Source organism: Canis aureus, chromosome 3, assembly GCF_053574225.1.
Source record: "Canis aureus isolate CA01 chromosome 3, VMU_Caureus_v.1.0, whole genome shotgun sequence".
Lineage (NCBI taxonomy): Eukaryota > Metazoa > Chordata > Mammalia > Carnivora > Canidae > Canis > Canis aureus.
In genome coordinates, this window is record NC_135613.1 from 46,110,867 (window position 1) to 46,253,767 (window position 142,901).

Sequence of the window (142,901 nt, forward strand, 5' to 3'; positions counted from 1 at the left end):
GAATTTGTACAAGGGGTCTGGCTGGATGGGAGGGTGTGGGTCAGTCCATTCACCGAGAAAACAGGAGAATCAGGCTTTTAAAGAACTAGACAGGGATCCCTGGGTGGCGCAGCGGTTTAGCGCCTGCCTTTAGCCCAGGGCGCAATCCTGGAGACCCAGGATCGAATCCCACGTCGGGCTCCTGGTGCATGGAGCCTGCTTCTTCCTCTGCCTGTGTCTCTGCCTCTCTCTTTCTCTCTCTCTCTGTGACTATCATAAATAAAAAAAAAATAAAAATAAAAAAATAAAGAACTAGACAACTAGAAGAGTTTAGCTTGGCTAAACATGGCAGCACCTGGCAACTCAGCAGAAACAACACAACATTCCCAGACTGAACTGAGTTGCAAGAGCCAGCCTAAGCATGCCCTACCACCCTCAGCTGGGGAGTATCTGAAAACGCAGGCACACACCTGCCTTCCTTTCCCAAATCCACCAGAGGACTCAGGGTGAGGGTGGGGTGGGGATGGAGGGTGGCCTAAGGCTGAAGGGAGGTTCAGAGTCATCCATTCCAATGGGCCTCATTCAATCATGTCATTCAAAAGCACTAGACCCTCTGTTAAAGTCAGAGCCTGGGACTTCTCTCCATTGAATGGCTTTCTTCACCTCCAAACTGTGGGGAGGAGAGAGAAGGAGAGGGGAGGGGAGAGTTAAGGTTAGAGAAGGGGAAGGGGAAAGGAAAAGGGAAAGAGGATGTCTGAAGAACTCACCCCATTTTGGCAGCCTAAAGAGTCCCTTCCTGGTTTCCTAACCCAGGAAACCCCATTACACCCTTTGGGAATCAATCCTGGATGTGGAGGTTGGCATCTCACTCTAATGCCTTCCAGGGGTGGGGTCCATCTGGGAGAGTCTGCTGAGTCTGAGGGGGACTTAAACACATGATTGTGATATCTTAGGGTTCAGAGACCAAACTAAGGCATGGAGTGATAAGGGTGAAGGACTAAGGGAGGCCTGGCCCGGGATAGTTCTGACTCATCCACCCTGGGTGAGGGCCCAGCAAGCACACTCTTTCCTCTAAAGCAACACCAACACGTTCCTGGTTCTCCCTTGACCTGTCCTCCCTCTCGCACCCACTTCCCAAGGGAAATCCTCAGTCTCATTTGATATAGTCACCAGCTGTTTCACAAGCCACCTTCTGTCTAGTAAAAGGAGGAAGGAAGATGGACAAACATGAACTAGCCCGACAGATGGCACCTCCACATGGAGGGGTGGGGGGCAGACAAATGGTGACTCTGAGCCACCATCCTAGGGTTCTTGAAAAAATGAAATGGCAGGAGCACCTGGCCGGCTCAATCAGAACAGCACTCAACTCCTGATCTCACTCAGGGTCGTGAGTTCAAGCCCTACGTTGGGTCTAGAGATAATGAAAAAATGAATGAACTTTTAAAAAATTAAGAATGTATGGGACACCTGGGTGGCTCAGGGGTTCAGTGTCTTCTTTTGGCTCCAGGCATCATCCCAGGGTCCTGGGATCGAGTCCCGAATCCGGTTCCCTGCGGGGAGCCTGCTTCTCCCTCTGCCTGTGTCTCTGCCTCTCTGTCTCTCATGAATAAATACATTTTTAAATGTATTTAAAATTTAAAAGTTTTAAATTTAAAAAATGGAATGGAAGTTAATGTGGCGAGGAGGATGTGAACGTACCTAATACTGCTGAACTCTAGGCTTAGAAACGGCTAAAATGCTCCATTGTAGGTCATGTCTATTTTTCAACACAACTTAAAACAACAAGACCCCCTGGCCTTGGCTCAGAGTGAGGGAGTTCCGGGGTCAGGTTGGAGGGCATGTCCTGTCATCTGCAGTGTGGAAAACCAGGCTTCAGCAATCTGGAATATTTTCTTCCTCTCCAGGTAGACAGACGTGGTCACTGATGTCATCCCTGTAAAGGCAAGGCAAGAAGGAAGAACTTCAGCATTTCAAAGCACCTTTTAGGGGCACCTGGAAGGCTCAGTCGGGGTAAGCAGCTGACTCTTGGTTTCACCTGCCAGGAGGTGGCACTCTTGACTCACCTGGTAAGGCTGTGGGGACCTCTGTAAGGAAGGTGTCAGGCCAACAGTTTCCAAGGGGCTTGACTGGCTCCAGAGAGTTGATCTGAGTTTCTCAAAGCTGTCTGATCCTATCTGAGTCTATGCCTGTGTCTTAAGGGATGACATTCCAGGGGCACCTGGCCTGCTCAGTTATTAGAGAGCATGACTCTGACCTCAAGGTTGTGAGTTTGAGCCCCATATTGGGAGTAGAGATTACTTTGAAAAACAAAATGGGGGTGGGGGGGAGAGGGGTGGGGAAGGAAGAAAAAGAAAAACAGATGCCATCCTACTCAAGGAAGGCCTTGGTAACACAACCAATCCTTCTAACGGTCTGGTTACAATGAGAGCAGATTCCCATGGAACTTACACAGATGATTTACAATTGCCATAAGAGAAAGAATACTCACTGAGTTTCTGAACTCTGGAGGGTCACAGGGAGGGAGGAAAGATAACTATCTTAATTTGTTCACAAAACATTTTCCTAAAATTTCTGTAAGTTATAGATATCTCTAGAGACAACGTTTCCTTCAAACTGGAAGAGCACAAGAGGGGATCAACAATATTTGAAACAAGAGTCATTAAAAACCGGTCATCATTGTCCTTTGCTCATTCAGTTCCATGTTGTTCCTTTCTGTTCTGTTTAAATGCAGCTTCTTCATTAGTTCTGGCAATTCATACTGGAGTTTTTTTTTTTTTTTTTTTTTTTCATACTGGAGTTTTTATGATCTCAGGGTGACCAGAAACCGGTATTTGTCAAAAGTCCTTTCCGTGAATCCTCTGGAAGGTGGACCATATTTTTTGTTGTTGCTTTTTTTTTTCTTTTAATAATACATTTATTTTTTATTGGTGCTCAATTTGCCAACATACAGAATAACACCCAGTGATCATCCTGTCAAGTGTCCCCCTAAGTGCCTGCCACCCAGTCAGCCCCACCCCCTGCCCTCTTCCCCTTCCACCACTTCTTTTCCCAGAGTTAGGAGTCTCTCATGTTCTGTCTCCCTTTCTGATATTTCCTACCCATTTCTTCTCTCTTCCCCTCTATTCCCTTTCACTACTATTTATATTCCCCAAATGAATGAGACCATATAATATTTGTCCTTCTCCGATTGACTTATTTCACTCAGCATAATACCCTCCAGTTCCATCCACGTTGAAGCAAATGGTGGGTATTTGTCGTTTCTAATGGCTGAGGAATATTCCATTGTATGCATAGACCACATCTTCTTTATCCATTCATCTTTCGATGGACACCGAGGCTCCTTCCACAGTTTGGCTATTGGGGACATTGCTGCTATAAACATCGGGGTGCAGGTGTCCCGGCATTTCATTGCATCTGTATCTTTGGGGTAAATCCCCAGCAGTGCAATGGCTGGGTCATAGGGCAGGTCTATTTTTAACCCTTTGAGGAACCTGCACACAGTTTTCCAGAGTGGCTGTACCACTTCACATTCCCACCAACAGTGCAAGAGGGTTCCCTTTTCTCCGCATCCTCTCCAACATTTGAGGTTTCCTGCCTTGCTAATTTTCCTCATTCTCACTGTTGTGAGGTGGTATCTCATTGTGGTTTTGATTTGTATTTCCCTGATGGTAAGTGATGCGGAGCATTTTCTCATGTGCATGTTGGCCATGTCGATGTCTTCCTCTGTGAGATTTCTCTTCATGTCTTTTGCCCATTTCATGATTGGATTGTTTGTTTCTTTGGTGTTGAGTTTAATAAGTTCTTTATAGATCTTGGATACTAGCCCTTTATCTGATACGTCATTTGCAACTATCTTCTCCCATTCTGGAGGTTGTCTTTTAGTTTTGTTGACTGTATCCTTTGCTGTGCAAAAGCTTCTTATCTTGATGAAGTCCCAATAGTTCATTTTTGCTTTTGTTTCTTTTGCCTTCATGGATGTATCTTGCAAGAAGTTACTGTGGCCAAGTTCAAAAAGGGTGTTGCCTGTGTTCTCCTCTAGGATTTTGATGGAATCTTGTCTCACAATGGATCTTTCATCCATTTTGAATTTATCTTTGTGTATGGTGAAAGAGAGTGGTCTAGTTTCATTCTTCTGCATGTGGATGTCCAATTTCCCCAGCACCATTTACTGAAGAGACTGTCTTCCTTCCAATGGATAGTCTTTCCTCCTTTATCGAATATTAGTTGACCATAAAGTTGAGGGTAGACTTCTGGGTTCTCTATTCTGTTCCATTGATCTCTGTGTCTGTTTTTGTGCCAGTACCACACTGTCTTGATGACCACAGCTTTGTAGTACAACCTGAAGTCTGGCATTTGTGATGCCCCCAGATATGGTTTTCTTTTTTAAAATTCCCCTGGCTATTCGGGGTCCTTTCTGATTCCACACAAACCTAAGATTATTTGTACCAACTCTCTGAAGAAAGTCCATGGTATTTTGATAGTGATTGCATTAAACGTGTAAATTGCCCTGGGTAACATTGACATTTTCACAATATTAATTCTGCCAATCCATGAGCATGGAATATTTTTCCATCTCTTTGTGTCTTCCTCAATTTCTTTCAGAAGTGTTCTGTAGTTTTTAGGGTATAGATCCTTTACCTCTTTGGTTAGGTTTATTCATAGGTATCTTATGCTTTTGGGTGCAATTGTAAATGGGATTGACTCCTTAATTTCTCTTTCTTCAGTCTCATTGTTAGTGTATAGAAATGCCACTGACTTCTGGGCATTGATTTTGTATCCTGGCACACTGCCGAATTGCTGTAGGAGTTCTAGCAATCTTGGGGGGGAGGGTTTTGGGTTTTCTATGTAGAGTTTCATGTCATCAGCGAAGAGGGAGAGTTTGACTTCTTTGCCAATTCTAATGCCTTTAATGTCTTTTTGTTGTCTGATTGCTGAGGCTGGGACTTCTAGGACTATGTTGAATAGCAGTGGTGAGAGTGGACATCCCTATCTTGTTCCTGATCTTAGGGGAAAGGCTCCCAGTGCTTCCCCATTGAGAATGATATTTGCGTGGGCTTTTCGTAGATGGCTTTTAAGATGTTGAGGAATGTTCCCTGTATCCCTACACTCTGAAGAGTTTTGATCAGGAATGGATGCTGTATTTTGTCAAATGCTTTCTCTGCATCTAATGAGAGGATCATATGGTTCTTGGTTTTTCTCTTGCTGATACGATGAATCACATTGTTTGTTTTTCGAGTGTTGAACCAGCCTTGTGTCCCAGGAATATATACCACTTGGTCCTGGTGAATAATTTTCTTAATGTGCTGTTGGATCCTATTGGCTAGTATCTTGTTGAGAATTTTTGCATCCATGTTCATCAGGGATATTGGTCTGTAATTCTCTTTTTTGGTGGGGTCTTTGTCTGGTTTTGGAATTAAGGTGATGCTGGCCTGATAGAACGAATTTGGAAGTACTCCATTTCTTTCTATCTTTCCAAACAGCTTTAGTAGAATAGGTATGATTTCTTCTTAAAACGTTTCATAGAATTCCCCAGGGAAGCCATCTGGCCCTGGACTTTTGTGTCTTAGGAGGTTTTTGATGACTGCTTCAATTTCCTCCCTGGTTATTGGCCTGTTCAGGTTTTCTATTTCTTCCTGTTCCAGTTTTGATAGTTTGTGGCTTTCCAGAAATGCGTTCATTTCTTCTAGATTGCCTAATTTATTGGCGTATAGCTGCTCATAATATGTTTTTAAAATCGTTTGTATTTCCTTGGTGTTGGTAGTGATCTCTCCTTTCTCATTCATGATTTTATTAATTTGAATCTTCTCTCCCTTCTTTTTAATAAGGCTGGCTAATGGTTTATCTATCTTATTAATTCTTTCAAAGAACCAACTCCTGGTTCTATTGATCTGTTCCACAGTTCTTCTGGTATCGATTTCGTTGAGTTCTGCTCATATCTTTATTAAGTCTCTTCTGCTGGGTGTAGGATCTATTTGCTGTTTTTTCTCTAGCTCCTTTATGTGTCAGGTTAGCTTTTGTATTTGAGTTCTTTCCAGTTTTTGAATGGATGCTTGTATTGCGATGTATTTCCCCCTCCAGACTGCTTTTGCTGCATCCCAAAGATTTTGAACGGTTGTCTCTTCACTCTCATTAGTTTCCATGAATCTTTTAATTCTTCCTTAATTTCCTGGTTGACCCTTTCATTCTTTTAGCAGGATGGTCCTTAACCTCCACGTGTTTGAGGTCCTTCCAAACTTCTTGTTGTGATTTAGTTCCAATTTCAAGGCATTATTATCTGACAATATGCAGGGGACGATCCCAATCTTTTGGCATCGGTTCAGACCTGATTTGTGACCCAGTATGTGGTCTATTCTGGAGAAAGTTCCATGTGCACTTGAGAAGAATGTGTATTCAGTTGAGTTTCGATGTAAAGTTCTGTAGATATCTGTGAAATCCATCTGGTCCAGTGTATCATTTAAAGCTCTCGTTTCTTTGGAGATGTTGTGTTTAGAAGACCTATCGAGTGTAGAAAGCACTAGATTGAAGTCACCAAGTGTAAGTGTATTATTATCTAAGTGTGTCTTAGCTTTGGTTATTAATTGATTGATATATTTGGCAGCTCCCACATTCGGGGCATATATATTGAGGATTGTTAAGTCCTCTTGTTGGATAGATCCTTTAAGTATGATATAGTGTCCCTCTTCATCTCTCACTACAGTCTTCGGGGTAAATTTTAGTTTATCTGATATAAGGATGGCTACCCCTGCTTTCTTTTGAGGGCCATTTGAATGGTAAATGGTTCTCCAACCTTTTATTTTCAGGCTGTAGGTGTCCTTCTGTCTAGAATGAGTCTCTTGTAGACAGTAAATAGATGGGTCCTGCTTTTTTATCCAGTCTGAAACCCTGCGCCTTTTGATGGGGTCATTAAGCCCGTTCACGTTCAGAGTTACTATTGAAAGATATGAGTTTAGTGTCATCATGATATCTATTCAGTCCTTGTTTTTGTGGATTGTTCCACTGAACTTCTTCTTAAAGGGGAATTTTGAGAGTCCCCCTTAAAATTTCTTGCAGAGCTGGTTTGGAGATCACATATTCTTTCAGTTGCTGCCTGTCTTGGAAGCTCTTTATCTCTCCTTCCATTTTGAATGAGAGCCTTGCTGGATAAAGTATTCTTGGTTGCATGTTCTTCTCATTTAGGACCCTGAATATATCCTGCCAGCCCTTTCTGGCCTGCCAGGTCTCTGTGGAGAGGTCTGCTGTTACCCTAATACTCCTCCCCATAAAAGTCAGGGATTTCTTGTCTCTTGCTGCTTTAAGGATCTTCTCTTTATCTTTGGCATTTGCAAGCTTCACTATTAAATGTCCAGGTGTTGAATGGTTTTTATTGATTTTTTTTGGGGGGGGATCTCTCTATTTCCTGGATCTGAATGCCTGTTTCCCTTCCTAGATTAGGAAAGTTTTCAGCTATGATTTGTTCAAATACATATTCTGGCCTTCTGGCCCTTTTGGCGCCCTCGGGAACCGCAATTAAAGGTAGATTTTTCTTCCTCAGGCTGTCACTTATTTCCCTTAATCTATCCTCATGATCTTTTGTTTGTCTCTATTTTCCTCAGTTTCCCTCTTTGCCATCACCTTGTCTTCTATGTCACTCACTCGTTCTTCCACCTCGTTAACCCTCATTGTTTGGACTTCTAGTTTGGATTGCATCTCATTCCATTGATTTTAAATTTCTGCCTGATTAGATCTAAATTCTGCAGTCATGAAGTCTCTTGAGTCCTTTATGCTTTTTTCTAGAGCCACCAGTAGCTTTATAATTGTGTTTCTGAATTGGCTTTCTGACATTGAATTGTAATCCAAATTTTTTAACTCAGTGGGTGAGAGGACTGTTTCTGATTCTTTCTTTTGAGGTGAGGTTTTCCTTCTAGTCATTTTGCTCAGTGCAGAGTGGCCAAAAACAAGTTGTACTGGGAAAAGCAGAAAAAGAAAGAAGAGAAAGAAAGAAAGAAAGAAAAAGAAAAAAGGAAGAAAAAAGTGAAAAAGAAAAGAATAAAGAAGACAATGAGAAAAAAAAAAGAAAAAAAAACGGGGGGAAGCAAACGGAAATCAAAAAGCAAAAAACAAAACAAAACAACAAAACAAAACAAAAAAACAAGGGGGAGTATCTTCTGATTCTGTATACTGTAAGTCCCTTGACTTCCCCTGGAACTTTCCGGTGCTGCTTGGTCAATAATTTCTTTTTCCCTTGTCCGTCTAGCTGGACTTCTGGGGGAGGGGCCTGCTGTGCTGATTTTCAGGTGTTAGCACTTGGGGGAGCTGCTGTGCCCCTGCCTGGTGCAGGGCTCTGTGGGGGTTGTTTACCCCTTGAGGCCGCAGGAGGAACCGCCCCAGTGGCGGGGCCAGCTCTGGAAACCTGGATTCAGCCCCCGCAGGAACTCCGGAGCTCTCCGTCTGCAGGGCCTGGAGGCTCCGGGGCGGGGCCGCTGATCTGCTCAGCTCGGGGCAGGAGCGTCCTCGCTGTCCTGGGCCCTCGGCCTCTCCCTGTCCCGGGGGAGGCCGGATCCTGGGCTGTGTCCCGGCGCCCTGTGCTCCCGGTCTGCGCTGTTGGATTCGCGCTCCTGCCCCGCAGCCTGCACGCACTGGGGCTCTGGAGCCCCAGCCCACCTGTGAACCATCCCTGTGGGAACCCAGGAACCCCAGCTCAGCCCACACTCGGGGCCACGGATGGGCAGTGTCAGGGAGCCACCACCCTTCGCAGCCCTGTCCCCTATGGACCACAGGCAGCTCGAGCCTCAACCGCATCCCGGGCCCTGACCTCTGCTCTAGGCCAGCTCTCCTTGGGCAGCGCCACACAGGTGGCTTTGGGGGGTTCCTCGCCCACGTCCTGCACCTCGGGCACCCATGCTGGCACCCAGCCAGGCTGTGCTGCCACCCCAGCTGTCGTGCCCCCTGGCACGGCCACCGCCCCTGGCTCTGTGACCAATGCTGGGCCCGGCAGCTGGCAGGCCTGCCCAATAGCCGGTGCCACAAGCTCAGCCCCCTTGACCTTCGGGGTTGCGGCAGCCCCCGCAGGCCTGGGGAGGCGACAGGCTGCCCCGGATCAGAGGCGCAGCTTTGGCGCTCTCAGCGTTACACCACAAACCAGCAGGGCCCCGAGCAGCACACACCGCTCCGGGGACAGCTTGGGCCTGAACACCCGGGGCCACCCTCGCGGCAGCACCCCCAACACCACCGCCCGAGCCAGCACCAAACACAACCCTGTGTCTGGAGGCCCGAACGCCCCTCCTGTTAGTCCCAGCCCGAGGGACCTAGCCGCTCAGAGGCCCCCGAGGCCCAGCCCAGAGCCCAGCAGCACTGCCCGCGAGGCCACCTGCAGGGTCGTGGGGCTCCTGGGCCCTACTTCTCGTGGCGCTGCCTCTGTGCTGAGCACAGCCAGGAGCAGCCCTGCCAGGTCGAGCCCCTCGTCAGCTGCCCCGGGCTCGGGGAGTCGCAAAAGAGCTGCGCCGGGCCACAAGTCATTTCCCGACACCTCGCAATCCACTCTTTTGGGGTCTAGGACGAAAATGCGGGCCTGAGTCCGTAGCTTCCTGGCAAGTCGCCAGCGTGCCCCTTCCCTCTAGGCTACATGTGGATGGACCTCAGGTCCGTGGGGGCCCCTAGTCTAGCCCTGACCTCTGTGGTCCCGGAGCGACACTGGGCATCCCGAAAGCCAGCATCTGGAATATCCGCAAGCCTTGGCCCGCAGTTTTGCCCAAAGGTGGGTGGCTCGAGGCTGTGTCAGATCCCAGTGGCTACAGGCCCCAGGACGGTGCGCGGAGGCCCGTGTCCCATCTGCCTCCAGTCCTGCAGCGCACAGGACTCCTCCTCGACCCACACTGGATTCCTGCCCTCCCCATGTCCTTCCCATGTTCTATGAGTTTCCTCCATAGCTGAAAATAAAGCCTCATTCCACTTTGTTTGCATACATCTCCTGAGTCTGTGCTCTGGGGGTCACGGGGGGAAAAGCTCCAGCCTGGATGGATGCGGGCATGGGGAGCCAGATCCCAGTTTCCAGGTTCCTTTGGCCTGGCTAGGGGCGGCGTGTGTGTGTGTGTGTGTGTGTGTGTGTGTGTGTGTGTGGCGGGGGGTGCGGGGGGTCCTGGATGGTGTGGAGCGGGGGCAGAAGGGCTGGTAGGGCTGACTCCTGAGGAGGAACAGGGTGTTCAGTTTCAGTGACGCAGCCTGGTATACAGCAGCGGCCCGGGGGAGGGATAAACAGGGGGACTCAGCCTCGCCTATGGGAATGGCTGCTTCTCACCCACTTCTCTGGCCTGGACCAGGCTGCATCATCCCGAGTGGACACCAGGTGTCCACACTCTACATGTTACATCTTTTTCCCAGGTAGTCATTTCTTTTTAGGCTTTTTTTTTTTTCTTTTCCCCCTTTTCGTTTGGAAGTCCTGGGAAAATCCCCCTCTTCCTCATCTCCCTGGGGAAATGGGGTGGTATCAAGGATTGTGGGCAACGGCAAACCAGGGCAGCTTTACCTTGACGATGGGACATATCCCTGAGCGACGGGTGACATCCCACTTCACCGCAGCACAAGGACTTCCTCAATCCATCTCTTCCCTTTGCCAGACATTGGGGTGAGAGGGCCCTCTTGGCATCGGAACAGGCTAAAATCCATTCACTGTCATTATAAAAGATGAAAAGAATTGCAGGTTGTGGCCCGACATGGATGGACTTTAGAGATCCTCACTCCTGCCATCAGCAGAGGAAAGCTGACCCGCTGAACAGCACCAGTTCTCTGATTCATCAGGGAAGGAGGTCCTGGGCCCCCTGTCACCACAGAAACTGGGGAGACGGGTGGATCAGAGACCCCGCGCTTAGTACTAGAAGTCCTAGCCTCAACAATCAGGCAACAAAAGGAAATAAAAGGCATTCAAATTGGCAAAGAAGACGTCAACAGACTCTTGCACTTTGCAGATGACGAGACACTGTATGGAGAAAACCCAAAAGACAACGCCCCAAGCTTGCGAGAAATCATACAGCAATTCGACAGTGTGGCGGCATACAAAATCAAAGCCCCCAAATCAGTGGCCATCCTATACACTAACAATGAGACTGAAGGAAGAGAAATTCAGGAGTCAGTCCCATTTTCAACTGCACCCAAAAGCAGAAGACACCTAGGAATAAACCTCACCAAAGAGGTAAAGGATCTATACCCTGAACACTACAGAACTCTTCTGAAAGAAACTGAGCAAGACACATAAAGGCAGGGAAAAATATTCCATGCTCGTGGATCGCAAGAATTAAGATTGTGAAAATGTCAGTGCTACCCAGGGCAATTTTCGCTTTCAGGGAAATCCCTAATCAAAATCCCATGGACGTCCTTCAGAGAGTTGGAACAAATGGCCTTATGATTTGTGTGGATTCAGAAAAGACCCCGAATAGCCAGGGGAATATTGGAAAAGAAAATCGGAGTCGGGGGCATCACAATGCCGGATTTCAGGTTGTACTGCAAAGCTGTGGCCCTCTAGACGGTGTGGTACTGGCAGAAACAGACACAGAGATCAACGGAACAGAATAGAGAACCCAGAAACGGTCCCTCACCTCTATGGTCCACTAGTATTCGACAAAGCAGGAAAGACTACCCACTGGGAAAAGGACAGTCTCTTCAATAAACGGTGCTGGGAACACTGGACAGCCACGTGCAGAAGAATGAAACTAGACCACTCTCTGACACCAGACACAAAGAGAAACTCAAAATGGACGAAAGATCTAGACGTGAGACAAGAATCCATCAAAATCCTGGAGGAGAGCACAGGCAACTGTGCTTTTTGAACTTGGCCACAGCAACTTCTTGCAAGACACATCTCTGAAGGCAAGGGAAGCAAAAGCAAAAATGAACTCTTGGGACTTCATCGAGATAAACCGCTTCCGCACAGCCAAAGAAAGAGTCAACGGCGCCAAAAGACAACCTGCAGAATGGGAGAAGACATTTGCAAGTGACCTATGAGATCAAGGGGCTGGTATCCAAGACCTATAAAGAACTGATTAAACTCAACAGCAAAGAAACAAACAATCCAATCATGAAATGGGCAAAAAACAGGAACAGAAACTTCCAAATGGAAGACACAGACGTGGCCAACAAGCACATGAGAAAATGCTCCGCACCACTGGCCATCAGGGAGATACAAATCCAAACCACAACGAGATACCACCTCACACCAGTGAGGATGGCGGAAATGAACAAGAGGGGAAACAACAAATGTTGGAGAAGCTGTGGAGAAAGGGGAACCCTCTTGCACTGTTGGTGGCAACGGGAACTGGTACAGCCACTCTGGAAAACTATGTGGACATTTCCTCAAAGAGTTAAGAAAAAGAACTACCCTACGACCCAGCCGTTGCACTGCTGGGGGTTTACCCCAAAGATACTGATGCAGGGAAATGTCAGGACAACAGCACCCTGATTTTTTTTTTTTTTTAGAATGTACCTTTCATTAAGTGGAGAATGGGAAATCTACTACCTGATACAAAGATTCTAGTTTAAGCAAATCCCACAGAGAGGAGGAGAGGACGGGGAGAGTTAGGTTTAGGAAAGGGGAAGGGGAAAAGGAAGGGGAAAGAGGATGTGTGAAGACCTCACCTCCTCTTGGCAGCCTAAAGTGTCCCCTCCTGGTTTCCTAACCCAGGAAACCCCATTACACCCTTTGGGAATCAATCCTGGATGTGGAGGTTGGCATCTCACTCTAATGCCTTCCAGGGGTGGGGTCCATCTGGGAGAGTCTGCTGAGTCTGAGGGGGACTTAAACACATGATTGATATCTTAGGGTTCAGAGACCAAACTAAGGCATGGAGTGATAAGGGTGAAGGACTAAGGGAGGCCTGGCCTGGGATAGTTCTGACTCATCCACCCTGGGTGAGGGCCCAGCAAGCACACTCTTTCCTCTAAAGCAACACCAACACGTTCCTGGTTCTCCCTTGACCTGTCCTCCCTCTCGCACCCACTTCCCAAGGGAAATCCTCAGTCTCATTTGATATAGTCACCAGCTATTTCACAAGCCACCTTCTGTCTAGTAAAAGGAGGAGGGAAGATGGACAAACATGAACTAGCCCGACAGATGGCACCTCCACATGGAGGGGTGGGGGGCAGACAAATGGTGACTCTGAGCCACCTTCCTAGGGTTCTTGAAAAAATGAAATGGCAGGAGCACCTGGCCGGCTCAATCAGAACAGCACTCAACTCTTGATCTCACTCAGGGTCGAGAGTTCAAGCTCTATGTTGGGTCTAGAGATAATGAAAAAATGAATGAATGAACTTTTAAAAAATTAAGAATGTATGGGGCACCTGGGTGGCTCAGGGGTTGAGCGTCTTCTTTTGGCTCCAGGCATCATACCGGGGTCCTGGGATCGAGTCCCGAATCCAGTTCCCTGCGGGGAGCCTGCTTCTCCCTCTGCCTGTGTCTCTGCCTCTCTCTCTGTGTCTCTCATGAATAAATACATTTTTTAAAAAGATTTATTTATTTATTTATGATAGACATAGAGAGAAAGAGAGGCAGGCAGAGATACAGGAGGAGGGAGAAGCCGGCTCCATGCCGGGAGCCTGACGCGGAACTCGATCCCGGGACTCCAGGATCGCGCCCTGGGCCAAAGGCAGGTGCCAAACCGCTGAGCCACCCAGGGATCCCCAATAAATACATTTTTAAATGTATTTAAAATTTAAAAAAAATTAAATTTAAAAAATGGAATGGAAGTTAATGTGGCGAGGAGGATGTGAACGTACCTAATACTGCTGAACTCTAGGCTTAGAAACGGCTAAAATGCTCCATTGTAGGTCATGTCTATTTTTTACCACAACTTAAAACAACAAGACCCCCTGGCCTTGGCTCAGAGGGAGGTAATTCCGGGGTCAGGTTGGAGGGCATGTCCTGTCATCTGCAGTGTGGAAAACCAGGCTTCAGCAATCTGGAATATTTTCTTCCTCTCCAGGTAGACAGATGTGGTCACTGATGTCATCCCTGTAAAGGCAAGGCAAGAAGGAAGAACTTCAGCATTTCAAAGCACCTTTTAGGGGCACCTGGGAGGCTCAGTCCGGGTAAGCAGCTGACTCTTGGTTTCCCCTGCCAGGAGGTGGCACTCTTGACTCACCTGGTAAGGCTGTGGGGACCTCTGTAAGGAAGGTGTCAGGCCAACAGTTTCCAAGGGGCTTGACTGGCTCCAGAGAGTTGATCTGAGTTTCTCAAAGCTGTCTGATCCTATCTGAGTCTATGCCTGTGTCTTAAGGGATGACATTCCAGGGGCACCTGGCCTGCTCAGTTAGTAGAGAGCATGACTCTTGACCTCAAGGTTGTGAGTTCGAGCCCCATATTGGGAGTAGAGATTACTTTGAAAAACAAAATGGGGGTGGGGGGGAGAGGGGTGGGAAAGGAAGAAAAAGAAAAACAGATGCCATCCTACTCAAGGAAGGCCTTGGTAACACAACCAATCCTTCTAATGGTGTCTGGTTACAATGAGAGCAGATTCCCATGGAACTTACACAGATGATTTACAATTGCCATAAGAGAAAGAATACTCACTGAGTTTCTGAACTCTGGAGGGTCACAGGGAGGGAGGAAAGATAACTATCTTAATTTGTTCACAAAACATTTTCCTAAAATTTCTGTAAGTTATAGATATCTCTAGAGACAACGTTTCCTTCAAACTGGAAGAGCACAAGAGGGGATCAACAATATTTGAAACAAGAGTCATTAAAAACCGGTCATCATTGTCCTTTGCTCATTCAGTTCCATGTTGTTCCTTTCTGTTCTGTTTAAATGCAGCTTCTTCATTAGTTCTGGCAATTCATACTGGAGTTTTTATGATCTCAGGGTGACCAGAAACCGGTATTTGTCAAAAGTCCTTTCCGTGAATCCTCTGGAAGATGGACCATATTTTTTTTGTTGTTGTTGCTTTTTTTTTCTTTTAATAATACATTTATTTTTTATTGGTGTTCCATTTGCCAACATACAGAATAACACCCAGTGATCATCCTGTCAAGTGTCCCCCTAAGTACCTGCCACCCAGTCACCTCCACCCCCTGCCCTCTTCCCCTTCCACCACTTCCTTTCCCAGAGTTAGGAGTCTCTCATGTTCTGTCTCCCTTTCTGATATTTCCTACCCATTTCTTCTCCCTTCCCCTCTATTCCCTTTCACTACTATTTATATTCCCCAAATGAATGAGACCATATAATATTTGTCCTTCTCCGATTGACTTATTTCACTCAGCATAATACCCTCCAGTTCCATCCACGTTGAAGCAAATGGTGGGAATTTGTCATTTCTAATGGCTGAGTAATATTCCATTGTATACATAGACCACATCTTCTTTATCCATTCATCTTTCGATGGACACCGAGGCTCCTACCACAGTTTGGCTATTGTGGACATTGCTGCTAGAAACATCGGGGTGCAGGTGTCCCGGCGTTTCATTGCATCTGTATCTCTGGGTAAATCCCCAGCAGTGCAATGGCTGGGTCGTAGGGCAGGTCTATTTTTAACCCTTTGAGGAACCTCCACACAGTTTTCCAGAGTGGCTGCACCAGTTCACATTCCCACCAACAGTGCAAGAGGGTTCCCTTTTCTCCGCATCCTCTGTAACATTTGAGATTTCCTGCCTTGTGAATAATTTTCCTCATTCTCACTGTTGTGAGGTGGTATATCATTGTGGTTTTGATTTGTATTTCCCTGATGGCAAGTGATGCGGAGCATTTTCTCATGTGCGTGTTGGCCATGTCGATGTCTTACTCTGTGAGATTTCTGTTCATGTCTTTTGCCCATTTCATGATTGGATTGTTTGTTTCTTTGCTGTTGAGTTTAATAAGTTCTTTATAGATCTTGGATACTAGCCCTTTATCTGATACGTCATTTGCAACTATCTTCTCCCATTCTGGAGGTTGTCTTTCAGTTTTGTTGACTGTATCCTTTGCTGTGCAAAAGCTTCTTATCTTGATGAAGTCCCAATAGTTCATTTTTGCTTTTGTTTCTTTTGCCTTCATGGATGTATCTTGCAAGAAGTTACTGTGGCCAAGTTCAAAAAGGGTGTTGCCTGTGTTCTCCTCTAGGATTTTGATGGAATCTTGTCTCACAATGGATCTTTCATCCATTTTGAATTTATCTTTGTGTATGGTGAAAGAGAGTGGTCTAGTTTCATTCTTCTGCATGTGGATGTCCAATTTCCCCAGCACCATTTACTGAAGAGACTGTCTTCCTTCCAATGGATAGTCTTTCCCCCTTTATCGAATATTAGTTGACCATAAAGTTGAGGGTAGACTTCTGGGTTCTCTATTCTGTTCCATTGATCTCTGTGTCTGTTTTTGTGCCAGTACCACACTGTCTTGATGACCACAGCTTTGTAGTACAACCTGAAATCTGGCATTGTGATGCCCCCAGATATGGTTTTCTTTTTTAAAATTCCCCTGGCTATTCGGGGTCTTTTCTGATTCCACACAAATCTTAAGATTATTTGTTCCAACTCTCTGAAGAAAGTCCATGGGATTTTGATAGGGATTGCATTAAACGTGTATATTGCCCTGGGTAACATTGACATTTTCACAATATTAATTCTGCCAATCCATGAGCATGGAATATTTTTCCATCTCTTTGTGTCTTCTTCAATTTCTTTCAGAAGTGTTCTGTAGTTTTTAGGGTATAGATCCTTTACCTCTTTGGTTAGGTTTATTCATAGGTATCTTATGCTTTTGGGTGCAATTGTAAATGGGATTGACTCCTTAATTTCTCTGTCTTCAGTCTCATTGTTAGTGTATAGAAATGCCACTGACTTCTGGGCATTGATTTTGTATCCTGCCACGCTGCCGAATTGCTGTATGAGTTCTAGCAATCTTGGGGAGGGTTTTGGGTTTTCTATGTAGAGTTTCATGTCATCAGCGAAGAGGGAGAGTTTGACTTCTTTGCCAATTCTAATGCCTTTAATGTCTTTTTGTTGTCTGATTGCTGAGGCTGGGACTTCTAGGACTATGTTGAATAGCAGTGGTGAGAGTGGACATCCCTGTCTTGTTCCTGATCTTAGGGGAAAGACTCCCAGTGCTTCCCCACTGAGAATGATATTTGCGTGGGCTTTTCGTAGATGGCTTTTAAGATGTTGAGGAATGTTCCCTGTATCCCTACACTCTGAAGAGTTTTGATCAGGAATGGATGCTGTATTTTGTCAAATGCTTTCTCTGCATCTAATGAGAGGATCATATGGTTCTTGGTTTTTCTCTTGCTGATACGATGAATCACATTGTTTGTTTTTCGAGTGTTGAACCAGCCTTGTGTCCCAGGAATATATACCACTTGGTCATGGTGAATAATTTTCTTAATGTGCTGTTGGATCCTATTGGCTAGTATCTTGTTGAGAATTTTTGCATCCATGTTCATCAGGGATATTGGTCTGTAATTCTCTTTTTTGGTGGGGTCTTTGTCTGGTTTTGGAATTAAGGTGATGCTGGCCTCATAGAACGAATTTAGAAGTACTCCATCTCTTTCTATCTTTCCAAACAGCTTTAGTAGAATAGGTATGATTTCTTCTTAAAACGTTTCATAGAATTCCCCAGGGAAGCCATCTGGCCCTGGACTTTTGTGTCTTAGGAGGTTTTTGATGACTGCTTCAATTTCCTCCCTGGTTATTGGCCTGTTCATGTTTTCTATTTCTTCCTGTTCCAGTTTTGATAGTTTGTGGCTTTCCAGAAATGCGTTCATTTCTTCTAGATTGCCTAATTTATTGGCGTATAGCTGCTCATAATATGTTTTTAAAATCGTTTGTATTTCCTTGGTGTTGGTAGTGATCTCTCCTTTCTCATTCATGATTTTATTAATTTGAGTCTTCTCTCCCTTCTTTTTAATAAGGCTGGCTAATGGTTTATCTATCTTATTAATTCTTTCAAAGAACCAACTGCTGGTTCTATTGATCTGTTCCACAGTTCTTCTGGTATCGATTTCGTTGAGTTCTGCTCATATCTTTATTAAGTCTCTTCTGCTGGGTGTAGGATCTATTTGCTGTTTTTTCTCTAGCTCCTTTATGTGTAAGGTTAGCTTTTGTATTTGAGTTCTTTCCAGTTTTTGAATGGATGCTTGTATTGCGATGTATTTCCCCCTCCAGACTGCTTTTGCTGCATCCCAAAGATTTTGAACGGTTGTCTCTTCACTCTCATTAGTTTCCATGAATCTTTTAATTCTTCCTTAATTTCCTGGTTGACCCTTTCATTCTTTTAGCAGGATGGTCCTTAACCTCCACGTGTTTGAGGTCCTTCCAAACTTCTTGTTGTGATTTAGTTCCAATTTCAAGGCATTATTATCTGACAATATGCAGGGGACGATCCCAATCTTTTGGCATCGGTTCAGACCTGATTTGTGACCCAGTATGTGTTCTATTCTGGAGAAAGTTCCATGTGCACTTGAGAAGAATGTGTATTCAGTTGAGTTTCGATGTAAAGTTCTGTAGATATCTGTGAAATCCATCTGGTCCAGTGTATCATTTAAAGCTCTCGTTTCTTTGGAGATGTTGTGTTTAGAAGACCTATCGAGTGTAGAAAGCACTAGATTGAAGTCACCAAGTGTAAGTGTATTGTTCTCTAAGTGTGTCTTAACTTTGGTTATTAATTGATTGATATATTTGGCAGCTCCCACATTCGGGGCATATATATTGAGGATTGTTAAGTCCTCTTTTTGGATAGATTCTTTAAGTATGATATAGTGTCCCTCTTCATCTCTCACTACAGTCTTCAGGGTAAATTTTAGTTTATCTGATATAAGGATGGCTACCCCTGCTTTCTTTTGAGGGCCATTTGAATGGTAAATGGTTCTCCAAACTTTTATTTTCAGGCTGTAGGTGTCCTTCTGTCTAAAATGAGTCTCTTGTAGACAGTAAATAGATGGGTCCTGCTTTTTTATCCAGTCTGAAACCCTGCACCTTTTGATGGGGTCATTAAGCCCGTTCACGTTCAGAGTTACTATTTAAAGATATGAGTTTAGTGTCATCATGATATCTATTCAGTCCCTGTTTTTGTGGATTGTTTCACTGAACTTCTTCTTAAAGGGGAATTTTGAGAGTCCCCCTTAAAGTTTCTTGCAGAGCTGGTTTGGAGATCACATATTCTTTCAGTTGCTGCCTGTCTTGGAAGCTCTTTATCTCTCCTTCCATTTTGAATGAGAGCCTTGCTGGATAAAGTATTCTTGGTTGCATGTTCTTCTCATTTAGGACCCTGAATATATCCTGCCAGCCCTTTCTGGCCTGCCAGGTCTCTATGGAGAGGTCTGCTGTTACCCTAATACTCCTCCCCATAAAAGTCAGGGATTTCTTGTCTTTTGCTGCTTTAAGGATCTTCTCTTTATCTTTGGCATTTGCAAGCTTCACTATTAAATGTTGAGGTGTTGAATGGTTTTTATTGATTTTTTTTGGGGGGGGATCTCTCTATTTCCTGGATCTGAATGCCTGTTTCCCTTCCTAGATTAGGAAAGTTTTCAGCTATGATTTGTTCAAATACATATTCTGGCCTTCTGGCCCTTTTGGCGCCCTCGGGAACCACAATTAAATGTAGATTTTTCTTCCTCAGGCTGTCACTTATTTCCCTTAATCTATCCTCATGATCTTTTGTTTGTCTCTATTTTCCTCAGTTTCCCTCTTTGCCATCACCTTGTCTTCTATGTCACTCACTCGTTCTTCCACCTCGTTAACCCTCGTTGTTTGGACTTCTAGTTTGGATTGCATCTCATCCCATTGATTTTAAATTTCTGCCTGATTAGATCTAAATTCTGCAGTCATGAAGTCTCTTGAGTCCTTTATGCTTTTTTCTAGAGCCACCAGTAGCTTTATAATTGTGTTTCTGAACTGGCTTTCTGACATTGAATTGTAATCCAGATTTTGTAACTCAGTGGGAGAGACGACTGTTTCTGATTCTTTCTTTTGAGGTGAGGTTTTCCTTCTAGTCATTTTGCTCAGTGCAGAGTGGCCAAAAACAAGTTGTACTGGGAAAAGGAGAAAAAGAAAGAAGAGAAAGAAGGAAAGAAAAAGAAAAAAGGAAGAAAAAAGTGAAAAAAAAGAATAAAGAAGAGAACGAGAAAAAAAAGAAAAAGAAAAAAAGGGGGGAAGCAAACGGAAATCAAACAGCAAAAAACAAAACAAAACAAAAAAACAAGGGGGAGTATCTTCTGATTCTGTATACTGTAAGTCCCTTGACTTCCCCTGGAACTTTCCGGTGCTGCTTGGTCAATAATTTCTTTTTCCCTTGTCCGTCTAGCTGGACTTCTGGGGGAGGGGCCTGCTGTGCTGATTTTCAGGTGTTAGCACTTGGGGGAGCTGCTGTGCCCCTGCCTGGTGCAGGGCTCTGTGGGGGTTGTTTACCCCGTGAGGCCCCAGGAGGAACAACTCTAGTGGCTGCAGCAGCTCTGGAAACCTGGATTCAGCCCCCGCAGGAACTCCGTCTGCAGGGCCTGGAGGCTCCGGGGCGGGGCCGCTGATCTGCTCAGCTGGGGCAGGAGCGTCCTCGCTGTCCTGGGCCCTCCCGGCCTCTGCCTGTCCCGGGGGAGGCGGGATCCTGGGCTGTGTCCCGGCGCCCTGTGCTCCGGGGCCAGCGATGTTGGATTCGCGCACCCGCCCCGCAGCCCCCTCCGCGGAGCCGCCCCCCAGCCCCCCCACCCCCAGCTGTTCCGGGTCCCGCCGTGCGCGCTGCAGCCCTTAGGGAGCTCGGCCGCGGAGTGTGGGGCTCTCCCCGGGGCGCAGGTGTCTATTAGTGTCCCAGGGAGCCCGAGGGCATCCCCGCCCTCCTGGGGTCCTGCTCCAACTCCCTGCGAGCCCCTTTCCGCCGGGGGAGATGGTGCAGCTCCTGCTTCTCCGGAATGGGGCTCTCCTGTCCTGGGGACACTCGCCCTGGCTTCAGCCCGGCTCCTCGCGGGCCCCTCCCCCTTGGAGGCCTTTTGTTTCTTTATTCCTTTTTCCCCGTCTTCCTACCTTGATAGAAGCGCGAACTCTTCTGACTGTAGCATTCCAGCTGTTCTCTTTATTTATTTTTTTAATTTTATTTTTTATTTATTCATGAGAGACACAGAGCGAGAGAGAGAGGCAGAGACACAGGCAGAGGGAGAGGGAGAAGCAGGCTCCATGCGGGGAGCCCGATGTGGGGCTACATCCAGGGTCTCCAGGATCACACCCCGGCCTGCAGGCGGCACTAAACCGCTGGGCCACCAGGGCTGCCGTCTTTAAATCTCAGGCCGAATTTGTAGATTTTCAGGATGGTTTGAAGGTTATCTAGGTAATTTGGTGGGGACAGGTGACTTGGGGACCCTACTCTTCCGCCATATTGCCCCTCCCTCTCAGGTGGACCATATTTTTGCAAGAACATCAGAACCACACCTGTAAAGGACAGGGCGGTCAACAATGGACATGGTGAATGACCCCATGAGAGTTCATTATAATGCAGTTGAGAAGAAAATTTGATCATTTTCTATCACACACAGCGTTTTAACAATTCGAACGTCGAGCAATGGCACTGTACCAGGACATGTTACAATTTTAGGAATTTCATTTTGCTTTTGGAACACTGACCGCATTCACACACCCAATAGAATCAAAGAGGGCTTATTATTATCTGTTTGACAATGCTTCTCATGTGACTTCACATAGCAGGTAAACTATATATATATTAGTCAAGAGACTCTATTTAGGGTCTGACTTTTGGGAATCTGTTGAAAATCAATGAATGAATGAACAAACAAGCAAACAGCCAGCCACACAGTCAGCCACCCAGCCAGTCAAACCAACCAACATCTCAGAAAGTTTCAAGGCAGGTGCCTACAAAGAATCACGGATCATTATAAAACTGAAAACTTCAGTATCTGTTTCGCCAAGGTGGCCCTAGGAGATTCTACAGCAGGTTATAGAGTTTCCCCAAAATGCAGCTCCTTTACTTTTGAGAAGTTTTCACTCTGTTACGTAGGTAAAGACCAGATAAAAACGAATCTTAAAAGCTTGCTGTTCTGGACGAGTAAACAAACTAACAAACCTAGTCTTTATTTCTCTGTTCACAATCTTTTCTCAAGAGTAGACTACCAATGCAAGAAAACCTTGTCATGTTGACAGAGAGAAGAGCCAAATCTCGATGTTATGCCAGTGTCCTTGTAAAACTCACTTCTCCCAGTCTCAGTCTGTCCTGACCATGCATACAATCAATTCCTTTTCAAGAGCTCTCCTTCAGGGATGCCTGGGTGGCTCAGCCTTTGAGCGTCCGCCTTCTGCTCAGGGTGTGATCCCAGGGTCCTGGGATCGAGTCCCACATCGGAGCTCTCCTGTGCAGCCTGCTTCTCCCTCTGCCTGTGTCTCTGCCTCTCCCTCTCTCGGTGTAAAAAAGACATAAACAAAGTCTTTTTTTAAATCTCAAAAAGAGGGCTTCAGAAACACCTTCTACGATGTCCTATTCCATTCAGAGTCAGTCTTGAGCTTTCTTTCTCTAAATGGCCAGGTTCTAGGATGCCTGGGGGGGCTCAGCGGTTGACCGTCTGTCTGCCTTCAGGCCAGGGCATGATCCTGGAGTCCCGGGATCGAGTCCCATATCGGGCTCCTTGCATGGAGCCTGCTTCTCCTATCTCTGCCTCTCTCTTTGCCTCTCTCTGTGTCTCTCATGAATAAGTAAATAAAAGCTTAAAACATATATAAAAAAAAATAGCCAGGCTCCTTTTGGGACAGGATTACTTTCTTTTCCCTCAACAAAAAATGTATTCTCATGCCTTGTACCTCTTCTACACATCTCCTACCTTCTCACACACGAAGTTCCTTTCCTTATCATTTTCCAGGAGTCTTGATTCCATGTGGCAGACTTCTTTTAAATTGTACTTATTTACTTTTTCTTAGAGAGAGCACTGTGTGAGGGGGAAAGGAGGAGAGAGAAGGAGGAGAAGGGAGAGGAGGGGAGGGAGAGAGACAGAGACAGAGAGGCAGAGACATAGGCAGAAGTAGGCTCCCCAAAAGGAGCCAAATGCAGGAATGAATCCGGAACTCCGTGATCAGGCCCTGAGCCCAAGGCAGATGCTCAACCGCTGAGCCACCCAGGCGTCTCATGTGGCAGACTGTTAACTCCTAGAAACCTCAGTCTCTGGTGAAAAGTCAGTAAGAACCAGCAGTACACTGTCTATCTTACCAGAATTCTTTAGCTTGGCAAATGTATGACTTCATGTCATGGTTTTTAGAAACACAGTGTGTGTGTGTATGTGTTTATAACACAATTTTTAAGAAAGCATGAGACATGCTTACTAACATACCCAGGTATCTCCAGTTTTTCTGAATAAAACAAAAAGAAAAAATGGTGGGGGGGAGAGAAAAGGAAAGGGTAGGGGGGAAGGAAAACAGAAGGAAACAAAACCAAAAACCACCTTCGGTGTCTTAGGGACTTATGCTTTAGTATTTTACCTTCTGTTGAAAAGACAGACATAGGTATCCGATGAATTTAACCCAAGTTATCAATTAACCTAGCACACCTTCAAAGTTTCAGGTCACCAAAGATTTTGGAAACTCCTGTAAAGGTTTAACCTATAAACCATTTTTTAAAACCTATTTGCTCTTAACAATGAAAAGTATACGAGACAGACAAAATTGACCATTTTAAGTAGTTTCAGTGGACAAATCATAACAGGCACAACTTAACTAATCCATTGAGGTGTTAAAGCAAAGTTGAGTAGGGCTGTCCCTTGGGCCTAGACCCTCCAGCATCCAGGTCAGTCTGGGTGGAACAAGGGCATAAGTAGTTCTCATCTTTTCTCTGTCTGTTTTCTAGTAAGACAGCAAATGTGGTTTCTTTGTCTAATGGTGATGGAGGGGTCTATTTTGACCGCCCCATTACAGGCTCACAAACTGTGACTGGAGCATAGCATATCCCACAGCCCACCCCAACGGTGGGGTGGGGGTGGGGGAGATAAAGCTGGTTATCTGTATGATATGTGACCTTGATAGCTCCAAGGACATGTCTTTGAAAAATCAACCAACAACCTTGAATTGGCTTGAAAGCTGTATAATGTCCTCTAATGCCCCTATGTCCTCTAAAAAGTCAATCGATGTTCCTTCCCCACTCCCACTGTCAGGCTCCCGTGGGAAAATCTGAAGCGGGTGGTTGAAGTCCAAGGGAGCCCTCGGGCCTCCTTCCTGCCTACTGATTTGGGAGGTACTGCAACGTGAACCTCAGAAGGAGGTGGCCCAATGGCTTAGGGTGATTATTGCTCCTTGCCTGAAGTGGGGAGGTGGGGGTGCGATGGCAGTGGAGGCACCAGAGATGGCAGAGGAGTTGACCACTCCAGCCACTGGAGTGCTGTAGAAACTGGGGGGAAGGGGGGAAGAGAGGGGAGGGGGAGGGGGAGGAGGAGCCTGGGGGATGGTGGGGCTCAGGCAGAGGCCCCAGGGGAGCTGCCCACAAGGCCCAAGGCAGAGTTAAACTTTGTGTTCTTTGATTTTTAAAGATTTCTTTATTTATTCATGAGAGACACAGAGAGAGGCTGAGACACAGGGAGAGGGAGAAGCAGGATCCCCACAGGGACCCGATGTGGGACTCAACCCCAGGGCCCCAGCATCACACCTTGAGCCTGAGGCAGACGCTCAACCACGGAGTGACCCAGGTGCCCCTCTTTACCTTTTTCTTATCCATCACCTTCCACCCTTCTGCCCCCACCTCTGCCTGCTCCTGTCTTTTCCTCCTGCAAACAGCTTCATCTGTGGTTGCCTTTCAGCCTCTGAAAGACGTGGAAGAGCTGGCAATGGGTTGAGCATTGGTTTTGGCGCTTGTGCTTGGAGAGGAGAAGTGGATTTTGAATTTCTGGTGGCCACCTGGCCTGCTTTCCCCTTCTTCATGATTTTGACTATTGGGAAGTGGGGGGTTGGGTCAGGTGTGTAAAATTTTGGTCCATCCTTATTTCTCTGGACCACCTCTTGGGTCTTGTCCTACAAGGCATCTTTCTGATCAGGTGACCTACAAGTCCAAATGGAGGGAATTTCTTTTTTTTTTTTTCTCAGATTTTATTTTTGAGAGAGAGAGAGAGAGAGGCAGAGACCTAGGCAGATATCTAGGCAGAGGGAGAAGCAGGCTCCATGCAAGGAGCTCAATGTGGGGCTGGATCCCGGATCATGGGATCACGCCCTGAGCCAAAGACATACACTCAACCGCTGAGCCATCCAGGCGTCTCGAATTTCATCCCGGATCATGGATTTATTTATTCATGAGAAACAGGCAGTGACAAAGGGAGAGGGAGAAGCAGGCTCCCCGCCGGAAGCCCGATGTTGGAGCCCAGGCCCCAGGACCCCAGGATCACGACGTGACTCCAAGGCAGATGCTCAACACAGAGCCACCCGGGCTCCCTGTTTCTTTAGTGTCAAGGGAAGCAGACAGGCAACCTGTGTTCAAAGGGACAGAAATAGAGCCCTCGTGCTGAGGTTTTCCGAGGCCTTTGGACCTGGGTCGGTGTGAAAGCCGAGGGAGCAGGGCCCAGAAACGTTCAAGGCTGAGAATTTCCTTCCTGACATTCATTTCACAGATGCTTGATTGAACGTGGTATCGTATGGCAAGCGTCCTTCTATGTTTGGGTTCTAGCAAGACCCAGAGAGCCGAAGCTTCCAACCTCACAGACTTAAAGTTGCAAGTTGGATGCAGAGATAGGCAGCAGGCAGGGCCGGAAAACCGGCACCCCCGTGAGTCGTGTGTGAGGAATATGGGACCGCAGGGCGGCTGCAATGCAGCCTGCTCCGGATCCACCTGGGTCAGTAGCGTTTCCCGACTCAGGACGGGCGCCAAACAGGGGCCTTGGGAATGTTTTTCTCCTCTTCCGTGGGACGAGGATATCTGCCCCTTAGGGGACACCCACTCGCCCCCACCCCGCGCTTTTGGAACCACCCAGGCTGCACCGGTTCCGGTCCAGCTTCCAGCCAGGCAAGGGCACACTGGAAATCTCATCCGAGGCGTCCTGCCGCCCTCACCCCCAAACACCCGGGTCACTGACTGGTGGGAGACGTTCCTGATCAGATGTACAAATGTCTGCAAACTGAAACCGGTCCTTTCCTTCCTGCGTCATCTCCCCATGACCTGGCACCGTTTGTGGACAGAGAGCCTTCGTGTCGCCACCACCACCACAGCAAACAAGGACGGTCCTCAGTACCAGAACTGTCAAATGAGAATCTGTCCTGTCTTAGCCTATTTCCTAGACGGGTATGGTCGGGTGTGTCTAGAGATAGAAGTAGAGCATGTGGTCGTGTGTGGGAAGCAGAGGAACACACAAGACCGTGGGTGGCAATGGGGAGCAAGGTGTGGACTGGGGACGCCCGGGGTGGCTCTGAGGTTGAGCGTCCACCTTTGGCTCAGGGTGAGATCCCGGATCCTGGGATCAAGTCCCACATCAGGCTCCCTGCACGGAGCCTGCTTTTCCCTGCCCCCCATGTACCTGCAGCTCTCTCTGTCCCTCATGAATAATTTCACGTTTAAAAAAAATACATGTAAGGACGCCTGGGTGGCTTGGCATTTGATCGCCTCCCTTCAGCCCCAGGCATGGTCTTGGAGTCCCAGGATCAAGTCCCGCAAGGAGCCTGCTTCTTTCTCTGCCTGTGTCTCTTCCTCTCTCTCTCTCTGATGAATAAATTAAATATTTAAATAAGTAAAAAAAAAAAAAAGAAAGAAACAAAGAAAGAAACAAAGAGCACAAGGTTGTGGGCCGGAAGCAGAGGAACATGAAAGACCATGGGTGGCAATGGGGTGTAGGAGGGGTAGACTAGAGATGCCTGGGTGGCTCAGCAGTTGGGCATCTGCCTTCATCTGGGATTGTCATCCCGGTCCTGGGTTCGGTCCCGCATCGGGCTCTGTGCGAGGAGCCTATTTCTCCCTGTGACTAGGGTTCTGCCTCTCTCCATGTCTCTCACCAAGAAATACATAAAATGTTGGGAAGAGAAAAAAATATCTGGGGATGGGTTAAGCATGATCAGGGTCAGCCAAGGGGTTGAGTCAGTGGGTCCGTGTTACAGGCGATCCAACACTGGTAGCAACGGAAAAAGTACACAAGACATGAGTGTGAGAACATCGGGGGGCAGCAAGGATAGGGCTGCTGGTCGACCCATGGATGGAAAAGAGACTCAGAGATAGGTGGAGATCGTTTAGGCCACGAGACTTCTAATCATTGGCTTTACCGGGTAAAACTGCATGAGTTCGCAAGTGAGCACCAGCTATCCTGAGGGAAACTTTGGAGGCAACAAGCTACTAGATAGTTGGATGACCCTTATGCCCCTATAGCGAGGGCGGAGGACCAATTTGCACATCAGGACCCTAAAAACCTCCCCCAGAGTTTCCTCTGGCTGTCATTGATCTCTGTGTCTCTTTCTGTGCCAGTACCACACCGTCTAGAGGGCCACGGCTTTGCAGTACAACCTGAAATCCGGCATTGTGATGCCCCCGACTCTGGTTTTCTTTTCCAATATTCCCGTGGCTATTCGGGGTCTTTTCTGATTCCACACAAATCTTAAGGCCATTTGTTCCAACTCTCTGAAGGACGTCCATGGGATTTTGATAGGGATTTCCCTGAATGTGAAAATTGCCCTGGGTAGCATTGACATTTTCAAAATATTAATTCTTGCGATCCATGACCATGGAATATTTTTCCGTGCCTTTATGTGTCTTGCTCAGTTTCTTTCAGAAGTGTTCTGTAGTGTTCAGGGTATAGATCCTTTACCTCTTTGGTGAGGCTTATTCCTAGGTGTCTTCTGCTTTTGGGTGCAGTTGAAAATGGGACTGACTCCTGAATTTCTCTTCCTTCAGTCTCATTGTTAGTGTATAGGATGGCCACTGATTTGGGGCTTTGATTTTGTATGCCGCCACACTGTCGAATTGCTGCATGATTTCTCGCAAGTTTGGGGCGTTGTCTTTTGGGTTTCTCCGTACAGTGTCACGTCATCTGCAAAGAGCAAGAGTCTGTTAACGTCTTTTTTGTCAATTTGAATGCCTTTTGTTTCCTTTTGTTGCCTGATTACTGAGGCTAGGACTTCTAGTACTAAGCGCGGGGTCTCTGATCCACCCGTCTCCCCAGTTTCTGTGGTGACAGGGGGCCCCAGGACCTCCTTCTCTGATGGATCAGAGAACTGGTGCTGTTCAGCGGGTCAGCTTTCCTCTGCTGATGGCAGGAGTGAGGATCTCTAAAGTCCATCCATGTCGGGCCACAACCTGCAATTCTTTTCATCTTTTATAATGACAGTGAATGGATTTTAGCCTGTTCCGATGCCAAGAGGGCCCTCTCACCCCAATGTCTGGCAAAGGGAAGAGATGGATTGAGGAAGTCCTTGTGCTGCAGTGAAACAGGATGTCATCCGTCGCTCAGGGATATGTCCATCGTCAAGGTAAAGCTGCCCTGGTTTGCCGTTGCCCACAATCCTTGATACCACCCCATCCCTCCCTGGGGAGATGGGAAGAGGGGGATTTTCCCAGGACTTCCAAGCGAAAAGGGGGAAAAGAAAAAAAAAAAAGCCTAAAAAGAAATGACTACCTGGGAAAAAGATGTAACACGTAGAGTGTGGACACCTGGTGTCCACTCGGGATGATGCAGCCTGGTCCAGGCCAGAGAAGTGGGTGAGAAGCAGCCATTCCCATAGGCAAGGCTGAGTCTCCCTGTTTATCCCTCCCCCGGGCTGCTGCTGTATACCAGGCTGCGTCACTAAAACTGAACACCCTGTTCCTCCTCAGGAGTCAGCCCTACCAGCCCTTCTGCCCCCGCTCCCCACCATCCAGGACCCCCCGCACCCCCCGCCACACACACACACACACACACACACACACACACACACACACGCCGCCCCCAGCCAGGCCACCGGAACCTGGAAACAGTGTGATCAGGCTCCCCATGCCCGCATCCATCCAGGCTGGAGCTTTTCCCCCCGTGACCCCCAGAGCACAGACTCAGGAGATGTATGCAAACAAAGTGGAACGAGGCTTTATTTTCAGCTATGGAGGAAACTCGTAGAACATGGGAAGGACATGGGGAGGGCAGGAGTCCAGTGTGGGTCGAGGAGGAGTCCTGTGCGCTGCAGGACTGGAGGCAGATGGGACACGGGCCTCCGCACACCGTCCTGAGGCCTGTAGCCACTGGGATCTGACACAGCCTCAAGCCACCCACCTTTGGGTCAAAATGTGGGGCAAGGCTTGGGAGTGTTCTGTTTGCTGGCTTTCGGGATGCCCAGTGTCGCTCCAGGACCACAGAAGTCAGGGCTAGATTAGGGTTTCCCATGGACATGAGGTGTAGCCTAGAGGGAAGGGGCACGCTGGCGACTTGCCAGGAAGCTACGGACTCAGGCCCGCATTTTCGTCCTAGACCCCAAAAGAGTGGATTGCGAGGTGTCGGGAAATGACTTGTGGCCCGGCGCAGTTCTTTTGCGACTCCCCGAGCCCGGGGCAGCTGACGAGGGGCTCGGCCTGGCAGGGCTGCTCCTGGCTGTGCTCAGATCAGAGGCAGCGCCACGAGGAGTAGGGCCCAGGACCCACGCGACCCTGCAGGTGGCCTCGCTGGCAGTGCTGCTGGGCTCTGGGCTGGGCCTCGGGGGCCTCTGAGCGGCTAGGTCCCTCGGGCTGGGACTAACAGGAGGGGCGTTCGGGCCTCCAGACACAGGGTTGTGTTTGGTGCTGGCTCGGGCGGTGGTGTTGGGGGTGCTGCCGCGAGGGTAGCCCCGGGTGTTCGGGCCCAAGCTGTCCCCAGAGCGGTGTGTGCTGCTCGGGGCCCCGCTGGTTTGTGGTGTAACGCTGTGAGCGCCAAAGCTTCGCCTCTGATCTGGGGCAGCCTGTCGCCTCCCCAGGCCTGCGGGGACTGCCTCAACCCCGAAGGTCAAGGGGGCTGAGCTTGTGGGCCCGGGTATTGGGCAGGGCTGCCAGCTGCCGGGCCCAGCATTGGTCACAGAGCCAGGGGCGGTGGCCGTGCCAGGGGGCACGACAGCTGGGGTGACAGCACAGCCTGGCTGAATGCCAGCATGGGTGCCCGAGGTGCAGGATGTGGGCGAGGAACCCCCCAAAGCCTCCTGTGTGGCGCTGCCCAAGGAGAGCTGGCCTAGAGCAGAGGTCAGGGCCCGGGCCGTGGTTGAGGCTCGAGCTGCCCGTGGTCCGTAGGGGACAGGGCTGCAAAGGGTGGTGGCTCCCTGACACTGCCCATCCGTGGCCCCGAGTGTGGGCTGAGCTGGGGTTCCTGGGTTCCCACAGGGACGGTTCACAGGTGTGCTGGGGCTCCAGAGCCCCAGTGCGTGCAGGCCAGTGCTGGCTGTGACTGAGCCCATGCTGTCCCTGGAGGGCATCGGAAGGCCCTGGGCAGGTGGATAGAAGCTCCCACTAGAGCCACGGGGAGAGGCCAGGAGCAGAGGCATGCAAGGGGGAGTGCAGTCCATGGGGGTGACCTGGACGTCAGAGGCTGGCTGGGGAGCCAAGCCTACAGATGTGCCGCTCGAGGGGCTGGAAGCGACGGCGCAAGTGACCAGCAGACTCCTGGAAGGGGGGGCATGAGGACCCACGGCGGGAGGGGAGCTCTGGGAGCTGAACGCTGCACAGTCGACACACATGGGGCTAGGGCAGTCCCTTCTGGAGGTGCTGGTAGCAGTGGGGAAGGCACAGCTGGCAGCTGTGAAACCGCTGACCCAGTGCTTGGTGGCAGAGAGCCCCCTCCCTCGCCTCCCATCGCAGGGGAGTCCACGCCGGGCTTCACCCTGGAGGGGGGCAGGGACTCTACTGCAGCTGCGGGAATGGGCCGGCCAGGAGCTGGGCTGCTCAGTGCACACGCCAGGCCTGATGCAGAGCAGGGTCCCGGCCCTCGGCAGACAGGTCAGCCCTGCCCGATCTCGGGCAGGACGCAGAGGCCAGCAAGGTGCGTGGGGCTGGGGGCAGGGACCGTGACAGGGAGGAGGGGGCGCCAGGGGAGCTGGGCTCCCCCTGAGACAGAGGCGGCACAGAGACAGCCCCTCCACCAGGCGGCAGGACAGCCAGGGGACGCGGGGAGTCCTGCTCCGCCCGCTGTGCACTTAGGCCAGGGGCTGGGGGGACAGCTGGCAGTACAACAGCCCGTGCAGCAGGCCAGGGCAAGGCACTGCAAGGGCACGTGAGGCCGCCCCTCGAGATGCCCTCCATGTCCCCTCGTCGCAAAGCGCGGTCGATGCGCTGGAGGGCGGCTCTCTTCTCCGCGTCTAGGTCCTGGGCGGTGACTCGAAAGCCGAGCACAGGGGCTGGCGGCAGCCGCACAGGATCCCCTGGCCTGTGTGGCAGCAGAGGCATCTTGCGTCTTCGGGGCCTGGAGCAGTGAGACGTGGGTGAGCGGTTCCTGCAGGTTTCTTTCTGCCCGGTGGTGGCACCCGCCTCCTCCTGGCGCTGGTTCTCCATCTGGCAAGGCACAGAAGGCGCCGCGGGACGCCAGGGGCTGTGTGGGCTGACTTTGTCTGGGGGCGTGGGGGGCGGCCAGCCCTGTCTTGTGGCTGGAGCCCTCCTCCTCTGCGCTGACGGGACCTCCCTGGTGGAGCTGTAGGAGCTGCTGATGGCATTTCGGTGGCGGCAGGAGCTCCTGCCGGCCGGGTGGGACTCCTTGTCAGCTGCGTCGTCTGATCCCTGTGCGGGGAGGCTTCTGTGCAGAGGCCCAGGCCTGGGCACAAAGGAACGGGGGCTTGTGTCCACCCTGAAGGGCCCGAATGCCGGCTGTGCTGCCCCGGAGCCTTTAGCGCACCTTCTCTGGGCGTCTGGGGGCCCCGTGAGTGCGGGGTCCTCCTGCTCCTCCCGGGCCCTCCACGCCGTCTTCCCTGCGGAGACGTCTTGGGCACAGCTGGGTGCTGACGTTGGCCCCGGGGTGACAAGCCGCAGCTGCGGCACATAGGCAGGGAGTCTGCCCGGGACGGACGCGCAGGTGAGGGACGCCTGGGCCTGGGGGGCTGACAGCTTCGCCCTGTGCAGGCCGCCGCGCCTGCGGACCCAGGCGATGAGCCCCAGAAGAGAGCGCAGGGTCCACAGGATCACGGAGTGCCCTGCGGCGGCAGCCAGGGACGAGCGCCCAGACCGGGTCGCGGGACGCTTGGAGGATGGCCTCGGGGTTGACGCCGGCGCGGGGACCGCCGGGCCCCCCTGCGGGCCAAGGCTGGTCGGGGGGCGCCGGGCGCGGGCTGCAGGCGGCCGAGCCCTGCTGCCAGGGGCCGACCCCGCGGGGCCCGGGCCGTGCCTGAGGGGCGCAGCCTGCCCAGGGAGGTGCCCATCGAGCGCTTGGCTCCGGGCGGAGGCCGTGGGTGCAGAGCTGGGCTCCCGGCGCTCTCCTTCAGGTGCCAACGTGGCGGCCCAAGGCCCAGGGCAGCGTTTGGCCCGTCGCCAGGACACGGCTTTGGAACCCGGGGCGCCTCAGAGTGGGGCGTGGGCACGAGGCCCCGGGGGCGCAGGGATTCTGCGGGAGGGCCCCCGAGCCCTGGGACCGCGTGGCAATGATCCTGCCGACGTGTGGCCACCCCGCGACCGCCACCCTCAGCCTTTCCCAGATCTCCTGCGGTGATGCTTGAGCTGAGGCACGGGAATCGCCCGGCGGTCAGGGGTCCTTGTCCCTCGGCAGGGCCCCGGGGACCCTCCCTGAGGGTCTCTGCCGTGATCCCCGCACACCTGCTAAGCCTTCAGGTGGCCTTTGCAGGGCTGGAGGCACTGTCTTTGCCTTCAGAAGTGGTCCCCTTTGCTTCTTCCTTGGGTGTTGTGCTGTGTGTGCCTTTGGATGCGACCCAAATCCGTCGGTTGCGTGGGCCGTCGTCTGAATGGTGCTGCGAGACTGTGGCCCCTCTTAGCGAGCTCTGAGGAACGTTTCTCTTTCTCTTTCTGTTGTTTTATTAATCAAGCAACACATGTGTTCAGCTCAGGGTGCACGTCCTGTGTCTCCTTTTGTCCGCGACACATTCCCAGCACCTTGTCCTGCCCTTGCTGTGCTTTTTGTGTCCACCTGGCCCCATGACCACTCAGGGGTTCATCTGAGGGTTGGCTCTCCCGTCTAGCCACCCACACCCCCCACCCCGGTAGATACAATGCAAAAGATACTATTGACAAAACTCTCCTTAGTTTCTGAGGGTACCCGGGGATCATCACCCAAAGCACCCGCTGAAACCCAAACAGGAAATAGTTTCTTTCTAACACCCTGTGACAGAGACACCCAGGGGTCCTCTGGTTTGCGTGGGTCCCCACAGAAACGGGTAGGAAACCCCAGCTTGTCAGCTGCACGTGTGGTCCTGGGTGGCCCTGGCCTTTACCTCCTGACGATGATGACGATGATGGGCCCTCACTCTCTGGTTGTGCCAGGCACTGTGCCACGTTGTTCACGTATGTTAATCTGTATCCAGTCCTCGCAACCACGTTAAGAAGCAGGTAGCCTTATCTCCCGTGTTGTGCAAATGTGGAAGCTGAGACCTGCAGAGGATGAACCGCCTACACCAGGTCACCCAGCTGGGAGGCTGTTGCCCCCTTGAGTCCTTGTTCTGAGCGGGTCACACGGGCTTTAAGGCCTGGGTAGAACTCAGGGCCTGATCGGCCCTCAGTGGTGTAGACCTTAGAGCTGACTGGAGAAGGGTGGTGAGGGGGAGAGCATGCTGGGCAGCCTCCGCATCGGGCCTGGGTGCAGGAGCCTTTCGTCTTCTCTGAGCCGTGGCAGTGACCTGTGTCATCCCGTTTAGAGTGTGGCCGATGGGGAGAGCTGGACCCCCGATCCCCATGGGACCTGCTCCTGCCCTTCTCCCAGGAAGTAGGACTTGAGGTTTAGGGACGCTGGCCTCAGTGTGCATGCAGGAAAGGTGCACCGGGGTGTGTACACTCAGGGGCTGAGAGATGATAGTTTCTGCCCTGGACACAGTGGCAGGTGGTTGGGAAGGATGGGGCAGCAAGCAGACACAGAAGCAGAGAAGGGAGAGCTGTGCAGGGGGAGGGGTGGCACAGCCGGGGAGGGGAGAGGAAGACAATCACACACACACACACACACACACACACACCAGAGGTAGGAAGGAGGGAAGAAGAGAGCCCCAGGGATGCAGTGACGCCATCTAGACCCTGCCCTTTCCGGCTAGCTGCTCATCCCCATCAGCAGGTCACACGTGTTCCACCAGAGTCAGTCCCCTCTGGACCTGCATATTAGTCTGGGGGATTCTCCGCTCCTTTGGAGAAGTGGCTAGCATCTACTGTCCCCTGCGCGCAGGGGTGGTGGCACAGGTGGGGGCCAGAGATCAGCTCTTTCAGGGACTCAGGGCCCAGCCCACACCAGGGCCATGCACAGGAACTACAGGCAGTGGTTGCTGCCAAAGAAGCTGTTGGGGGCTGAGGATGGTGCAAACGTGGCCTGGGAATAGAATTTCTTTCACCGGTGGTTTGCTCCTAAAATAATTCCTCCGACCCAGGCCGGTAGCGAACCGTCCCCTTGCTGGCTTGTCTGCCAACGTTGTCTCAGGCTTTCCAGATTGCATTTCGGAAGGTCCTTGTGACACTGTCAGTCTTGCTTCTACCCTGCTGTGGGCTGCTTGCTCTACCTCCATCTAATACAACCATCATCTGATTCCTGGGATCCTAGCGTGGATGAGGCAGACAAGTGATCTGGGCAGACCTCATATGCCTGAAGGCGACAAAGACTGGAGGGTTTAGCAGGGCTCCTTGACAACATTAACGCCAATGGCTCGAAGTGGTCAGGCACTCACCATGTGCCCATCTCTATTCTGATCAGCTGCTTAATCCCCACAGGACCCTATGATAGAAGTTCCCATCCTACATGGGAAGAAATGGAGTCTCTGGGAGATGGTGTGACTTGTGCACAGTCACCTAGCCCAGGACAGGACAGGCTGTTCTTGGAACCTAGTTTCCCAGATTCCAATGCCAGACACTTGACCACTACATTGTCTTCCTTCCCAAGGCAGGTGCTACTTATTGAGCTCCCGCTTTGTGCTGGGCCCTGGGCAAGGGTTGGAGGATACAGAGATGAAGAAGACAGACCCATTCTCAGGGTGATTTCCTGCACGTGCTCTCTCCTGGGAGCCTTGAGGATCGAGCTGATGTGACCCCAGCACAAGGACAGAGCTTGGCACTGAGTAGGGCCTCTCGATTCATGTTAACTCAGTACATGTTGAACTTCTGCAAGTTATACAAAATAAGCATGTCCTCCCTCTGATTTATTTTTCTTTGAGTCCATAAAAGGAAAGAAAGACCTCATGCTTTGGTGACCTCATGCTTGTGCCATCAAGGCGTTAATCAAAGGTCCTCATGCTTGGGTTGTTGTCTCAGCCACCCTCAGCAACACAGGGCTGTGCTCTCTCAGGTAGTGGCTGAGGGACTGTCTTTCTAGGGATTCTGCCTGGAGATTTGCTGCCTCCCTTACACATATATTTCTCAGTATCTCTGGAGTGTGTTTCCTTTGATCCTGTATTTCCAGCACCTAGCACCATGCCTGGGAGCAGTTCCTCATCCAGGCATTGAAACCAGATGAACCCACTCTCAGCACCTCTTGACTGGGTGCTGGGCACAGCCACAGAAGCCTCCACGCCGCGATGTGCTCAGTGAAGATAGTAAGTGTATATGCTTCAGAGACTCAGGAATCCTGCCCCAGTGAACTTTGGTGAGGCAGGACCAGCCCCACACAGGTGCTCAGGAATGAGGGGGCATTGACAGGGTTTGCACGAGCAACATTGTTATCCTTAACATGTCTCTAAAAGCACTTTAGAAGCAACACATGGAATGCCAGGACTGACCCAGCTGGTGAAATCAGCAGAAGCTCGGCTCAGAGGTGATGTAAGAAAGCGATCTTAAAGTACACACACAATGACCAGGAACGCTTTTCAGATAAATCACAGCGTAGAGACCCGTGAGAAGCACGAAACAAGGCACGAGGCAGACAGCTCGAAGGTTTTGAACAGGGCATGTCACTCTCAAACAGGAGTAGGCTGATCTGGAGAGCCACGGGGGAAGGACACTCTACAGCGCACCATGGGCTCAGGGAAAGGACCCAGGGATGGACAGACTGGCAGGGGCTCCCTCCCCAGGGATGGGCTTGGGAGAGGAACGGGTGTGTCATCTGCTGGCTGAGCCACCCAATGTTGGGACCAAACAGATGGTCCTGCCCAGTCAGGACTCCGTGCAACAGAGGGATAATCACCAGGAACCAGCTGACCTCAGCTAGATCCATCCTCCGACATCTCTGGGTACCACCCGTGGAGTGTGAACTTGTCTGTCACACCCAAATCTTCTCGATTCTCGCTTCCATCGCAGCCATCCAGAACCACATGTTCAAATGTCCCTCAAATTGCTTGCTGCTTTCTCATCTCTCCTTCAGAATCAGATAAAGGATCAAAGATTTTCTGTGAAGCCACTTGCTCCTCTTTCTATGGTTCTCATGTGACTTCAAGACAAAGCTGTATTACAGAGAGATCCATTAGAAGCCTTCATCTGGGGATTCGGAAACGTGCACACAGATCTAAACATCTTTATTTTTTTATTTTTATTTTTAAATTTTTTTTTATTTATTTATGATAGTCATGAGAGAGAGAGAGAGAGAGAGAGAGGGAGAGAGAGGCAGAGACATAGGCAGAGGGAGAAGAAGCAGGCTCCATGCAGGGAGCCCTACCTGGGACTCGATCCCGGGTCTCCAGGATCACACCCCGGGCTGCAGGTGGCCCTAAACCGCTGCGCCACTGGGGCTGCCCTCTTTTTCTTTTTTTAAGATTTTATTTATTCATTCATAAGAGACACAGAGCAGCAGAGACATAGGCAGAGGGAAAGGCAGGCTCCCTGCAAGCAGCCTGAAGCCGAACTTGAGCCCGGGAGCCTGGGATCTCGCCCTGAGCCGAAGGCAGGTGCTCAACCACTTAGCCACCTGGGGTTCCCCAAAATTTTCCAGATTCCACAGAACTTTCTGTTTCCATAATACCTCCTGAGTAGGCCAAGCTAGTTGAACAAGTGATCTAGAGGGAGCGATTGGCTCACCCTGGTGATTTCATGTTCACTTTCAAGGGAGAACGGTGGGGGAGCAGTCTCCTCACCACCCCACTGCCCTCCACTTCTCCCCACAGAGGGAGGAACCCGTGGTTGGGGGGTGAGGCTGAAGGCCACTGCTGAGGCTCTTGAGGGGCTCCAGCTGTTGGCTCTCTGCCTCGATCTGTGTGTTATGCCCTCTCATTGTCTTCCCTGCTCTGTCAGTTCATCTTGGAGGCCTTAGTAGCCCACAGTCTACCAGGTAGCCCAGGAAGGGAACGGGGGTGTCTGCTCCAACCAGGAGACACAGTGAGTGGTGATCACACTGAATCAAACACAGGTCATGTCCAGGGAATTCGCTGGAACACGGGGACTCTAATTCCTCTCTTTTCAGCACCTGGAGTTGAAGCTTAAATGTAGTCATAGAAGACTATCCCAGCTGGAATGAACTAGTTTTGTTTTTTTTTTTTAACATTTATTTATTTATAAGAGAGAGAGAGAGCACGTACATTGGGGAGTGTGGAGGGAGAGAAATTCAACCAGATGCCATGCTGAGGGAAGAGCCCAAATGTGTTTCCAGTCAGGACCCTGAGATGATCTATGCCACAATCAAGAGTCAGAAGCTTGGGGGGGAAAAAAAAAGTCAGAAGCTAGAGAGACTGAAACATCAAGGCTCTCCAGAAATGGACTAGCTTTTAAGTGTAGGTTACCAAATGGACTTCCCTAGAACTTCATATACACAAAATAGGAATTTTGGCCATAAATGTATTCACAGAGATTCAGTATAATATACAAATCTTAACGAGAGAGAGTCAGAAAGTATCTATTATCTGTATGGAGAACAAGCCGAAAACTGAGGCACAGAAACGATGGCCTAAGAAAGGAAAGGGGACCGCAATGAATAGTCGAGTTTTTCGTCCAGGCACTGTGTAGACCCAGGGAGAAGTCCTGCCCTTGAGATATTCACATAAATGTTTCCATCTTGATTATATGCAATTCAACTGAGTTCTCTTACTGTAACCAATAACCACTGTTCAAGAGAAGCAGAACGTCAAATGCTTAATTGTACACACGGGACACTTGTCATCCCCACAGATTCCAGGGAAAAGCCCACCCTGCCATGCAGAAGACACTGTAAGATTCTCCTCTCTGCCTTAGGATCTGATTCAAAAATCAGTGGGCTCCCTTTCTTCAGCCCACCCTGCAGTCCTCTCTCCCTGTGTCTCAGTCTTCTGTGGCAATCGTGCACAGGCGTACTAAGCTAGGGAAACAAGCTAGTCTCCGCTGAGGCCACAGACCCAGTCTGTGCGGTCCCCTCAACTCCGTCTCTCCACTGGTCCCTCTGACAATCCAGCTTGGAATCTCAGGGAAGGAGGCCCTCCTCAGCAGAAGGCAGCCCAGATACTACCTGAGAGCAAAGATCATAAAAGATTGGCCAAATAAACAATCCAGATGAGTGTGGTCATCTCCAGCAGAGGTTTCTCACAGCTTAGCTCTGCCTGCTAAGACAGGAGCACCACTGTATCTCCTCTTGATTTTCATCAAAGTTCTTCTCTCCTGGGAGTGAAATGGAGCAGCGGACAGGGATCCTTTAACTTCCCTTATGGTTGAGATGGTGCCACTGACATTGGCCTACTGGGAAGAAGTCTGTGAATTCTATGTAAGAAGATCCAGTGTGTGGTTAAAATCGGATCATTCCATTTACTTAAAACAAGCAGGCGAAAGATCCCCAAAGGAAAGCATATAAGCACCCCCCCTTCCCCACACATATGGAAGCTTACAAAGCATAGAACACAGTTCGACATCCATGTGAGACTTAGGCCCAGAGTCCCGGATGACCTGAGTGTCAGGTGGGATTGCAGGGAATTTGTGGGCTGAATTCTGATACTGATGACATATAAACACCATGAAGGAGGATTCCCTCCTAGAAACAGTGGGGTCCGCTCAGAGTGGGAAGCAGTGAGAAGAGCACGGGTGATGGGAGAGTAAGACTGAAAGGGCTCAGAAAGGGCTGTGGAGTGGGTGTAGCAGAGCATCTGTGGCCAGCACCAACGATAAGGAGGCAGTGAGGCTGTAGAAGGGAGCAGGTGATCTTTGGATGCTTGTGGGAAAAGCAAAGGATACCGCAGAAGTTGCGACTGGTGGAGCCCAAGACCAAGTGACAAGGATCCGGAAGACAGCAGGAAGAGAAGGGGTGCCAGGAATGAAGAAGCTCTCCTCCACTGTGGCAGCTCTAACATCTTGGCGCTACATCGATAAGAATCCAGAGACCACGCTAATGCCCCTGGACACCTCCTCCCTTACGAGGTCACAGGTACGTGGGTGGATGGGACTGGATTTCACATCCAAGTGGATACGGTTCACATAGCAGGGATCCAAGTGGCCAATACATGCTTTGGGAAGAGCCCCAAACCAGCTGGGTCCTTTTTCTAGATCTGCCAAGAAACAGTTATAACTTCTGGGTGATGTTGACCTTGGACTCAGCTCTCGTGACCAGTCACCCTTTTACAAAGTGCATTCGTACTTTCTCTCAAGACAGCCATACTAAAAATGTAAGCCACTCATATGTCCTCAGAGGTCCATGGAACTGGAACAAGTCAACACACATGGTCATTCACCGCATAGTTCCTTTGCCTGCGTTGATCACGACCACTACACGAGTCACACGTGACCCATTTCATCAGCCTTACTCTGCAAATATGGGGTGGAAGTCCCGTTTTGAGACACCCAGGCATCCCGAATGTTCTCTCTGTGAGGGTGGATGAGGAGAAATGGATCCTTTACTATTATTTACTGATATTCTTCAAACCCTGAAGGATATTACCTGTGCACCTTGGTTTGGATAATATATTTCTTCTCAAAAATCATGCCATACATCCATATACATTCCAAGTGGGATTAAATATAAACTTCAATATCATAAACTTCAAGGAGAAATCAGAAACACACCTGTGACCCTGAGATGGGGAAGACCTTCAGACCTGTTATGGATTGAATTGGGTCCCCCCAGATTCCTATGTTGAATACCCAATCCCTACAACCTTACTGCTATGTGACTATTGTGCAGATAGGGCCTTTACGTATGTCACAAAATTCAAGTAAGGCTGTTCAGCTGTGCTCTCACTCAGGATGACTCCCACCCCAATAAGAAGAGGAAACTTGGACACAGAAACAAAAACTAGAGACACCCGCACAGGATGAAGGCTGTGAGGACACAGGGAGAAGACGGCCATCTGCACAGCACGGAGAGAGACCTCCCGAGAAACCAGCCGTGACCACACCTTGATCTTTGCTTCCAGGCTCCGTGGATGGGAAAAGACACATTTCTATTTCTGAAGCAATCTGTGGCAATTTCTCTTCCTCCTCCTCCTCCTCCTCCTCCTCCTCCTCCTCTTCCTCCTATTCCTCCTCCTCCCTCCTCATTTTTCTTTACTTTAAAGATTTTATTTATTTATTCATGAGAGACACACAGAGAGGCAGAGACATAGGCAGAGGGAGAAGTAGGCTCCGATGCGGGAGCCCGATGTGGGACTCGATCCCAGGATCACGACCCAAGCCGAAAGCAGACGCTCAACCTCTGAGCCACCCAGGCGCCCTCATGCAATTTCTTGAGGCAGCCCTGACCATCTAATATGGAAGCCTGACCCTGAAGGCCAAACTACAGAGAAAAAGGTTAATGAGCTTTGCTACACAACATTGTTAAAGGTGTATGCATGAAAGCATAAAGGGGAACTACAAAACAGAATGGCTATTTGTAACCTGCTTCACAGAGTCTGGTGTTCCTAATCCGTACGACCTGCAAACCTATGATAAAGTACACAAGTCCGCAGGAGAGTTGGCCCACTGCATACCGACAAAGTACATATAAAGAAATACGAATGGCGGCTAGAAACTTAAGAACAAACATACGAGCTGCCAACTCTCTGAAAAACAGAAACTGAGATACTATTTTCTCTTCCAGAGACAAAAATCTTTTAACCTAATAGGCTACACAGTTAACAGAGACTGGAGCGTTTGTCCACTGCAGATCTATATACTCTCCCTGCCTTCCCCGTAGCCCTTTGGTGGCACCAGTCACACCGGCTTAGACATGATTTCAGTTTCACCTAGACATGCAAATCCTCGATTCTGGACATTTGTACTAGAGGTATTACTATATTAAATATAAGAATGTTTACTCTATTTGCCAACATACAGAATAACACCCAGTGCTCATCCCGTCAAGCGCCGAAAGCAAGGAAGTCTCCTTATTACTCGGCGCTAAGAATATGGATAAACAGGGACACCTGTGTGGCAGAGGGGTTGAGCGTCTGCTTTTGCTCAGGGCGTGACCCCGGGTCCTGGGATCCAGTCCCACATCAGGGTCCCCGCGGGGAGACTGTGTTTCCCTCTGCCTATGTCTCTGCGTCTCTCTATGTCGCTCATAAAATGAGAGAATTTAAAAAATGAGAATTAGGATAAACAAAGCCTTTAAAAAATGAGAATTAGGATAAACAAAGCCTCTAGTAGCTTTTATATCATGAAAATATTAAAACAGAAAGGAAACAACAAAATATGAGCAAAGATCATGTCTGGCAGGTAGATGTTTCTGAGTTGTTGAACTACAGGTGACTTTAAATTTTTCCTTCCCACATACCGATAACTTCAAAGTTTGCTGCATTAAATACATAATACTTTGGTAACAAGAGAAATGTATCAAAGCAGGTGCAGTAGACCCAGGAATACGAGGGCCGGGTTCTGGGTCGAGGCAGGAGCTGAGCACAGCCTGAGGTGAACTTCGTGTGGGCGTGAGGGCCCAGGAATCAGACCCGCCTCAGGGTGACTCTTGGTCCGTCACTTCTTCCATCTGTGATGGGGCCACGTACTAAAAGCACCCTGTCTCAGATTTGTCATCGAAAAAGCAGGGACAGTGGGGGAGCAGGAGAAAGAGTAGAAACATGTCTATAGGATTGGTCCCAAAGGGGCAGTACTTAGTTCTGCTTTCCTGTTTTTGCATTTTATTGTTTCCTTAGGATAGAAGTGAACATTTTGAAAAAGTCAAACATGTACAAAACACTTCTTTTCATCCCTGGTCCAAAGCACCCACTTGTCCCCTGTATACTTAACCTTTGCTCAGAAACAGGTAGGAATGTAGAGGAAGCATTATTTCCTGAATTAAGAGGGGACCATGTGAGGTGGAGTAAACTTGAGAACTTTGGAGCCATTTTTGAAGGACATTTTTGGAGAGACCAAACCCTCGAGACGCTTCTGTTACCCTGTGAGCAGGGAGACAGGATGGAGCTCTAAGACAGGCAAGAGTAAGTGAGGATGTGAAGTCGCAGAGAGGCTCGGAGGCAGAGAGAGACGTCATTTCCCAGGAAGGCCCTGGACGTCTCCAGTCCAGCGGACCCAGGAGACCCCGGCCTGTGCGGCTACACTGTCCGTCCTCACGCTTGGTGGTGAGCCCCTGATCCTGTTGAGGTGGGACACGCAGCACCTACCGACTCCCAGTTCTGCAGAAAGTCCGCTCAGTCATGCACAGTGGTGACCGCGCCTCAAGCTTCTCTGACATCTTAACGGATAACACCCCCGGGGCATTTATGTATTGTTTCTTTCGGTCTTTCTATATAAGAAGCACCTTGTCCAGTAGCTCACTTCATCACTCAACATCCTCAAGAGTTATCCGACCACTTCCCACACAAGAGTGGGGTTCGCAAGGGGTGATGCTTTGCCATAGTCCCAGCTGGGAAGGGGCCGACCCTGGACTTTGCGAGCCTTGTGGTTAGTTTGTAGGTTTAACTGACCTTGGAGGGAGAGCAGTTTCCTTACGAAGCCCCAAGCAAAACGTGTATCATTGCTGACCTGGGAGTCAGAATTAAGCTCCTGTCCTGCAGCGTCCAATTCGTCCAATTATTTCACACCACGCCTCAGGTGATCTTGTTCACACCGAAGTTACTGTATATTCAGAGGCGTGTTTCTGTGATGCATCTGAAAGGCATGTGCCAAGGCAGCTCCGAGGCCCATGTGACTGCACCTCCAACACGATCTGACTTTGGGTACACACAGCTGCTTTCCACGGTGCCGACAGCCACCACCACCGCCGCCGGAGCTTGTTGGGGATGGCCCAAGCCAAGCCAGAGTGCCCACCAGGTTTTTAGGAATCCGTGACCTTCCAGGAGGTGGCGGTGGACCTCACCCGAGAAAAGTGGGTCCAGCAAGCCACATCCCAGAGGAAGCTGTACAGAGGCATGACGCTAGACCACATCGGTCATTAGATCCACGCGTGAGTCTGTCAACATTTACTTATTTGACAAAAAGCTCTTCAGAGCAGCTTTCACTTTGCCCTCTACCCTGCCTCTTACACACTCACGGGCCATTTACAACTCCCTGAAGAGAGTCTGCTTCTGTACTCACTTCTGTCTACTTGGTCCTTGCGTGAGGACGTAGAGACCTGACCACAATATCTTTCTTGCTGCTCTGTCTCTCTCAGGCAGAGTGGTGCTGAGCACTCCCTGCATGCATCTGGCCGGGAAGTGAAGAGGTGTGCTCCAGAGTCTCGAAGCAGCTTTTCTGCACCGCAGCCACAGTGGATGGGGCACCACGGCAGGAGGCCTGGTAAACACTGTCCCTCTGAAACAGAGTGTTGGGGTCCTGACTGAGCACCAGCACACACCCGCCGAATGTCTCTAGCCCAGGAGAGGTGTTCCTCCAGCTTGGAGGAAGGAACCTCCGGACTTCCAGGGTTGAACATGTTCTTCCCGCGCTCAAACGTCCACCTTGTTCCTCCTCCTGCCCTGAAGTGGAAGATCATGCACAGGTCTCAGCACCGAACTCAGAATCCGTGGGTGCTGTTCTCCACAAGCAGGTTATCAGCTCTACGGGTCAGACGTGCTTCCCCGTCTGAAGCCAGGAGGAGACGTGTGCAGGGAAGGAGGAGCATTGCTCAGAGTCTTGAGTCCACGCGGGCTCCTGGCTTCTGGCGTCAGTGTGGAGAGGGGCCTGGCCAGTGAGAAGACCGGACCAGGGTGACGTCACGCATAGACTTCCTTGAGGGAATGGTTCTTCTGTCATCTGGTTGAGGCCCATGGGTATATCCCATCCTCCCACTAGTGTCAAAAGTCTTTGACCACTTGAGCCTCTTGGTCTAACTTCCTGTATGGTCCTGAGCCTCATGGCAACCTTGAAAGGGAGGGACTGAATGGGAAGTGCTATGTGCAATAAGAGTAATGATCCTGACCAAAAAATTATGTGTAGGACAGTTACCTGCAAAAAGAGTACAAGTAGTTAAGAGATACACAGATGTTAAAATTTATTTAAATACATGTAAGTCAATCTGTAGGGCCCAAAGTACACTTAACAAGAACAAAAATTTTAAGGGGCAGTTATTTAGCAAAAACTTGGGGCTGTGAGATGTCAAAGAATCCTTCTGCAGAAACTAAAAGTTCGTTCTAAAAGAAGGGCATTTACTTACCATACACACATTACAACAGCTACCTAAATTGTTTCCATTACCTGATGCTGCTCTTGTATGTGCATATGGCACTGTGGAGACTCCACAAATTATACGTACAAATCTCTCCTTTTACTCTGGAAATTAATTCAAAATACAGATCATGCTGGTACACCTTATTTATGAAAGAGAATAACTGAATAGCTTATACATTCAATGAGAGCTTTTACTTTTCAATGTAAAACCTGTTTATACATACCACGAGGCATAATAAATCTGCATTTAAAATAAAACACTAAAATATAGTTTTGGTTTTCTATCACTAAGTTTATTTTAAAAAAAGTTCTAGGCGTTGGGATAATAAAGGATTGAAGTCATTTTCAGGTCTCCCCAGTATATTTTGGGCATATGAATTTTTTGTAAAGAAACTTATGAACGTGTTTGTACACTTTATCTAATAAAAACCAAAAGCAGATAATAAACTCTCCTAGGAACACCAGAAATGGGAATATTTTGGCTGTAACACTGCCCTTAGTGTTTTGTAGCCCCAACCCTGCTATACACCCCAAATAACGTTTTGTGATTCAGGTCTCCGCCTACCCTCCCAGTCATTTACTTCAAGCCACTCCTTGTTACTATCACACTAGGAAGATGTCTAACATGCAAATTTGAAGTGGCATGCATAAATGGCAAAAACTAAACTAAACTAAACTGAAACTAAAAAATGGGTCTGTTCGGCTTTATACTTTTTGTTGAAAAATACCCCATCGCTCCCAACTGATGAAAACAGGAAGATCTATTCATAAATATGAAATTCTCTGCCTATGATATGTAATCATCCTAATAAGAAAATGAGTTCTATACATGCATGTCCAAAGGGAGAAAAAAGGAGATAGTTTCCCAAAGATGTTTCCAATTTTCCTCTGAATCAGAATTACCAAATCGAGACAACTAACATACTCTGTCTGTGTGCATTATTCCTTACTACACACAGCATTTTGTCCTGTATTTCAAAGCTCCCATTATAAACAAAAACTACAGCTTCTGTTAACCCACTGCATTCTGACCTTATAAAGTCAGTAACATTGAAAATCTAAGTTATTACATAAGAATTTTACTTTATAGATGTTTAAGTTTTGCTATCAAAGGCGCTGTTAACGTTAACATCCAAATAAATTATTTAAAGAATTATGTAAAATAAATTAATTCCCTTGAAAATTAAAAATTACAAGCATGAAAAATACCCCTAAGATTCATCCATAAAGTGTATCACAATTCTTCCCATTCTTTTGTACCAGATCCTCAAACTGGTCATGAGATAAACATGTACATAATACAAAAGATACTATTACATTCAATCTTTACTGTAGGAGCCAGCATCTAATATTGATCATACGTTAACTAGACAGACATGATTTAGTATTTGTAAAGGAATCTCCAGACTAACACTTTCATGACAGCCAATTACAGTCAAGCCCAGCAAGCAGTTTGCAACCAGAACTTAAGGTAAACTTTTTACAATGAGTTACAGATTCACAAGTTTAAGAAGACAAGAAGAAGAAAAACAGAAGTTTAAGAAGACAAGAAAAGAAAAACAAATCACTGAGCAAATATGAAGCAGACCCCAGAATGTGATACAATCCAAAGATGTAAATTACTGTAAGTCATCACTGTTGTTTAGAATTTCACACAGCCTCTTGAGTCAATTTGTTCTTTTCTACAGACACAATAATGAACTAAATAAAAGGAGGCAAAAAGAAAAAAAAAAAAAACGGGGGTCAGGGAATAGAAAGGAAAACCTTGACTGCAGAGTTCTGCTCTACAAATGCTTAACCTTACAGGAGTGTGGGCTCCTTCAGCATTTGTATTCTATCCAAATCCTCATGAGTCACAAAAATAAAAAAGTTATATCCTTCTGGATGCCAGGAAGGGCCTTACCACAAGCCTTTTGTCAGAGACAGAGACAGTGAGAGAGAGAGAGAGCAAGAGCAAGGGGGAAAGCCAGAGTGGTAGGTCTTCCCACTTTGAGTACTGTGAGGTCACAAACCACATGATTCTGTCTCTCCAGTAACAGCGCTTGCAAAAAAAAAAAAAAAGAGCTTTGAAGCTTTTGCTTTTTTCGCCTCACAAACAACCACAGAACCACAAGTGTGGTGCAAACTTTCTCCAGGAGGACAGCAAGAAGTCTCTGGTTTTTAAATGGTTCATCTCCGCAGGTCACTACCAGCCACTGAGACCAACAGTCAGGGAGTGCTCTCTAACCACAGTCTATGCAGTAATAGTAGGCCCTACACACATTTGCTCATTCTCTTTTTGTTTTGTTTCCTTGCTTTTCACATGTTGCCAGCTACACAATTTCTTGACAGAAAAAAAACAAATATAAAGTCTATGTACTCCAGGCATACTGTAAAACTAAAACAAGGTTTGGGTATAGTTTGTATTTTCAGTTTAAGGCTGCAAGCAGAATTTACAACAGGGTACAAGTTCTATCTGGAAAAACAGGAGGAACTATGGGATCAAATAGCCTCTTCAGCACGGTGACACCATGTCAGCAAAACTTCTTTTGGGGTAAGTGTTATCCTATTTTAAAATCTTAAGAGAGGGGCGGCCTGGGTGGCTCAGTGGCTCAGCGCCACCTTCAGTCCAGGGCGTGATCCTGGGGACTCAGGATGGAGTCCCAAGTCAGGCTCCTTGCATGGAGGGAGCCTGCTTCTCCCTCTGCCTGTGTCTCTGCCTCTCTCTCTCACTCTTTCTCTCTCTCTCTCATGAATAAATAAATAATTTTTAAAAATCCTAAGAGAGATGAACCTGTTGAACAAAAAGGTATGTTTCTTGGATAAACTGCTAGCTTTTCAGGCTAACATTGTATGATGCTAAAGATTATGATAATACTGCTATTTTGTTGCACTGAAAACTGAAAAATGAAATCGCTGTACATATTTGCATTTGGCATCTGTAACTTAGCTACTTCTCGGAATCATGACTTGAAATAGAAAAAATTACATTATCTCACATTAGTCAAAATGTTTTCTAGAGCTGTAGAAACCAGGCAGTTAAAGAACAGTAAAGGAAAGTTTAATATTCTCATTTAACCCTCACTGCAGTAAAATGAGACACTAAATTAATCAAAGCATTATGACGTATTCACCCTCGCAGCTCCCTATATTTGAGCAAACTTGCAAAAGGAAGCAATTTTACAAAATAACAGACCACACAATTATCTCAACATTAGGCTCTCCCATTATGCTCTACTGCAGAAATAAACCTGCAGCACAGTTAACGTTTTACCCAGCTCAACTAAAAGAAATCTCTTTGTAATTTTAAACTGCATCATAAGAGAAGTGCACAAGTTTGTTTCTAAACGACTTTATATAAGTCAAGCATAGATTCATATGTAAAACTATAAGCATGTAAAAGCCGTTTTTAAAAGCACTTTATACTTACTCAGGACATCCATGATATGAAGAAGTTCACAGAAGGCTCTAAAAACTTAAACACAATTACATTTTTCTATATAATTTTAATTTTACATCTACACATTATTATCCACACAGAAAACTTGTTATAAACACACGGCCAACGTTGAAATGTCTAGGATTCTTTCCATCATATTCTTGGACCTTCCAAAATGAATACCATTTAATATCATGAAAATAAAACTCCGTAAGGATACCCTGCATGGTTTTAAAAAGCCATATCTATTAAATCATGCTGAACTTGTTTTTTTTTTATTTTTATTTATTTATGATAGTCACACAGAGAGAGAGAGAGAGAGGCAGAGACACAGGCAGAGGGAGAAGCAGGCTCCACGCACCGGGAGCCCGATGTGGGATTCGATCCCGGGTCTCCAGGATCGCGCCCTGGGCCAAAGGCAGGTGCTAAACCGCTGCGCCACCCAGGGATCCCTCATGCTGAATTTTGAAAGAAAACAGGCAATAAAATAGGCCCTTAATATTCAATTTCAAATTAGTGTTGATACACAAAAGTAAACTACTTCGATATTCATCAGCTGACGTAGTATTATATAGTAAAATACCTAAACATTTACGAGATTTTCTTTATGATGTCCAACATGTCCCCAAAACAAGGCAAGTTTATAAAAGCCAATCAACTCAGCATTTTTTTTTTAAGATTTTATTTATTTTTTCATGAGAGACACACAGAGAGAGGTACAGACACAGGCAGAGGGAGAAGCAGGCTCCATGCAGGGAGCCTGACATGGGACTCGGTCCCGGGTCTCCAGGATCACGCCCTGGGCCAAAGGCAGGCGCTCAACTGCTGAGCCACCCAGACTGCCTGGCGTTTGATTGTAAAACCTGTGAAAAACCTCTGTTTCAGAACATCTACGAATCAACATGTCATGGGTAAGCCTCATAGCTGGTCTCAAAAACTATAGTGGTTTATTTAGGAGGTAGAAATAAATATATTCTCTGGGGAAAGACGTGAATTAACAGGGAAAGAACTGTAGAGGAAAGAACACTGGCCAAAGAAGCTTCTTTTTCTTCATTTGGGGGGTGGGGGGGAGGCTTTACTTTTTTTTTCTACTTTGGTGAAAGTTTACTTTTATAGTAGCACCATTCGAGATTGTCTCTTATAAAACTCCTATAAAGATTTGATAATGGAATCCATTTAATTTATTACAAGAATCTAAGTAACTTAACACCAGAGGTATACTTACAAAAATGAAAGATAATAGGGCTCTAAGTGCATTTTTTTTGCAATGTATTTTATTTAAATAAAACTGGAGGAAGTTCTTCTAAAATGGAGTTGGAAGGGGGTAAGGAGAAACAGTGAAAAGGCCCAGATCCATTTTCACAGAGCAAATAAAAAAAAAAAAAAAAAAAAAGGATGAATTTGGACCTGAGAGGCAACAAGTTGATAATGGCACACCAGGACAAGAAAGATGATCCTTAGGAAAAATAGTGACATACAGGAATGTGATTGAAGAGCAGATCTCACCCGCCCAAACAATAATTCAGGGGATTCATTTGAAGTCAAAAAAGATAAAAGAATCACTGTGTATAGAACTTGATCATGGCTAGGGGGTGAGAAGAAAGTACTTTCTGAATATGAAATCCTGAGGAGCAACACACTTGGGATGGTAACCTAAACCCAATCTCATCTAAGGACTGCATGTAATGGAACCAAGCTAGACACTTGCTTTTTTTTCTCCTCTATTTTTCCTACCATTCTAGTTTTGTTTTCAGTTTTTTACAGTGACAGAGAGAGAGAGAGAGAGTGAGGGAGAGAGTCTTAGGCAGGCTCCACACCCAGCGCAAAGTCCCATGCAGGGCTCATTCTCATCATGACCTGAACCGGAATCAAGAGTCAGACACTAAACCAACTGAGTCACACAGGTGCCCCTGCACCTCTCTAGTTTTTATTTATTTTTTTTAATTTATTTTTTAAAAGATTTTATTTATTTATTAATGAGACACACACAGAGAAAGAGAGAGAGAGGCAGAGACACAGGCAGAGGGAGAAGCAGGCTCCATGCAGGGAGCCCGATGCGGAACTTGATCCCGGGACCCCAGGACCGTGACCTGAGCCAAAGGCAGGCGCTAAACCGCTGAGCCACCCAGGGACTCCACCCCCCACCCCGCCCCGTCTCTAGTGTTTAATTTGAATTTCTCACACTGTGAAAATGATTTTTATACTTTGTGAGATGGACTGGGAATATTATGATCTGCATTTCTCACCCTGATGGCAGGGCGTAGAAACGGGACAGATGGTTTAGGCCACCAACCCAGAGTCTAAAGTGAAATTTTAGGAACCCAGTAAGTGGGTATAGAATTGGACAATAATCTTCCTTCGTGCCTTGAAGGTAATATGCAAGCAGGTCCAAAAAGAATGGCTACATTCCTACGGAACGTTTAATTTTAGGGTGTTCTTAGATGTTTCATCACAGACGTCTATAAACTTTTACTACTTCTGCTACTGCCACAGAACAATTACTAACACCAAAATACCAAAAACTAGTTTTCTTTTTCTTGACTCTGGGATATAAATGAGACACCTTTTAGAAATTACATTGGTCTCTTTAAGTAAATAGGATGGCATTTAGTAGGTTGGTATTTTAGTCAAACACAAAGCATGTCACTTCAGTCAGTGACATTCCTGGAAAGCAATTAGACAGATGCCCCATAAATGTGTTTCGGAAAGATCATGGGGCGAGTGTCGGCCTTTTTATGACAATACCTGAGAATGACCTGTGGAAATGCTAACATTTCATCTGTTGTTACAGCCATGCAAAGCATTATAGGTCCACTGACAAAGGGAAAAATTCAGTGAGCTTAAAAAAGAATGGTGTAGAATTCATTTCTTTATTTATTTATAAAAATTTTATTTACTCATGAGAGACACACAAAAGAGAGGCAGAGACATAGGCAGAGGGAGAAGCATGCTCCCTGCAGGGAACCCAATGCAGGACTGGATCCCAGGACCCCGGGATCATGACCTGAGCCAAAGGCAGATGCTCAACTACTGAGCCACCCAGGTGTCCTGATCATGTAGAATTTAACAATAAAAAAATAAAATGGAAAAATATGTCTGAAAGCTTTGAGATAAATTATTGAGCTAACTTTCTTAAAAGTATATATGGCATTTGTGAAAATTCTTGGTAAGCTCACTTAGGTTTCTTGTGTAATCATCTGTAAAACAGATGGAATAAACCTAGTAAACTCTTCACCTATTGTTTCATGTTCACTTTACACGAAATTCCTTTGGTCTTTTCTCATCGATTCAGTTCATCTGCTCCCTCTCTGAAGGGGAATGGAAGATACTGGCATAAAGAGGTGTGTATGGCAGTGGTCCTTAAGGAGCTCATGGAAAAGCACTAACTCCTCTTTTTCTTTCTACATGCAAAATTATTAAGTGGAAAAAATTCGTCTAATTGATTAACACTTTACACAGAAAAGAATAAGTGAAAGAAATCAATTTTTCCTTAAAAAAAAAAAAAACAGAAAACCTGATGTGGGCCTTATACATGACTCCATCCCAATGCCTTCTTTAGTATCTATCCCCTGCTGCTGTCCCATATGACCAGGGTCCTGCACCCCTTCCATGTTAGGAATGGTGAACTTTTTCTGCAAAAACCCAGATATTAAATATTTTAGGTTTTGCAGGCCATACGGTTGTCGTCCCAACCACATAGTTCTGCTGTTTTAGGTGAAGGCAGCTATCGACAAATGCAAAATCAGATTAATATAGCTGTGTCCCAATACAACTTTATCTGTGAACACTGACACTTGGATTTCATATCATTTTCATGTAATATTCTTCTTCTTTTAGTTTTTCCAACTATTTAAAAATCCAAAAATTGTTCCTAACTTGTAGGTCATACAAAAATAGGCATCTGGCCAGATTTGGCTGTTGGGCTGTCTTAAGACAGTTCCTGGTCTAGTGCACTGCTGCTTCCTCAAGGGCTGGGTAGCGTTCACTGAATCACAGTCCAAAGGAAAAAGTCTCTAAAGATGGTTCTGTTTGTAAAGGCTTCCCAATGACACATTCAGAAGTTTATGGATTAACACTATGTCCATGATTTTTTTTAAAGAAGATTTTATTAACTTATTCAGGAGAGACCCACAGAGAGAGGCAGAGATACAGGCAGAGGGAGGAGCCCAGCAGGGAGCCCGGGGCGGGGTTCCATCCCAGGGCCCGGGTTAGAGCTCTCCCCTGGGACAGAAAAGAGAGTTAAACGTGGCAGGCTCAGGAAACAATTGCTCCTTGCTCGCTGCGCATCCAGTGCGTCGCGATCAGTGGGGTTCTCTCGCGTCCCCTTGGCTCTGGGCCCTGAGGCCAGTAGGCCGGAGGGGGGGGGGGCTAGGAGGAGGTCAGGGAGGGGGGAGTCATCGCCAGGGACCCTGCAGGTGGCACGCAGGTGGCAAGCGGCCCCTGGGAAGGCAGAGGAGGCGGGAGGGGCGCAGGGAGGAGGCTCACGTCGACGGGGGGTATTTTGGGGAGAGGCGGGAAGGTGGGGAGTAAACTGGGACAGCGGGAGACGCAGGAGGGAGGCCTGGAACAGGGAAGGGAGAAAGAGAAGGTACAGAGGAAGCCCCGAAGAGGAAGGACAGAGCAGTGTCCCCTGAACTCGCTAGTGACCCCGCGAGGGCTCAGGCCTAAGCGCCTCAGCCCCCAGCCGTCCGCCGAGCGGATGGAGGCCCCTCTGTCCCCCGCGCCTCCCCCAGAGCGCAAGCCTCAGTCCCCGCCACATCAGGACAGCCTCCCACGTTCCCCGCGCATCGCCAGCACCTTCCCTCCTCCTCTCCTGAAGTTCCAGCGGAAGCTAAGGACAGTCAGTTCAGGGCGCGGCTCTCTGGCGTCTCAGCTTCAACCTCGGGCGACCAAGAGGGGGTTCGTCGTCCTGGGTCGGGGAGCAGCGGCGGGGCGACCCGCGAGATTCCCCTGCGCCCGGGCCGCCTCTCCCGCTGCGGCAGCTGCGCGCTGCGCCCCGGCTCCTGCTCTGGCCCGCGGGCGGCGGCGGCGGCGGCGACTCGCAGGCTCCAGGGCCGCTGCCCGCGACTCCCGTCCTGGCACCTGGACCCGCGAGGCTCAGGGGCGCTGCGCGCTAGCAGGACGCAGTGGGTGCCAGGGGGCGGCCCTGAGAAGGCCGCAGAGGAGACCGGAGGGCAAGGGGCGGAGCCGGGGAGCCGGGCTGGCAGCCGCGCGGAGGAATCTGAGCGGGCGGCGGGCGCCTGGGAGCGGAGGCCCCGCGGGGGCGGCGGAGGCGGCGGCGGAGGCGGGGGCGGGGGCGGGGGCGGGGGCGGCGGCTGCGCGGCCGGGGCTGGACTGCTGAAGCCGCTGCGATCCACCACCAGACTCACCTGGGAGGGGGCGCGGCTGCTCCCAGCACGCGGCGCCCCACGGGACCCCGCTCCGAGCTGCAACCTGAAGCCCCCGCCGCCCCAGGCCGCACACATCCCCGCGCCGGTTCTCAGCTGCCACCGCGGGCGTTCCCAGGGCTCCGGCAAGCTCTGGGCCTCCCGGGCCTCCCGGGCCTCCCAGCCCGCCCACCCGACTGCTCCGCTTCGCCGCCACGGCCCGTGAGACTCCTCCTGGCGGTCGGCTCCATGGAACTTGACTTCTCCCCTCCTGCACCTCATCACCTCCATTCCCTCTCCCCCGTCTCGCCTCTAAGCCCCCAATTTCCTCCTCCTCGCGCCTCATTTCCACCCTCCTCTCCCTCCCCCGGCCCCTTCCCTCACTTGGGGCGGTTGGGATGCGTCTTCCCGTGGACCCGAGCGCCAGCCTGCGCTTCAGCACTCCGTGCAGCGGCCTGCAGCCCGGCAAGACGAGCGAGGTGAGCCCGGTGGGGGCTGCGCGGCCGCAGCAGGTGTCCCGGTGTCCCGGTGCCGCAGGACGCCCGCACCACGGTAGAGGTCATCGCCGACCACCCGGCCCAGCTCGTGCGCACCCACAGCCCAGCCTCCTGTGCTGCGCGCTGCCCTCGCACTGGCGCTGCGACAAGACCCTGCGGGGCCTTCAAAGTAAGAAGCTGCGCGCCCCCCACCCCCCCCCCGCCGGGCGCCGCGGGACCCGCCCCAGGGTCTCCAAGCCCGCCGGGGGCCGGCGCCCTGACGGCCTCCGAGGCCTCCTAGCTTGGGGGCTCTGACCCGAGGGCGCCCCCCCACTGGCCCTCTTCCTCCGGATCCCTCACGCGGTGGGGAGGGGGGGACGGCCCCGCGCAGATCCTTCTCTCTCCCACCTGTGCCGCAGCCACTGCTCAGCCTGTATCCCTTCATTACCCCTGAAGCCTCCCGCCCCGTCCTGACCCACTCCTCTGAGCCGTGTCCCCTCCCCCAGGAGCCCCGGTGCCCGCTGCCGGCCGCCACCCCGCCCCCAGTCCCGGGGTGAGGAGCCCGGCCTCCTGCCCCCGACCGCGCGCCCCGGGCGCAGGGCTGACCCACCGGCCGCGCAGGGCGGGCTGTCGGCGCCGCCCCTCCCTGGGGTCCCGCGCGCTCCCACGCTCGCCCCTCCGCCCGGCCTGGCGCCCCCTTCCCTTGCCCGCCTGAGCCTCGGGGCCCCGGCCTCTCCCGGGCTCTGGGGGCCGGCGGCGCGCTGGCCTCCGGGGCGGCCGCCGGGTGCCGGCTGTGGCGCGTGGGCCGCAGAACCGGGGTCCCAGGGGGTCCCGGGCAAATCTGGGGACTCCGGGAGGCGTGAGGGTGACGCAGGCGGGGCGCTCGGTGGGCGCGCAGCCCCGCGCCGGTGCCCCTTAGCGGGAGGAAGGCGGGGCCGCCAGGGTCGCCGCGCGCCCCGAGGCGGGGGAGCCCCGGAGTCCCGGGCGCTGGGCCCTCGAGTGCCGGCAGGTGCTAGAGGAGGGGCGGGGGCGGGGCGCCTCCGGGAGCTGGCCCCCCGCCCCCCGCCTCACCCCACCTGGCGGGGATAAGGGAAAGCTGGGAGATGCCTTCACACAGCCGCCTTGGGAAAGCAGGCGAAGGGGTGCGGGTTTCTCTTATGGGGACTTTTAAAGGACTTGAGTCCCAGAGGGCCCTCCTGCTTCTGAAAGGTGGCGGGGGGCTCCGGGCAGGGGCCTGGGCGTGGAGGAGCGACCCCCTTGGCTGCAGGGCGGTAGCCGCGGCCTGGGCAGGTTCGGGGGCAGGGTCCGGAGCCCCTCGCGGTCGCCCGGCGGTTCTCCAGGACGCGCTCCAGGTTTCCCGGGGCGGCCCTCGCCAGGGGAGGCGCGGAGCCCCCGGGCCGGTGCGGGCTGGGCTGATGGGGACCGGGTTCCCGGGCAGTTCACACGCGGGGGCCTGGGCGCCCGGGAGGGAGCGGGCGGTGAGCCGGACTGGGAGCCGGACTGGGAAAGGAGCCTCGCCCGCCCTGTCTGTGGCCTGTGGACTTGGGAAAGTGGGCCTGGGTCCTCTGGGATCTGGGATCTGTGGACAGCAGGGTTAGCGAGGCCTGGCCAAGTTGGGGGGCGGGAGGACGGAGGAATCGTGCCAGGGCCTCCACCGTGGACCTTGTGGCCAGACTCCCACAGGCCACTGGCGGTTCCCTGTTGTGGACCGCCCCCCACCCCACGCACCCGTTCAGATTGTGTGTGGGGGTGGGGTGCAGAGAAAGAGGAGTCCAGGTCCTTTAGAGCCGGTTATCTAGCTGGGTCTTCCATCAGAAGAGAAATCAGAATGAATTGTGGAGGAAAGGGGAGGTTGCATTCTGGGCAGGTTTCATTTTGCAGTGGGTTCAAGCAGTGTGTGTGTGTGTGTGTGTGTGTGTGTGTGTGTATTTTTTACCCCTTCCATTTCTTCTTTTATAAACCACCCATTCTGTAGGTTACTGTTTTCCTCCTTGAAATAAAAAAAGTTGAGAATGTATGTGAATTAGGGAAATTGGAATTCACCCCCCCCCCCAGAGATATCTTTTATGATGTTAATCGTCCCTAGGCCCAGAATGTTCTACTTGGCCTTCAGCAAGGAATGGAAATTTGTCCCCCCACCCCCCACACCCAAAGAAAAACACCCCTCCAATCACCAACAAACAACCTGGATGAAAACAGCAAATACAAATAAGTAGGTATTTTGTCTATAGAATGCCAGGTCAAGCATTCCAAGTCAGGATGTATGGAAATAGAAGGGTGGGTGCCTGCATTTTCAAAGATACCATTTAGCTGTTTGGTAGTCTGCATTCTGTTTTCTTCGACTCTTTTGAACAGTTCTCCTGTATTTATGGTGCTGAATTGATTGTGAGCCTTGGTATTTGGGATAGAAATGATCTTTTTGGTGTAAAGTAGAATGCAGTGTCTTTTGAGCTGTTCTCAGAGATTTTGGTTATCTTTAGGTTTTCTCACTACTGCTCTTTTAAAATTATTTTGAAATGAACTGTTTTCTTTGCTGTTGATCATCCCTGTTGTTAATTGCAGAGCAGTTTTCCTTTTAACCAGTAAACAAAACCATACGTGGCCATATTCAATTAAGTGTTTTCATTCATATTAATGACAAAATAAATTGAGTTAATGTAAGACTTGATTTGCTGTGTTCTCCCACCCACAGACCTGTATTTAAGAAAATTCAGACAGATGGTGATAGCTGAGATCCACTCAATGTATAAGTTTTGTCTCTGCTGAAAAAGATGTGTAGAGATTTGGAACATCCAGATTTTTACAACATTTTTTATTGTTTTCATCTAAATGTTAGTAAAGACAATCTCTCTTTACCTGTCTTTTGAGATAAAAGCCTGAGCTCAGTAGACTTTCTATACCCTTGAAACATGATCAAATACATATGTAGTGAAGAAATAATATGAAAAAGTCTCAGTTTTCGAAGTCGTGGCCACAATTTGGCTATCATTTTTAGAGCTACGTACAAAGTAAGTTATAGTGTTGTTGGGTGGATAATAGATAGGTAAATATAGTTAAAAACACAAACACACAGAAATTAATTGTGGGAAAATCTGGGATTTAAATCAATACAGTATTTAGTGAGCCCATATTTTATGTCTGTGACGCTGAACTCAGCACTCTAAAGAATCAGAAGTGAATTCAATATATGGTGTTTTGATGTGTTAATTTAAAAAAGTACTTCAAAATGATATTGGCAATGTATTCTATTAAGACATAGGCAACAAATTACTGTGGTTCAGCTGATCTTGTTCTGGGATTATCTAAGAATACTTATAATTTGTTTATACTCGGCATGTAAAAATGCAAAAACAGCTAGTATGTTTTAAAATACGCAAAGTTGCTTATTAGTATTATATTTTAACAAAGTTCTGCAGTTTTGTGATGTTCAGTCCTTCCAGGTGTCAAGGAAATAGAAACGCGTATTTTTAACGTTTCTTTCAGGTGTATGTTCCTGAAAGCTTAAAATACTTAAGGGATACTATTAGAGGATCCCCAATGCCCTTTCTGTCCTAGATAATTCTAGTGACCAATAAATAAATAAGTAAATAAATAAATAGCAATTTGCAAATTCAGTTCTTTAGTTAATAAATAGTCTGGTAGAAATAGGGAGAACATATGTCAACTTTGCATCCAGTAACACCCTTATAGTTAGGAGTCTGTCAAGATTTCCACCATGAAGCCTGGTGTTCGGGGTTAATAACTCATTTGCTTTAAATAGATTCAAGCTTAAATAATAAATAAATAAATAAATAAATAAATAAATAAGTAAGTAAATAAATAGCTAGCTAGCTAGCTTCGAGCTGGGGGATCCCTGGGTGGCTCAGCGGTTTGGCGCCTGCTTTCCCTCCAGGGCGTGATCCTGGAGACCTGGGGTCCAGTCCCATGTCGGGCTTCCTGCATGGAGCCTGCTTCTCCCTCTGCCTGGGTCTCTGCCTCTCTTTCTCTATCTTTCTCTCTCTCTCTGTCTGTCTCTCATGAATAAATAGATAAAATATTTTTTTAAAAAACACTAATAAAATAGCTACAAGCTGAAAGAAACACAATGCGGAAATTTTAAGTCCAGATGTATATTTTATATATTTTTTTTAATTTATGTTTTATTGGTGTTCAATTTACTAACATACAGAATAACCCCCAGTGCCCGTCACCCATTCACTCCCACCCCCCGCCCTCCTCCCCTTCTACCACCCCTAGTTCGTTTCCCAGAGTTAGCAGTCTTTACGTTCTGTCTCCCTTTCTGATATTTCCCACACATTTCTTCTCCCTTCCCTTATATTCCCTTTCACTACTATTTATATTCCCCAAATGAATGAGAACATATAATGTTTGTCCTTCTCCGACTGACTTACCAGATGTATATTTTAAAACTAAAAATGGTGCAAGGCTATTGTGCTGTTTTAAGTTAGAGAATACTGGACTATATATTTACTCGTATCATATGTGTTTCTGGCAATGTTAAAGAAAGAACAAACATTTTTAGATATATGATCTATTACTCATAGTTAATTCTGTATGTTTAATGATACCTTTCAGTATTTGTCATAAGTCGGGTTTCAAAATGATAAAGTAAGTCTTATTTGAAAATAATTTTCTCAACATCATTGGCCATTTTTCTCTTCAAAAACAAGTATGTGACTAATAAATATTTGGCATGAGTGAGTTGTATTTTCCTAACATATGTAATGATCAGGTTTTGTGTTTGTGTCTTTTTAAAGGCAATTATTCCTAAACAAAGGAAAATAGATTATTAAACCTATTAAAACTTTATTAGGCCTGCTATGAGTTTTTATGAAAAATTATGTAAATCACAATAGATTTCAAGTTGTGTGAGGACAGATACATTTTTGTGTTATGCCTAAGTGTAAAAAAATTAAAGTTAAAAATTTTAGCATCGAATATATAAAAGGTAGTTGCAACACAGAATTTTAGGTGGAAAATAAATATTTAAAAAATTTTAAGGAAAACTTCTATTTGGAATCAGGCATGGCTAAGATGTCTCTCCTATTCTCCCATTTGACATTGCTGTTTGTCTCCTTTCAGTATTCCAGAACAGGGGATCCCTGGGTGGCGCAGCGGTTTAGCACCTGCCTTTGGCACAGGGCGCGATCCTGGAGACCCGGGATCGAATCCCACGTCTGGCTCCCGGTGCATGGAGCCTGCTTCTCCCTCTGCCTGTGTCTCTGCCTCTCTCTCTCTCTCTCTCTCTCTCTCTCTCTCTCTCTCTGTGTGACTATCATAAATAAATAAAAATTAAAAAAAAAAAAAAGAAAATCAATATTCCAGAACATCCATTGTTAGATGGTCTAAACCAGGTTGACACATGGCATGTAAATTCCTGGCTTGTATTGAAATAATTTCCATCAAATGATTCTTTGACATATATTTTTTAAATTGTAAAATGGTATTTTTAAAAATATTATATTTATTTATTCATGAGACACACACACACAGAGGCAGAGACACAGGCAGAGGGAGAAGCAGGCTCCAAGCAGGGATCCAACTTGGGACTCGATCCGGGGTCTCCAGGATCAGGCCCTGGGCTGAAGGCGGCGCTAAACCTCTGAGCCACCCGGGATGCCCGTAAAATTGTATTTTATATTACGTTCATTTTTTTTCTTGACAATTCAGTTGGGTTTCCCTAAATTCTAGGTTAAATTCTAAAAATTAGCTATAGCCTTTGTGAAAACTTTTAATAGTTTACTTGAAGTTATCTTTAAATACTTACTGTAGGAATACAATTTTCCCTTTTTGCAATTGTGCCCTTGCATCTTTTTTATCCAAAAATAGATTTGATCAGATTTTATCTTGAAAAGGAATTATATTTCAATTTGCTGCAAGTACAATGTGCCAAATGATATTGATCTGTAAGAGTAATTGATTGGTTAAAATTAGACTTCTGCCCATGGAAATGTCAGAGGCGATTTTAATTTCTATACAATAAGACCACAGAAAGAATTTTAAGGGTCTGAGCTAAATCTGTATTGCTGCTCTTTTAGAGTAATTCACAGATTTAGTCATAAGGAGTCTCATACAAAATTTCAGTAGATTCTAGGGTTAAGTGTCCTTTTACTTAATTTTGTACAAGCTATGCAACATGTGATTTAAATGCTAGTTCTAGTGAGGTGTGCTAAATAAAGGAACTTCTTTCTCTGTTCTGAAATGTTAAAACACAAAATTACTTCCCTCTTCTCCATGAATTTTCTTGAATTGGTAGGCTACATATTTTATTAAAGATGTTTTATTTATTCATGAGAGACACACAGAGACAGGCAGAGAAAACAGGCAGTGAGAGAAGCAGGCTCCATGCAGGGAGCCTAATATGGGGACTGGATCCCGGGTCTCCAGGATCACACCCTGGGCCAAAGGCAGGTGCTAAACCGCTGAGCCACCCAGGGATCCCCGGTAGACTTTATATTTTAAAAACACCTAGAAATGTAATTGTTAAGGTTTCATCACAAACCATTCTTTGCAGAAAGGAACTTTTGTGCTGGATAGTATGGAAACAAATTTTAATGTGTGGTTACTCATAAGTACTTAAACGGTGATTTTTGACTGCTCTCTACCCTTTAAAATGTTTTCCATTGCTTGGGTTTGGTACAGATGAACTGTGTAAAAATTTCTTGATTCTTTTGGTGTTCTTTTAGATAAACACAGTTGGCTTCAGAGATCTACTTAAAAAAAAAAACTCTCTGACATATGATTATACTTCTGATTGATATAAAGTCAAATACAGTACTCCCTCTTTTCTTTTCCTCAGAAAAACATTACGCATCTGATTTGGTAGAGTGAATAGTAGAAAAAAGTCAACATGTTTAGTCGTTAAAAATAGAGTTCAACCATAAGAGGAAAAGCTGTCACCACATTGTGTGAGCATTTCATTTTTAGGGTAAGTTCTAAGCCTCCTAGGACACTCACACAATTTGTGATTATCTATTTGTTTTGTTATTAAGTGTAATACATAAAGCATACCAATATTTAACATGGTCAGTATTATGCTCCTTAAGCAAAGAAAGGTGGATTTGTGTATTTCACTCTTAGGGATCTTTTCTTTCATAATTTCCCATATTGAATCGATTTTCCTTTTCTTCTAACAACAACAAAAAAATCCATTATGTTAAAAATATTCAGTAAAATAATGTCCCAGAGCTCTTGAAAATCTTTATATTGGGGCAGATTTCCTTTCTTTTTTCTTTTTTAATTTAGCCAGACAGAAGTGAAACCCATCAGCAGTCATTCTTTATCTCTCAGCAACACCAAAAAAGATCTCAAGTCATGAAGAATTACATGTCCGATTGAACCCTTTCAGGATTCACAGTCAAAGCCCATTTTAGCACACAGCAGACTTGGAACCGAAGGGTTGTTTTTCTTTCAGTTTACTTATTTATTAAATGAAAATCATGTTAAATAATACCCACATTATAGGATTGTACTGACAATTAAATAAAACAGTAAGTAACAAACACATACAGTGCTTAGCATATGCCTGACACTGTTCTAAGTGTTTTCTATATGTAAACTCTAATAAAAATCATCCCGGGAGGTAGGTACCATTCTTATCCCCATTTTCCAGTTGGTGAAAAGGAGGCACAGAAAGGTCAAGTTATTTGCCCCAGTTTATACAGCAAATAGGCAGGGGAGCCAGGACCGAACTCAGGTAGCACGGCTCCAGAGCCTGTGTTTTTGACCACTCTACTAGCATTCTCTTCTTTTTTTTTTTCTCTTCTTTTGTTTTCTTCAATTCTTTTTTATTAATGGCTTAATTTTTATGTATATACATATTTTTTGTTTACTTTCATTGTACTTTACTTTTTTTCTCTCTTAGTTGGGGATTTAAAAAAATTTTTTTTATTGGAGTTCAATTTGCCAACATATAGCATAACACCCAGTGCTCATCCCGCCAAGTGCCCCCCTCCCTCGGTGCCCATCACCCAGTCACCCCAACCCCCCGCCCACGTCCCCTTCCACTACCCCTTAGTGAAAGGGGCACTAGTAGATTTCTAATACCCCTATTTTTACGCCTTGTTCAATTCCCAGAGTTAGGTGTCTCTCATGTTTTGTCACCCTCACTGATATTTTCACTCAGTTTCTCTCCTTTCCCTTTATTCCCTTTCACTAATTTTTATATTCCTTAAATGAATGAGACCATAGAATGTTTGCCCTTTTCCGATTGACTTATTTCACTCAGCATAATACCCTCCAGTTCCATCCACGTTGAAGCAAATGGTGGGTATTTGTCATTTCTAATGGCTCAGTAATATTTCATTGTATACATAGACCACATCTTTATCCATTCATCTTTCGATGGACACCGAGGCTCCTTCCACAGTTTGGCTATTGTGGACATTGTTGCTAGAAACATCGGGGTGCAGGTGTCCCGGCGTTTCGCTGCATCTGTATCTTTGGGGTAAATCCCTAGCAGTGCAATTGCTGGGTCGTAGGGCAGGTGTATTTTTAACTCTTTGAGGAACCTCCACACAGTTTTCCAGAGTGGCTGCACCAGTTCCCATTTCCCACCAACAGTGCAAGAGGGTTCCCCTTTCTCCACATCCTCTCCAACATTTGTTTCCTGTCTTGTTAATTTTCCCCATTTTCACTGGTGTGAGGTGGTATCTCATTGTGGTTTTGATTTGTATCTCCCTGATGGCCAGTGATGCGGAGCATTTTCTCATGTGCTTGTTGGCCACGTCTGTGTCTTTCAGAGCTGATTGGGACATGTGTAGAAATCAATTATCTTTTAGTTTTTTAAAATGTTCTCTGACCAAGTTTAAGAGAAGAGCACTAATTTTAAGGTCTGGAAGACCCGGGCTCAGACCCTGCTTTTTCCTCTCTTATTACTACTTGTATGGTTGAACTTGTAAGCCTCTGTGGGCTTCGTTTTCCTCATTTGTGAACTGCAGGTGATGAACCTAACTGGATAGGATTAAATGAGATAATATGTATGAAGTGGCTGGCACTAGTAGATTTCCAATATCCATCTTTCCCTGTGTACTCCTCTCCCCTACTTCTTCTGTCTTGCCTTTTTCTTTTCTTTTTTCTTTTCTTTTCTCTTTTCTCTTTTCTTTTCTTTTCTTTTCTTTTCTTTTCTTTTCTTTTCTTTTCTTTTTCTTTCTTTCTTTGATACTGGCCATCAAAAAGTATAGCCAAAGGACTTAAAACTATATATACCAAGTAAACAAATGATGTGTGTCTTCTACATATTTTAGGAACTTGCATGATCTGGGTTGAAAAGAAAACCTATTCACTAGATTTGACAAAGACCTTTTCTACATTAAGCCTTATATATAACCTGTTCCATATTAAGCTTTGAAAAGATTGCATTAAACTCTGCATTGCTGCATATTGTTTAAGATTTGTGTTTTGATTTAATACCATCAAGCTTTCAGTACGGGGAATAACAGTCTCTGACCAATAAACAAAGCAGGGATCCCTGGGTGGCTCAGCGGTTTAGTGCCTGCCTTCAGCCCAGGGCATGATCCTGGAGTCCCGGGATCAAATCTTGAATCAGGCTCCCTGCATGGAGCCTGCTTCTCCCTCTGCCTGTATGTCTGCCCCTCTCTCTCTCTCTCTCTCTCTCTCTCTCATTAATAAATAAAATCTTAAAAAAAAAAAGCTAAACAAAATGAGCTGTTTCAAGGTCTGGTATAGGAGCAGGTGAAGTGCACAGGCTGGCCTGAGATTGCTGAAGGTTTTATTGAGTCACTGGCACCCACCTTTTGCTGTCTTGTTACAGTTTGCAGCTTTGACCTTCTGACCTGACTAACCGTTGCAAATCTAACTGATTCCAACTGTCAGTGAGTCTACTGTGTAACAGTCTGGATCTCCTTCTGGAGAAGGCAAACATCCGAATCTGCTACCAGACTTCTCCCTGTCTTCTTTCCCCCACCTCCCTTCATCACCTTAAGCTCATTAATTTGAAACATCAGATGTAATATTTCAGTGAAGTGCACTGTGGGCAAAAAGCATCAATTCCTATTTATGTGGGGAGATGTCATGGACACTTAGCAAGCAATAAGTCACTGTCAGGGAGTTATTTCAAAAAGATTTAACAGCAAGGATGTCTGTTAGGGAAGGTGTGGGCAGGGAGGAGAAGAACTCTGTTCCAGTAATGATGAAATCATCATACCACAGGCACATTAAGGCCAGGACAGGAGACATGGGCTCCTGTTAAAATGATTCCCATAAGAACCTTACTCTTTCATCCTCTTATTGTAGTGCAGTTAAGCAAACGAAGTGCTAAAGCCATGTGAAGTAAATAACCTAATCAACAGTGATTTACTCTTGTTCTCTCATGGGGTCATGACCTAATCCTAAATAAAGACTTCTAAAATTGTCTGTGTTTAGATGTGTTCCTCATGTTGGAGAAAGCTGGACGGATGAGAATCCTCCTCAAGTGGACCAGAGTTTTTATTTTCATTACCACGGTGGCTACTGAGCAGCTTTTTGGGGGAGTTGGACCTCTCTTGTTTAGCCCTGCAGTGAAGACGAAGATCTGTACGCTCAACAAGTTTAATCACTCCCTAAAGTGGTCATCGGAGGCCTTCTCGTTGAGAGTAAGGAGCCCTGTCTCTTGTCTTTGTTTCATGACCTCCTCAGAGATGCTTGAGCGCAATTTGGAATGTCTCTGCTGCTCTGTTATCTCGGGTGCTGTCTTTTTATATTCACTGTGGATTTTCCCCTTTTACATCTGCAGGCAAGAGTTTCACCTTGACCATAACTGTCTTCACAAATCCTCCCCAAGTGGCCAGCTATCACAGAGCTATTCAAGTTACAGTGGATGGGCCCCAGGAACCCAGAAGTAAGTACTTGCCTTCCTATTAGAGCCAGTAACAGGGTGTGTGGAGACCCTATGAGGAATTTATCCCAGAGCTGTCAGTACTACTTTAGTGAAAACGGTTTCTTTGCAGACTTTGCTACCTACGTGCGTTTTGATCAGGGGACAGTTCACAGAACTTCACACTTAGTAGGAGATCAAATTACATTTTGAACTTTGTCACAAAATCAATAAGGCCTACCCAACTCGGGGGACACAAAGGGATAATTATTGTGCAAAGACATTCTGCTCATCTGCTGGGCACAGCAGACAGGGCAGGCCAGACCCATGAGAGCTGAGGAAGGAAACAGCAGACTGAAAAATCTTGAGTCTAGTCAAAAAGCTTCTGGGTGTGTTTCCCATGGTCAAAGAATGTGTTTTACCTTTGTAGCTCCCCCACTCAATTCCCTTTATAAAGAGCACAGTGGTTAATTACAAAGATTGTATTTTCCAATGATAACTTTCTTGATTGTTACAAGTACACTGTTGTTTGATCATGTTGTGGTAATTGTTATAGTTTCTTTTAACAAACCAGGTGTAAATCCGCCTTTGTGTGTTTGTCTGTCTGGACACCCAGGAGGTTTATGCCCGAGTTGGTGTAAGACAGTACACATAACCCACTGGGGCTGATACGCATTTTCCTCTTAAATCTAAATTGAGATCGATTTTCTCCCCCCCTTCACTCCCCGCCCCCAAAACCGATTTGATCACATTTGGAAAATCAGCATTTAAATGTATTTGGGGATTAAAGATTCTTTGATACATATGGCATGCAACCTCCTGTGCCAGTGGAAGCATATGGAACTCTACCTTTGATGAGTGACATCAGAGTCCCAGCCATTGTGTTTAGAGTTTTCTTTGGTTTGTGGTAGAGGTACAGCTTACAGAAATATTTGTTATATGTAATGATACACCTGCCTGGACAGGCCGAGTGGCCTATCTTCTCTTCCCCTAAAACTGAAGGAAAAGGACTGTCAAGTTTTCTTCTCCCCAAGTAGTGACATCTTTTAGCAGCGAATGAAGGGTGCCTTGGGTTCCTCTTGCCAGTATCTCTTTTCACAAAGGCTCATTACTTGTCTGAACTGGGGAAGTTTCCTGCCTCAAAAGCCAGTCTTTGAGGCTTTTCTTCTCTCCTCCTTTCATGTGTATGGCTTCTTCTAGGTTCACAGTGCTGGGTCATGGCTGGCTCTGTTCAGGTTGAGAATGTTCTATTAGATAGAGGCCACACACGTGTCTCTGGCCGCCCGAGTCTCTGGTCATAAGAGCCAGTGGTCATGCAGTGCAGGTGACTAGAACAGAGCAGGGCTGTCTTGGCTGATCTGGGGCTTTGGCTGACGTTCTTGGACTTCCATAAATCGGGGAAGATGCCTTGTGATGGAAGCCACATGTTATCTAATTGGTCCTAGAGATCCTGAAAAGGCAGGGACATCCATTTCAGTCCTGCATAAAGCAGGACAGCAGTCTTTTAACATTTAGTATTATTAATACTTCTCGTTTAAAGATGTTTCCTGCTGATCTCGGCAGCTTTTCTCACTTCTTGGAAAAACCATAATTGTGTGTGTGTGTGTGTGTGTGTGTGTGTGTGTGGTGTGTGTGTCTTTGTGTGCCTCTGTTTGCATATGTGTCCATTCAGGAGTTGAAGTTCAGAAGTTGATGGTTGGGAAAGGAAACAGGAAATGGCAAAAGATGAGGAAGCAGGGTAGCTTTTTTCACTCCTCTGTCAAGTGACTTTACCTCCTTCCCAAAAGGTTGTTGGCAGAACTAATTAGTTGATAGGCTTACTGCCCTGTAAAGGCAGAGAAATGCTCTGCAAACATGGAGGGTTCAGGGTAGAGGGACAGATGATCTATGTGTGACCTGAGTTCAGGCTCTGGTGTCAAGGGTGGGAGGGGGAGCAGATACAGATCTTGAGTGGCACCACTGAGTAACATTTTTCACCAAACAAAAATGTGTGTGACAATATGATATTATTTCTCTGACTTTGTGAAGTGGCTTGCCAAACTCAATGCCTGGATACAAAGATGGGTATGGTGTCAGGAATATTTTAGTCCTATCACCTTGAGTCTCTCTACTGGATTATTTCCTTCTGTTCTACTCTTGGGCATCCTGGGCATTGAGGGCATAGCATTCTTCCCAGTATTGTTCTTTAGATTTGAGAGTCCTGGGTGTGAAAGATGCCCGGGATTTTGCATTTTCTTCAACTCTAATAGGATTTAGATTGGTGCATCAACAATGTTAAATGGAGACTCCTCCAGAATGTGGGTTGGCAAACGTTTTCTATGAAGTGCCAAATAGTAAATAATTTCAGCTCTGTGGGCCGTATCTTCCCTGTCATGACGACTCAACTCTGGCGGTGTAGCTCAAAAGCAGCCAAAGCCAATACATCAACGAGCGGTTGTGGCTTTGTTCCAACAAGTCTTTATTTGCAAGAACAGGTGATGGGTCCGATTTGGTATGCAGGTTGCAATTTACCATCCCTTGCTCTAGATTTCCAAATGGCTTATGTTATTAACCCTTAACAGTAGGGGTTGAGAGAAAGGCTTTCCTGACCAGAGAGAAAAAGTCCATATAATTGTTTTCACCTTCTCTCCAGCAGAATTACAGAATTACAATTCTTTAAGTAGTGTTTGTCACAAGATAGTATCTTTGTGTTTATTGTAATGGTTTGATGGGGTTGAAGATTTTATATCATTGATTCCTGTTAATGGCATTTTACTCCCTCCTCCAGAGATCAGAATATATATTGAAAAGGCTACTTTTGGTAGTTTAGCTATTTGGACAAGGACAAGTTCTGGATTAACTGGTTGGTCTTTATTCAGCCAAGCATAGTGATGAAGGATGTGGGCTTTGGTGTCAGACTGTCTGGATTGAACTCCCAGCTCCACCACTGACTAGTTGTGTGGTGGTAGGCCAGTCACCTGGCTTTCCTTTGCCTCAACTTCCTCATCTGTTAAAGTGAAAATAATAACAGTATTTTCCTCATCAGTTGCTGCAAAGATCTTAAATGATGTAATGTATGTAAAATATGTAACACGGTGACCATCACGTAATAAGTGCTCATTAAGTGTGAGTTGTTACAGCATGAATTCCCTTCAGTGTCAGGAGTTTGCTGTAGCGTTTTGCTTACAGTATGCTTCCAGGAAATAGGTATCATCTAGGCTCTGCTCCCTTGTGTATTATTATTTTTAAGTGTTTTATTTACTCATGAGCGACACAGAAAGAGAGAGAGGCAGACACAGGCAGAGAGAGAGGCAGGCTCCATGGAAGGAGCCCGATACGGGACTCGATCCCGGGGCCCCAGGATCACGTCCCAGGCTGAAGGCACGCGCCAAACCGCTGAGCCACCCAGGGATCCCCTATTTTTTTCCTTGCAGATGATTTTATTCATTTTTGCTCATTACTAAATGACAGTAAGAAGTGTTCGAGACCGTGCCTTGAGCAGGTATTCCTGCTGCCTGGGGACAGCTGTGCAGAAGTGATGAACAACATAATTTGTTTGCAGTAAAGAAAAGTCCAGCAGAGGATGCGATGGCACTCGTGCCCCCTCTGAGGCCCTGCATATCAGCACCTCTGCCAAGACTTGCTTTCACTCAGAAAGCAGGAAGGTGTCACCCGTCTATGTTGTCTGTCTCTGGCAGATAAACCTGTGCAGTCACATCACGAACATGATCCTCACTCATTACAAGATTAGAAAGCTCCCTGTGGCATCATTGATGGTTTTTACTTTGGTCTTTTGCAGTTGTGATTCATCTCAGTTATAAAACCTCCCTTTAAAGGAACGTAGCCGAATAGCCGATGACTTCGAGAACCTTCATCTTAAGTAGTGTAAACATGAAAATGCTGCACGTCTTTACAAATGCCATTTGTTTTCTTTGCCAGGTCATCATTTTAAGACATGACATTATACTTAAGATCCCAAATTTGTAAAAGTGTTTCGGCAAGGCGTTTTGACCTGTTGGCAAGTGAGCCCTGAAGGACAACTGCCGTAGGTTTGCCAGCAGGAGAAGTCAGTGTAGCAGCGGCAGCAGCAACGGTAATGCATTTGGATGCCTAACTCTTTCAAACATCAGTTTCTATTAGGATCCTCTGTTCCACGTGTGCCCTTGGTTCCAACTGCAGTCTGACTTAAAGAGTTTCTACGGGAAGGTGAACACTTGGTTAGCAGTGTCGTGGTGGTGGTACTGAGTTAGGGAAGAGGACTGATGGAAAAGGTATTATTGGCTGTGCAGAGGATGGAAAAAATAAATCCCCTAATGTAGTCAGGATCCTTTTAACGCTCTTGCTGTTTTTTTTTTCAGTTATCTATTGCTAAATAACAAACCATCACAAAACATAATGGCCGAAGACAACGACCGGTTTATTATTCCTCATGATTCGGTTGGGCTGCCTAGGGTTCATCTGGATGGGTTTTCTGTGGCCTTGCTTGGGGTCTTTTGTGTGGCTGCAAGAAGATTGTGGCTGGTGTTGGAACACAGATGATGGTTTCACTCTCATGTCTGCTGCCTTGGTGGGATGGCAGAAAGGTTGGGCTTGGCTGGAACAATGGGACAGCTGGGCCTTTGCCCTTCTCCCTGTCGTCCTAGAGCCTCCCCTCCGCCCCCCCCCCCACATGGCCTGTCCATCTGATCTCTCCAGTACGAGCACAGTCTGACTTCTTACATGGCAGGTCAGGGTTCCCAAAGGTGTAATAATGGGAGCTTTTAGGCCTTCTTAAGGCTTCTTAAAACTTAGAACAGCCATGGAATGACTTCTTCCATGTACTGTTGGTTAAAGCAAGATACACTTAGTTGCAGCCTATATTGCAGGAGAAGAAACCCACAGAGACATGAGTGATGGGGGCAGTGGTGCATTGGTTCACCAATACCATCAACTTCCTTAAGTGCTTAGATGGCAAATATCATTTTTGCCACAGGAGAATTGGTATTTGTTGAGGTATCGTCTTCTGAAAGGTCTCTTGACTTTTTAATCTGGAGGACATTTAAAGTTCTGCATGGTTTTCTGTCCAAAGTTTACAGAGTGTGTGCAGCACTCAAGAGGGCAGGATATATGAGGCTAGGGGTCAGGTTTGGCCACGGTACTGTGATGCTTTATCATCAAGGGAGGAGGTCAAGTCCTGTCAGCTTCTTATCAGAGTTTTAAGGAGAGAGCTGAGTCTCCAGCCAGTGCCCTCTGGTTACATTAATTCACAATCACAGAGGTCTTCTTCCCTGCTAAGATCCATGCAAAAAGCCAACCATCAAAATCACAAAGGTGTAACCCTACTTTCCTACCTACCTCAGTTTCTTTAAAAGAAAAAAAAGTTCTGCAAGGTGACTCTCAGTTTTAATTCTTGTAAGTTCCTTCCAAATGAGGGATATTTGGTAATTATCAGATGAATTAAGGGTGAGTGTTACCTTGGGTACTTGGTATTCACAGGTGAAATGGAGGTGCACCAGACCAATACTCCTATGAGAGATGAACATTTAATGTTTGAACATAAAGAGGTTATTAGCCTCGCCTGGCAACATGGCAAGTCTGTAGCAGAAGTATTTTATGAATCCTCAAATGGAAGAGCCTGGAGGTTTTATAGTTTATATCATCCAGCTTTGGAAGTTCTCAATTGCTAGCACATCTGTAAACCTGATAACCTGACAGACAAGAGTGGGTGTCAAGTTTTTGGGTGCTGTGCCCCAGGGAAGCAGATCACAGTTACTCTTAAGGAGAGACCAAAGCTGTCATCTGTGTCCTTCCTGCTGGGACACTACTGTTCAGTATTGACCAGCTAGCTCCCTGTCCTAACCCGGTGGGAGAAGGAGGAAGCCCTGAGTCTTCTTTTCCTGGAACACTGCCCTACTTGGCTGCATTGTTTTTAAAGATTTTACTTACTTATATGATAGATTGGGGAGAGAGAGAGAGACAGAGAGCAGAGCTCCAGAGCAGACACATGCATGAGCAGGGGTGGGGCAGGGCTTGGGGGAAGGGCAGCCGGAAAGGGAGAGACTCTCAAGCAGACTCTATGCTGAGTGGGGAGCCCAACTTGGGGCGCGATCTCAGGACCCTGAGATCAGGACCTGAGCCAAAATCAGGAGTCAGATGCCTGACCGACTGAGCCACCCAGGCGCCCGCCTGCTCGCCTGAGTTCTGACTTGGGTAAGGGCTGGCACCTAGGCATGGAAGAGGCTGTCTGGAAGGGCAAGGGAATGGGTCTATTTCTCAGACTGCCTCGGCACCCTGGCTCACTCAGCTTGTCAGGCTCAGGTCCTCAGCCAAACTGGTTACTTTCCTGCTTGCGCATTCTCACCTGTGCATCACAAGATTATAATTCTTTGGAGATAGTTTTATTATTCCATGTTCTTAAGGCACTTCCAGCTGCAGATATGTTACCTTATGAACCTAAGTTAACAGACTTACATGAAACAGGGTGGTTCTGGGCATGGCATCATCTCATTATTCTCTAATTCTGTTGTCCCTAGGTCTGCTTTTTCTAGCCCCGTGGAGGGTGAAGAGATTGGAGGGGTTGGCTTCTTCTCTTCCTCATTCCAGTTGATTTCAGTGGCAGCTCGCCTTCATCCTCCACCACCCTTCATCACAGTTGCGTGAAAGAATAGGCTTATTGTGGTGGTTGGCCCTTCCCTCTGCTTATTATGGACAGTGAAAGCTTGTTTAGAGGTTGGCCTAATGTGAAAGGCGGGGAATGTGTAATATGTGTTGGATGGAGGGCTAGCAGAAGAATTATTTAAGGTCACTGGACATCTCTGGATGCAGTTCTTGGCATTCATAATCTTTCTGTCTGTGAAGATAACTTGTGAAAATCTTCATAGGTCTTGTGCCACACTCCTGATGCCACAGTCCTTAGTTCAGAGCCTTAGTAGAAAAGCCGGTTACTTCTTGCCTTGGAGACTTCCCCCGGTTCTTCATGTGTCTCTGAAGTGCCCAAGGAATGCAAATTATGGGTAAATGACATGTTTTGATATTTACAAGTCAGCAAATACAGCCGTGGTTTGGTTGTCATGAATATTAATCATTTGGTCGCTAGTATCTAGAGCATTGTTGAAAATCTTTGACTTAAGGGAATAAGAGCAGGTCAAACAAAACAAAACAAAACAAAACTGTCCCCTTTCCTTACGAAGGATGGGGTGGGGGACAGTCAGAAGCGCTGCTACTGCTAGAGGTCATGTCTGGTGGTTGGTGGAATGTGCTCTTGAGAAGAGCAGTTTTAAATCTCTTCCAGTACGTTGTTGTTGTTGACCGACTGTCAGGAGCTGGGAAGATGGCCAAGAAGGAAATGACACATGGAGAGGCATTTTGTGTTGTGCAGCATTCTGTGGAACTGATGCAAGGCTACGTGGCCCGTTGACACATTCCTCTGCTAGCCGACTGCACGGCAGTGAGTTACTGCAGCAGCACATGGCATGCTGTAGCAAGGAGCTATGGCCCTAACATCGTTTCATGGCAAATAAGCATAGCCGTTAAAACATGCTCTTGTCCCTCTTCTGCACTTTTTCCCCCCGGCCTCCCAGTTCTGAGGACTGCTTTCTCACTGCATCGGACTCGTGTTAACAAGAAGGTGTGGTCTTCACAGTAGGAGCACATTTTCCATTTGCACATGTTCCAGTTGATACATTTCCATCTAAGTATGGCATGGCAGGTTTTAGGTGATACGTGTCCTAAAAACACACATATACTTGATCCAGGGTATCAGTGGTCTGTGTTTTGCTACAAGTCAGAAATCGTTCATTCTCAAAATAGTGATAGGGAGGTGAGAGAGAGAAAAAAAATTTTTATATTGATTAATTATTAATTTTTTTTTAAAGTTCGTTCCAATAAAGAAAGCTCCTGATAGATCACTGAACTGTCTTACTTCTATTTTGTTTATGCTATCACAGTTTCTTGTAGAGGAACTAGACCAGATGAGAATGAATAGTTTTCTTAAAGATAATAGAGAAAACAGATTGTGCTGCTGCTCTTTAGGGTCATATATTTGTTCCTACCTAGCATATTTGTAGGATGCATTTGTGATGTGCCTGAAAGCACATCTTGTGGACTTCACATAAAAATCTCAAAATTTTTTATTTTTATTTTTAAGATTTTATTTATTTATTCATGAGAGAGAGAGGGACAGAGACAGAGACACAGGCAGAGGGAGAAGCAGGCTCCCTGCAGGGAGCCCGATGCGGGACTCTATCCAGGACTCCAGGATCGCGCCCTGGCCAAAGGCAGGCGCTAAACCGCTGAGCCACCCAGGGATTCCCCCCCTCCTTTTTTTTTTTTTTTTTAAGATTTTATGTATTTATTCATGAGACACACACACACACACTCGAGTTTTTTATTTTAATCTAGGCAGGTATGGACAATAATTGCTTATGATTTTCATGTACCCTTTGGATATTTGTCCAAATTAATTAGGCCATTTAGGTCTAAGTTAATTCAAGGTCATATGCGACAGTTCAAACAGGAGACTATATTTGGGGCGTGATACTTTAGTAGCAAAGGGAGGGCTCCCTGTTCCTCTCCCCGTTTCTCTGCTGCTGTGCACTGGTGGCTAAAATCTATTTGCTGGGGATCCCTGGGTGGCTCAGCGGTTTAGCACCTGCCTTTGGCTCAGGGCATGATCAAGTCCCGCATCAGGCTCCCTCCATGGAGCCTGCGTCTCTCTCTCTCTCTCTCTCTCTGTCTCTCTCTCTGTCTCTCTCTCTCTCTCTCTCTCTCTCTCTGTCTCTCTCTCTCTCTTTGTCTCTCATGAATAAATAAAATCTTTAAAAAATAAAATAAAATCTATTTGCTAATAGACAAGAGCACTTCATTCAGATTCAGAGCTAAGGCTTAAATCCAAACGTCTGGAAATTGTAACTCAGATTTAAATTCATATTAAGTCAAGAGAAGTGATGTGTAATCCTGTTTTGGGAGCAGGTTTTGGGAGATCAAGGGAGAGTGATTAATGAAGCCCTGAGCCTGAGAAAGTAAACAGTGATTCAAGTGTGCAGGGAGGACCTCAGCCAGCCTTGGAGGTGGCCACTGCCGACTTGACCCATCATTGCCAGTCAGCATTCGCAACATGGATTTCTGATGCTTTTCAGGTCTGGCGTACTCTTAGCAAATGCAGGATTCTATAATTTTAAGGTGTGAGTTTTTGGTTTTTGTATTTCTGTATTTGCTCTTTTGGCAAGTGTTCCCCTTTTACAGGATATTTCTAAATCAGTTCTGTTCTAGATACGTACTGGCTTTCCTCCTCTTCTAGTTTCAAAATTAACATGTAATTTCTTTCCTTCTTTTAGTAGTTACCCTTACCGTTTTAACATATATATCTGTCTTTTTAAAACTTTTTTTATTGGAGATCAATTTGCCAACATAGAGCATAACACCCAGTGCTCATGCCGACAAGTGCCCCCTCAGTGCCCATCACCCAGTCACCCCAACCCCCAACCACCTCCCCTTCCACTACCCCTTGTTCATTTCCAGAGTTAGGTGTCTCTTATGTTTTGTCACCCTCACTGATATTTTCACTCAGTTTCTCTCCTTTCCCTTTATTCCCTTTCACTAATTTTTATATTCCCTAAATGAATGAGACAATATAATGTTTCTCCTTTTTCCAATTGACTTAATCGCTCAGCATAATACCCTCCAGGTCCCTCCACATCGAAGCAAATGGTAGATATTTGTCATTTCTAATGGCTGAGGAATATTCCATTGTATACATAGACCACATCCTCTTTATCCGTTCATCTTTCGATGGACACCGAGGCTCCTTCCACCCTTTGGCTATTATGGACATTGCTGCTATAAACATCAGGGTGCAGGTGTCCCGGCGTTTCCCTGCATCTGTATCTTTGGGGTAATCCTCAGCAATGCAATTGCTGGGTCATAGGGTAGATCTCTTTTTAACTCTTCGACGAACCTCCACTCAGTTTTCCAGAGTGGCTGCACTAGTTCACATTCCCACTAACAGTGCAAGAGGGTTCCCCTTTCTCCATATCCTCTCCAACATTTGTTGTTTCCTGCCTTGTTAATTATCCCCATTCTCACTGGTGTGAGGTGGTATCTCCTTGTGGTTTTTATTCGTATCCCCTGATGGCAAGTGATGGTGCATTTTCTCATGTGCATGTTGGCCATGTCTATGTCTTCCTCTGTGAGATTTCTGTTCATGTCTTTGCCCATTTCATGATTGGATTGTTCGTTTCTTTGCTGTTGAGTTTAATAAGTTCTTTATAGATCTTGAATACTAACACTTTATCTGACACGTCATTTGCAAATACCTTCTCCCATTCTGTAGGTTGTCTTTTAGTTTTGTTGACTGTCTCTTTTGCTGTGCAAAAGCTTCTTATCTTGATGAAGTCCCGATGGTTCATTTTTGCTTTTGTTTCTCTTGCCTTCATGGATGTATCTTGCAGGAAGTTACTGTGGCCGAGTTCAGAAAGTCCAGAAGCGGACCCTCCACTTTATGGTCAACTAATATTCAACAAAGCAGGAAAGACTATCCACTGGAAAAAAAGTCTCTTCAATAAACGGTGCTGGGAAAATTGGACATGCACATGCAGAAGAATGAAACTGGACCATTCTCTTACACCAGACACAAAGATAAACTCAAAATGGATGAAAGATCTAAATGTGAGACAAGATTCCATCAAAATCCTAGGGGAGAACACAGGCAACAGCCTTAAACATTTTAAAGCACAAAAGTTCATTAAAGACCAAGTCCTCTTTAGACTTCTGAAAGTAAAGTGTATGTTAACCATTTACAGTACTGTACTTTTATTCAAATCACAAACTGATAAATGTTCCCTGACATTGAATTGGATGGAATTTTCCTATGTATCTGTTGATACAGGAAACATCAGACAAATATCCAGATGTATTTAATTATTTTGACTCAGTATTGTCCTACTTAGACAGCCTTTAAATATACTGTTTCTGAATCGAACAAATAAACAAGAAATAGCTGAAGCTAACTGTCTTGATTTATGGAAAAACCAAGAGGCTTTAAAAGAGGAATCATTTCAGAAAGAACCTATGTCTTGTTATCCTCATATTTATTTTTAGAGATAAGCCTACATTGACTATTCAAACATACGGATCGTTTTTAAAAAAATAAGCTTTTCATTTTCAGAGGTTAATAGGTGTTAGGGAAATAATTTTAAATGTGTTCCAAATATATTAGTGCCAAATCAGGTGTGTTTTAACTGGGGACCGCCCTTGTGTCACCAAGAGATTTTTTCTTTTCTTTCCTTTTTTTTTTTTAAGACAAGTATCAGTACTTACTGAGTGCCTCCCTGTACTGGTCCTCTCTTCAAGGTTTTCTAGTGTAATTCTCACATCCCTGTGATTCAGAGATAATTACCCCCACCTCATTAGAGATGGCTCTAGAAGTCTCAGAACTTGAATCTAATTCTGCACATTCAAAAGTCCCTGAATATTCTAATATGCAGTGCTGTCTTGTGACTGGCTGTATTGAAATGTGAGCATCTGCCTTTGGCTCAGGGCATGATCCTGAAATCTGGGATCAAGTCCCACACCGGGCTCCTCCTGGGGAGCTTGCTTTTCTATCTGCCTGTGTCTCTGCCTCTCTCCCTCTGTCTCTCATGAATAAATAAATAAAATCTTTTTTAAAAATGTAGCAAAACATTTTAGAATTAGCAAAAAAAATTAAGAAATGTGCTTATGATTCTGCTTGATTAGCCCTCTGATGAGAATAAAACAGTTTGAAATATACACTGGAAATATATAGCAAATTTACCTTTTTTTCTTCTGTAGACTGAAGCCCTTTGATAAACTGTAAGTGGCTTTATAACTGGCTTTGAGCTTATGCCTCCCAGAAACCCCATGGAGACACATCAAAAGATACTGTTAATGCTCAGCACTTAACCCTAACAAGCTGGCTGCCCATTATTTTTATTATTACAGTGACTGTAGGTAACACTAGGCTGTATTGCAAACATGTGGCATCTTTAAACCAGATTCCAATAGGATTAAAGACACATCCCTGCTCTACTGTTTTGGGGTTTTTTCTTACTGTCAGAAACTCATATGCTTAACATTGAAACTGGATAGTGATGGAGCTTTTGGGGGTTTTTTTGTTTGTTTTTTTTTTTAAGAGAGAGGTGGGGTGGGGGGAGGGCAGAGAGAGAGAGAGAGAGTCTTAAGCAGACTACCCCTCAGTGCAGATCCCAACACAGGGCTCGATCTCACAACCCTGAGATCAAGACCTGAGCCGAAATCAAGAGTCGGACCTTTATTTTATTTTATTTATTTTTTATTTTTTTATTTTAATTTTTTTTAAGAGTCGGACCTTTAACCAATGGAGACAGCTGGGAGCCCTGTAGCTTTTCAGTTCTTAATGGCAGTTGACTTTGAAATTAAATTAGTCTCTTTCTTAAAAGTTATATTTTGGGGTAGCTTTAACACAAGAATCCTAAAACTGGCTGCCCTCCTCCGTGTTCTCACATGCTGCTCCCTCTGTTCTCGTATCTACCCCCAACCTCCTAACCCCATTGGTAGAAAGTGCCATCCATTGACCTCCCTGGAAAGAAAATGAAATCACAGAAACATGTTCTTTATAAACCAAAAAGCACATCTGAAAGATAGTAGCTGGATACACAACAGGGAAAAAGTACAGTCCCCTGTTCTTTTTTTTTTTTAAGATTTATTTATTTATGATAGACAGAGAGAGAGAGAGAGAAAGAGGCAGAGACACAGGAGGAGGGAGAAGCAGGCTCCATGCTGGGAGCCCGACCTGGGACTCGGTCCCAGGACTCTAGGATCGTGCCCTGGGCCAAAGGCAGGCGCCAAACCGCTGAGACACCCAGGGATCCCTCCCTATTCTTTAACCAAGTTGATTGTTCAAAGAAATTCTAATTAAAAAAAAAAAGTTGGGGGATCCCTGGGTGGCGCAGCGGTTTGGCGCCTGCCTTTGGCCCAGGATCCCGGGATCGAATCCCACGTCGGACTCCCGGTGCATGGAGCCTGCTTCTCCCTCTGCCTATGTCTCTGCCTCTCTCTCTGTGTGTGTGTGACTATCATAAATAAATAAAATAAAAAATAAAAAAATAAAAAATTATTTAAAAAAGTTGACAGTAACATGTGTTCATTGAAATAATATGAGAAGATACAGAAAATAAATCAAATTCTACTTGGTAAAGAGAACTGGAGCAGATTTTTCAAAATGCTGTTAGACTTTCTAAATAGAAATCCCTATGTGTGAGAGAGAAATAGTCCTTATGCGTGGCCCATGTTGTCACATTCATCGAGCCTGGAAATCTAGCAAGGTTTGTGCCATCCAGGGCCTGAGTGGGTGGGGCACAGGAAATCAGTAGTCCCTATGGATTCTCCTTTTTCTCTTGCTTTATCCTCTCTCAGTTTTGGGCTGCATGTTCTAAGTCCATAGTGGCCAGTACTCTAAAGGTGTTTCTTCTTTTTCCCAGATGCCAGACAGGAGCAGTCTTCCCTGCTGTGGTCCTATGACCAGTCTTATCCATCCTACCTGAGCCAGAGGACATTCCCGTCAATTCACTCCACCACCCCGCTGTCTTCCACGGGGGGCATGGGGTTTCCTGCCATCACCGACGTGCCCAGGTGCATTTCAGGTAAAGACCATACTTTAACTACAGACCCACTCCTGCGCTGGGTGAGGCTGGGGTTGCAGGCTGGGCCGAGGCTCACGGTAACTCTCTATCAGCGGCGTGTGGGCAAGGGGGTGACAGCTGGCACACCGCGTCCTCTGGATTACGAGGTTATCAAGTACTTGAACATTTTAAGTGAAAAGACTGAAAGCCTGCCAGAGCTGGCATCATTTCCTTAAGATGAAAGTTAATGCCACCGAGCTTTCGTTCTGCTGAATTGTGTCCCCTTCGGTGGGCGCGGTCTCTACCTTCTACTGAGGTGGGCCTTCTCCTGAGGGTCTTAGGCCAGGCCTTCCTCTGCTTGCGTTCCTTTCTCTTCTTGATGTCGCCTGTAAGCCAGATTACAGACTGAAGGCACGGCCTTCCATTTCTAGAGCCTCTGAAGTCCCACACGTCCGAGCTGACTCGTTTGCGAGAGAACACGTGCGAACTTCAGATCTGTATCAGAAGCTAGTCATTTTAAGTGTGCTGAGGCCTGGACAAATCTTAAAAGATTCTTCTGAGAATCTCTGAGGAATTTCAGTTTCTTTCTGTGCCCATGGACCTCTCTGATGCTTTCGTGAGGTCTCTTAGAGAGGTAAGATATGTGAGTTAGAGATATAAGGGTAGGGTCATATATGTTGTCTGCCTTTTGTTACTCTAAGAGAGGCCAATGCAGGTTGTATGGATGATTTTTTTCTACAATTGTAGGATTGTTTTTTTTTTTTTAATGTGAGACAGAGAGTTAAGAACTGTAATCTTTTTAAGGTTACATGTTTTTTGTTTGTTTCAGCAAATGGTCTTGAATTTCTTCTTGCAAAATATTTAAATACCAAAAATTCCACTTAATCAACTGCACAGGACTATTAAAGATGTCTCTTTTTATGACTCTTAGTCCCTAAACTATATTTCCAAAGGTCAGCAGAATAGGCGTTAGTCTAATAAATAAAGTGACTAAACATTATTTTACTATTACCACAAACTCTAGAAAGTGCCAGTGGAAAAACCCCAAATGATCAGTCAAGGCCTATCAGGAGGGGTTGCTTCCTTCATGTGATTTCAACCCCAGCTGTCTTTGATGCAGTTCATTTTTAAACATCTCTTCTGACTGAGTTTCTATCAAGTCCCCCAAGTCCGGTTTTGAAACCAGCAGCTTCAATAATGTGCCAAGTATATGTGGACATTTATTTTCACAGGACCACTCGTAACTCACAGGAGGGAGTGACGCCTTAAGAGAGGTTAAAAGGAAAGCTCCAGGAATTAATACTAATAAACCAGAAAGTTAAAGCAACCATAAGAAAGCACTAGAACATCTACTTTTTGCTACAGAACCATTCCTTTATTAAGAGCCACCTGTTTGATAGACACACCTCTGCCACAGCAGCCACAGGCAAGTAATTAAGTTTAATAGGAGCCACTCTTATTTTGAAGAAGTTCTCTGTTGAAATCCACAGAGGGGGCAGTTATTAAATTTAATAGACCCTAAGCAAAGGCAAGCCCTGTGTTGCCAGTTGAATGTTGTTCAGTTGTCTTCTCTGTGTTCTCTCGACTGTGATTGGTTGCGTTATTTTGGCATAGAATATGCCAAATGTTGAAATGCATCTGGCTTTCTCTAAAGATAGGCTCTCTGCTGACACGAGCAGATGATGTTTTGATCTTATTGTTGGGGAGAAGGGGATGGGTGTCCCAAGTTCAGGGCATACCTGGACCTTGGCTTACTATGGGTTTTGAGTTGCTGGTGCTGAGGACCCAAGAAATAGCTTCCATTCTGACCCAATCAGTGGGGGTAGTTGGCCTGACTCACAGGATTGACTGAACTTGGCTGTGTGATATTTGCTGTTACTTGTAGTTAGACGGGAGGTACAGAAGCTCAGCAGGAACCTGCATACGCGGCCGACTCTGATTTTACACGTGGTTCCTGTCAGCTGTGTTCGTGAACATTTGTTTTTTGATACATGTACAACCACCCACATGTGAAGAAAAGATTGAGTAATGAAGGGGCTCCTGTGTACAGAAGGACGGCAAAACATTGCTACAGATTTTACTGAAAGATTTGCTACAATCCCTTTCATTTCCTAAGAGAAAACTTGGGAGTTTGAACCTCGCCTCACTAAAAGTTATTAAAGTTAATTTTTTTCATGAGACGGTGGCTTCTGTGGTTCACATAGAAGGAGGTGGAGGCAATTTGACTAAGGGAACCTGAGTTTTAGTTTCATTGTCAGTGAAGATTCTGTGCACTATCCTCAGTTGTGTGTGTCCGTTCATTCCTTGTGCCTGTGTGGGCCAAAGGGAACAAACTACCCAGAAGTGCCCGCCAGCATGTGTCAGAATTTTGTGCAAGGAGTGAGATGATCTCTGCCCAGGGGTTTGCTGCTCTTGGGACTTTTAACGAAGTTAGCCTTATCTGAGCCATGCTAGTGGAGAAACCACTGAGTCATTGGCTTCAAAATGGTAGAAAGATACTCTCTATATATGTTTTTAAATTGATACTTCATTTTTTTTAGAGGAGGTTTAATTAAAAGCGTTTAGAGAAGTTTTAGATTTGCAGAAAAATTGAGCATAAAGTAGAGCTGGGATCTTAACTCCCCCACCCTCCACTCCTACCCTACTTGCCCGGCATTTTGTCTTATTATTTACTTCTTGCATTTGTGTCTTACATGTGGTACAATTGATGAACTGATATATTGATATATTATTCCTAACTGAAGTCCGTAGTTTATGTGAGCATTCACTCTCAGTGTTGTGCACTTCTCTGGGTTTTGTCAAATGCATAATGCCAAGTATCCACCACTACAAAGTCCTTCTGTAATATTTTAACAATAATTTCGTTGCCCTAAAAATTCCCTGGACTGTACCTGTCGGTCCCTCCACCCCTGGCCCCATAGCCCCCAGGCTGTGATCTTTTACCTCTCTCAATATTTTTGCCTTTTTCAGAATGTTGTACAATTGGAATCATACAGTCTGTAGCCTTTTCAGCCCAGCTTCTTTCCCTTACTTTGCCATGTGCATTTAAGGTCCCTCTATATCTTTCCATTGCTTTGTAGCTCACTTCTTTGTACCACTGGGGACTGTTCTATTTTAAGGATGTTATTTTTTAAAACATCAAATCTGCCCTCCCTGTGCGTGGGAATACCCCACCCACCCACCCCAGGGCCCATTTCCTTTCGTCACTGACTGTATGATACCTTCTTTTTAAGAAAGCATTTCATGCATTCACTCCTGGAGAAACACTTCCTCTGTCAGAGCAGTTGTCACAAAACATGACTCAATTCATGGTTTCTGTACTTCTGGGCCAATTTTTAATAAATATTTTTCTTTGGTTTTGTCTATAGACTGCTTACTAAACAGTACATTTAGGTGATGATGCTTTTCAATTCAAGTACAGAAGAGACCTATCTTAAAAATACCAGCCCAATTTATCTGGCCACTTTGCTGCCCTCCCAGGTAAAGGATGCTCCTTTTCCCTAAGGATGGCTGGCGTTCCATAAGTACACTTACCACTTCCATGCCAGCCGCCAACCCTTTTTGCCACTATGTGTCTCTGCCTCTGTGTGTGTGTGTGTCTCTCTCATTACTAAATAAATAAAATCTTGATGAAAAATACAATGCATGATTTTGGTGCTGAGCTATCAGGTTGCAGCTGTGCATGCTTCTATTAGAAAAAAAAAGAGATGTAAATCACTTATCTACGTTTCTTTTGAAGGAGCTAGAAAACTAGACACCAAGGTGGCTCAGCGGTTGAGCGTCTGCCTTCAGCTCAGGCCAAGAACCTAGAGTTCCAGGATCATGTCCCATGCATTGGGATCCCCAAAGGGAGCCTGCAACTCTCTCTGTCTATGTCTCAGTCTCTCTCTCTCTCTCTGTGTCTCTCATGGATAAATGAATAAAATCTTTAAAAAAGGGAAAAGGAGCTGGAAAAGTTATCAAGCAAATAAAACCCAAGTAGGTAAACTGAGGAAAAAGAGCAGAAATCAAGTAAATAGAAAATAGTTAAACCACGGAGAAAAAAATCAAAACACTGACTTGGTGAAAAATGCATAAGCTGGGTAAAGCCCAGTGGGTTTGGGGATCTGGAGGTGGCTCAGCAGTTTAGCACCTGCCTTTGGCCCAGGGATGGTCCTGGAGTCCCCGGATCTAGTCCCACATCGGGCTGCCTGCATGGAGCCTGCTTCTCCCTCTGCCTGTGTCTCTGCCTCTCTCCCTTTCTCTCTCTCTCATTCTCTCTCTCATGAATGAATACATACAATCTTAAAAGACACACACAAAAAAAGAGCCCAGTACATTCATAGCGAAAAAAGAAAAGTGGAGTCATGAGCACCCTGCAGAGTGCCAAGGTACCCGCCCTACCCCCTTTTCAGAGATCCTTCCCTCTGCAAGGGATCTGGGAAAAGCTGAGGGTGGCGGTCGCGGGGCGGCCACACGTCGGCAGGATCATTGCCACGTGGTCCCAGGGCTCGGGGGCCCTCCCGCAGAATCCCTGCGCCCCCGGGGCCTCGTGCCCGCGCCCCACTCTGAGGCGCCCCGGGTTCCAAAGCCGTATCCTGGCGACGGGCCAAACGCTGCTCTGGGCCTTGGGCCGCCACGTTGGCACCTGAAGGAGAGCGCCGGGAGCCCAGCTCTGCACCCACGGCCTCCGCCCGGAGCCAAGCGCTCGATGGGCACCTCCCCGGGCAGGCTGCGCCCCTCAGGCACGGCCCGGGCCCCGCGGGGTCGGCCCCTGGCAGCAGGGCTCGGCCGCCTGCAGCCCGCGCCCGGCGCCCCCCGACCAGCCTTGGCCCGCAGGGGGGCCCGGCGGTCCCCGCGCCGGCGTCAACCCCGAGGCCATCCTCCAAGCGTCCCGCGACCCGGTCTGGGCGCTCGTCCCTGGCTGCCGCCGCAGGGCACTCCGTGATCCTGTGGACCCTGCGCTCTCTTCTGGGGCTCATCGCCTGGGTCCGCAGGCGCGGCGGCCTGCACAGGGCGAAGCTGTCCGCCCCCCAGGCCCAGGCGTCCCTCACCTGCGCGTCCGTCCCGGGCAGACTCCCTGCCTATGTGCCGCAGCTGCGGCTTGTCACCCCGGGGCCAACGTCAGCACCCAGCTGTGCCCAAGACGTCTCCGCAGGGAAGACGGCGTGGAGGGCCCGGGAGGAGCAGGAGGACCCCGCACTCACGGGGCCCCCAGACGCCCGGAGAAGGTGCGCTAAAGGCTCCGGGGCAGCACAGCCGGCATTCGGGCCCTTCAGGGTGGACACAAGCCCCCGTTCCTTTGTGCCCAGGCCTGGGCCTCTGCACAGAAGCCTCCCCGCACAGGGATCAGACGACGCAGCTGACAAGGAGTCCCACCCGGCCGGCAGGAGCTCCTGCCGCCACCGAAATGCCATCAGCAGCTCCTACAGCTCCACCAGGGAGGTCCCGTCAGCGCAGAGGAGGAGGGCTCCAGCCACAAGACAGGGCTGGCCGCCCCCCACGCCCCCAGACAAAGTCAGCCCACACAGCCCCTGGCGTCCCGCGGCGCCTTCTGTGCCTTGCCAGATGGAGAACCAGCGCCAGGAGGAGGCGGGTGCCACCACCGGGCAGAAAGAAACCTGCAGGAACCGCTCACCCACGTCTCACTGCTCCAGGCCCCGAAGACGCAAGATGCCTCTGCTGCCACACAGGCCAGGGGATCCTGTGCGGCTGCCGCCAGCCCCTGTGCTCGGCTTTCGAGTCACCGCCCAGGACCTAGACGCGGAGAAGAGAGCCGCCCTCCAGCGCATCGACCGCGCTTTGCGACGAGGGGACATGGAGGGCATCTCGAGGGGCGGCCTCACGTGCCCTTGCAGTGCCTTGCCCTGGCCTGCTGCACGGGCTGTTGTACTGCCAGCTGTCCCCCCAGCCCCTGGCCTAAGTGCACAGCGGGCGGAGCAGGACTCCCCGCGTCCCCTGGCTGTCCTGCCGCCTGGTGGAGGGGCTGTCTCTGTGCCGCCTCTGTCTCAGGGGGAGCCCAGCTCCCCTGGCGCCCCCTCCTCCCTGTCACGGTCCCTGCCCCCAGCCCCACGCACCTTGCTGGCCTCTGCGTCCTGCCCGGGATCGGGCAGGGCTGACCTGTCTGCCGAGGGCCGGGACCCGTCCAGGCCTGCTCCCTGCTCTGCATCAGGCCTGGCGTGTGCACTGAGCAGCCCAGCTCCTGGCCGGCCCATTCCCGCAGCTGCGGCAGAGTCCCTGCCCCCCTCCAGGGTGAAGCCCGGCGTGGACTCCCCTGCGATGGGAGGCGAGGGAGGGGGCTCTCTGCCAACCAAGCACTGGGTCAGCGGTTTCACAGCTGCCAGCTGTGCCTTCCCCACTGCTACCAGCACGGACTGCTCCAGAAGGGACTGCCCTAGCCCCATGTCTGTCGACTGTCCAGCGTTCAGCTCCCAGAGCTCCCCTCCCACCATGGGTCCTCGTGTCCCCCCTTCCAGGAGTCTGCCGGTCACTTGCGCCGTCCCTTCCAGCCCCTCGAGCGGCACATCCGCAGGCTTGGCTGCCCAGCCAGCCTCTGACGTCCAGGTCACCTCCATGGACTGCACTCCCCCTTGCATGCCTCTGCTCCTGGGCTCTCCCCGTGGCTCTAGTGGGAGCTTCTATCCACCTGCCCAGGGCCTTCCGATGCCCTCCAGGGACAGCATGGGCTCAGTCACAGCCAGCACTGGCCTGCACGCACTGGGGCTCTGGAGCCCCAGCACACCTGTGAACCATCCCTGTGGGAACCCAGGAACCCCAGCTCAGCCCACACTCGGGGCCACGGATGGGCAGTGTCAGGGAGCCACCACCCATTGCAGCCCTGTCCCCTACGGACCACGGGCAGCTCGAGCCACAACCACGGCCCGGGCCCTGACCTCTGCTCTAGGCCAGCTCTCCTTGGGCAGCGCCACACAGGAGGCTTTGGGGGGTTCCTCGCCCACGTCCTGCACCTCGGGCACCCATGCTGGCACCCAGCCAGGCTGTGCTGCCACCCCAGCTGTCGTGCCCCCTGGCACGGCCACCGCCCCTGGCTCTGTGACCAATGCTGGGTCCGGCAGCTGGCAGCCCTGCCCAATAGCCGGCGCCACAAGCCCAGCCCCCTTGAACTTCGGGGTTGCGGCAGCCCCCGCAGGCCTGGGGAGGCGACAGGCTGCCCCGGATCAGAGGCGCAGCTTTGGCGCTCACAGCGTTACACCACAAACCAGCGGGGCCCCGAGCAGCACACACCGCTCTGGGGACAGCTTGGGCCTGAACACCCGGGGCTACCCTCGCGGCAGCACCCCCAACACCACCGCCCGAGCCAGCACCAAACACAACCCTGTGTCTGGAGGCCCGAACGCCCCTCCTGTTAGTCCCAGCCCGAGGGACCTAGCCGCTCAGAGGCCCCCGAGGCCCAGCCCAGAGCCCAGCAGCACTGCCCGCGAGGCCACCTGCAGGGTCACGTGGGTCCTGGGCCCTACTCCTCGTGGCGCTGCCTCTGTGCTGAGCACAGCCAGGAGCAGCCCTGCCAGGTCGAGCCCCTCGTCAGCTGCCCCGGGCTCGGGGAGTCGCAAAAGAGCTGCGCCGGGCCACAAGTCATTTCCCGACACCTCGCAATCCACTCTTTTGGGGTCTAGGACGAAAATGCTGGCCTGAGTCCGTAGCTTCCTGGCAAGTCGCCAGCATGCCCCTTCCCTCTAGGCTACACCTCATGTCCATGGGAAACCCTAGTCTGGCCCTGACTTCTGTGGTCCTGGAGGGACACTGGGCATCCCGAAAGCCAGCATCTGGAATATTCCCAAGCCTTGCCCCGCAGTTTGGCCCAAAGGTGGCTCGAGGCTGTGTCAGATCCCAGTGGCTACAGGCCCCAGGACAGTGCGCGGAGGCCCGTGTCCCATCTGCCTCCAGTCCTGCAGCGCACAGGACTCCTCCTCGACCCACACTGGATTCCTGCCCTCCCCATGTCCTTCCCATGTTCTACGAGTTTCCTCCATAGCTGAAAATAAAGCCTCGTTCCACTTTGTTTGCATACATCTCCTGAGTCTGTGCTCTGGGGGTCACGGGGGGAAAAGCTCCAGCCTGGATGGATGCGGGCATGGGGAGCCAGATCCCAGTTTCCAGGTTCCTTTGGCCTGGCTGGTGACGGCGGGTGTGTGTGTGTGTGTGTGTGTGTGTGTGTGTGTGTGGCGGGGGGTGCGGGGGGTCCTGGATGGTGGGGAGCGGGGGCAGAAGGGCTGGTAGGGCTGACTCCTGAGGAGGAACAGTGTGTTCAGTTTCAGTGACGCAGCCTGGTATACAGCAGGGGCCCGGGGGAGGGATAAACAGGGGGACTCAGCCTCGCCTATGGGAATGGCTGCTTCTCACCCACTTCTCTGGCCTGGACCAGGCTGCATCATCCCGAGTGGACACCAGGTGTCCACACTCTACGTGTTACATCTTTTTCCCAGGTAGTCATTTCTTTTTAGTCTTTTTTTTTTCTTTTCCCCCTTTTCGCTTGGAAGTCCTGGGAAAATCCCCCTCTTCCTCATCTCCCTGGGGAAATGGGGTGGTATCAAGGAATGTGGGCGACGGCAAACCAGGGCAGCTTTACCTTGATGATGGGACATATCCCTGAGCGACGGGTGACATCCCACTTCACCGCAGCACAAGGACTTCCTCAATCCATCTCTTCCCTTTGCCAGACATTGGGGTGAGAGGGCCCTCTTGGCATCGGAACAGGCTAAAATCCATTCACTGTCATTATAAAAGATGAAAAGAATTGCAGGTTGTGGCCCGACATGGATGGACTTTAGAGATCCTCACTCCTGCCATCAGCAGAGGAAAGCTGAACCGCTGAACAGCACCAGTTCTCTGATCCATCAGAGAAGGAGGTCCTGGGGCCCCCTGTCACCACAGAAACTGGGGAGACGGGTGGATCAGAGACCCCGCGCTTAGTACTAGAAGTCCTAGCCTCAGCTATCAGGCAACAAAAGGAAACAAAAGGCATTCAAATTGACAAAAAAGACGTCAACAGACTCTCGCTCTTTGCAGATGACGTGACACTGTACGGAGAAAACCCAAAAGACAACGCCCCAGGCTTGCGAGAAATCATACAGCAATTCGACAGTGTGGCGGCATACAAAATCAAAGCCCCAAATCAGTGGCCATCCTATACACTAACAATGAGACTGAAGGAAGAGAAATTCAGGAGTCAGTCCCATTTTTAACTGCACCCAAAAGCAGAAGACACCTAGGAATAAGCCTCACCAAAGAGGTAAAGGATCTATACCCTGAACGCTACAGAACTCTTCTGAAAGAAACTGAGCAAGACACATAAAGGCACGGAAAAATATTCCATTTTCGTGGATCGCAAGAATGAATATTTTGAAAATGTCAATGCTACCCAGGGCAATTTTCACATTCAGGGCAATCCCTATCAAAATCCCATGGACGTCCTTCAGAGAGTTGGAACAAATGGCCTTAGGATTTGTGTGGAATCAGAAAAGACCCCGAATAGCCACGGGAATATTGGAAAAGAAAACCAGAGTCGGGGGCATCACAATGCCGGATTTCAGGTTGTACTGCAAAGCTGTGGCCCTCTAGACGGTGTGGTACTGGCACAGAAAGAGACACACAGAGATCAATGACAGCCAGAGGAAACTCTGGGGGAGGTCCTTAGGGTCCTGATGTGCAAATTGGTCCTCCGCCCTCGATATGGGGGCATAAGGGTCATCCAACCATCTAGTAGCTGGTTGCCTCCAAAGTTTCCCTCAGGATAGCTGGTGCTCACTTGCGAACTCATGCAGTTTTACCCGGTAAAGCCAATGATTAGAAGTCTCGTGGCCTAAACGATCTCCACTTATCTCTGAGTCTCTTTTCCATCCATGGGTCGACCAGCAGCCCTATCCTTGCTGCCCCCCGATGTTCTCACACTCATGTCTTGTGTACTTTTTCCGTTGCGACCAGTGTCGGATCGCCTGTAACACGGACCCACTGACTCAACCCCTCAGCTGACCCTGATCATGCTTAACCCATCCCCAGATATTTTTTTCTCTTCCCAACATTTTATGTATTTCTTGGTGAGAGACATGGAGAGAGGCAGAACCCTAGTCACAGGGAGAAATAGGCTCCTCGCACGGAGCCCGATGCGGGACCGAACCCAGGACCGGGATGACAATCCCAGATGAAGGCAGATGCCCAACCGCTGAGCCACCCAGGCATCTCTAGTCCACCCCTCCTACACCCCATTGCCACCCATGGTCTTTCATGTTCCTCTGCTTCCGGCCGACAACCTTGTGCTCTTTGTTTCTTTCTATGTTTCTTTCTTTTTTTTAACTTATTTAAAGATTTTATTTATTCATATGAGAGAGAGAGGAAGAGACACAGGCAGAGAAAGAAGCAGGCTCCTTGCGGGACTTGATCCTGGGACTCCAAGACCATGCCTGGGGCTGAAGGGAGGCGATCAAATGCCAAGCCACCCAGGCGTCCTTACATGTATTTTTTTTAAACGTGAAATTATTCATGAGAGACAGAGAGAGCTCCAGGTACATGGGGGGCAGGGAGAAGCAGGCTCCATGCAGGGAGCCTGATGTGGGACTTGATCCCAGGATCCAGGATCTGGCCCTGAGCCAAAGGTGGACGCTCAACCTCAGAGCCACCCCGGGCGTCCCCAGTCCACACCTTGCTCCCCATTGCCACCCACGGTCTTGCGTGTTCCTCTGCTTCCCACACACGACCACATGCTCTACTTCTATCTCTAGACACACCCGACCATACCCGTCTAGGAAATAGGCTAAGACAGGACAGATTCTCATTTGACAGTTCTGGTACTGAGGACTGTCCTTGTTTGCTGTGGTGGTGGTGGCGACACGAAGGCTCTCTGTCCACAAACGGTGCCAGGTCATGGGGAGATGACGCAGGAAGGAAAGGACCGGTTTCAGTTTGCAGACATTTGTACATCTGATCAGGAACGTCTCCCACCAGTCAGTGACCCGGGTGTTTGGGGGTGAGGGTGGCAGGATGCCTCGGATGAGATTTCCAGTGTGCCCTTGCCTGGCTGGAAGCTGGACCGGAACCGGTGCAGCCTGGGTGGTTCCAAAAGCGCGGGGTGGGGGCGAGCGGGTGTCCCCTAAGGGGCAGATATCCTCGTCCCACGGAAGAGGAGAAAAACATTCCCAAGGCCCCTGTTTGGCGCCCGTCCTGAGTCGGGAAACGCTACTGACCCAGGTGGATCCGGAGCAGGCTGCATTGCAGCCGCCCTGCGGTCCCATATTCCTCACACACGACTCACGGGGGTGCCGGTTTTCCGGCCCTGCCTGCTGCCTGCCTATCTCTGCATCCAACTTGCAACTTTAAGTCTGTGAGGTTGGAAGCTTCGGCTCTCTGGGTCTTGCTAGAACCCAAACATAGAAGGACGCTTGCCATACGATACCACGTTCAATCAAGCATCTGTGAAATGAATGTCAGGAAGGAAATTCTCAGCCTTGAACGTTTCTGGGCCCTGCTCCCTCGGCTTTCACACCAACCCAGGTCCAAAGGCCTCGGAAAACCTCAGCACGAGGGCTCTATTTCTGTCCCTTTGAACACAGGTTGCCTGTCTGCTTCCCTTGACACTAAAGAAACAGGGAGCCCGGGTGGCTCCGTGTTGAGCATCTGCCTTGGAGTCACGTCGTGATCCTGGGGTCCTGGGGCCTGGGCTCCAACATCGGGCTTCCGGCGGGGAGCCTGCTTCTCCCTCTCCCTTGGTCACTGCCTGTTTCTCATGAATAAATAAATCCATGATCCGGGATGAAATTCGAGACGCCTGGATGGCTCAGCGGTTGAGTGTATGTCTTTGGCTCAGGGCGTGATCCCATGATTCGGGATCCAGCCCCACATTGAGCTCCTTGCATGGAGCCTGCTTCTCCCTCTGCCTAGATATCTGCCTAGGTCTCTGCCTCTCTCTCTCTCTCTCTCAAAAATAAAATCTGAGAAAAAAAAAAGAAATTCCCTACATTTGGACTTGTAGGTCACTTGATCAGAAAGATGCCTTGTAGGACAAGACCCAAGAGGTGGTCCAGAGAAATAAGGATGGACCAAAATTTTACACACCTGACCCAACCCCCCACTTCCCAATAGTCAAAATCATGAAGAGGGGAAAGCAGGCCAGGTGGCCACCAGAAATTCAAAATCCACTTCTCCTCTCCAAGCACAAGCGCCAAAACCAATGCTCAACCCACTGCCAACTCCTCCACCTCTTTCAGAGGCTGAAAGGCAACCACAGATGAAGCTGTTTGCAGGAGGAAAAGACAGGAGATGAGATGAAGGAGCAGGCAGAGGTGGGGGCAGAAGGGTGGAAGGTGATGGATAAGAAAAAGGAAAAGAGGGGCACCTGGGTCACTCCGTGGTTGAGCGTCTGTTCAGGCTCAAGGTGTGACGCTGGGCTCCTGGGGTTGAGTCCCACATCGGGTCCCTGTGGGGATCCTGCTTCTCCCTCTCCCTGTGTCTCAGCCTCTCTCTGTGTCTCTCATAAATAAATAAAGAAATCTTTAAAAATCAAAGAACACAAAGTTTAACTCTGCCTTGGGCCTTGTGGGCAGCTCCCCTGGGGCCTCTGCCTGAGCCCCACCATCCCCCAGGCTCCTCCTCCCCCTCCCCTCTCTTCCCCCCTTCCCCCCAGTTTCTACAGCACTCCAGTGGCTGGAGTGGTCAACTCCTCTGCCATCTCTGGTGCCTCCACTGCCATCGCACCCCCACCTCCCCACTTCAGGCAAGGAGCAATAATCACCCTAAGCCATTGGGCCACCTCCTTCTGAGGTTCACGTTGCAGTACCTCCCAAATCAGTAGGCAGGAAGGAGGCCCGAGGGCTCCCTTGGACTTCAACCACCCGCTTCAGATTTTCCCACGGGAGCCTGACAGTGGGAGTGGGGAAGGAACATCGATTGACTTTTTAGAGGACATAGGGGCATTAGAGGACATTATACAGCTTTCAAGCCAATTCAAGGTTGTTGGTTGATTTTTCAAAGACATGTCCTTGGAGCTATCAAGGTCACATATCATACAGATAACCAGCTTTATCTCCCCAACCCCCACCCCACCGTTGGGGTGGGCAGTGGGATATGCTATGCTCCCGTCACAGTTTGTGAGCCTGTAATGGGGCGGTCAAAATAGACCCCTCCATCACCATTAGACAAAGAAACCACATTTGCTGTCTTACTAGAAAACAGGCAGAGAAAAGATGAGAACTACTTATGCCCTTGTTCCACCCAGACTGACCTGGATGCTGGAGGGTCTAGGCCCAAGGGACAGCCCTACTCAACTTTGCTGTAACACCTCAATGGATTAGTTAAGTTGTGCCTGTTATGATTTGTCCACTGAAACTACTTAAAATGGTCGATTTTGTCTGTCTCGTATACTTTTCATTGTTAAGAGCAAATAGGTTTTAAAAAATGGTTTATAGGTTAAACCTTTACAGGAGTTTCCAAAATCTTTGGTGACCTGAAACTTTGAAGGTGTGCTAGGTTAATTGATAACTTGGGTTAAATTCATCGGATACCTATGTCTGTCTTTTCAACAGAAGGTAAAATACTAAAGCATAAGTCCCTAAGACACCGAAGGTGGTTTTTGGTTTTGTTTCCTTCTGTTTTCCTTCCCCCCTACCCTTTTCTTTTCTCTCCCCCCCACCAATTTTTCTTTTTGTTTTATTCAGGAAAACTGGAGATACCTGGGTATGTTAGTAAGCATGTCTCGTGCTTTCTTAAAAATTGTGTTATAAACACATACACACACACACTGTGTTTCTAAAAACTATGACATGAAGTCATACATTTGCCAAGCTAAAGAATTCTGGTAAGATAGACAGTGTACTGCTGGTTCTTACTGACTTTTCACCAGAGACTGAGGTTTCTAGGAGTTAACAGTCTGCCACATGAGACGCCTGGGTGGCTCAGCGGTTGAGCATCTGCCTTGGGCTCAGGGCCTGATCACGGAGTTCCGGATTCATTCCTGCATTTGGCTCCTTTTGGGGAGCCTACTTCTGCCTATGTCTCTGCCTCTCTGTCTCTGTCTCTCTCCCTCCCCTCCTCTCCCTTCTCCTCCCTCTCTCTCCTCCTTTCCCCCTCACACAGTGCTCTCTCTAAAAAAAAGTAAATAAGTACAATTTAAAAGAAGTCTGCCACATGGAATCAAGACTCCTGGAAAATGATAAGGAAAGGAACTTCGTGTGTGAGAAGGTAGGAGATGTGTAGATGAGGTACAAGGCATGAGAATAGATTTTTTGTTGAGGGAAAAGAAAGTAATCCTGTCCCAAAAGGAGCCTGGCTATTTTTTTTATATATGTTTTAAGCTTTTATTTACTTATTCATGAGAGACACAGAGAGAGGCAAAGAGAGAGGCAGAGATAGGAGAAGCAGGCTCCATGCAAGGAGCCCGATATGGGACTCGATCCCGGGACTCCAGGATCATACCCTGGCCTGAAGGCAGACAGACGGTCAACCGCTGAGCCCCCCCAGGCATCCTAGAACCTGGCCATTTAGAGAAAGAAAGCTCAAGACTGACTCTGAATGGAATAGGACATCGTAGAAGGTGTTTCTGAAGCCCTCTTTTTGAGATTTTAAAAAAAGACTTTATTTATGTATTCATGAGATACACCGAGAGAGAGAGAGGCAGAGACACAGGCAGAGGGAGAAGCAGGCTGCACAGAAGAGCTCCGATGTGGGACTCGATCCCAGGACCCTGGGATCACACCCTGAGCAGAAGGCGGACGCTCAAAGGCTGAGCCACCCAGGCATCCCTGAAGGAGAGCTCTTGAAAAGGAATTGATTGTATGCATGGTCAGGACAGACTGAGACTGGGAGAAGTGAGTTTTACAAGGACACTGGCATAACATCGAGATTTGGCTCTTCTCTCTGTCAACATGACAAGGTTTTCTTGCATTGGTAGTCTACTCTTGAGAAAAGATTGTGAACAGAGAAATAAAGACTAGGTTTGTTAGTTTGTTTACTCGTCCAGAACAGCAAGCTTTTTAGATTCGTTTTATCTGGTCTTTACCTACATAACAGAGTGAAAACTTCTCAAAAGTAAAGGAGCTGCATTTTGGGGAAACTCTATAACCTGCTGTAGAATCTCCTAGGGCCACCTTGGCGAAACAGATACTGAAGTTTTCAGTTTTGTAATGATCCGTGATTCTTTGTAGGCACCTGCCTTGAAACCTTCTGAGATGTTGGTTGGTTTGACTGGCTGGGTGGCTGACTGTGTGGCTGGCTGTTTGCTTGTTTGTTCATTCATTCATTGATTTTCAACAGATTCCCAAAAGTCAGACCCTAAATAGAGTCTCTTGACTAATATATATATAGTTTACCTGCTATGTGAAGTCACATGAGAAGCATTGTCAAACAGATAATAATAAGCCCTCTTTGATTCTATTGGGTGTGTGAATGCGGTCAGTGTTCCAAAAGCAAAATGAAATGCCTAAAATTGTAACATGTCCTGGTACAGTGCCATTGCTCGACGTTCGAATTGTTAAAACGCTGTGTGTGATAGAAAATGATCAAATTTTCTTCTCAACTGCATTATAATGAACTCTCATGGGGTCATTCACCATGTCCATTGTTGACCGCCCTGTCCTTTACAGGTGTGGTTCTGATGTTCTTGCAAAAATATGGTCCACCTGAGAGGGAGGGGCAATATGGCGGAAGAGTAGGGTCCCCAAGTCACCTGTCCCCACCAAATTACCTAGATAACCTTCAAACCATCCTGAAAATCTACAAATTCGGCCTGAGATTTAAAGACGGCAGCCCTGGTGGCCCAGCGGTTTAGTGCCGCCTGCAGGCCGGGGTGTGATCCTGGAGACCCTGGATGTAGCCCCACATCGGGCTCCCCGCATGGAGCCTGCTTCTCCCTCTCCCTCTGCCTGTGTCTCTGCCTCTCTCTCTCGCTCTGTGTCTCTCATGAATAAATAAAAAATAAAATTAAAAAAATGAATAAAGAGAACAGCTGGAATGCTACAGTCAGAAGAGTTCGCGCTTCTATCAAGGTAGGAAGACGGGGAAAAAGGAATAAAGAAACAAAAGGCCTCCAAGGGGGAGGGGCCCCGCGAGGAGCCGGGCTGAGGCCGGGGCGAGTGTCCCCAGGACAGGAGAGCCCCATCCCGGAGAAGCAGGAGCTGCACCATCTCCCCCGGCGGAAAGGGGCTCGCAGGGAGTTGGAGCAGGACCCAGGAGGGAGCAGATGCCCTCGGGCTCCCTGGGACACTAATAGACACCTGCGCCCCGGGGAGAGCCCCACACTCCGCGGCCGAGCTCCCTAAGGGCTGCAGCGCGCGCGGCGGGACATGGAGCAGCTCGAAGGGGCTCGGGCAGAGGAAGAGGCTCCGGGCGGAGGGGCCTGCGCGGTTCCAGGAGCAGCTCGGGGGTGCTCGGGCGGCAGCTCCGCGGAGGGGGCTGCGGGGCAGGAGCGCGAATCCAACAGTGCAGACCGGGAGCACAGGGCGCCGGGACACAGCCCAGGATCCGGCCTCCCCCGGGACAGGGAGAGGCCGAGGGCCCAGGACAGCGAGGACGCTCCTGCCCCAGCTGAGCAGATCAGCGGCCCCGCCCCGGAGCCTCCAGGCCCTGCAGACGGAGAGCTCCGGAGTTCCTGCGGGGGCTGAATCCAGGTTTCCAGAGCTGGCCCCGCCACTGGGGCTGTTCCTCCTGCGGCCTCAAGGGGTAAACAACCCCCACGGAGCCCTGCACCAGGCAGGGGGCTGAGCAGCTCCCCCAAGTGCTAACACCTGAAAATCAGCACAGCAGGCCCCTCCCCCAGAAGACCAGCTAGACGGACAAGGGAAAAACAAATTATTGACCAGGCAGCACCAGAAAGTTCCAGGGGAAGTCAAGGGACTTACAGTATACAGAATCAGAAGATACTCCCCCTTGTTTTTTTGTTTTGTTTTGTTGTTTTGTTTTGTTTTTTGCTGTTTGATTTCCGTTTGCTTCCCCCCGTTTTTTTTTCTTTTTTTCTCATTATCTTCTTTATTCTTTTCTTTTTCACTTTTTTCTTCCTTTTTTCTTTTTCTTTCTTTCTTTCTCTTCTTTCTTTTTCTCCTTTTCCCAGTACAACTTGTTTTTGGCCACTCTGCACTGAGCAAAATGACTAGAAGGAAAACCTCACCTCAAAAGAAAGAATCAGAAACAGTCCTCTCACCCACTGAGTTAAAAAATTTGGATTACAATTCAATGTCAGAAAGCCAATTCAGAAACACAATTATAAAGCTACTGGTGGCTCTAGAAAAAAGCATAAAGGACTCAAGAGACTTCATGACTGCAGAATTTAGATCTAATCAGGCAGAAATTTAAAATCAATGGGATGAGATGCAATCCAAACTAGAAGTCCAAACAACGAGGGTTAACGAGGTGGAAGAACGAGTGAGTGACATAGAAGACAAGGTGATGGCAAAGAGGGAAACTGAGGAAAATAGAGACAAACAAAAGATCATGAGGATAGATTAAGGGAAATAAGTGACAGCCTGAGGAAGAAAAATCTACGTTTAATTGCGGTTCCCGAGGGCGCCAAAAGGGCCAGAAGGCCAGAATATGTATTTGAACAAATCATAGCTGAAAACTTTCCTAATCTAGGAAGGGAAACAGGCATTCAGATCCAGGAAATAGAGAGATTCCCCCCGCCACTAAAAATCAATAAAGACCGTTCAACACCTGGACATTTAATAGTGAAGCTTGCAAATGCCAAAGATAAAGAGAAGATCCTTAAAGCAGCAAGAGACAAGAAATCCCTGACTTTTATGGGGAGGAGTATTAGGGTAACAGCAGACCTCTCCATAGAGACCTGGCAGGCCAGAAAGGGCTGGCAGGATATATTCAGGGTCCTAAATGAGAAGAACATGCAACCAAGAATACTTTATCCAGCAAGGCTCTCATTCAAAATGGAAGGAGAGATAAAGAGCTTCCAAGACAGGCAGCAACTGAAAGAATATGTGACCTCCAAACCAGCTCTGCAAGAAATTTTAAGGGGGACTCTCAAAATTCCCATTTAAGAAGAAGTTCAGTGGAACAATCCACAAAAACAAGGACTGAATAGATATCATGATGACACTAAACTCATATCTTTCAATAGTAACTCTGAACGTGAACGGACTTAATGACCCCATCAAAAGGCGCAGGGTTTCAGACTGGATAAAAAAGCAGGACCCATCTATTTACTGTCTACAAGAGACTCATTTTAGACAGAAGGACACCTACAGCCTGAAAATAAAAGTTTGGAGAACCATTTACCATTCAAATGGCCCTCAAAAGAAAGCAGGGGTAGCCATCCTTATATCAGATAAACTAAAATTTACCCCGAAGACTGTAGTGAGAGATGAAGAGGGACACTATATCATACTTAAAGAATCTATCCAAAAAGAGGACTTAACAATCCTCAATATATATGCCCCGAATGTGGGAGCTGCCAAATATATCAATCAATTAATAACCAAAGTTAAGACACACTTAGAGAATAATACACTTACACTTGGTGACTTCAATCTAGTGCTTTCTACACTCGATAGGTCTTCTAAACACAACATCTCCAAAGAAACGAGAGCTTTAAATGATACACTGGACCAGATGGATTTCACAGATATCTACAGAACTTTACATCGAAACTCAACTGAATACACATTCTTCTCAAGTGCACATGGAACTTTCTCCAGAATAGACCACATACTGGGTCACAAATCAGGTCTGAACCGATGCCAAAAGGTTGGGATCGTCCCCTGCATATTGTCAGATAATAATGCCTTGAAATTGGAACTAAATCACAACAAGAAGTTTGGAAGGACCTCAAACACGTGGAGGTTAAGGACCATCCTGCTAAAAGAATGAAAGGGTCAACCAGGAAATTAAGGAAGAATTAAAAGATTCATGGAAACAAATGAGAATGAAGAGACAACCGTTCAAAATCTTTGGGATGCAGCAAAAGCAGTCCTGAGGGGGAAATACATCGCAATACAAGCATCCATTCAAAAACTGGAAAGAACTCAAATACAAAAGCTAACCTGACACATAAAGGAGCTAGAGAAAAAACAGCAAATAGATCCTACACCCAGCAGAAGAGACTTAATAAAGATATGAGCAGAACTCAACGAAATCGATACCAGAAGAACTGTGGAACAGATCAATAGAACCAGGAGTTGGTTCTTTGAAAGAATTAATAAGGTAGATAAACCATTAGCCAGCCTTATTAAAAAGAAGGGAGAGAAGACTCAAATTAATAAAATCATGAATGTGAAAGGAGAGATCACTACCAACACCAAGGAAATACAAACGATTTTAAAAACATATTATGAGCAGCTATACGCCAATAAATTAGGCAATCTAGAAGAAATGAACGCATTTCTGGAAAGCCACAAACTATCAAAACTGGAACAGGAAGAAATAGAAAACCTGAACAGGCCAATAACCAGGGAGGAAATTGAAGCAGTCATCAAAAACCTCCTAAGACACAAAAGTCCAGGGCCAGATGGCTTCCCTGGGGAATTCTATGAAACGTTTTAAGAAGAAACCATACCTATTCTACTAAAGCTGTTTGGAAAGATAGAAAGAGATGGAGTACTTCCAAATTCGTTCTATGAGGCCAGCATCACCTTAATTCCATAACCAGACAAAGACCCCACCAAAAAAGAGAATTACAGACCAATATCCCTGATGAACATGGATGCAAAAATTCTCAACAAGATAATAGCCAATAGGATCCAACAGCACATTAAGAAAATTATTCACCAGGACCAAGTGGTATATATTCCTGGGACACAAGGCTGGTTCAACACTCGAAAAACAAACAATGTGATTCATTGTATCAGCAAGAGAAAAACCAAGAACCATACGATCCTCTCATTAGATGCAGAGAAAGCATTTGACAAAATACAGCATCCATTCCTGATCAAAACTCTTCAGAGTGTAGGGATAGAGGGAACATTCCTCAACATCTTAAAAGCCATCTACGAAAAGCCCACGCAAATATCATTCTCAATGGGGATGCACTGGGAGCCTTTCCCCTAAGATCAGGAACAAGACAGGGATGTCCACTCTCACCACTGCTATTCAACATAGTCCTAGAAGTCCTAGCCTCAGCAATCAGACAACAAAAAGACATTAAAGGCATTCGAATTGGCAAAGAAGTCAAACTCTACCTCTTCGCTGATGACATGAAACTCTACATAGAAAACCCAAAACCCTCCCCCCCAAGATTGCTAGAACTCATACAGCAATTCGGCAGTGTGGCAGGATACAAAATCAATGCCCAGAAGTCAGTGGCATTTCTATACACTAACAATGAGACTGAAGAAAGAGAAATTAAGGAGTCAATCCCATTTACAATTGCACCCAAAAGCATAAGATACCTATGAATAAACCTAACCAAAGAGGTAAAGGATCTATACCCTAAAAACTACAGAACACTTCTGAAAGAATTTGAGGAAGACACAAAGAGATGGAAAAATATTCCATGCTCATGGATTGGCAGAATGAATATTGTGAAAATGTCAATGTTACCCAGGGCAATATACACATTTAATGCAATCACTATCAAAATACCATGGACTTTCTTCAGAGAGTTGGAACAAATAATCTTAAGATTTATGTGGAATTAGAAAAGACCCCGAATAGCCAGGGGAATTTTAAAAAAGAAAACCATATCTGGGGGCATCACAATGCCAGACTTCAGGTTGTACTACAAAGCTGTGGTCATCAAGACAGTGTGGTACTGGCACAAAAACAGACACAGAGATCAATGGAACAGAATAGAGAACCCAGAAGTCTACCCTCAACTTTATGGTCAACTAATATTCGATAAAGGAGGAAAGACTATCCATTGGAAGGAAGACAGTCTCTTCAGTAAATGGTGCTGGGGAAATTGGACATCCACATGCAGAAGAATGAAACTAGACCACTCTCTTTCACCATACACAAAGATAAATTCAAAATGGATGAAAGATCCATTGTGAGACAAGATTCCATCAAAATCCTAGAGGAGAACACAGGCAACACCCTTTTTGAACTTGGCCTCAGTAACTTCTTGCAAGATACATCCTTGAAGGCAAAAGAAACAAAAGCAAAAATGAACTATTGGGACTTCATCAAGATAAGAAGCTTTTGCACAGCAAAGGATACAGTCAACAAAACTAAAAGACAACCTCCAGAATGGGAGAAGATAGTTGCAAATGACGTATCAGATAAAGGGCTAGTATCCAAGATCTATAAAGAACTTCTTAAACTCAACAGCAAAGAAACAAACAATCCAATCATGAAATGGGCAAAAGACATGAAGAGAAATCTCACAGAGGAAGACATAGACATGGCCAACATGCATATGAGAAAATGCTCCGCATCACTTGCCATCAGGGAAATACAAATCAAAACCACAATGATATACCACCTCACAACAGTGAGAATGAGGAAAATTATTCACAAGGCAGGAAATCTCAAATGTTATAGAGGATGCGGAGAAAAGGGAACCCTCTTGCACTGTTGGTGGGAATGTGAACTGGTGCAGCCACTCTGGAAAACTATGTGCAGGTTCCTCAAAGGGTTAAAAATAGACCTGCCCTACGACCCAGCCATTGCACTGCTGGGGATTTACCCAGAGATACAGATGCAATGAAACGCCGGGACACCTGCACCCCGATGTTTCTAGCAGCAATGTCCACAATAGCCAAACTGTGGTAGGAGCCTCGGTGTCCATCGAAAGATGAATGGATAAAGAAGATGTGGTCTATGTATAGAATGGAATATTCCTCAGCCATTAGAAATGACAAATTCCCACCATTTGCTTCAACGTGGATGGAACTGGAGGGTATTATGCTGAGTGAAATAAGTCAATCGGAGAAGGACAAATATTATATGGTCTCATTCATTTGGGGAATATAAATAGTAGTGAAAGGGAATAGAGGGGAAGGGAGAAGAAATGGGTAGGAAATATCAGAAAGGGAGAAAGAACATGAGAGACTCCTAACTCTGGGAAAGGAAGTGGTGGAAGGGGAAGAGGGCAGGGGGTGGAGGTGACTGTGTGGCAGGTACTTAGGGAGACACTTGACAGGATGATCACTGGGTGTTATTCTGTATGTTGGCAAATTGAACACCAATAAAAAATAAATGTATTATTAAAAGAAAAAAAAAGCAACAACAACAAATAAATATGGTCCATCTTCCAGAGGATTCACGGAAAGGACTTTTGACAAATACCGGTTTCTGGTCACCCTGAGATCATAAAAACTCCAGTATGAATTGCCAGAACTAATGAAGAAGCTGCATTTAAACAGAACAGAAAGGATCAACATGGAACTGAATGAGCAAAGGACAATGATGACCGGTTTTTAATGACTCTTGTTTCAAATATTGTTGATCCCCTCTTGTGCTCTTCCAGTTTGAAGGAAACGTTGTCTCTAGAGGTATCTATAACTTACAGAAATTTTAGGAAAATGTTTTGTGAACAAATTAAGATAGTTATCTTTCCTCCCTCCCTGTGACCCTCCAGAGTTCAGAAACTCAGTGAGTATTCTTTCTCTTATGGCAATTGTAAATCATCTGTGTAAGTTCCATGGGAATCTGCTCTCATTGTAACCAGACACCATTAGAAGGATTGGTTGTGTTACCAAGGCCTTCCTTGAGTAGGATGGCATCTGTTTTTCTTTTTCTTCCTTTCCCACCCCTCTCCCCCCCACCCCCATTTTGTTTTTCAAAGTAATCTCTACTCCCAATATGGGGCTCGAACTCACAACCTTGAGGTCAAGAATCATGCTCTCTAATAACTGAGCAGGCCAGGTGCCCCTGGAATGTCATCCCTTAAGACACAGGCATAGACTCAGATAGGATCAGACAGCTTTGAGAAACTCAGATCAACTCTCTGGAGCCAGTCAAGCCCCTTGGAAACTGTTGGCCTGACACCTTCCTTACAGAGGTCCCCACAGCCTTACCAGGTGAGTCAAGAGTGCCACCTCCTGGCAGGTGAAACCAAGAGTCAGCTGCTTACCCGGACTGAGCCTCCCAGGTGCCCCTAAAAGGTGCTTTGAAATGCTGAAGTTCTTCCTTCTTGCCTTGCCTTTACAGGGATGACATCAGTGACCACGTCTGTCTACCTAGAGAGGAAGAAAATATTCCAGATTGCTGAAGCCTGGTTTTCCACACTGCAGATGACAGGACATGCCCTCCAACCTGACCCAGGAACTCCCTCACTCTGAGCCAAGGCCAGGGGGTCTTGTTGTTTTAAGTTGTGTTGAAAAATAGACATGACCTACAATGGAGCATTTTAGCCGTTTCTAAGCCTAGAGTTCAGCAGTATTAGGTACGTTCACATCCTCCTCGCCACATTAACTTCCATTCCATTTTTTAAATTTAATTTTTTTTAAATTTTAAATACATTTAAAAATGTATTTATTGGGGATCCCTGGGTGGCTCAGCGGTTTGGCACCTGCCTTTGGCCCAGGGCGCGATCCTGGAGTCCCGGGATCGAGTTCCGCGTCAGGCTCCCGGCATGTAGCCGGCTTCTCCCTCCTCCTGTATCTCTGCCTCTCTTTCTCTCTATGTCTATCATAAATAAATAAATAAATCTTTTTAAAAAATGTATTTATTCATGAGAGACACAGAGAGAGAGGCAGAGACACAGGCAGAGGGAGAAGCAGGCTCCCCGCAGGGAACTGGATTCGGGACTCGATCCCAGGACCCCGGTATGATGCCTGGAGCCAAAAGAAGACGCTCAACCCCTGAGCCACCCAGGTGCCCCATACATTCTTAATTTTTTAAAAGTTCATTCATTCATTTTTTCATTATCTCTAGACCCAACATAGAGCTTGAACTCTCGACCCTGAGTGAGATCAAGAGTTGAGTGCTGTTCTGATTGAGCCGGCCAGGTGCTCCTGCCATTTCATTTTTTCAAGAACCCTAGGAAGGTGGCTCAGAGTCACCATTTGTCCGCCCCCCACCCCTCCATGTGGAGGTGCCATCTGTCGGGCTAGTTCATGTTTGTCCATCTTCCCTCCTCCTTTTACTAGACAGAAGGTGGCTTGTGAAACAGCTGGTGACTATATCAAATGAGACTGAGGATTTCCCTTGGGAAGTGGGTGCGAGAGGGAGGACAGGTCAAGGGAGAACCAGGAACGTGTTGGTGTTGCTTTAGAGGAAAGAGTGTGCTTGCCGGGCCCTCACCCAGGGTGGATGAGTCAGAACTATCCCGGGCCAGGCCTCCCTTAGTCCTTCACCCTTATCACTCCATGCCTTAGTTTGGTCTCTGAACCCTAAGATATCATCATGTGTTTAAGTCCCCCTCAGACTCAGCAGACTCTCCCACATGGACCCCACCCCTGGAAGGCATTAGAGTGAGATGCCAACCTCCACATCCAGGATTGATTCCCAAAGGGTGTAATGGGGTTTCCTGGGTTAGGAAACCAGGAGGGGACACTTTAGGCTGCCAAGAGGAGGTGAGGTCTTCACACATCCTCTTTCCCCTTCCCTTTCCCCTTCCCCTTTCCTAAACCTAACTCTCCCCGTCCTCTCCTCCTCTCTGTGGGATTTGCTTAAACTAGAATCTTTGTATCATGTAGTAGATTTCCCATTCTCCACTTAATGAAAGGTACATTCTAAAAAAAAAAAAAATCAGAGTGCTGTTGTCCTGACATTTCCCTGCATCAGTATCTTTGGGGTAAACCCCCAGCAGTGCAACGGCTGGGTCATAGGGTAGTTCTTTTTCTTAACTCTTTGAGGAAATGTCCACATAGTTTTCCAGAGTGGCTGTACCAGTTCCCGTTGCCACCAACAGTGCAAGAGGGTTCCCCTTTCTCCACAGCTTCTCCAACATTTGTTGTTTCCCCTCTTGTTCATTTCCGCCATCCTCACTGGTGTGAGGTGGTATCTCGTTGTGGTTTGGATTTGTATCTCCCTGATGGCCAGTGGCGCGGAGCATTTTCTCATGTGCTTGTTGGCCACGTCTGTGTCTTCCATTTGGAAGTTTCTGTTCCTGTTTTTTGCCCATTTCATGATTGGATTGTTTGTTTCTTTGCTGTTGAGTTTAATCAGTTCTTTATAGGTCTTGGATACCAGCCCCTTGATCTCATAGGTCACTTGCAAATGTCTTCTCCCATTCTGCAGGTTGTCTTTTGGCGCCGTTGACTCTTTCTTTGGCTATGCGGAAGCGGTTTATCTCGATGAAGTCCCAAGAGTTCATTTTTGCTTTTGCTTCCCTTGCCTTTAGAGATGTGTCTTGCAAGAAGTTGCTGTGGCCAAGTTCAAAAAGCACAGTTGCCTGTGCTCTCCTCCAGGATTTTGATGGATTCTTGTCTCACATCTAGATCTTTCGTCCATTTTGAGTTTCTCTTTGTGTCTGGTGTAAGAGAATGGTCTAGTTTCATTCTTCTGCACGTGGCTGTCCAATGTTCCCAGCACCGTTTATTGAAGAGACTGTCCTTTTCCCAGTGGGTAGTCTTTCCTGCTTTGTCAAATACTAGTGGACCATAGAGGTGAGGGACCGTTTCTGGGTTCTCTATTCTGTTCCGTTGATCTCTGTGTCTGTTTCTGCCAGTACCACACCGTCTAGAGGGCCACGGCTTTGCAGTACAACCTGAAATCCGGCATTGTGATGCCCCCGACTCCGATTTTCTTTTCCAATATTCCCCTGGCTATTCGGGGTCTTTTCTGAATCCACACAAATCATAAGGCCATTTGTTCCAACTCTCTGAAGGACGTCCATGGGATTTTGATTAGGGATTTCCCTGAAAGCGAAAATTGCCCTGGGTAGCACTGACATTTTCACAATCTTAATTCTTGCGATCCACGAGCATGGAATATTTTTCCGTGCCTTTATGTGTCTTGCTCAGTTTCTTTCAGAAGAGTTCTGTAGAGTTCAAGGTATAGATCCTTTACCTCTTTGGTGAGGTTTATTCCTAGGTGTCTTCTGCTTTTGGGTGCAGTTGAAAATGGGACTGACTCCTGAATTTCTCTTCCTTCAGTCTCATTGTTAGTGTATAGGATGGCCACTGATTTTGGGGCTTTGATTTTCTATGCCGCCACACTGTCGAATTGCTGTATGATTTCTCGCAAGCTTGGGGCATTGTCTTTTGGGTTTTCTCCATACAGTGTCTCGTCATCTGCAAAGTGCAAGAGTCTGTTGACGTCTTCTTTGCCAATTTGAATGCCTTTTATTTCCTTTTGTTGCCTGATTGCTGAGGCTAGGACTTCTAGTACTAAGCGCGGGGTCTCTGATCCACCCGTCTCCCCAGTTTCTGTGGTGACAGGGGGCCCAGGACCTCCTTCCCTGATGGATCAGAGAACTGGTGCTGTTCAGCGGGTCAGCTTTCCTCTGCTGATGGCAGGAGTGAGGATCTCTAAAGTCCATCCATGTCGGGCCACAACCTGCAATTCTTTTCATCTTTTATAATGACAGTGAATGGATTTTAGCCTGTTCCGATGCCAAGAGGGCCCTCTCACCCCAATGTCTGGCAAAGGGAAGAGATGGATTGAGGAAGTCCTTGTGCTGCGGTGAAGTGGGATGTCACCCGTCGCTCAGGGATATGTCCCATCGTCAAGGTAAAGCTGCCCTGGTTTGCCGTCGCCCACAATCCTTGATACCACCCCATTTCCCCAGGGAGATGAGGAAGAGGGGGATTTTCCCAGGACTTCCAAGCGAAAAGGGGGAAAAGAAAAAAAAAAGCCTAAAAAGAAATGACTACCTGGGAAAAAGATGTAACACGTAGAGTGTGGACACCTGGTGTCCACTCGGGATGATGCAGCCTGGTCCAGGCCAGAGAAGTGGGTGAGAAGCAGCCATTCCCATAGGCGAGGCTGAGTCCCCCTGTTTATCCCTCCCCCGGGCCGCTGCTGTATACCAGGCTGCGTCACTGAAACTGAACACCCTGTTCCTCCTCAGGAGTCAGCCCTACCAGCCCTTCTGCCCCCACTCCCCACCATCCAGGACCCCCCGCACCCCCCGCCACACACACACACACACACACACACACCCGCCGCCCCCAGCCAGGCCAAAGGAACCTGGAAACTGGGATCTGGCTCCCCATGCCCGCATCCATCCAGGCTGGAGCTTTTCCCCCCGTGACCCCCAGAGCACAGACTCAGGAGATGTATGCAAACAAAGTGGAACGAGGCTTTATTTTCAGCTATGGAGGAAACTCGTAGAACATGGGAAGGACATGGGGAGGGCAGGAGTCCAGTGTGGGTCGAGGAGGAGTCCTGTGCGCTGCAGGACTGGAGGCAGATGGGACACGGGCCTCCGCGCACCGTCCTGGGGCCTGTAGCCACTGGGATCTGACACAGCCTCGAGCCACCCACCTTTGGGCAAAACTGTGGGCCAAGGCTTGGGAATATTCCAGATGCTGGCTTTCGGGATGCCCAGTGTCGCTCCGGGACCACAGAGGTCAGGGCTAGACTAGGGGCCCCCACGGACCTGAGGTCCATCCACATGTAGCCTAGAGGGAAGGGGCACGCTGGCGACTTGCCAGGAAGCTACGGACTCAGGCCCGCATTTTCCTCCTAGACCCCAAAAGAGTGGATGGCGAGGTGTCGGGAAATGACTTGTGGCCCGGCGCAGCTCTTTTGCGACTCCCCGAGCCCTGGGCAGCTGACGAGGGGATCGGCCCGGCAGGGCTGCTCCTGGCTGTGCTCAGCACAGAGGCAGCGCCACGAGGAGTAGGGCCCAGGAGCCCCGCGACCCTGCAGGTGGCCTCGCGGGCAGTGCTGCTGGGCTCTGGGCTGGGCCTCGGGGGCCTCTGAGCGGCTAGGTCCCTCGGGCTGGGACTAACAGGAGGGGCGTTCGGGCCTCCAGACACAGGGTTGTGTTTGGTGCTGGCTCGGGCGGTGGTGTTGGGGGTGCTGCCGCGAGGGTGGCCCCGGGTGTTCAGGCCCAAGCTGTCCCCGGAGCGGTGTGTGCTGCTCGGGGACCTGCTGGTTTGTGGTGTAACGCTGTGAGCGCCAAAGCTGCGCCTCTGATCCGGGGCAGCCTGTCGCCTCCCCAGGCCTGCGGGGGCTGCCGCAACCCCGAAGTTCAAGGGGGCTGGGCTTGTGGCGCCGGCTATTGGGCAGGGCTGCCAGCTGTTGGGCCCAGCATTGGTCACAGAGCCAGGGGCGGTGGCCGTGCCAGGGGGCACGACAGCTGGGGTGGCAGCACAGCCTGGCTGGGTGCCAGCATGGGTGCCCGAGGTGCAGGACGTGGGCGAGGAACCCCCCAAAGCCACCTGTGTGGCGCTGCCCAAGGAGAGCTGGCCTAGAGCAGAGGTCAGGGCCCGGGCTGCGGTTGAGGCTCGAGCTGCCCGTGGTCCATAGGGGAAAAGGCTGCGAAGGGTAGTGGCTCCCTGACAGTGCCCATCCGTGGCCCCGAGTGTGGGTTGAGCTGGGGTTCCTGGGTTCCCACAGGGACGGTTCACAGGTGTGCTGGGGCTCCAGAGCCCCAGTGCGTGCAGGCCAGTGCTGGCTGTGACTGAGCCCATGCTGTCCCTGGAGGGCATCGGAAGGGCCTGGGCAGGTGGATAGAAGCTCCCACTTGAGCCACGGGGACCCAAGAGCAGAGGCTGGCAAGGGGGAGTGCAGTCCATGGGGGTGACCTGGACGTCAGAGGCTGGCTGGGGAGCCAAGCCTGTGGATGTGCCGCTCGAGGGGCTGGAAGGGACGGCGCAAGTGACCGGCAGACTCCTGGAAGGGGGGACTCGAGGACCTACGGCGGGAGGGGAGCTCTGGGAGCTGAACGCTGGACAGTCAATACACATGGGGCTAGGGCAGTCCTTCTGGAGCAGTCCGTGCTGGTAGCAGTGGGGAAGGCACAGCTGGCAGCTGTGAAACTGCTGACCCAGTGCTTGGTTGGCAGAGAGCCCCCTCCCTCGCCTCCCATCTCAGGGGAGTCCGCGCCGGGCTTCACCCTGGAGGGGGGCAGGGACTCTGCCGCAGCTGCGGGAATGGGCCGGCCAGGAGCTGGGCTGCTCAGTGCACACGCCAGGCCTGATGCAGAGCAGGGAGCAGGCCTGGACGGGTCCCGGCCCTCGGCAGACAGGTCAGCCCTGCCCGATCTCGGGCAGGACGCAGAGGCCAGCAAGGTGCGTGGGGCTGGGGGCAGGGACCGTGACAGGGAGGAGGGGGCGCCAGGGGAGCTGGGCTCCCCCTGAGACAGAGGCGGCACAGAGACAGCCCCTCCACCAGGCGGCAGGACAGCCAGGGGACGCGGGGAGTCCTGCTCCGCCCGCTGTGCACTTAGGCCAGGGGCTGGGGGGACAGCTGGCAGTACAACAGCCCATGCAGCAGGCCAGGGCAAGGCACTGCAAGGGCACGTGAGGCCGCCCCTCGAGATGCCCTCCATGTCCCCTCGTCGCAAAGCACGGTCGATGCGCTGGAGGGCGGCTCTCTTCTCCGCGTCTAGGTCCTGGGCGGTGACTCGAAAGCCGAGCACAGGGGCTGGCGGCAGCCGCACAGGATCCCCTGGCCTGTGTGGCAGCAGAGGCATCTTGCGTCTTCGGGGCCTGGAGCAGTGAGACGTGGGTGAGCGGTTCCTGCAGGTTTCTTTCTGCCCGGTGGTGGCACCCGCCTCCTCCTGGCGCTGGTTCTCCATCTGGCAAGGCACAGAAGGCGCCGCGGGACGCCAGGGGCTGTGTGGGCTGACTTTGTCTGGGGGCGTGGGGGGCGGCCAGCCCTGTCTTGTGGCTGGAGCCCTCCTCCTCTGCGCTGACGGGACCTCCCTGGTGGAGCTGTAGGAGCTGCTGATGGCATTTCGGTGGCGGCAGGAGCTCCTGCCGGCCGGGTGGGACTCCTTGTCAGCTGCGTCGTCTGATCCCTGTGCGGGGAGGCTTCTGTGCAGAGGCCCAGGCCTGGGCACAAAGGAACGGGGGCTTGTGTCCACCCTGAAGGGCCCGAATGCCGGCTGTGCTGCCCCGGAGCCTTTAGCGCACCTTCTCCGGGCGTCTGGGGGCCCCGTGAGTGCGGGGTCCTCCTGCTCCTCCCGGGCCCTCCACGCCGTCTTCCCTGCGGAGACGTCTTGGGCACAGCTGGGTGCTGACGTTGGCCCCGGGGTGACAAGCCGCAGCTGCGGCACATAGGCAGGGAGTCTGCCCGGGACGGACGCGCAGGTGAGGGACGCCTGGGCCTGGGGGGCGGACAGCTTCGCCCTGTGCAGGCCGCCGCGCCTGCGGACCCAGGCGATGAGCCCCAGAAGAGAGCGCAGGGTCCACAGGATCACGGAGTGCCCTGCGGCGGCAGCCAGGGACGAGCGCCCAGACCGGGTCGCGGGACGCTTGGAGGATGGCCTCGGGGTTGACGCCGGCGCGGGGACCGCCGGGCCCCCCTGCGGGCCAAGGCTGGTCGGGGGGCGCCGGGCGCGGGCTGCAGGCGGCCGAGCCCTGCTGCCAGGGGCCGACCCCGCGGGGCCCGGGCCGTGCCTGAGGGGCGCAGCCTGCCCGGGGAGGTGCCCATCGAGCGCTTGGCTCCGGGCGGAGGCCGTGGGTGCAGAGCTGGGCTCCCGGCGCTCTCCTTCAGGTGCCAACGTGGCGGCCCAAGGCCCAGAGCAGCGTTTGGCCCGTCGCCAGGATACGGCTTTGGAACCCGGGGCGCCTCAGAGTGGGGCGCGGGCACGAGGCCCCGGGGGCGCAGGGATTCTGCGGGAGGGCCCCCGAGCCCTGGGACCGCGTGGCAATGATCCTGCCGACGTGTGGCCACCCCGCGACCGCCACCCTCAGCCTTTCCCAGATCTCCTGCGGTGATGCTTGAGCTGAGGCACGGGAATCGCCCGGCGGTCAGGGGTCCTTGTCCCTCGGCAGGGCCCCGGGGACCCTCCCTGAGGGTCTCTGCCGTGATCCCCGCACACCTGCTAAGCCTTCAGGTGGCCTTTGCAGGGCTGGAGGCACTGTCTTTGCCTTCAGAAGCGGTCCCCTTTGCTTCTTCCTTGGGTGTTGTGCTGTGTGTGCCTTTGGATGCGACCCAAATCCGTCGGTTGCGTGGGCCGTCGTCTGAATGGTGCTGCGAGACTGTGGCCCCTCTTAGCGAGCTCTGAGGAACGTTTCTCTTTCTCTTTCTGTTGTTTTATTAATCAAGCAACACATGTGTTCAGCTCAGGGTGCACGTCCTGTGTCTCCTTTTGTCCGCGACACATTCCCAGCACCTTGTCCTGCCCTTGCTGTGCTTTTTGTGTCCACCTGGCCCCATGACCACTCAGGGGTTCATCTGAGGGTTGGCTCTCCCGTCTAGCCACCCACACCCCCCACCCCGGTAGATACAATGCAAAAGATACTATTGACAAAACTCTCCTTAGTTTCTGAGGGTACCCGGGGATCATCACCCAAAGCACCCGCTGAAACCCAAACAGGAAATAGTTTCTTTCTAACACCCTGTGACAGAGACACCCAGGGGTCCTCTGGTTTGCTTGGGTCCCCACAGAAACGGGTAGGAAACCCCAGCTTGTCAGCTGCACGTGTGGTCCTGGGTGGCCCTGGCCTTTACCTCCTGACGATGATGACGATGATGGGCCCTCACTCTCTGGTTGTGCCAGGCACTGTGCCACGTTGTTCACGTCTGTTAATCTGTATCCAGTCCTCGCAACCACGTTAAGAAGCAGGTAGCCTTATCTCCCGTGTTGTGCAAATGGGGAAGCTGAGACCTGCAGAGGATGAACCGCCTACACCAGGTCACCCAGCTGGGAGGCTGTTGCCCCCTTGAGTCCTTGTTCTGAGCGGGTCACACGGGCTTTAAGGCCTGGGTAGAACTCAGGGCCTGATCGGCCCTCAGTGGTGTAGACCTTAGAGCTGAGTGGAGAAGGGTGGTGAGGGGGAGAGCATGCTGGGCAGCCTCCGCATCGGGCCTGGGTGCAGGAGCCTTTCGTCTTCTCTGAGCCGTGGCAGTGACCTGTGTCATCCCGTTTAGAGTGTGGCCGATGGGGAGAGCTGGACCCCCGATCCCCATGGGACCTGCTCCTGCCCTTCTCCCAGGAAGTAGGACTTGGGGTTTAGGGACGCTGGCCTCAGTGTGCATGCAGGAAAGGTGCACCGGGGTGTGTACACTCAGGGGCTGAGAGATGATAGTTTCTGCCCTGGACACAGTGGCAGGTGGTTGGGAAGGATGGGGCAGCAAGCAGACACAGAAGCAGAGAAGGGAGAGCTGTGCAGGGGGAGGGGTGGCACAGCCGGGGAGGGGAGAGGAAGACAATCACACACACACACACACACACACACACACACACACACACCAGAGGTAGGAAGGAGGGAAGAAGAGAGCCCCAGGGATGCAGTGACGCCGTCTAGACCCTGCCCTTTCCGGCTAGCTGCTCATCCCCATCAGCAGGTCACACGTGTTCCACCAGAGTCAGTCCCCTCTGGACCTGCATATTAGTCTGGGGGATTCTCCGCTCCTTCTTTGGAGAAGTGGCTAGCATCTACTGTCCCCTGCGCCCAGGGGTGGTGGCACAGGTGGGGGCCAGAGATCAGCTCTCTCAGGGACTCAGGGCCCAGCCCACACCAGGGCCATGCACAGGAACTACAGGCAGTGGTTGCTGCCAAAGAAGCTGTTGGGGGCTGAGGATGGTGCAAACGTGGCCTGGGAATAGAATTTCTTTCACCGGTGGTTTGCTCCTAAAATAATTCCTCCGACCCAGGCCGGTAGCAAACCGTCCCCTTGCTGGCTTGTCTGCCAACATTGTCTCAGGCTTTCCAGATTGCATTTCGGAAGGTCCATGTGACACTGTCAGTCTTGCTTCTACCCTGCTGTGGGCTGCTTGCTCTACCTCCATCTAATACAACCGTCATCTGATTCCTGGGATCCTAGCGTGGATGAGGCAGACAAGTGATCTGGGCAGACCTCATATGCCTGAAGGTGACAAAGACTGGAGGGTTTAGCAGGGCTCCTTGACAACATTAACGCCAATGGCTCGAAGTGGTCAGGCACTCACCATGTGCCCATCTCTATTCTGATCAGCTGCTTAATCCCCACAGGACCCTATGATAGAAGTTCCCATCCTACATGGGAAGAAATGGAGTCTCTGGGAGATGGTGTGACTTGTGCACAGTCACTTAGCCCAGGACAGGACAGGCTGTTCTTGGAACCTAGTTTCCCAGATTCCAAATGCCAGACACTTGACCACTACATTGTCTTCCTTCCCAAGGCAGGTGCTACTTATTGAGCTCCCGCTTTGTGCTGGGCCCTGGGCAAGGGTTGGAGGATACAGAGATGAAGAAGACAGACCCATTCTCAGGGTGATTTCCTGCACGTGCTCTCTCCTGGGAGCCTTGAGGATCGAGCTGATGTGACCCCAGCACAAGGACAGAGCTTGGCACTGAGTAGGGCCTCTCGATTCATGTTAACTCAGTACATGTTGAACTTCTGCAAGTTATACAAAATAAGCAGTCCTCCCTCTGATTTATTTTTCTTTGAGTCCATAAAAGGAAAGAAAGACCTCATGCTCTGGTGACCTCATGCTTGTGCCATCAAGGCGTTGATCAAAGGTCCTCATGCTTGGGTTGTTGTCTCAGCCACCCTCAGCAACACAGGGCTGTGCTCTCTCAGGTAGTGGCTGAGGGACTGTCTTTCTAGGGATTCTGCCTGGAGATTTGCTGCCTCCCTTACACATATATTTCTCAGTATCTCTGGAGTGTGTTTCCTTTGATCCTGTATTTCCAGCACCTAGCACCATGCCTGGGAGCAGTTCCTCATCCAGGCATTGAAACCAGATGAACCCACTCTCAGCACCTCTTAACTGGGTGCTGGGCACAGCCACAGAAGCCTCCACGCCGCGATGTGCTCAGTGAAGATAGTAAGTGTATATGCTTCAGAGACTCAGGAATCCTGCCCCAGTGAACTTTGGTGAGGCAGGACCAGCCCCACACAGGTGCTCAGGAATGAGGGGGCATTGCACGAGCAACATTGTTATCCTTAACGTGTCTCTAAAAGCACTTTAGAAGCAACACATGGAATGCCAGGACTGACCCAGCTGGTGAAATCAGCAGAAGCTCGGCTCAGAGGTGATGTAAGAAAGCGATCTTAAAGTACACACACAATGACCAGGAACGCTTTTCAGATAAATCACAGCGTAGAGACCCGTGAGAAGCACGAAACAAGGCACGAGGCAGACAGCTCGAAGGTTTTGAACAGGGCATGTCACTCTCAAACAGGAGTAGGCTGATCTGGAGAGCCACGGGGGAAGGACACTCTACAGCGCACCATGGGCTCAGGGAAAGGACCCAGGGATGGACAGACTGGCAGGGGCTCCCTCCCCAGGGATGGGCTTGGGAGAGGAACGGGTGTGTCATCTGCTGGCTGAGCCACCCAATGTTGGGACCAAACAGATGGTCCTGCCCAGTCAGGACTCCGTGCAACAGAGGGATAATCACCAGGAACCAGCTGACCTCAGCTAGATCCATCCTCCGACATCTCTGGGTACCACCCGTGGAGTGTGAACTTGTCTGTCACACCCAAATCTTCTCGATTCTCGCTTCCATCGCAGCCATCCAGAACCACATGTTCAAATGTCCCTCAAATTGCTTGCTGCTTTCTCATCTCTCCTTCAGAATCAGATAAAGGATCAAAGATTTTCTGTGAAGCCACTTGCTCCTCTTTCTATGGTTCTCATGTGACTTCAAGACAAAGCTGTATTACAGAGAGATCCATTAGAAGCCTTCATCTGGGGATTCGGAAACGTGCACACAGATCTAAACATCTTTATTTTTTTATTTTTATTTTAAAAATTTTTTTTATTTATTTATGATAGTCATGAGAGAGAGAGGGAGAGAGAGGGAGAGAGAGGCAGAGACATAGGCAGAGGGAGAAGAAGCAGGCTCCATGCAGGGAGCCCTACCTGGGACTCGATCCCGGGTCTCCAGGATCACACCCCGGGCTGCAGGTGGCCCTAAACCGCTGCGCCACTGGGGCTTCCCTCTTTTTCTTTTTTTAAGATTTTATTTATTCATTCACAAGAGACACAGAGCAGCAGAGACATAGGCAGAGGGAAAGGTAGGCTCCCTGCAAGCAGCCTGAAGCCAAACTTGAGCCCGGGAGCCTGGGATCTCGCCCTGAGCCGAAGGCAGGTGCTCAACCACTTAGCCACCTGGGGTTCCCCAAAATTTTCCAGATTCCACAGAACTTTCTGCTTCCATAATACCTCCTGAGTAGGCCAAGCTACAAGTGATCTAGAGGGAGCGATTGGCTCACCCTGGTGTTTTCATGTTCACTTTCAAGGGAGAACGGTGGGGGAGCAGTCTCCTCACCACCCCACTGCCCTTCACTTCTCCCCACAGAGGGAGGAACCCGTGGTTGGGGGGCGAGGCTGAAGGCCACTGCTGAGGCTCTTGAGGGGCTCCAGCTGTTGGCTCTCTGCCTCGATCTGTGTGTTATGCCCTCTCATTGTCTTCCCTGCTCTGTCAGTTTATCTTGGAGGCCTTAGCAGCCCACAGTCTTCCAGGTAGCCCAGGAAGGGAACGGGGGTGTCTGCTCCAACCAGGAGACACAGTGAGTGCTGATCACACTGAATCAAACACAGGTCATGTCCAGGGAATTCGCTGGAACACGGGGACTCTAATTCATCTCTTTTCAGCACCTGGAGTTGAAGCTTAAATGTAGTCATAGAAGACTATCCCAGCTGGAATGAACTAGTTTTGTTTTTTTTTTTTAACATTTATTTATTTATAAGAGAGAGAGAGAGCACGTACATTGGGGAGTGCGGAGGGAGAGAAATTCAACCAGATGCCATGCTGAGGGAAGAGCCCAACATGGGTTTCCAGTCAGGACCCTGAGATGATCTATGCCACAATCAGGAGTCAGAAGCTTGGGGGGAAAAAAAGTCAGAAGCTAGAGAGACTGAAACATCAAGGCTCTCCAGAAATGGATTAGCTTTTAAGTGTAGGTTACCAAATGGACTTCCCTAGAACTTCATATACACAAAATAGGAATTTTGGCCATAAATGTATTCACAGAGATTCAGTATAATATACAAATCTTAACGAGAGAGAGTCAGAAAGTATCTATCTGTATGGAGAACAAGCCAAAAACTGAGGCACAGAAACGATGGCCTAAGAAAGGAAAGGGGACCGCAATGAATAGTCGAGTTTTTCGTCCAGGCACTGTGTAGACCCAGGGAGAAGTCCTGCCCTTGAGATATTCACATAAATGTTTCCATCTTGATTATATGCAATTCAACTGAGTTCTCTTACTGTAACCAATAACCACTGTTCAAGAGAAGCAGAACGTCAAATGCTTAATTGCACACACGGGACACTTGTCATCCCCACAGATTCCAGGGAAAAGCCCACCCTGCCATGAAGAAGACACTGTAAGATTCTCCTCTCTGCCTTAGGATCTGATTCAAAAATCAGTGGGCTCCCTTTCTTCAGCCCACCCTGCAGTCCTCTCTCCCTGTGTCTCAGTCTTCTGTGGCAATCGTGCACAGGCGTACTAAGCTAGGGAAACAAGCTAGTCTCCGCTGAGGCCACAGACCCAGTCTGTGCGGTCCCCTCAACTCCGTCTCTCCACTGGTCCCTCTGACAATCCAGCTTGGAATCTCAGGGAAGGAGGCCCTCCTCAGCAGAAGGCAGCTCAGATACTACCTGAGAGCAAAGATCATAAAAGATTGGCCAAATAAACAATCCAGATGAGCGTGGTCATCTCCAGCAGAAGTTTCTCACAGCTTAGCTCTGCCTGCTAAGACAGGAGCACCACTGTATCTCCTCTTGATTTTCATCAAAGTTCTTCTCTCCTGGGAGTGAAATGGAGCAGCGGACAGGGATCCTTTAACTTCCCTTATGGTTGAGATGGTGCCACTGACATTTGCCTACTGGGAAGAAGTCTGTGAATACTATGTAAGAAGATCCAGTGTGTGGTTAAAATCGGATCATTCCATTTACTTAAAACAAGCAGGCGAAAGATCCCCAAAGGAAAGCATATAAGCCCCCCCCCTTCCCCACACATATGGAAGCTTACAAAGCATAGAACACAGTTCGACATCCATGTGAGACTTAGGCCCAGAGTCCCGGATGACCTGAGTGTCAGGTGGGATTGCAGGGAATTTGTGGGCTGAATTCTGATACTGATGACATATAAACACCATGAAGGAGGATTCCCTCCTAGAAACAGTGGGGTCCGCTCAGAGTGGGAAGCAGTGAGAAGAGCACGGGTGATGGGAGAGTAAGACTGAAAGGGCTCAGAAAGGGCTGTGGAGTGGGTGTAGCAGAGCATCTGTGGCCAGCACCAATGATAAGGAGGCAGTGAGGCTGTAGAAGGGAGCAGGTGATCTTTGGATGCTTGTGGGAAAAGCAAAGGATACCGCAGAAGTTGCGACTGGTGGAGCCCAAGACCAAGTGACAAGGATCCGGAAGACAGCAGGAAGAGAAGGGGTGCCAGGAATGAAGAAGCTCTCCTCCACTGTGGCAGCTCTAACAGGCGCTACATCGATAAGAATCCAGAGACCACGCTAATGCCCCTGGACACCTCCTCCCTTACGAGGTCACAGGTACGTGGGTGGATGGGACTGGATTTCACATCCAAGTGGATACAGTTCACATAGCAGGGATCCAAGTGGCCAATACATGCTTTGGGAAGAGCCCCAAACCAGCTGGGTCCTTTTTCTAGATCTGCCAAGAAACAGTTATAACTTCTGGGTGATGTTGACCTTGGACTCAGCTCTCGTGACCAGTCACCCTTTTACAAAGTGCATTCGTACTCTCTCTCAAGACAGCCATACTAAAAATGTAAGCCACTCATATGTCCTCAGAGGTCCATGGAACTGGAACAAGTCAACACACATGGTCATTCACCGCATAGTTCCTTTGCCTGCGTTGATCACGACCACTACACGAGTCACACATGACCCATTTCATCAGCCTTACTCTGCAAATATGGGGTGGAAGTCCCGTTTTGAGCCACCCAGGCAACCCGAATGTTCTCTCTGTGAGGGTGGATGAGAAGAAATGGATGTTTTACTATTATTTACTGATATTCTTCAAACCCTGAAGGATATTACCTGTGCACCTTGGTTTGGATAATATATTTCTTCTCAAAAATCATGCCATACATCCATATACATTCCAAGTGGGATTAAATATAAACTTCAATATCATAAACTTCAAGGAGAAATCAGAAACACACCTGTGACCCTGAGATGGGGAAGACCTTCAGACCTGTTATGGATTGAATTGGGTCCCCCCAGATTCCTATGTTGAATACCCAATCCCTACAAACTTACTGCTATGTGACTATTGTGCAGATAGGGCCTTTACGTATGTCACAAAATTCAAGTAAGGCTGTTCAGCTGTGCTCTCACTCAGGAGGATTCCCACCCCAATAAGAAGAGGAAACTTGGACACAGAAACAAAGACTAGAGACACCCGCACAGGATGAAGGCTGTGAGGACACAGGGAGAAGACGGCCATCTGCACAGCACGGAGAGAGACCTCCTGAGAAACCAGCCGTGACCACACCTTGATCTTTGCTTCCAGGCTCCGTGGATGGGAGAAGACACATTTCTATTTCTGAAGCAATCTGTGGCAATTTCTCTTCCTCCTCTTCCTCCTCCTCCTCCTCCTCCTCCTCTTCCTCCTATTCCTCCTCCTCCCTCCTCATTTTTCTTTACTTTAAAGATTTTATTTATTTATTCATGAGAGACACACACACACAGAGGCAGGGACATAGGCAGAGGGAGAAGTAGGCTCCGATGCGGGAGCCCGATGTGGGACTCGATCCCAGGATCACGACCCAAGCCGAAAGCAGACGCTCAACCTCTGAGCCACCCAGGTGCCCTCATGCAATTTCTTGAGGCAGCCCTGACCATCTAATATGGAAGCCTGACCCTGAAGGCCAAACTACAGAGAAAAAGGTTAGTGGGCTTTGCTACACAACATTGTTAAAGGTGTATGCACGAAAGCATAAAGGGGAACTACAAAACAGAATGGCTATTTGTAACCTGCTTCACAGAGTCTGGTGTTCCTAATCCGTACAACCTGCAAACCTATGATAAAGTACACAAGTCCGCAGGAGAGTTGGCCCACTGCATACCGACAAAGTACATATAAAGAAATACGAATGGCGGCTAGAAACTTAAGAACAAACATACGAGCTGCCAACTCTCTGAAAAACAGAAACTGAGATACTATTTTCTCTTCCAGAGACAAAAATCTTTTAACATAATAGGCTACACAGTTAACAGAGACTGGAGCGTTTGTCCACTGCAGATCTATATACTCTCCCTGCCTTCCCCGTAGCCCTTTGGTGGCACCAGTCACACCGGCTTAGACATGATTTCAGTTTCACCTAGACATGCAAATCCTCGATTCTGGACATTTGTACTAGAGGTATTACTATGTTAAATATAAGAATGTTTACTCTGTTTGCCACCATACAGAATAACACCCAGTGCTCATCCCGTCAAGCGCCGAAAGCAAGGAAGTCTCCTTATTACTCAGCGCTAAGAATATGGATAAACAGGGACACCTGTGTGGCAGAGGGGTTGAGCGTCTGCTTTTGCTCAGGGCGTGACCCCGGGTCCTGGGATCCAGTCCCCCATCAGGGTACCCGCGGGGAGCCTGTGTTTCCCTCTGCCTATGTCTCTGCGTCTCTCTCTGTCGCTCATAAATAAAGAGTCTTTAAAAAATGAGAATTAGGATAAACAAAGCCTCTAGTAGCTTTTATATCATGAAAATATTAAAACAGAAAGGAAACAACAAAATATGAGCAAAGATCATGTCTGGCAGGTAGATGTTTCTGAGTTGTTGAACTACAGGTGACTTTAAATTTTTCCTTCCCACATACTGATAACTTCAAAGTTTGCTGCATTAAATACATAATACTTTGGTAACAAGAGAAATGTATCAAAGCAGGTGCAGTAGACCCAGGAATACGAGGGCCGGGTTCTGGGTCGAGGCAGGAGCTGAGCGCAGCCAGAGGTGAACTTCGTGTGGGCGTGAGGGCCCAGGAATCAGACCCGCCTCAGGGTGACTCTTGGTCCATCACTTCTTCCATCTGTGATGGGGCCACGTACTAAAAGCACCCTGTCTCAGATTTGTCATCGAAAAAGCAGGGACAGTGGGGGAGCAGGAGAAAGAGTAGAAACATGTCTATAGGATTGGTCCCAAAGGGGCAGTACTTAGTTCTGCTTTCCTGTTTTTGCATTTTATTGTTTCCTTAGGATAGAAGTGAACATTTTGAAAAAGTCAAACATGTACAAAACACTTCTTTTCATCCCTGGTCCAAAGCACCCACTTGTCCCCTGTATACTTAACCTTTGCTCAGAAACAGGTAGGAATGTAGAGGAAGCATTATTTCCTGAATTAAGAGGGGACCATGTGAGGTGGACTAAACTTGAGAACTTTGGAGCCATTTTTGAAGGACATTTTTGGAGAGACCAAACCCTCGAGACGCTTCTGTTACCCTGTGAGCAGGGAGACAGGATGGAGCTCTAAGACAGGCAAGAGTAAGTGAGGATGTGAAGTCGCAGAGAGGCTCGGAGGCAGAGAGAGACGTCATTTCACAGGAAGGCCCTGGACGTCTCCAGTCCAGCGGACCCAGGAGACCCCGGCCTGTGCGGCTACACTGTCCGTCCTCACGCTTGGTGGTGAGCCCCTGATCCTGTTGAGGTGGGACACGCAGCACCTACCGACTCCCAGTTCTGCAGAAAGTCCGCTCAGTCATGCACAGTGGTGACCGCGCCTCAAGCTTCTCTGACATCTTAACGGATAACACCCCCGGGGCATTTATGTATTGTTTCTTTCGGTCTTTCTATATAAGAAGCACCTTGTCCAGTAGCTCACTTCATCACTCAACATCCTCAAGAGTTATCCGACCACTTCCCACACAAGAGTGGGGTTCGCAAGGGGTGATGCTTTGCCATAGTCCCAGCTGGGAAGGGGCCGACCCTGGACTTTGCGAGCCTTGTGGTTAGTTTGTAGGTTTAACTGACCTTGGAGGGAGAGCAGTTTCCTTACGAAGCCCCAAGCAAAACGTGTATCATTGCTGACCTGGGAGTCAGAATTAAGCTCCTGTCCTGCAGCGTCCAATTCGTCCAATTATTTCACACCACGCCTCAGGTGATCTTGTTCACACCGAAGTTACTGTATATTCAGAGCGCGTGTTTCTGTGATGCATCTGAAAGGCATGTGCCAAGGCAGCTCCGAGGCCCATGTGACTGCACCTCCAACACGATCTGAGCTTTGGGTACACACAGCTGCTTTCCACGGTGCCGACAGCCACCACCACCGCCGCCGGAGCTTGTTGGGGATGGCCCAAGCCAAGCCAGAGTGCCCACCAGGTTTTTAGGAATCCGTGACCTTCCAGGAGGTGGCGGTGGACCTCACCCGAGAAAAGTGGGTCCAGCCAGCCACATCCCAGAGGAAGCTGTACAGAGGCATGAGGCTAGACCACATCGGTCATTAGGTCCACGCGTGAGTCCGTCAACATTTACTTATTTGACAAAAAGCTCTTCAGAGCAGCTTTCACTTTGCCCTCTACCCTGCCTCTTACACACTCACGGGCCATTTACAGCTCCCTGAAGAGAGTCTGCTTCTGTACTCACTTCTGTCTACTTGGTCCTTGCGTGAGGACGTAGAGACCTGACCACAATATCTTTCTTGCTGCTCTGTCTCTCTCAGGCAGAGTGGTGCTGAGCACTCCCTGCATGCATCTGGCCGGGAAGTGAAGAGGTGTGCTCCAGAGTCTCGAAGCAGCTTTTCTGCACCGCAGCCACAGTGGATGGGGCACCACGGCAGGAGGCCTGGTAAACACTGTCCCTCTGAAACAGAGTGTTGGGGTCCTGACTGAGCACCAGCACACACCCGCCGAATGTCTCTAGCCCAGGAGAGGTGTTCCTCCAGCTTGGAGGAAGGAACCTCCGGACTTCCAGGGTTGAACATGTTCTTCCCGCGCTCAAACGTCCACCTTGTTCCTCCTCCTGCCCTGAAGTGGAAGATCATGCACAGGTCTCAGCACCGAACTCAGAATCCGTGGGTGCTGTTCTCCACAAGCAGGTTATCAGCTCTACGGGTCAGACGTGCTTCCCCGTCTGAAGCCAAGAGGAGACGTGTGCAGGGAAGGAGGAGCATTGCTCAGAGTCTTGAGTCCACGCGGGCTCCTGGCTTCTGGCGTCAGTGTAGAGAGGGGCCTGGCCAGTGAGAAGACCGGACCAGGGTGACATGCATAGACTTCCTTGAGGGAATGGTTCTTCTGTCATCTGGTTGAGGCCCATGGGTATATCCCACCCTCCCACTAGTGTCAAAAGTCTTTGACCACTTGAGCCTCTTGGTCTAACCTCCTGTATGGTCTTGAGCATCCTATATGGCAACCTAGAAAGGGAGGGACTGAATGGGAAGTGCTATGTGAACGTCTCATTCCACTATTAACAGAAGGAGCCTTTCTCTGTGAAAGGGAACCACAGAAGTGTCACCACACATATACAAGGAAGCCTTCAGTCAAATATCCTAAGTTTAGATGACATGAGAGAACTGACACTTGGGCAGAGCCTATAAATCGTAGAAATGATGAAAGAATTTGGCCAGAACCTTCCCATACATACAACAAATACCTAATGCTGGAGAGGAATCTTAGAAGGAATGTGGGAGATCCTTCAGCCAGAGAGCTTGTCTATTCCTAACAACCTGGCGCGCAAGAGAGAAGCACTAATTCCAGAATCGCTGACGAAGAGAGCTCAGTGAACATCCGTCCCTTCAACCACATGGGCTCAGTAACACAAGAGAGAAACCATATGAATGGCATCTATGTGGGAAACTGTTCAGAGCCATGTCCTTCGGTGGCAAACGAGTATTCACTCTGGTGAGAAAGCCTATAGGACAACGGGGAGCCTTGATGTGCTTTTCTAAAGATTTTATTTATTTATTCTTGAGAGACCCAGAGAAAGAGGCAGAGACACAGAGGGAGAAGCAGGCTCCATGTGGGGAGCCCGATGTGGGGTTGGATCCCAGGACCCCAGGATCACGCCCTGAGCTGAAGGCAGATGCTGAACAACTGAGCCACCCAAGTGTCCCTCTTTAATGTTTGAACATAGCTTCTGCAAAGTGTGAAATTACATAGGTGGCTGATAGGATGTTTTTATTTAATGGAATTTGCTGCTCTAGAGAAACCATTATGTGATTAAAAGTATGGCTTTGGAAAACCCTGCCCTCCTAAACTCTCTATACGGAGACAGGAGGCAGAGGACAGCCAGCCAGTTTGAAAGAAATAGTGAACAATTGAGGGGGAAAAAGAAGGTAGAAAGGTGCTTGACTTGCTCATATTTCAGTATAGTGCCACTGTCCTCTGTCCTTTCCTTCCATGTTTTGTTTTCACCATAGCATAGAAGACATTTGTGGGATGCACAACACAAAAGAGCCAGATAACTGGATTTTTACTGAGCACTAGTTTTAAAGATTTTTTTTATGTATGTATAAATACGTGTATTTGAGAGAGAGGGAGAGAACGCAGAAGCAAGGGGCGGGGGAAGGGGTCATCAGAGAGCAGGAAGCAGATTCCCTGCTGAGCAGAGAGAGCCCCACGTGGGGCTGGATCCCAGGGCCCTGGGATCATGACCTGAGTGGAAGGCAGGTACTTAAGCAACTGAGCCACCCAGGTACCCCAAGCACTGGATTCAGAATAGAGAGTAATGTCCTCTCCCAAATGATTCATTCCAAGGAGAAATGTGGAGGGTTGTCGCCCTTCAAGTCCAGTATTGGTCTGTGCCGACCACCACAAATGTGGGTCCATGTGGGCCCCTCTGAACCTGAGGTACTGACCCGGCTTCCCTTCTGGGAGAAACTTGTCAGTGGCTGAAGTTGTCTCACTTTTCTTACATTCACCAGCTTGGAGGTACAGACTATTTTGCCTTTCACAAAAGAAAACTAACATAAGGCTAGCTCATGTTACAAGTAAGTGATTAGTGTGCCTGCGTAGGTGCACATAGACTCTTCTATAGGAGATTCAGAAAGGGGCTTTAAAAGCTTTATTTTATTCAGGGATTTTTAATCCATGACTATCTATCTATTTGTGACATTCCAGCTGTCCCAGATTTAGCCAGTGGAATGCCCTGCAAGCTTCCTCCTTGTCCTTTTGACAGGTTCCCATTGTGCTCTGAGCAGTTTCTACTTTCTGACAGTATGCTCCAGAATCATCTAGGACATCGCTTGCCCCAGATCTTTCATTTCTCTCAGGTGCTCTGGTATCTTTCGGTGGGGGAAGGGTACGCTCACTGCTCCCAGGATGCCATTGCTTGTAGGTCCTTTCAACGCATGAGTTAGGAAATTAGTATGAGTGTGTGCGTGTAATTTTTTAAAATCATGGGTTTATACTAATCCTCCAATTTCAATCAAACACCAGCAGGCTCATCTTCACTTTTCCCCATTCCACTGTGCATTCTCCTCCTCTCATGGAGACAGCCCTGGCTACCCCAGAAACATTAAGAAAGGTATGCATTTATGCAACTCTATAACCCCCCAAAATAGTTTCAGAATCTCCATACCCATTGTATAAAACAAAACAAAACTATCAACCAAAGTTTAAGATTTCTTTATAGATCTTTTTGTCTTTAGAGTATCTTCCACTGTGTAAGAACATATATTCAGTCTTGTTTTTGAAAGTCGCTTGAATTATTTATTTTTACTGTGTTCAGTTGTGTTACCATTGTGATACACAGGTTCATATTCTGTATCCAATTTTTATAGTTTGCTTGTTATACAACTTTATGTTTAGCTTTATTTTCAAACTGGTAAAAATGTTTACTTTGTCCATAAGTCAAAATTACATTTCTTAAAGTGTAGTCTAAGAATTGCCTTCCAATCCCTATCTTATCCACACTATTCATCTACCCTTTATGGCAAAATGTTTTTATTAATTTCTCTTGTGTTTTTCCTGGATTTCTTTTTGAAAAAGTAAACAAATACATATTCATGTATACACACATATCTGTATCTATATATTCTTAATCTCCTTATTTGCTCAAAATGCACAATACATGGTGAGGCCTGTACATAGAGGTCCGAGTCAGCAGATCTCATAGACTGAACCCTAGGCCAGATGTAATGGATAAATGTTAATAAAGAGAAATGTGAAGTGCAAAAAAAAAATACACAATACATTTTGTATCACTTAACAGTATATCCTTAAAAAGTATTCCATTGGGCTTTCACGTGGAGGCGGGGAAGATTGGCCTACAGAAATGATCACCAAAACCCACAAAGGAGACCTGACCTTGGGCTCCCAGAGAAAAAGAAGAAAAAGAAGAAGGTGGTCAAAGAACCAGAGACTCAATACTCAGTTTTAAACAGTGATACTTATTTCAGTGAGATCTGTTCCACAAGAGCCACATCCCCTTCAAAGAGTGTGGTCCTAGAGCAGGCATCTGAGATGCCTCTAGTGAAGAAAAAGAAGGGCCATAGCACCCTCTGTGAGGAGTGCCTAGAACCTGAGACTGTGTTACGTGCTGGACGGACAGGGAAGTTGTCTAGCTCCAGCAGGCAGGCTCTTGGTTCATCTGAGTTTCAAGGTGGGAAGAAGAAAAAGAAGAGAAAGTCCTTATGGCCTCTGGCCATGCCCCCTGCCTCAAGAGTGAAGACCTCCCCAGACCCCAAAGAGGACGAGGAGGTGACCAGAGTTGGCAAGAAACCCAAAAAGCACAAGAAGGAGAAAAAGACCCAGGAGGCTACAGCCTCCTCAGCCAAGGACCCTTGGTTCTGTGAGTCTGGGGATGCTCTATACACTTGTTCAGTGAGGAAGGATGGCGAGGAACAGGCAACCTCAGGGCAGAAACGAAAGCAGGGGAGCCCCAGAGAATGCAATGTGAAGATGAAGAAGAAAAAGAAAATCCACCAGAAGGGAGATACTTCTCTAGGGCACCGTGAGTGCTCTAAGTCTGTAGAGAGAAGCCCTAGGAAAGGAAGTAAGAAGCCAGTCAAAATTGAGGCTCCAGAATATATCCCAATAGGACATAACCCCAAACCCCCTGCCAAGAAGAAAATGAAGTCCAAGAAAAAGACAGAGCAGCCAGGGATTGAGGAACCAGCTCTGAAGAGGAATAAAAAGAAGCGGAAAGAGAGCAGAGTAGCGGGAGAATCTTGGGAAGAGGAGCCTGACACAGACTTAGAGGTGGTGTTGGAAAAGAAAGGCACCATGGATGAGGCACACATGGACCAGGTGAGGCGAAAGGCCTTGCAAGAAGAGATCGATCATGAGTCAGGCAAAACAGAAGTTTCTGAACCAAAGAAGTGGACAGGAACTCAGTTTGGCCAGTGGGATACTGCTGGTTTTGAAAACGAGGAACAGAAATTGAAATTTCTCAAACTTATGGGTGGCTTTAAAAACGTGTCCCCTTCATCCAGCCGCCCCTCTAACACATTTGGAAGGCCCAACATGACTCTCAACAAGAAGGCAGCCGACACCCTGCAGCAGAACCTGCAGCAGGACTATGACCGGGCCATGAGCTGGAAGTACAAGCGTGGTGCTGGCCTCGGCTTCTCCTCTGCTCCAGACAAAATCTTTTATATTGACAGGAATGCTTCCAAGTCCATCAAGTTTGAAGATTAAAGTCTACTGTCTAGTCCTTCAAAACAGCCAAAATTGCTTTTATTATTCAGTTATGCAGTTGGAAGCCATCTGACAACTGTCTCAAATCACACCTCTGCAGAGATTAAGGAAAACTATGCCCATGTGCTCGGATGAACTGGGGTCAGGGAGCTCATGTTTCAGAAGCCAAGAGGACATATGAGTGGCTGACACCTCCTGTTTTCTGTATTAAGATTCCATCCCTGTTTGAAGACATCAGCATATATAAATAATAGCTGAATTTGTTGAGTGCTTAGTATGTGCCAGGTACGTACTACTGTGTTTCCCTTGCACTAATGTAATTAGTAATTATGAAATAGGTGCAATTATCCCCATCTTACTGATGAGGAAATTGAGGTTCAGGGATAAAGTAATAAAATTGCCTGGGTTCACTCAAAAAAAAAAAAAAAGTATTCCATTGCGGGTATGCAGATGGCTTTCATTCCTTTTCACACATGCATGGTTTTCATTTTTTTAGATATAGCGTATTTTATTCAACAAGACTTCTCAGCATGGACATTTTGGCTGTTTCAATATTTTGCTGTTGGAAACAATGCCGTTGTCATATGGTCCTACGCGGATTGTGGTTTTGGAGGTTTTTCGTTTTGTTCTGTTTTTCATTTTTGTCTTTGCTTTTTTTATCCTTTGAGGTATAGTTTCGGGCTTATTCCTAGCAGTACAGTTGCTGGATCAAAAGGTAAATGCATTTGTGGTTTGATTAAATAGTGCCAAATCTTCCCCATGGCTGCTGCCCTGCTTTGCATTCCCAACAGCCATGTGTGAGAGCAATTGTTGTACACATGTCACCAACAAAGGGTGTTGGGAAAGTCTGAGAGTGTTTGCCCATCTGAGAGGTGAGAAATGAGATTTTAGTATAGTTTTATTTTACATTCATAGTATTTTGAATGAATTCCAATTCTTTAAGAGCTGCTTTTATTCACTGTTCCCCCCCCCCCTTTCTTTTAATGTCAGTTTTAAGAGCTGTTTTACATTAAGTAGATTAACCTATTTAAGCTACTGGCCGCAAATATTCTTTCAATTTTATTTGTATATTGACTTAGCTTATGGTGCTTTTTGCCCATATAAGAGTTTTTTTTTAATTTATTTTTTATTGGTGTTCAATTTACTAACATACAGAATAACCCCCAGTGCCCGTCACCCATTCACTCCCACCCCCCGCCCTTCTCCCCTTCTACCACCCCTAGTTCGTTTCCCAGAGTTAGCAGTCTTTACGTTCTGTCTCCCTTTCTGATATTTCCCACACATTTCTTCTCCCTTCCCTTATATTCCCTTTCACTATTATTTATACTCCCCAAATGAATGAGAACATGTAATGTTTGTCCTTCTCCAACTGACTTACTTCACTCAGCATAATACCCTCCAGTTCCATCCACGTTGAAGCAAATGGTGGGTATTTGTCATTTCTAATAGCTGAGAAAGATGAATGGATAAAGAAGATGTGGTTTATGTATATAAGAGTTTTTTTTATTAGCACTTGTGCATTACTTTATCAATTTCTTGTTGATTCTGAATTGTTTTTTTTTTGTTTTGTTTTGTTTTGTTTTTTAGGGGGTAGAAGGGTAGAGGGAGAATCTTAAGCAGGCTTCAAAGCCAGCGTGGAGTTGAAGGTGGACTCAATCTCATGACCCCGAGATCCTGTCCTGAGCGGAAATTAAGAGTAGGATACTTGGGGGATCCCTGGGTGGCACAGCGGTTTGGCGCCTGCCTTTGGCCCAGGGCGCGATCCTGGAGACCCGGGATGGAGTCCCACATCGGGCTCCTGGTGCATGGAGCCTGCTTCTCCCTCTGCCTATGTCTCTGCCTCTCTCTCTGTGTGACTATCATAAAATAAAATTTTTAAAAAAATTTTTTTTAAAAGAGTAGGATACTTAATCAACCAAGCCACCCAGGAGCCCTCTGAATCAGAATTTTGTTTTAAAGATTTTATTTATTTATTCGTGGGAGACACAGAGAGAGAGGCAGAGACATAGGCAGAGGGAGAAGCAGGCTCCTTGCAGGGAGCCTGATGTGGGACTCGATCCCAGGATCCTGGGATCAGGCCCTGAATCAAAGGTAGATGCTCAACCACTGAGCCACCCAGGCGTCCCTGAATCAGAATTTCTGGAGCATGCTTATGAAAGCCTTCTCCACACACAGGTTACAATGGAATTACACAGATTTTCTTCTAGTTCTTAAATAGTTTCAGTGTCAATATTCATATCTCTGGTCAACGTGTAGTTTATTCTTACATAATGTATAGGATACAGACACCACTTCATTGGGGTTGAGGCAGGGTTGCTCACCACCCATCCAGAGTGGAAAGAAGTCATGTTTCCCTCCCAATCACTGCAAATACACTCTTTACTATGCCCCCTCCCTTGCTCCCACATCTGCTGTGACTCCCTACTGTCTGCAGAGACATGTTATTTGGGCTTCATTGTGAGCTAACACAGAACTCCTAGGATCCTGCTGAATCAGTCCACGCACTGTCACACACACTTAAAGCATACCTGCCTTCCCTCCACTGTCCCTGTCTTCCAGAATTCCACTAGCCCAGACCTCTCTCCATGGTCTTCAGAGATCAATTTACTCCTTCTCTGCCTCCTTCCTGCTTCAGTAGCCCGGGTTCAATTCTTTTCCTCCTCTAAACCCTCCTAGAATAAGTTTCTATAAAACAAAGTTTAATGTGGTCTTCAAATCCTATATGAATTTTCCTCCTCAGATCACAGGCCAAGCGACATTCCCTTGGGTCCCCTCCTGATAGTGTCCCAGGAAAGTCTTGACTTCCTGAGTCAATCTTCAGGGCTGGTGGCTGTGGGATTCTAACCACCAGTCAGTGGCTGGTGCCTGGGTGGGAAGAAGCTTCCAAGAGATGGATGCGGCCAGGGAGGGAAGGAACCTTCTGGAGAGGCAGGCAGGACCAGCCACTGAGGCCTCCAGGAGAAGCGCAGTGTCAGGAATGCAAGGATTCAGCCCCCCTGAGAGTGAGGAGCAAGGAGGAAGAATGCAAGGAAGAGAAGGGAGAGTGAAGAAGGGAGTCCCTCGCACTTGCCCTTTCCCTGGAATCCATCTGTTGGTTTGCAACCCTCCCCCATACTTCTGAGATGAAATCTGAACTTGGCCCCTGTACTCAGAGGGTAGGAAGAGGCTGAAGGAAGCAACAGGCCATTCCAGGTGGGTAGGCAGCAATTTTAATAGTAACAAAGGGAACTTACCTACGAGGGTTGCCTTGGGTGGCAGAAAGATGAAAGATCTCCGTACTCACCCTCCAAATCTTAGAAGCTTGTAGGAGGCCCTAATTGGGCTCAGCCACATATACTGTGTTTTCAACACCACATCACCCTTTGGAAGCTATGTCCTTGGAGCAGCCCCTGGGGACAAGAAAGGCAGGCAGAACCCACATTCCAAGGACAAGGGAAGCGGTGGGGTGCCTCTGAGTGCAGGTCAGGCTCACAGGTCAATCAGCATTGGCATCTTTTTGATCACATCCCCCAGCACTGTCCTGCCTCCACTCTTGAAATTCCACTTCTCCAACCTCAGCCCTCATATCCCTCCCCCCAGGAGGCCACCGGGTAAGTTGTATGGTTGGCGCTCTGTCACCATACCCTGACCCAGTGGAACAACCGCTCTGGTCCCTGCGATTTTGTCCCTGCTGACAGGCAGTCGCTGGTGGCATTCCTCAGGCAGCAGAGGCAATGCCATCAGGGCAGTTGCCTAACTCTGACTGGCCAGTGTCTTTTTAAATTTTGGGTTTCCATGCCTCTCATACACCTTGAAGGTCATTCTGTAGACCCTGAAGAATTTTCTAAGCCTATAGGGGAGCCCAGGAGCCTGAGGACTGCTCTGATAGGCTAGGGGGCCAGGCATGGAGACTCCAGCCCAGTCAAGTCATCCTAGCTAGTACCTTGAGGTTCTTTTTTTTTTTTTTTTAAGATTTTATTTATTTATTCGTGACAGACACACAGAAAGAGAAAAAGAGAGAGAGAGGGAGAGAGGCAGGGACACAGGCAGAGGGAGAAGCAGACTCCATGCAGGGAGCCCGTGGGACTGGATCTCAGGTCTCCAGGATCACACCCAGGGCTGCAGGTGGCGCTAAACCGCTGAGCCACCCGGGCTGCCCCCTTGAGGTTCTTTATACATTCTGATACCAGCCCTTGGTTGGATATATGTTTGGTAAATATTTTTTCTCTGTCTGTATTTTGTCAGTTCTTCCTCTCTTAAGGATCTTTCACAGAGCATAAGGTTTTCATTTGCTGACTTCTAGTTTATCCAGTTCTTTCTATGGACCACGGTTTTGATGCCAATGTCAAATCTCTGGCCTGGGATCCTAAACTCTTCTTTTAGAATTTTCCCCTCTAAAGCATGTTCTGGTTTTCTGTTTTACATAGAAGCATGTGATCCATTTTGAGTTCGTGTTTGTATGAGATGTGAGGTGTGGGTGTTTAGGTAAGAGGTTTCTATTTCCTGACTCGCCTGCGTGTTTTGCCTGTGGATGCCCAACTTGCCTTTGATGGAGAGGCCATCTCTCCCTGGAATGGCTTTTGCACATTTGCCAAAAATCAGTTGGGCTTGGGCATATTTTGGGGTTCCTCTGTTCTGTCCCATTAATCAACATGTCTCTCCACCTGCCGACATCACATAGTCTCTATCAGCTCCATAATAAGTGCTACATTAGGGGCAACTCTATTCTTGGTCGTCCAGATTTCTATAGTCCTAGTTTCTTTGCCTGTTTGTATACATTTTTTTTAAGATAAATGTTTACTTTTTTAAAACACCAAAGGAAGTTCTACAACTTGCTTTTTCCCCCTATTTAACTGTTCATTGTGAACATTTATCTCATTAAAAAAGAAACTCACAAATTTATAGTACTACGTTGTATGGATATACTGGGATTTATTTAACCTCGCCCCTCTGAATGAATGTCTATTGTTTCCCTCATTTTTTGTTTTACTGAAAGTAATGCTGAAATTAATATTCCTATCACACATGTATTGGCACAAATGTTCCCATACCTATTTTTAGGTCCCACACTCTTGAAGTAGAGGCTACATGGAGGTAAGGTTGGACTTCTGAGGAGGAGCCAACCCCTAGCTGATACCTCTAGGGCTGGCAGGAAGAGAACTGCTCTGAGCTGGGACCCAGACCTCTGGAGGAAGACCCTGATGAGAGGTAGAACAATAAACTTACTACAAGAAAACATAGGAATGTATCTTCTCTATGTTGTGGCATTTAAGAATTTGGTGTAAGAGTGCTTTCTTAAATGGGACCCCCAAAATGCCATAACCATAAAATAAAAGATCGTTAGGGGCATCTAGCTGGCCCAGTCTGTAGAGCATCTGACTCTTGGTCTCGGGGTCATGAGTTCAAGCCCCATATTGGGTGTAGAGATGAACGTAAAAAAAAAAATAATAAGAGAGAAAAGAATCTTTAAAAAAAATAAAAGATTGTTAAATTGGACTTCATCAAGATTAAGAATTTTGAGTAAAAAACAATAGCCATGGACTGAAAGGATGTATTTGCAATACATTACTCCAATAGAGAATTCCATATCCAAGATGTCTAAAGAGCTGATATAAATGAATTTTTTGAAAGAGATAGCCCTTATAAAGGCATTCAAAAGTTTAAATAGGCCCTTCAAAATTTTATTTATTTGCAAGAGAGAGAGAGAGAGAGAGAGAGCAGGAGTGAGGGGAGGGAAAGAGGGAGAAGAAAAGTGGACTCCTCACTGAATGGGAGCCAAAATGAGACTCAATCCTGGAGCTCCAGGTTCATGACCTGAACTGAAGGCAGGAGTTCACCTGACTGAGCCACCCAGGTGCCCCTGAATAGGCCCTTCAAAAAAGATTTCCAAATGGCTAAGAAACCTTGGAAAGCTGGTTCTACATCATTACTATTGAGGACATACAAATGAAAATGTGTATGTCATACACAGCACACCCATCTGGATGGCTAAAATTAAAAAGGATAACTCAAAAGTTTACAAGACTAGTAAGACAAGTATTGCTGTTGGGAATGTAAATAAGTTCAGCAACTTTGGAAGATGGCTTGGAAGATTCTGTAAGTCTAAGCATACATAGCACCTCCTATGTATGACACAGCCCAACAGAAATTATTGCTTATGTCCACTGAAAGAAGTGCAAGTAATTAAAAGCTAGAAAAGACAGACACGAAGCAATGGCACATCAATAATAGAGTAGATATGTATGGTTTGATATATTCAAACAACAGTAGCGCCAAGCAATGAACAAATGAGCTATTGCTACATGCAGTAATACGGACGAATTTCACAGACCTGACCTTGAGTGACAAGCTGGAAATAGAAAAGTACCTAAGGGATGTTTAGAGCAAGAGCATCCCTGTTCTTGCTCCTGTTTGTTTCCTGCCTTTCCATTCATGGGCACTCCAGCAAATAACCTTGGTGGAAACAGACATCATTGCCCCTTAGCTAATTTTAAAGGAGACGCTTTTGCTTTGTAATTTCTCCATTTAAAGAGAAGCAGCAGGAGAGCCTGGGTGGCTCACTCGTTGATCTGGTTCAGCTCAGGTGGTGATCTCAGGGTCCCCGGATGGAGCCACTTTAATCTGTGTGCTCCCACTTCTCTCCCTCCCTCTCTGGCCACTCCCTCCCCACCCCCCATGGCCCCCCATCCCCCTCCTGCTTGTGCTTGCATACACACATGCCTGCTTGCTCTCTCTCTCAAATAAATGAATAAAATACTTAAAAAAAAAAAAAGAAACACAAATGACTTTCTTCATATGGGTCGGTCTATTCCTACTTATTCTGGAGTCTTAAAGTTTTAAAGATGTATTATAACTATCTCACAGTACATTTGAGATGACAGTTTCATTTCTGCATGTTCAGTGCTGATAGATGTTGAATTGTTGCCTGCAGGGGATGAAGAAGCCATGCTCCCGGTGGCACTGTCAACTGTAGTAACTAGTGTGGACAAGCTTTGATCACTTACCTTCCAAACATCATTCTCTATGAACACCACATATCTTTTTGTGAATGCAGAATTTAGTAAATAATGCAATATAAAGGAAAAAGGATAAGCTTAAAATTGGTGATCTCAGTAAGATATCCATTCTGTATTGTTATTTATACTGTTCAATCTGAATCCATTGGATCTTTCATATATTAATTTTGGGTAGTTTGTTGCTATTTTTCCACTCTGGTTTGAATAACTTAGCCATGTCCTTGGGTATCTCATTGTTCAGAAATACCAGAAAGTCTGAGGCCTGGTAAAAATAAGACTTGGTGTGTTCATTAAAGATGTGTGGACCTGCTGCAGGTCCTGGAGTGATGTTAATTAACCAAATGCACAAGAACCAAAGAGGCCAGAAACCTTGAAGTTTCTTTCCTGTCCCCAGACCAAACACACAGTCTAATGACTAACGTTTTGCTGCCCTCTGCTGGTTCCAGTTGGAGGTCCTTGTGCAGATCTATTCCAAGAAAACAGCTTTAGAGTCCAATTTTTACTAAAGTTTCCCTACACATAAAACCAGCAAAAATAAAATAAATAAAAATATGAAAACCTTGACATATATGCACTTAACCAAATATTCCAAATCAGAAAGTCTTCTGATCCCTTAGGAGATTTCAGGTCCACATTGTTTTGCTTTTTATGCCGTTTGATCAAAATTGTGCAACATTTTACCCAGAATATACAATTCTCAACTAATAGTGTCTCATTTTGTGAAAGTAGCTTCCCCAGACCATTGCCTGAATGGATTGCCTCAGTTGCAAGCCCTGATAGAGTAACTCTTTTCAAAGGCAGTAAACATGCAACACGGGACATATCCAAACCTAAATCAAGCTGACACAGTCATAATATTCCAAATGCTTTTTATATGATCTTGTCCATATAGGCACTGAGATTTTCACCACTGGAACCAGAGGACTTCCACCTGGTTCAGGCAAAAATATATGCACAGGGGGACATGCTCAAGAATACACAAATAGAAACACACACACACACATACACAGGATGACAGAGAAGCTGCTGGACCAGATAGCCCAAACTCTTCCAGAACTCATGCATGGCCCAAACACAGTTACCGGTTTCCACCTGAACAATCAAAGCAGCATTGGCTCTGAGTTTCCTTCTCTTTCTCTCTTTTCTGCACCGCCCCCACCCCGCCCGGGGCAGGATGTTCTCCCACACTGGACATTTCTCCATAGGGTCGGGGTGTCTGTAAGCAGATGTGCTAGTCACAGTGCCCAGGACCCACAGCCAGCCTTCATTCTCCAGGTACCACCAAAGCAGCGCATGGAGATAACAGACGGTTGTACAGCAAATGGATACAGAGCTGCTGAGAGATGCCCAGGCCAATAACCCAAACCCTGATTTTTTGTTTAAGTGTAAATTCCATTAAAAAAATTTTTTTTATTATTGAGAAAGAGAGAGAGAGAGAGCAGGAGAGAGGGAGAAGCAAGCTCTCCGCTGAGCACGGAGCCCGATGTGGGACTTGATCCTAGGATCCCGGGAACATGATCTGAGCAGATGCTTAACCGACTGAGCCACCCGGGCGCCCCTAAATGCACACTCTTTGCCCTTGTCGATAAGAGTATGCCCAGCTCTTTTCTGGTTCATCTCCCCAAAGCCCATGAGTCTAGACATAGGAGTTATCATCCTTGAGCCATTTCAGCCAAAAGTCAATTAACGTCTTCTAGGAGATTCCAAGGGTGTCGGGAGGAGATTATTACTGACAAGTTCGCTCTATCTAACTCAAGTTTAACAAGCAGGAATCAAAATGTTCCTTAAGTCAGATGTCCTGCCAGTTCAATTTTTAGAATAATTATGCATTTGAATGAAAATATAGACTATAGAAGCCTTAATTCATAATCTATGCGCATATTTCTTCCTCCTAGAGCCTTGAAGTATATGCTCTACTTTTTCTGTAATCATCCACTCTGCTCCCACATGTGCACACCCCACTCCAGATAATAACCACAAACAGGATTTCAATGTATCCACACTTCTGCTTTATTTTCTATGTATCTACACCCGCCTGGAGGGCCCCTCATCCAGCTCTGGAAAAGGGTCCTGCCCAAGGCCCTGGGCACACCGGCCCACTCTGCTCTCATGGGTCCATTCCAGGAGAGATTCCTGCTGAAATGTGACCAGTACTTGCCGGAGCGAGGACACATAGTTTGGAGCAGGTAGTGACTTAGAGGGGGCCTCTGTGGTGCCAACTGTGGCTTTAAAGAGGAGACAAGCCAATACCGGGAGGGGTTGAAACAGATCCAGGATCGAGAAGAGTGTTGGAGAAAAAGTCAGGACGTGCTTTAATGCATTCTTGACTCTTCTGACTGCCTGCTTGTCTGTCCTGTGCCTCTGTCTGTCTGCCTCTACATCTGCCTGATGGGCTGTCTCTCTTGCTATTTATCTACCTTTTTATTTTTATGTCTGTCTGTCAACCTGTCGCTTAGTTTCTGTTTGTCTCTCTGACTGCCTGACATTTTGTCTGCATATCTGTCAATATGTCACTCTGTCTCTGAGTTTCTATGTCTCTCTGTCTGCCTTTCTGATAATTTCTCTTTCTATTTGTCTGTCTGTCTGTCTACCTACCTGTCTGTAGACGTGTCTTTCTGTCTGTATCACTGTCTGTCTATCCACTTATTTATCTTTGTAAATGTATTCATCTGTATGTCAATCTTTCCAGCTGTCTCTTTTTGTATATTTGTCTCCCTGCTGTCCATTTGTCATTCTCTCAGCCCGTCTCTTTACCTGTCTTATTGTCATTCTATCTGCCTGTTTGACTATCTGTCCATCTGCCCATCCACCTATTTTTCACTTTTTGTCTGTCCATCTTTCCATCTGTATTTCTGACCATGACTTTATCTGCCCACCTACCAGTCTGTTGGGCTGTGTATCTGACTTTCTTCCCTTAAGTCTACTGCTGTCTACCTACCTAGCTCTATGACTCCACTCTGTCTTTCCATCTGTCCATCTGTCTCTTTTTCTGTATGTCTATTTGACTTTTTATCTGTCATTCTGCCTTTGTACCCATATATCTATATTTCTGCCATCTTGCTCTGTCTCAGTAGATACGTGGTTCATCCATCCATAGTGGATAGATGATGGATGGATGATGGATGGATGATGGATAGATGATACATAGAAGATGGCTAGACAGACATATGTCTCTTTGAAAGGCTATGCATCTATTTTCTCTGACTACATGTACATGTGAATGTTGGTATGTCTATCAATTTTTCTGTGTGTCTGTCTCTATAGTTGTCTGTTTACATGTACCTCTCTATTCATTTTCCTGTCTATGTATTTTCCAGCTGTATTTCTATCTGTTACCGTGTCTGTCTTATATCCATTATATCTATGTCATTCAGGCCACCTGTTACTTTATCTGACATCTCTGTGTCTGTCTGTTTTACTGTCTATCTATCTATCTATCTATCTATCTATCTATCTATCTATCATCTGTCTCTCTGTCTCTATTTTGTTTTCTCTGTATATCTCTGTGTATACATAGGTATGAAATCTGTTTGTGTTTTTGTTTCTGAGTATCTGTTTTATGTATATATGTGTATCAGTCTCTCCTAGTGTCTCTGTTTGCCACTTTAACATGTTTGTGAGGAGCTGTGTGTTGCGATGTGTCTACTTGAGACACCATGCTTACTGGAGTTGGTGTGTGTGTGAGAGACAGAGAGAGAGAGAGCTGAGTCGCTAGTGTGAGTGTGGCAAACTCTTCCCTGACACGCATGTGGCACTGTGTTCAGGGATGCACGCGAGAGACTGTGCTTAGCAGAGTGAGTGTGTGAGATGCTGCGTGCAGAAGTATATGGGTGAACACCTAACCTGGATGCATTGACTGAGGGTGATGCTACCTTTAAAAAGCCTTCCTTTTGGGATCCCTGGGTGGCTCAGCGGTTTAGCACCTGCCTTCAGCCCAGGGCATGACCCTAGAGTCCCAGGATCGAGTCCTACGTCAGGCTCCCTGCATGGAGCCTGCTTCTCCCTGTGCCTGTGTCTCTGCCTCTCTCTTTCTCTCTCCCTCTCTCTGTGTCTCTCATGAATAGATAACAAAATAAAATCTTTTTTTTTTAATTTTATTTATTTATGGTAGTCACAGAGAGAGAGAGAGAGAGAGAGAGAGGCAGAGACATAGGCAGAGGGACAAACAGGCTCCATGCACCGGGAGCCTGACGTGGGACTCGATCCCGGGTCTCCAGGATTGCGCCCCGGGCCAAAGGCAGGCGCTAAACTGCTGCGCCACCCAGGGATCCCCAAAATAAAATCTTGAAAAAAAAAAGCCTTCCTTTTGAAACCTCAAGCCTGTAGAGGTCTCTGAGCATTTTGATCCAATGCCCCCATTTATAGATGGACCATGGAGGCTGGACCAAGCCCTGAGCTGAAGTGATAGGAATCTCCTCTCTTCATGCTCACATCCGGGTCCCTTGGGGGTGGGAGGGTGGGGTCGCCGTGCCCCCCACAGGGATGGTGTGGCTGCAGGAGGAGGAGGGCTGAGGCTGAGGATGCCCTACCCCTGCCTGAACAATCTCTGTATGGGATCTAGCTGGTCTGCCTGAATGCACCCCATTTTACTCCTATGTGCCCCATGTACTTATTAGTAATCATGCCTCCTTCTATTAGCAAAAAGGTTCTGGCTTGGACAATAAATTAAAGGTCACCTTTGACCTTCAGTCACTTTGAAAGTGTGCTGGGGGACTCTAGGCTGGAGCGGAGCCCCTGCTCCTTGGCTGCTCCTCTCGGAAGTCCAGATGCCCTGGAGGGTCCTTGCCTGTCCAAAGCTACTGGGGCCCATTTTGCTCCGGCAGCACCACCTCTCTTGACTTTGGGATGCGACACAGATGGCATCATCCTGGTGACGTACTGTGCAGCAGAAGCCCTGGTCATCCTCAGCACCTCCCTCCCACCCACCACATTGTGCTCCAAGATCCACGTCTCTGCTGTCTCGTGGTCATTTGATCCCCTCCACATGCCAGTGAGTCCCCAGTCTCAACCTTCAGGCCTGATCTCTTCTCCGAAATCTGACACATTGATGTCTCTGTGCACAAGTTTTGTGGGCAACTGCTTTTTCTTCCCTTTATTTATTTATTTTTTTTAGTAAGGTGTAATTGCTGTACATTTATGCTTCATTGTGTGGAGTCCTGCGAGTCTTGACAAATTGCACACATCTGTGACCATCATTGCAATCAAGATACATGGCATTTTTGTCACCTCTCAAAATCCCCTCCCATCCCTTTGTAGCCCTGCCTCCTTGACCCTCCCTGTACCGCCTCCAACCCCCCCTCGCCCCCCGGCCCCAAGGCACTGGCAACCACTGGTGTGTTCCCCATCCCTAGTAGTATGGGCTTTTCCAGAATGCCACATGAATAGTATGCTTCTGAGTCTGGCTTCCGTCACTCAGCATGCCTTTGGATGCATCATGTCACACCAGGGATCAACAGCTGTACCTTCTCATTGCTCAAGAGGATTCCATCATGGGGACAGGCCAAAGTCTGCTCACTCTGTCTTATGGGTGAGAGATATTTGGGTGTCTTCCTGGTTTTGGCAATTACAAACAAAGCTCTTATAAACATCCACTGATAGGTTTTTGTGCGAAAATGAGTTTTCATTTCTCTTGAGCAGCATGCAGAAGAGGAATGGCTGGATCTTACACTAAGTGTATGTTTAACTATATAAGAAACTGCCAAACTGCCTTCCAAAGTGGCTGTGCCATTTGTTGACAATGTAAAGTGTCCAGGGATGCCCTCCCTCTGTCCAAGGTCTGCTCCTCCCCCAGCTCCAACCTGTCCACCTGGTGGCTCACATGAACATCAACCGGATCAGCTGGATACCTCAGTGTCCCCACGGGCCCTCTCAGCCCAACTGCCAGGAAGTCTCCTACGCCTGACCCGAGTCCCGTCCTCTCTTTTCTGCCACCACCATTGCCTCTCTTGCTACTTCCTACATGGCAGCTGGAGTCCTCTTCTTTTTTTCTTTTTTTTTAATTTATTTATGATAGTCACAAACAGAGAGAGAGACAGAGACATAGGCAGAGGGAGAAGCAGGCTCCATGCACCGGGAGCCCGACGTGGGATTCGATCCCGGGTCTCCAGGATCGCGCCCTGGGCCAAAGGCAGGTGCCAAACCGCTGCACCACCCAGGGATCCCTGGAGTCCTCTTCTTAAGAAGACTCCCATTTCACAGGCCTTTCTTTCTCCCACCACACCCAGCAGACCCCACCCCAGCTGATCCTTCCTCCTGTTCAAACTCTGTCCTTGGCTCTAACTGGTCCAGACACCCTTGCCTCCCTCCTGCTCCCCTGGCCCATGGAGCACCATGCCCAAGGTCGTGCCCACTGGGGATGCTCATCCCCAGATAATGGCCACAACAGAGAGAGCCCATTCTTCCGTGGCCCCTCTGTGCATGCTGCTGGTTCTTATTCATTACATCTCCATGCTACTTTGTGATTATCAACCCCATTTTACAGAGGAGAAAACTGAGGCACAAAGAAATAAGCTGGCTGGGGGCACAGAATTAGAGAGAGGTGAAGACAGGTTCATGCCCAGAGAGTTGGACTTTATTTTTTTTTTAAGATTTTATTTATTTATTCATGATAGACACAGAGAGAGAAAGAGAGGCAGAGACACAGGCAGAGGGAGAAGCAGGCTCCATGCCGGGAGCCCGATGTGGGACTCGATCCCGGGTCTCCAGGATCGCGCCCTGGGCCAAAGGCAGGCACTAAACTGCTGAGCCACCCAGGGATCCCAAGAGTTGGACTTTAGAGCCCGTTCATGCTCTCTGGGCAATTTCAGGGCCAGTGTGAAGGTCATCGCTCCAAGGGTCATCCCAACTGCACTTCTCGGCCACCCATTTGGTTTGCAGCATCCTTGGCATTTATTGCTTTCTAGGCCAGACACGGATGCACTCATCTGCTGAATAAACAAAAGCCACACTTCATTGTGCCTGCCTCTAAGTGGGTCCTGGGGAGAGGTCCCAGCCACCTGAACTTTCCCAGGGCTCCACTGGGGGTCCCTGGCTGGGCAGATGGAGGGACAGAGGTAGCAAAAGGTTCAAGAAATGACCAAAGCCCACTCCACCCTCTATGAATGGAACTCTATGAGCTGGGACTTCATGGTTATTTGTGGTACTTGTCTTGGAACTGGGACCCAGGGGACCCTCCCTGGGAGGAGCTGGGCTCACTGACTCCACTCCACCAAACAAGGCTGTTTAGCAGAGTTCACTAATGCACCCTTCATCACCTGCCCATCTGGCCACAGCAGCTGAGGCCAGCTGTTCTTCCAAGGGAATAGGGCAAGTGGGGCTGGTTCTGAGGGGCCAGGGTAAGGGTGGAGGCACCTGTTTGTGCTGAGTGACTCCCGGGAGGGTCAGAGGCCGTGGAAAGCAGCCTGTCAGAGACACTGAATGTCATGTGTTCCTTGCCTCACACCCGCCCTAGTGAGGGGCTCATCATACACCATTACCCCCCCAACTCACCCCTCTGACCACCAGCTTACTTTCTTCCACAGCCAGCACAGCCCACCCCATCCCCCAGGCTCCCCTCTTCTCTCTGCCCCTCTGGCTCTGCCTCCAGGGTGACTGTTGTCAGCAGCAGCCAGCTACAAGGGCAAGAAAATGTGGCCTTGGGCAAGTCATTCACCTCCAAACTTCAACTGTGAAACTTGCTCTCTCCTGAGCAGGACACATGGACACAGGACCTCCCCTTGTCAGACCCCTCTTCCCTATCCAAGACCTGCCTGTCCTCTGAGCCCAAAACCAGCCCCCTGATCCAACAGGAAAGTCAGCACCCCCCATACTCGGTCACTGGCCCACCTGCTCCTGTAGGCAACCACTATCCTGATGTCCAGCACCATCGATTAATGCCTCTTGTAGAATTTCATATGAACTAACTTAAACAACATGTGCCCTTTTGTGTCTGGATCCTTTCATTCGACATTAGGACTGCGAGATTTGTCCCCATTGTTCCATGTATCAGGAGGCCGGCCACTCTTGTTCATGGCCATGTGATACTCCATACATGGTTACATGTGTGTATGTACTTCATGTGTGCATGGATTTGTGTGCATTTTGGTGTGTGTGCACATGTGCTATGTGTGGTTGTGTATATGTGTGTGTGTGTGTGTGTGTGTGTGTCTGTATCTGTGGGTCTGCATGTTGGTATGAGGCTACATCACCTTTCAAACATTTTCTAACTAGTCAGTGGGTTCACAAAACAACCTTTTGGTACCTGTAGAAGCAACCCCCACCTGTGCCCCCCATCCCCGCCATCCCATATGGCATGTTCCACGTGTGCTGTGGATCTCACCCTGTCAAGCCCACAGGCAGCTCCTCCCTGGAGCCCAGAGGCCGTGAGGAGAGGTGAAAGGCCTCGGAGATTGTGTGCCTGTATCAGTTGTGAATGGCACCGCTGGGTTTGTGTCGTATACCACCTGTGCAACTGCACTGTTCCAGAACCTGCCCTGGGGCCTTGCCTTGGCCCAAAGCTGAGGTCTCAGAGTTCCTGCTCAACCTCCGTATCGAGCCTCAGCTGGGAGGAAGAATGGTCCCAGGACTTAGCAATGATCTCATCATTGATCCAGGGAGGAGAAGGAAGCATTCTGCAGCACCTGGGCCAGCAGAGCCAGCACCGCTCTCAGGGCCATCAGTCCTGGTATGGCAGCTTGCAGGTGGAGCTCAGGGCAGGGCTGCAGCTGGCAGAGTCACGGAGGACGAAACCAGGTACCAGGTCACTGATTTCCTCCGTTTGGTCCAGCCTAACTCTCTGCCTGCTGGAGCATCCCCCCTGCAGTGCCTCAGGGGACCCATGGGGGTCAGGGGGCCTGGTTCTCCCAGGCCCAGGGTCGAGGGACCCTAAAGGATTGCCCAGGTGAAGTAGAGCAAGAGGGGCCTCAAGGGCAGAGAGGAGACGACCAGTCATCCAAGAAGGGATGATGGGGGCCTGGACCAGGCAGCAGCAGCAGGACAGAGAAACAGGCTAAACAAATTTTCAAGATTCAACAGGTCATCATCTGACACTAGAGCAGAGTGAGGAGAGACAAGGGACATCAAAACCCTGGCCTGAGCCACAGGACAAACAGGCTGTTGGCCCATTCATCTGCTCCTTGCACCTCAGTTCCTCATCTGTGAAACAGTTTTGAGATGCAAAGCATCCTTTGGAATCACTCATCCCGGACTTCTCCCCTATGTGTGTATGGTGCTCGGGTTAATGACTTCCTCTTTGTGTGTCTGTCGTCACTCGTCTTTTGTCCATCTCATTTGGAGGCCAACAGGTAGAGAACCTAAGAGGACAGAAAGAAGGAGCAATTTCCTCTCCCACATTGCAGAGGGGCATCTCTGTAGGGAATGCCAGGCTCCCCACACTCCCACCTGGAGAGGGATGAGAGCCTAGGTTAGGAGTTTAACTCCCCAACCTCTAGGGCTCCATCCAGAGTCGGAGAGCGAGGCCCAGCCATGGGAGCATGAAGCAGCTCTCTGGGCGCCTGTAACGTGCCTGCAGCCTGCAGCCCTGCATGGCCCTCCATCCAGCTCAGAGTGGGAATTGCACCTCTCAGTGATGGAGGAAGGGATCAAAAGAACAGTAATATTTCATGCCATGTGACAATCACATGAAATTCAAATTTCAGGGTGCATGAATGAGTTTTTATTGGAACCGAGTCCCTAATAACTACTGGATTTTCTTGGAACCCATTCGCGTGTATAACCATCTACGGCAGATTTTGTATGACAGCAGCAGAGCCAGCAGCTCTGGGCCTGTACGTTTCTGAGGCATTTACTAGTGGGTCCTTTGCAGACAGTTTGGCTGCCCTGCCTCCTGGCAGCAAACCGGCCCCCAAACTGACATCACGGGGGCCTGAGCCAGGACCTGCACCCTTTCAAGGGCCCATGGGTGAAATTAAGACCACGTGCACTTGGATGTGAAGATGTTACGTGTCCACGTTGCTTCACTTCAAACAGAAATTTTGTGTTCTCTTCCTTTGAGGATGGAGGCAAGCAACGGTGGCAGGGCTGGGACTCTGCCCCTGCAGGATGGGAGGCACTGCCCCCCCCCAGTGCCGCGGGGCCCGGCCCAGGGGCTGTGCTCAGCCCCGGGAAGATGGCAGCAGCGTAGCCACCACGGCGCGGCCTCGCTCACGGGTGCTTAGCGAGGAGACACCGCCACTGGCTGACCCCAGATGCGTGTGTCCACGTTGGGATACCTGTATTCCCATGAAGTGCGGTTCCTGTGCGACCCTGTATCTTGTATGTCATGCATTTCAAGATTTTTCTTGATAAACTCCTATTTTGTAGCACAGAAGAGTGTAAGAGCCTCTGCGCGGTGGCTTCCTGCAATCCACGCCTGGAGATTTGCCCGAGCAGGGATGAGGCTGACCCCAGCTCTCCTGACCTCTGGCTTCTGTGGTTCTCTCAGCTGCGGGAGAGCCGACGGTTGGCTGAGCACCCACCCAACGGCCGAGCGCTTCCTGGGTGCCGGGTCTCGACGTTCTGGGTGCTGGGCACAGCCGTGACCCAGGCAGAGCAACAGTTCCCGCTCTCCAGAGGCTGCCATGCCAGGGGGGAGAGGCACCGAGGCTGGCACACAGGCCCAAGGGAGGCTGAGCAATAGGAATGGGGGCTGCTGGGACCTTCCTCACACCCGCCTCCACCCACCTGCTTCCTTTTCCTTCTTCTTGTGCTCTCTCCCATCTCAGGGCCTTTGCTTGTGCCACCCCTCTCCCTGGGAGCTCCTCCTCGCATGCTTGGCAAAGGCTGACTCATCCCTTAGATCTCAGACGAAATGTCAATTCCTGGGGGACCCACTCTAGTCCCTCTAACCAGGTCTCCCCTTGCTTTTCCTCCCATGGCACACTGTGTTCCATTACCACCCAGGGATCACTCTAGTTTGTCATTGCTCGGTGCAGTAGGCTCTGTCCAAGCTGGGTCAGTGGGAAGACGTGAGGGCTGTAGGTTGGTTGAGACTTGCAGACCTCTCTCTGGGCAGGAAGCCCGCAGGACCTGTACTCCATTCAGGAGACAAATATACATGAAGTACATACTGTACCCTGCACGGGAGACCCAGCAGTGGATGAAAGAGATGACAATCCCTGCCTTCACGATGTCTCTTACAGGTCAGGGCAGGCATAGGTTGGAAGAATAAGAAGGTATCTCTGAAGGAAAATTGTTCTGGGCAGAGGAATAGCATGTGCAAAGGTCCTGGGGTGAAGAGAAGAATGTAGTGTTCTTAAGGCACTGAAAGGAGGGTCAGGGGAAAGGGAGATGAGGATGAGCTGGGTGAGGTCAGGGCAAGATGAGACAGGACTTCAGAGGCTGGACAAGCACTTGGGATTTTACTGTCAGTGTAGCAGGAAGCCAGAAAGGGGTCATAAGGCCTGATTCTGGCTCTAAGACCACTCTGGTGCTTGGTGGATGGTGGGCTGTAGTGGGATGGGGGTATATATCCTTTGAAGCCCTCACTATCTCTGGGTTGCAAACAGGTCT

General features: G+C 48.3%; 1 protein-coding gene, 2 long non-coding RNA genes and 1 pseudogene across 25 annotated transcripts; 3 read left to right on the forward strand and 1 right to left on the reverse strand.

Annotated features, from left to right (window-relative positions):
• Window positions 1-13,845: 13,845 nt before the first annotated feature.
• LOC144305271 (uncharacterized) lies at window positions 13,846-35,576 on the forward strand. The gene is made up of 3 exons (XR_013372327.1): window positions 13,846-14,031; window positions 28,173-28,314; window positions 34,842-35,576. It is a non-coding gene; the product is annotated as an uncharacterized LOC144305271 (long non-coding RNA).
• A 6,466-nt stretch (window positions 35,577-42,042) lies between these two features.
• On the reverse strand, window positions 42,043-47,002 carry LOC144310781 (uncharacterized). Its single transcript, XR_013376458.1, has 2 exons — window positions 46,260-47,002; window positions 42,043-44,458 (listed from the first exon to the last, which is right to left on the reverse strand). It is a non-coding gene; the product is annotated as an uncharacterized LOC144310781 (long non-coding RNA).
• LOC144310776 (uncharacterized) lies at window positions 46,440-110,885 on the forward strand. Of its 22 annotated transcripts, XR_013376454.1 has the most exons (9): window positions 63,425-63,583; window positions 64,000-64,208; window positions 64,349-64,453; window positions 68,348-68,501; window positions 74,836-75,167; window positions 77,863-79,429; window positions 101,020-101,254; window positions 104,345-104,487; window positions 110,871-110,885. XR_013376454.1 is itself a non-coding variant. In XM_077892262.1 (7 exons), the coding sequence occupies exon 7, from the start codon at window positions 83,551-83,553 to the stop codon at window positions 85,633-85,635; it is 2,085 nt and encodes a 694-aa protein (XP_077748388.1). In that variant the 5' UTR covers window positions 63,352-63,583; window positions 64,000-64,208; window positions 64,349-64,453; window positions 68,348-68,501; window positions 70,921-71,038; window positions 74,836-75,167; window positions 77,863-83,550; the 3' UTR covers window positions 85,636-86,008. The 22 variants fall into 22 exon arrangements, 19 of the variants coding, with proteins under 19 accessions (XP_077748395.1, XP_077748390.1, XP_077748393.1 ...); XR_013376455.1 differs by lacking the exons at window positions 104,345-104,487; window positions 110,871-110,885 and adding an exon at window positions 101,746-101,760; XM_077892262.1 differs by lacking the exons at window positions 101,020-101,254; window positions 104,345-104,487; window positions 110,871-110,885 and adding an exon at window positions 70,921-71,038 and having other exon boundaries at window positions 63,352-63,583; window positions 77,863-86,008.
• Window positions 110,886-116,191: 5,306 nt separating this feature from the next.
• On the forward strand, window positions 116,192-129,914 carry LOC144310779 (lysine-rich nucleolar protein 1 pseudogene; annotated as a pseudogene). The gene is made up of 2 exons (XR_013376457.1): window positions 116,192-124,704; window positions 126,007-129,914. The product of XR_013376457.1 is annotated as a lysine-rich nucleolar protein 1 pseudogene (transcript).
• The last annotated feature ends 12,987 nt before the right edge of the window (window positions 129,915-142,901 follow it).

Excerpts from the sequence above, each read along its gene's own strand:
- LOC144310776 (XM_077892269.1), top strand. The coding sequence starts at position 83,551 with ATGGAGAACCAGCGCCAGGAGGAGGCGGGTGCCACCACCGGGCAGAAA.